The sequence below is a fragment of the Zootoca vivipara genome, chromosome 9 (genome assembly GCF_963506605.1).
Source record: "Zootoca vivipara chromosome 9, rZooViv1.1, whole genome shotgun sequence".
NCBI classification, from domain to species: Eukaryota; Metazoa; Chordata; class Lepidosauria; order Squamata; family Lacertidae; genus Zootoca; species Zootoca vivipara.
Window position 1 is genome coordinate 75922646 of NC_083284.1, and position 143450 is coordinate 76066095.

Here is a 143450-nt window from a genome sequence, read left to right on the forward strand (position 1 = left end):
AAGCGGCCATTGCCGAGCCTCCTTACCCAATTGTACTCTCATTTTTTCATCCCTGCTTATTTTCACTCGCAGCTACTTCCAAATTGATCGTCCAAATGAAAACATGGCAAAAGGCAAAAATAATTCATTAATTCCAGCTGTGCAGCTACTCACCCTCCATGTTAACAGCCACATAAAGCTAAAATGAAGTGTGGACTCACAAGTGTCTTAGCCCCACCTATGACAGAAATTGAGTCACTAATATACGTAGTTGGAAAGACAGATGTTACCCTTTAGCAGGATCATGACAGCAATGGAAAAGTGAAAGTTCAGTTTCCTTAGATTTCCCCACGTGGATTATGTATTTTCAACTGCTGAATAATATTGGCATGCATTTCTTTAAAAAAGAAACATCTTTATCATTGCTCTTGTAGGTACTGGCAAAAACTGCTTAGGAATAGGGGTGTATTTTGTAGAAACACACACAGTGTGCCCCACAGCTACCGCCCATATTCAGCCCGGCCATGTTTACCTCAGCGTGGTTGGCATGAGGAGAAGCCACATCTTCCATCACAGGCTGGCTGAGTCAATTCCAACTGCTCAGCCCCTTTCCCTTGCCTCAGGAGGGCTTTGCTGTCTCGTACAGCACCAGGGAAGAAGAAGGATCACAGTCTGAATGATCCTGGTCCCACATGTTCCTGTACCAGATTTCAGCATGAAGCAGCTCCAATGAGTAACAGCTACAGAAATAAGCAACACATATAGAATAAACAAAGTGTAGCAACTATAGAATAAACACCACATCCCCGACTTCGTAGCTTTTCTTGAAATACACTTAATGGTGATTTACAACAATGGTTTGTTTGAAAGCCTGGCAATTTATTTTTCACTATTTGGTAACAAATATGGGTCGCAACTGACCCCTTTAGATAGAGAGCATGCACAAATCACTGCAGGTTTTTCTGCTTGCTCTCGCTCCCCACCATCATTCTGCAACCCATTTGATTTATAGCTGGATGCTGAGCCAGGAGCCTGTCTTTCCCCTCCTGGTGGCAGAACACAACCCCTGGCATCTCCAAGTAAGACAAGAATGAATAGTAAGATGAACTTATAGTTTGACTCACAGTGGGGCAGCTTTCAATGTTTACATTTTCTTTCTTTAAAAGAAATTTAGAATGTTGTGTGCACATTCATTCAGTGTTGTGTACATTTATTGCTCTTTAAGGAAAAAGGTAGCATTCATTTTTAAATATTGAAGAGACTTCTTTGTGAAGTGAGTTAGTGACCTGACTTGTTTCGAACAAGCCGCTGCTGTGTACAACAGCTTTTGCTGCAAAGAACGTATTTCCATCAAAGTTCTATGGAAAACTTATTGCCTTCAAATTTAGAAACTTCAGGGAGGAACAAAAATATAAATAAAATTATTGGGCACACTGAATTCCTCCCTCCCCCAACTGCACAGGACACAGCTAGGCATGCAGAAGATGGAGAAGAGATCAGCAACTCTCATTATTCACAGGTATTCCATGGCAGATGCAGAAAAGCTCCTCAGAAAATATCAATACTGGCAAAATAACAAGATTGCTTGAGTGTGTGCTTTCTGATGGTGACTGTAGCATAGCATGGGTTGCCAGTGCCCAGGGTTGTGCAGAGGGAGAGGGAGGGAGGAAAACGGACGGAGCATGCTTCTGTCCACCACCACCCCACATTCCCACCTGTCAATAAAGGTAAAATGACACGTTTCTAGCATTTAATAGAATCATAGAATTGTGGAGTTGGAAGGAACCCCCAAGGGCTATCTAGTCCAACCCCCTTCAATGCAGGAATCTCAGCCAGAGCATCCATGGCAGATGGCCATCCAACCTCTGCTTAAAAACCTGCCATGAAAGACAGTCTACAAGCTCCTGAGGGAGACCGTTCCAATGTTGAACAGCTCTTACTGTCAAATAAATGGCAGAACTTTTGGTTTTAAACAAAATGAGTGGGAACTATTCTGTGTGCCTTTTCCTGCCACCCAAAAAATCATCCAGGGCCTTTGTACTAGGGTTGGGGAAGGCCGGGAAGCTGTGGCTCTCTACAGCTTCCATCATCCTGACCACTGGCCATGGATGGCTGGGAATTGGGAGCCCAACAACATATTGATGGCCACAGGGTCCCTCATGTCAGTTTTGTACCACCAGTGGCCAGTTCCCGGTCTCTCCTCATGTCTATTTGCACAGTTAAAACACTTTTCTTCTAGCTGTTAAGTGGTGGCTGGCGAGTGTCCATGCTACACCACTCATTCCAAAATGTTACCTGGCAGCTGAAGAGTCTGCAGTCGGATCTCTTTACATCTGATGGTGCCTGCAGCACAGCATAGGTTGCCAGTGCCCGGGGCTCTGCAGAGGGGGAGGGAGGGAGGAAAATGGACGGAGCATGCATACTTATTCAACTGCCTAATGATGTCCATGACACCTAGGAGATAGCAGCTGTGGAGATAAGAAGAGTCATTCCTATTTCTGGACGGGCACATCCTGGTTCGCATGGAAAACCCATTTTCAACGGAGCCTGTGATGGAAGCGCACAGCTCTACTGAGGCAGGACTGGGTGTTGAAATTTTGCACCCCAATGCCCCCCCACCCCATGCTATGCCGCTGGATAGTGCCCAAGAACACTTCCATAGCCATTTGGGAACTGCACAACTGTAGTGTAAAGGAAGGATATCTTCTAGAATATGTGCAAGGAATCTGAAAAACAAAATTCATCCCAAGAGCAAAAGTGATGCTTGTGATAAGGAGAGTGAGGCTACAAGTAGACATGATGTCAAGACATAAAACCTGTTTACATAAGGGAATGTGAGTTAATGCTGGGTTCTAAAATACCCATCAACATGACTGGCTACTATGAAGTGCCCATTGGACCTTCTGTTCCCTGGTAGAGGCTGAGCACATTTTATTGTAGGATATAGGAAAAGTGTCTGGAGTGTGTGTACATTATGGCCTTGCTTCCCATTTTCAATGAAATAAAACATTTGAAAAACACCACCAACACCACTTTTTGGCAGTAACAGATTTAGCATTTTACATCTTTAATATGCAGCACAGGTTTATTGATATTTTAGTGAGAAATTTGTTGAATCAATAAATGGTAAGTGTGTCTTAATGTAGAGCATCCAGTATATTTTTATAAATCTGTTCCAGAAGGTGATAAATCTGACTCAATAAACCATTAATCTGAACCCCTAGGTGATAAATATGGCTAGGAAAGCCATCTATCTGAGTCGATAGGTTATATATCACCTACTGAACAGCATCTGCCCTGTCTTATTTAATAGTTTTTTCTTTCCCTTTGAGTAATTTATCTTTTCAAGAAACAATGTATTGCTTGCAGTTTAAATTCAGGATGTAGGACATTTATTGAAGGAAGCATACATGTTTCAGTAGCATGTAATGTGCCACGTGTGATTTTTAGAAGCATCTCATGCACACATCACATTAGGTAAAGATAAAGGGACCCCTGACCATTAGGTCCAGTCGTGACCGACTGGGGTTGCGGCGCTCATCTCGTGTTATTGGCCGAGGGAGCCGGCGTACAGCTTCCATGTCATGTGGCCAGCATGACAAAGCCGCTTCTGGCGAACCAGAGCAGCACATGGAAACGCCGTTTACCTTCCCCGCTTGGAGCGGTACCTATTTATCTACTTGCACTTTGACGTGCTTTTGAACTGCTAGGTTGGCAGGAGCTGGGACCAAGCAACGGGAGCTCACCCCGTCACAGGGATTCGAACCGCCGACCTTCTGATCAGCAAGCCCTAGGCTCTGTGGTTTAACCCACGGTGCCACCCGCATCCCATCACATTAGATTAGACTGAAGGAAATGCCAACTGCTTTAGGGATATTTCCTATTTTTTTTCTCATTTTGTTACACATTTCTGACTTGCCATCCATCATTTGTAGAACAAAACGTTAGTTTAGAAAGTAAATTAAAATCAGAACTATTGAGAAATGTAATCTAGTGTACTTTACTGCTTTTTTTTTACTGAACTTGTTGATAGTAAATAACTTTCAGCTGCTAGAGGGTGCTAAATCCCATTGATTTGACCAAAGTCCAGTTCCTCAATTAGCTCTTTGCCACATGTAAATTAGCCAAGGTGTAGTGCAGTATTAAGAAGAAACTCCTCTTGGGAGGAAAACTCACTTGGTAAAGCCACCTCCCCCATGGAATTTCTGATTGCGTTCCATTGTATTCTTGCACATAAGAGAATGGTTGCTGTTTTCCCATATAGGATAATAATAATAATAATAATAATAATAATAATAATAATAATAATTTTTTAAAAAAAAGACTGCTGCATCTGCAGACGCCATTACAGAGGCAGCAAAGTATTGTATATTCACAACATGGATGGTCTCGTGTGTGGAAACACAGTATATCTTTAAGAACAGACTGCACAAATATTTACCACATTCCTCTATTGAATGCACACAAATATTTATTGCACATATATTCCGACTGTCATAATAGGGGTCAGTGAATACATAAAACTGTAGAGCTGGAAAGGACTAGTGGGGTCATCTAGTCCAACCCCCATCTAGTCCAACCTTTTCACCCAACATGGGGCACAAACCCACAACCCTGGGCCTCATGCTCTCCTGAGCTATCCCACAGAATTGGCAGCCTGTTGGGCCAGAGAGATCTAGGTTTTTTAAACCCCTGCACATCCACAAAACTTAAAAGGTGACCTTGGGCCAGTTATACTATCAGTATTACCTGCCTCACATGCTTGTTGTGAGGACACAGAATAAATTAAATCATAAAGCAGCAGCAGCAGCAGCAGCAGCAGCAGCAAAGAAGGGGCACATTGCTTCTAAAGTGGCTGGCAGCATTCCTCGACTTTGCACAAGTCTCTGGGATCCTGTTGTTTCACATAGCCTGCCAGCTCTTTATCCTCATAGCACTGACATGAACATTGGGCTTTGCCATCACTCCCTGAAGCAGTCTGCCGAAGCTGAGAGGGAGAAGAACTGGAAGAAGATATTCCATAAACAGAGTTGCCAACTTCTTGTTGCCAACTTCTTCAGAGTTGCCAACAGGGCTCTTGTGCCATCAGAAATTCCCACTTCTGTTGGGATTGGATTTTTGTCTGCTTGGATTTTTGTCTGCTGCATGATACTTAAAGGCACACAAACTGTATAGCACTGGCAAATCCCAAAGATAAAAAATAGGATAGCTGGTTATATCTATTTTTCTTTAATTTCAAACATTTAAATCTGATAATAGATCATGTACAAAAAGGAGGTTTTTTGCCATCCTCTTCTGTGGCAAAAGCTCTTATTTTACCTGAAAAACTTTATCATCATCATCATCATCATTATTATTATTATTACTACTACTACCGGTACTACTACTATTTTTAAAAGACATTTTGGACAAATGCATGCAAGTCAACAGAGCACAATGCTTTTGCATGCAACTAAGTACTGGATCCAACCTGGGAAAAGGTACAAGGGGGCAATTTGCTACTGCTCTTTGAAGAACTCAGTATTTTGTTTGGGGGGTTGGTTGGTTGAAAACCTAAATTTCAGCAACCTGCAACATGGATTCAACTCAAATTTTTAGATGGATTATAGCCTCACAACTCTATTGCGCCTGTCCTGCAAAAGGTGTTGGCAAAAGTCTGGTGCTGATAATGCAAGTGTTGCAGGTTCGATCCCTGTATGGGTCAGCTGCCTATTCCTGCATTGCAGGGGGTTGGACCAGATGATCCTCAGGGTCTATTGCAACTCTAAAATTCTATGATTCTAGTAATCCCGAGATAAAAGAGTGTGGAGGATTGCAGCCTTATTTATTTTTACATGGAAGACTGGGCTTTGTTTGGACAGGGCTGAAGGAACAAGGCTGACTCACTTGTGCCCAGTCGCTGCCACTGTCAAATGTTGGTTTTCTCCGTTAAGTCCTGCATTGCAGGGGGTTGGACTAGATGACCCTCCTTCCAACTCCACAATTCTATGATTCTGGAGTCCACAGGGTATGTGAAACAGGAGGATCCCAGAGGACTGCAGAGTGCAAAGACTGCTGCCAGCCAAGTTAAAGCAGCCTGTCCCTTCATGTGATTTCATGCATAGGCGCCAACTAGGGGTATTTGGCCCCCCAATAAATTATGTGAGCCTCCCCCCAAGTTGATGGACATTGCCATTCAAATGGTGTGGATGAGCTGCATCTTGTGATCAACTGTGGGGCTTACCTGCCCCCTATATATACCGGTATATATTTGCTTTCAATATTCTGTTGGGAGCCACCCAGAGTGGCTGGGGGAACCCAGCCAGATGGGCGGGGTATAAATTCTTCATCATCGTCATCATTCTTATTCGTATTCTTATTATTAAAGTTTGCACCCGATTTCATATGATTTCAAAGGGCAGCTCCCGCCCCAATGCCAGGGGCAGATATCTGAAAACCCCGGCGACCTACACGCCCGGAGGCATCTGCCTTCGTTTCCCCCCTTGCATTTCTACCCCCCTTCATAGTCCCTCTGCGACGGGAGATTCTGGGTGCGTCTCTGGGCGACGGAGACACCCCCGGCGAGCGAGACTGTGGGCGGCGCGCTGGCCAGGCGCCGAAGACCCCGCGAACGGGGCCCCGAGCCCACCGGGGAGCCTCCCGCGCGCGGCCGCCGACCGGGTGGGGGCGGCTGGGCGGTGGGAGGGGCGCGCTGGAGACCCGCCTCTGGCGTCGAAGCGCGCAGCCGCCGCAGGAGGGAAGCCGTCTCCGGCCCGCCCCGCGGTCTCCGGGGGAACGGCGGGCCGCGCCATGGAGCCGGGCGCGCGCTTCCTCCGGTCTGGCGCGGCCCACGGGGGCCGTCAGAAATGACGCTTCCGCCGCACGTTGGCAGGGGAAAGAGGTGTCCAAGGTATGTGCCAAAAACGGAGAGGAGAAGAAGGGCTTGCAAGCTGAGCGCAGCCGCCTCGGGAAGCCGCTTTCTCAGATGCATGGAGTGCGTTTCTCCGTGGGGACGGGACGCCTTCCTTCCTGGGTGGGGCGAAGAGACCGAGACCGGCCGTAGAAGGAGGCCGGCCGGGGGTGGCATTTCTGCGCCAAACCCCAACATGCGAATAGCGTCTCACACACCAGCAGTAATCGGCGAGGGTGTTTCCGGTCATTCATGTTCCAACATGCGAACATAGGCACAGGGGCGCCAACTTGAATAAAATACTTTGGGGGAGGGAAGTCAGCCCTGCCCCGCATAATCGATACATGACGCGGTGCACGCACACCATTTGAATGACAATGCCCATCAACTAGGAGTTGGTTCTTGTGCACAGTGACCCTTCTGAAATTCGAGATTAACCACATTGTGCCTCTGTTATAAAGTTGTTCCAAAGGATTATTTCAAAGACACACACCCCCAATCTGTTCCCTGGTTTATGCCAACTAGCTGCAGTTTAGCATAAATGTCTCAACCTGAGCCCTAAACTCTAGTTACTCTAACTATGGTTTATTGCAGCCATCTTCTAACCATGGTTTATGATTAATTGCAGTTTAGGAGAATGGAAGAACATCTGATAAGCCCACTGCTTGTATATGTAATGATAAACCATAGCTGTTATATCAAAATGTAGTCATGGAGATACAAGCATATCTGATTATGCTGAGAAGCTTCTTTGGAGCAAGCTGGTTTTATGGTGGCACTGGCATTGAATGTGCCTTGTTCTGCAAGTGATGCTAAAGTCATTTAGATAAGGAACTGGAGAACACTCTCTGGCAAGCTCAGCCACTTGCTGCTCGTTCACGTACATAGAATGAAGTGTTCAAGTGAGATGCTCCAGGAATGAGTGGTGCGTGGATGTGTGTGCACTAGTGAAAGCAGCCACACACACATTTATTTCTTGCGTCATTGGGAAAGCCATCTTCCACCTGGGTCACCAAGAAGCCACTCATTGTTGCTTAGCAATGGGATCTCTGTTGCCATTCACTAACCCTTTCTCACGCTCACTCCTTCTCTCCTCCCTCTCTTCTTTCCCAATCTGACTTGTAAGCTACAGGGAGAAGACAAGCAGTGCCTAAGAGATAGGAGGCCCAGTGAGAGGGACACACTATGGCAGCTACCAGTGACCCGTCACCACGCAGTAAGTGCTCCAGTCATTTGGGACTGAGGGGTGGAGATGGGCCTGTCCTTCCCTTGACTCATCTGCAGGAGTGGGCCTCACATTTGCCTGCCAGTACGAGGGGGGAAGCAGTTCTGTTGGCTCAGCAGAAATTAACCATACACTTTAGCTACTTTGTGACTAAAAATCAGCTAGCTCAAAAAGGAATATGAAAATAACTACAGTAATACTTCCAAGAACATTTGCCTTGTCTAGCGTCCATTCTGACGAACTTCCATGGCAAACTCGGAAGTACCGGAATGGGTTACTTCCGTGTTTGCCGCTCGTGCATGCACAGAAGCGCTAAATCGGGCTTTGCGCAGAAACGCAAACTGCTCTGCGCTTGCACAGACGTGGCGCTTTGCCCTGGGTCCTTTTCGGTTAGTGACCGGGGTTCCAGAATGGATCCCGGTCGCAAAACAACATACGACTGTATTTTATGTGTGTGCATTTTGTTTTGCTACTTTTGTAAGTAATAAAATTGCACTCTTTCAAGCTTTTCCACAAGGACTAAAATCCTTTTCATAAGATGAAATTGGTAGCAGTTACTTCCTATTGCATGTTTCTTATCTAAAATACAGGGCAGAGAGCTTTCTAAATTGTAATGTAATTGTGTGACAGGTGTTTATAGTGCTGGGTAGTTGAGCTGGACTCTGCAAAGCCTTTTCAAATATTTAAATATTCTGTAGCAGAGGGAACTAAATAATACAGCTGTTCCCACCTCCATATGAAATAGCCCAAAATTCAGTTGAGTGTGGCTTATGTTCATTCTAGGTTAAGAGCCACCGGCCGTATCAGACTGAAGCCCAAGTTAGCTCAGTGTTTTGTGTCAAGCAGTGGTTTCCCAAGTGCCTCTGAGAAGTTCACAAACAGGGCATGTCATGTCAGCTCATCCTTCTTTATTCCCCCCAGCATAGGTTACTTATAGAGAGAATGGACATTCCATTTACCTAATATTGTCATAGTTCTATTAATTTATCTATCTATTTTTAATATACTATAAAAAGCTGCCTTAAGTTAGTTACTTCGTTTATACAGTGGTACCTCGACTTACGAAGGCGATCTGTTCCGCGGCGCTGACTTCGTAAGTAGAATCCTTCGGTTGTAAAAGCGTCCGTTTTGCACAAGCGCGATTTTGCGCTTCTGCACATGTGCCGACTGTGCGCGCAGCGAAAAGACTTCCAGGTTTGCCGACTTCATAAGTCGAAACCTTCGGAAGTCGAGTCATTCAGATGTCGAGATACCACTGTATCTTTGATAACTGGGTGGTTTGAGCTGTTCAACATTATGCAGAGCCCTGCATAATTCAAAAGCCTGCCTTCACTACCAGTGTTAAGTCACTGGAATAAATGCAATCATCATTCCTTGTCAATGTCCCTGTGCTGTCCATTGTGGCAGTTCAACTGAGCTCCCTACGGACAGGGGTGTGTGGTGCTGCATACCAAGGTGTGAAAGAAAGTGAGGTGGGAAAACAGAACAGGAAGCTTAAGGGCTGTGCTCTTGTGCTTGCGCCATGATTCTATCACACTGAGCAGAGTGCAGATGCAAGCCCTTAGTGGACCAAATGACAGCAAGGCTAAAAAGAAGCAACTCGCTTCCCTTCAGCTCAAGGTCTAATGGGGAGTGGGGAAGTGGATTGTTCCCATACCCTTGTCAGATGACTTCTGCTGTGAGGCTCAGTCTCAGGATGATCTAGAGTCCCTCCAGAAACTTAGGAACAGCCCAGAACAACAACCAAGGAGCAGCCATGACCCTCAGAAGGACCCTCCCTGCAGAAAGGGAGCTGAGCGTCTGAAGCAGGGGCAGAACAACCCCTTAGCCCCAGGAGTGATGGCAGCTGTCATCAGAAGCAGCTCTGCTTGTGGAGTAAAGGAGCAGGAGTAGGTCCCTCAACGTGTGAAGGACTCTCTGCAGAAACCTCTAAGAGGCAACAACCAAGCTGAGGGCATGGTTCTGGAGCTCTGGTTTAGAAACCTCAGGGGGAGAGTTCTGATCATGACCTTCTGTTTCCCTGGCCCTTGGGCCGCCCCTTGCCTGATTCCTTGTTAAATTCACTGCTTGCCTGAAATTGGCCCTTGGTGAAGTTCCTTTGGAGGGAGATGGAAGGTAGTTTAGAATTTTAGGAGTAGGTCAAGAATGGACAGTAGAATATAACAGGTTGAAAGGGACCACATGATGCACAAGGGCCTAGGTTTTGTGCATATGCCCCCACCCACAAATATTCCCACCCAGATTGTTCCTGCCCTCTAGACCAGTGTGCTCCAATGCAATTGGGCTGGATGTGTTCTGATCCTGTCTATTAAGTATGTATTTTCCTTGCTAAAATGAATTGTTCCGGAAACCCACATTGGTGTCTGTGCAGGCAAGAATGCTAATTTGCTATTCTCACAGATGCGATGACTTACATGAGATTAGGAATCCCTGCTTTCTACCTGAAAGTAGATCACGTGCATAGCTAGGAGAAGGTTCCTTTTAAGATAGCACTATGTAACTTGTAACTCTACTTACAAATTTAATGTGTTCCGAATACACATTTGTAAGTCAAAAAAAATTGTAAGTCGAATCCCATAGGAATGCATTGGGAGAAAAAATTCGTAAGTCGAAGCAACCCTATCTAAAAATTCGTAAGTAGAAAAAATCCAATCTAAACTGCATCCAAGATGGCAGACGGAGCTCCGTTCGTAAGTAGAAACATTCGTAAGTAGAGTTATTCGTAAGTAGAGATACCACTGTATTCAGTATGCAACATGTCCTCACTAAATCTCTCTGCATTCTGATCTCTGCCTTCTCATGAGTGCTTTTACTCTGATTTTGGTCCCCCCCTTAAATACAATTGTTCTTGAAGGTTGGGGGTCTGCTGTCTCCCATTTTTTAAACAGTCTTGAAATGCTGATTATTCTCAAAACTTTTATTTTTGTGGAGGGGTGGTGAGGAGGAATTGTGGCATGTCCAGAACTTACTCAATGTCCCTAGGAGCCACTCAGTGTAATATTTATTTTGTTATCCTCATTCCCCATCTGACAATGTGTATTTAAAATTACATCCATAGAATGACTAACAATTGCAACAAGATACTTTCTTTACCCTTTGAGTATTGTTCATCAGTTTCCTTAGCCTTTTTAAAGGCTAAAATCCCTTGGCAAAAATCTTTCATTTCCCTTTTGTTTAATCTTTGCGGTCTCTTGGATTCAGAACGACCATTTTAATTCCAAGGCACTGGCAGTATTTTAATCCACTAATCAAGCAGACTAATAGTGAATAGAAAACAGCTGTGAATAATGAGGAAAAGGTGTTGTAGGCGACGTTAAAGATTTGACATTTATTCCCATGACAAATGCAGGAAGATGAAAACATTGTGGAGTTCGTTCTCTATTGTAGTGCTCTTGTTAAGAGGGCCACAGGGGTCTTGCCTCAGTACATTTTTATGACCCGTGGGGTTTTTAGGAGTCTGCACAAGTTCACACACAAGGAACAGTATCTGTATTTAGTCTGTCAGATACAAATCTTGATTGTAGTCCTTGGTTTTTATTTTAATGAAAGGAGAATTGTTGGCCTGTTCCTTTCCTAGCTTCAAGTGTTACTATTGCTGTAAAGAAAACTGTCCCTGAACAGACTCTCTTCATTTGTATTCCTTACATCAGTGCTCCCCAACCTTTTTATTGCCGCGGACCAGTCAACGTTTGATAATTTTACTGCGGCCCACTGAGGGGGGGGGACATTGATTGTTTATATTTTATTTAGATTGTTTTGATTTAATAGTTTTGATTTAATTTATATTTAATGTTCCTTGGGCGGCCTGGTACCAATTGATCCACGGACCGGTACTGGTCCGTGGCCTGGGGGTTGAGGAACACTGCCTTACATTATTGTTGCACACAGACATTCTTTCAGAAAAGCGTGAGGAAAGAAGTTAGAGTGGTTCCCCACCCACTGCCTATGACAAAATGGCCTGAGGATCCCACTGCCCTTGAATACATTTCATGCAGGCATTTATCAAAAGGTCCCAGAGTACAATGTTAAGATCATAATGTATGCCCCATAATGATAAAAACATAATACACAGCATAATAACAACATAATCATAATAACAGTCCCCGCCCCCTGGCATTTAACAGGCCATAGATGATTTAAATGGCTGAGGGCTTGGGTCAAGAGGAATGTTTTCACCTGGCATCTAAAGACACGTAATGATGGCGCCAGGCGAGCCTCTCTGGGGAGAGTATTCCACAAATGGGGAGCCACCACAGAAAAGGCCAATTCTCATGATGTACAAAGTTAATGTTCATGTTAATCGATTCCTACCCAATTTTGCCTCTGGCCCTGGCCACCACTGCCATGTAAACCTCCCAGCAGGAAATTTTTCTAATGGGGATGTGGCCTGTGGACTGAAAAAGATTCCCCACCCCGATGTAGCGTGATTTGGAATCAGTTTACTGGGATAGATGTTGTCTGATCCAGCAGTGCAGTTCTTAAGTTCTTAAGTGTTTGTATTCTCTGTTTTGATAGAGCAGAACCTACCAGCTAGATTGGTTAATGTACAGTCTTCCTGAGGGCCTTGGTTGCTAAACTATAAGATTTCAATAATAAAACATGTTTTTTCTTAACCTTCAGCGTCTTTTTTTCAAAATTTATTCCTCTCTAACTCTAACAAATGCTGTAAATGTTTTGAAAAGTTCTCTTAACACAGTGTCAGATTAATCTCCAGTGTGAAGATTCTTTTGTAATTTATGGGTCTTGCTCTCTCCTGTATAGGCCTGCCTCCAGCTCCCTGCACCTCGGGGACAAGCTTTGCAGAATTTTCCATGAGAGAGCGAATGAGAGAGAAACTGAAAGCTGCACGGGTGAGACTACGCTCTGGTGGTTTAGTGCTTATCAGTCTGGAAATGGAACAGGGCTGCCCTAAAACAAGGAAGAAGTGGCTGCAAATTCAAAGAAAGACAATTTCTCCTGTCAATATGACACCTGTCGTAGAGAATATACCTGACTGCACTACATTTAATGAACAATGGTGAAGCACTCGAAACAACAGCCCTCTACATGTTTACTTGGAAATAAAGCGTTCACATGTAGCAACTGGAGTAGGCCCATCCCTACAGCTGTGCTGCCTCTGACCTTTGTACATTGAGTGCAGAGATCTGAAGAGGGAATCCTTTGCATGAACAGCTTCTTGTTTATATATACATTCACACAAGCAGCACGCCCATGGGTGGTGTGCTCATGTGGAGCCCCTGTATGCAAACAGCTGTTTGTGCAAATGGTTCCCTCTTTACAACTCTGTGCCAAACTTGTGGCAGTCAGGTGTGGTGCAGCAATGGGGACTTCAATATGGAAGGGGGCTAGAATTGCAGTCCCTCTCCTGCTGCTACATGTGGATGTATGAGTAAAAGCAGGTATAGGGCTATTATTTGAAACACAATAGACATCACAAAGGTAATAGACAGAACCAGCTAATCTAGCTACAATACAAATACAAACTTGGAGACTCCCTAGCCATGCAGAGCTACCAATGGTTTCCAAACGCCTGGCAATTTGGCCTGCAAAAGGCCTGACCAAAGACCTGTGAGCTTCCTGATTTGAGGACATAGATATAGAGTCAAGAAAAGAGTAGAGTTGTTCCTCTCATCTGGGGAGAGTCCACATTGAATGCCATTGTAAATCACATTGAAGATATGAACTCCTGTGTCTGCAGAATGGGGAGCAGGGACTGAGTGGGAGGAAAGAGGTGCTATGATCCAACCAAAGCTATGTGTGGGTGAAAAAAGGCATACTAACCCCCATATACACTCCAAACCTGAACTGCATTGGAAGAATCCAAACATTATTTCTAATGTTTGCTGGGTTATTTTACATTTTTCTCTTATGGTTGTTGTCCAGAATAGTTGGATTTTGGGGCACTCCCACCACATGTAGAAATATGTGCCTGAGCTGCATCCTCTCCAGCATTTTGGTGAGGCTCCTGGGCGTCTTAGCGCTAGTTTTCTTAGTGTTAGGTACCACCTGTAGGTGATTTTCAGAATGAGTTCTTTCCTTTTTGCTGATATGGATTTAAAGGGGGGTTTAGACCACATTCTGGTCCATTGAGTGGGCCCAATCTCATAGCCTATGTTGTCTTCTCATTGTCTTTTGATTGTGTCTAGGGGTTCGTGGGATTTTGAAGTACTGTAGTATTTTATATATTGCAGATACCATCCCTTTGCCATGTCCCTTTGTCATTAGGAGGAGGTTTTCGAAGGTTGTCAGGGGCCTGGTTGCTGCTGATTTTACTGCTGGATTGTTTAAGAGGGCATGTACTGTAATTGGTGTTGTGCTAACCAGGGTATTTGGGTGTCTTCTAGTTTATCCTGTATTTCTTGTGTTGACAGAGGTTTGTTATTTTTTTTATAAAAGTCTATTAGGCGATATAAGCCTTTGGTTTGCCAGGTTTTTATCTGGAGGTTTTGTGCTGCATGGTGAAATAATTGGTGGGGGTTTGAAGCCAGGACATTGTGTTTGCAGGAGTAGCATCTGGGTAGCATTCGGGAGCTTCTTCTTCATCTGCCCTAATAGCTGCTCTGTGTGGAAGTTTTGTGTAAGCTGCCCAGCTGTTTTTTGTACTTCCTGGTTGTAGACTGTTAACAAAAAGCAGCGCATAACTAATAAAAGCTAAGATTTTCCCCTTTGTTTAGTCTAAAGCAGAAAGTGCTCTTCTGCAGGAAGCTTCAGGTCTTCATCTGCGGTCCCTGAAAAGCCTCAGAGAGAGGAAAGAACAAACTAGTTTGGAGAATGAGGTGAGCAGATTGTGAATCCCTGCATTGTTTCCCTTCATTACATCAAAATGTTTCACAAGAAAGATGGGTTGTCTGACATTCGGAAGGCTAATTTAATTCCTTTTTGACGACTTATACCAGTTCTTACTCTTATTTTTTTGTAAACCATTCCCTGTTTAGCAGAAATTGCACACAGTAACTCTGTAACACTCTGTACACTGAGTAGGATCACTAAGTTTTAGGGAATCAAATGAAAGCTGCAGGAGCTGGGACCGAGCAACAGGAGCTCACCCCGTCGCGGGGATTCAAACCATCAACCTTCTGATCGGCAAGCTCTAGGCTCTGCAGTTTAACCCACAGCGCCACCTGTGTTCCATGCATGTATATATGCACGCACAAAAACATTTTATTTTATTTTATTTAGATCCCCCCATCATTTTCCACATATTGGTTGGCCGACATGTGACAACACCTAAAATACACACCTCCCCACATTCTACCGCTCATAATTAAGGGCATGTTGGTAGCATAAATAAATTAGATCATTAACAATGTGTGTGTGCAGGTAGATGAAAGTGAACTGAGTGCAACAGAAGAGAATAAACGCAAGGTGTCAGCAAGAGTAAAGTTCCATGATTCTGTCAGAAAAGTCCAGCAAAAATCACAGGTAAGGGCTGATCTTATTTTGAAATAAAACATGAGGTGTATAATTGCAATTTAAAATACACAGGCTGAGCCCACCAGTCCTTTATGTGTACCATCTGTTATGTGCTCCTTTCCTCTCCCCAGAGAGCGATTTCTTGAGGAGTGGTCCCATCACTGGTGCAGGGGGGTGGGGAGCAAGTGGCAGGTAACCAGATCAACCATGTAGTTTGTAAAGCAGCCTGCAGTCTCTCCAATTCTTCTACATAAAGAGGCCTCCCTTCTCAACTCCAAAAGTATGCACATTCAGTATGTTTACTTCAGTATAAATGAACAAAGTAAAACAGTTTTTATTAAAAAGTAATAAACATATCAGTTGGTTGACAGTATAATCCCAAGGCTTGCTGAGCCTGCAAATACTTGCCGAGACTACGAAATATTAGCTGCTGCGTTTAATGAAAAGATTGCAAAATGTGACTTTTCAGCAGGAGAGTTGGCTGTATATGATTTGTTGTTGTTTAGTCGTGTCCGACTCTTCGTGACTCCATGGACCAGATCACGCCAGGCACTCCTGTCTTCGACTGCCTCCCGCAGTTTGGTCAGACTCATGTTGGTGGCTTCGAGAACACTGTCCAACCATCTCGTCCTCTGTCGTCCCCTTCTCCTTGTGCCCTCCATCTTTCCCAATATCAAGGTCTTTTCCAGGGAGCCTTCTCTTCTCATGAGGTGGCCAAAGTATTGGAGCCTCAGCTTCAGGATCTGTCCTTCCTGTGAGCGCTCAGGGCTTATTTCCTTAAGAATGGATAGGTTTGATCTTCTTGCAGTCCATGGGACTCTCAAGAGTCTCCTCCAGCACCATAATTCAAAAGCATCAATTCTTCAGCGATCAGCCTTCTTTATGGTCCAGCTCTCACTTCCATACATCACTACTGGGAAAACCATAGCTTTAATTATACAGACCTTTGTTGGCAAGGTGATGTCTCTGCTTTTTAAGATGCTGTCTAGGTTTGTCATTGCTTTTCTCCCAAGAAGCAGGAATCTTTTAATTTTGTGACTGCTGTCACCATCTGCAGTGATCATGGAACCCAAGAAAGTAAAATCTCTCACTGCCTCCATTTCTTCCCCTTCTATTTGCCAGGAGGTGATGGGACCAGTGGCCATGATCTTGGTTTTTTTGATGTTGAGCTTCAGACCGTATTTTGTGCTCTCCTCTTTCACCCTCATTAAAAGGTTCTTTAATTCCTCCTCACTTTCTGCCATCAAGGTTGTGTCATCAGCATATCTGAGGTTGTTGATATTTCTACTGGCAATCTTAATTCCGGTTTGGGATTCATCCAGTCCAGCCTTTTGCATGATGAATTCTGCATATCAGTTAAATAAGCAGGGAGACAATATACAGCCTTGTCGTACTCCTTTCCCAATTTTGAACCAATCAGTTATTCCATGTCCAGTTCTAACTGTAGCTTCTTGTCCCACATAGAGATTTCTCAGGAGACAGATGAGATGATCAGGCACTCCCATTTTGTTTTGAACTCCAAGGCCAAACTTACCAATTATTCCTTTTATCTCTTGATTCCCTACTTTAGCATTCCAATCCCCTATAATGAGAAGAACATCCTTCTTTGGTGTAATTTCTAGAAGGTGTTGTAAGTCATCATAGAATTCGCTAATTTCACTTTCTTCAGCACCGGTAGTTGGTGCATAAACTTGGATTACTGTGATGTTAAAAGGTCTGCCTTGGATTCGTATCGAGATCGAGATTGCATCCCAGTACGGGTTTCGCCACTCTTTTGTTGACTATGAGGGCCACTCCATTTCTTTTACAGAATTCTTGCCCACAGTAGTAGATATGATGGTCATCCAAACTGAATTTGCCCATTCCTGTCCATTTTAGTTCGTTGATGCCCAGGATGTCAATATTTATTCTTGCCATCTCATTTTTGACCACATCCAGCTTACCTTCATTCATGGTTCTTACATTCCAGGTTCCTATGCAATATTTTTCTTTACAGCATCGGACTTTCCTTTCGCTTCCAGGCATATCCGCAACTGAGCGACCTTTCGGCTTTGGCCCAGCCGCTTCATCAGCTCTGAATCTACTTGTACTTGTACTCTTCCTCAGTAGCATGTTAGACACTTTCCGACCTGAGGGGCTCATCTTCCAGCGTCATAACTTTTATATGCCTGTTGTATATAACTCCATAGAGTTTTCTTGGCAGGGATACTGGAGTGGCTTGCCAGTTCCTTCTCCAGGGGGATCACGTTTAGTCAAAACTCTCCACTATGACCTGTCCATCTTGGGTGGCATGCACGGCGTAGCTCATAGCTTCTCTGAGTTATTCAAGCCCCTTCGCCACGACAAGGCAGTGATCCATGAAGGTGCTGTATATGATGCACAAGTTCAAATATTTTGGTTTGGAGTGTACAAGTTTTTTAAATAAAAAATCTGTGGGAAGCAATTTGTGTTTTTGTACTGTAAACCACCCTGTGATCCTCTCATGAACAGTGGTGTAAAAATACAAATAAAATTTTTTTTTACTGTTTTGTTTGCATTGAAATATTACACTGTGAAACTGATCTTTAATTACCTTTTCCCCATTCGTTCCAGACTAGTTATCCTTCTTCTGAAGAAGCCTATAATTTCTTCACTTTCAATTTTGGTCCTGAACCAGAAAGTGTTATGGGTGAAATGCAAAACAAGACTGAGGGTGTGTTGAATATAGATGGCAAGGAGAGGGAAAATCAGGAATCTACACTCAGCCCCCGAGAAGAACAAGAAGAAAATGAAATGGTACTAATGAAATTATGTGTCCCTAGCTCTTTAGGCAAGGTTTTAGTGTTAGTTATTTGTTTTGTATGGTATATAAAACTTGAAAGTGTGCAGCCACCAGCTGATGGGCAGCAGAATCCTATCTATATGACTATTTGACTTGTCCTTGCATATTGAACTTAATGGTACATCTGACATTGAAGCACATAATGTTCACCAGCCCAGACTTTTGTCTGAAACTCTGGTGATGCACCACAAGAAAGTGTGGGCAATGCTGACCTAGTGGGGCCAATATTCCGACTTTGTAGTTTCCTGAGAACAGGGTGATATGTGCCTTTGCGCTGAAGATGCTTGAGCGTCATCCAAATTATGAGTGGGAACTTTTTACTATACCAGCAATGCAGTGGCTGAAAAAAAACATTTGCATATGCAGACCTATGAAGTATGGTGTCGTTTGTCTAGGGATTGTGATGAAAACTTTTTTTTTTAATGTTTGCTTGTGAAATGCAGGAAGAAGAGGAGCATCTTGTTCATGAAAAAGAGGATGATGACCTATTCCTTATAGAACACACAGCCCCGGACTTCCTAGTGACTAGACCTGCAGAATATGAAAGCTACTCTGTACGCGTGCAGAGAGAGAGAGAAATATTGTTCATCCCAAGTATGCTAAGAGGTATGCCTGGCATATTTTTACAGTGAGGTTTTGTGTGTTATTCTAGTTGTTAATGTGCCACTTGTAGTTGCAATAATTATCAGTTGAGCTTATGGGTCTATAAGTAAAGGACAGGTTTTCAGAATGATTGGAAGATGAAATAATTCAAGATATATTTGGTGTACAACAAAACAATTTTGAAATGCTCTAGGTGGGTGGTTTGTCTCCTACATTGTCAAGGAAACATCCATTCAGACCTTGACCTGCCAAGAACAAAATACCTGTCATTAATCTCTGTTGGCTATCACTTCTCAAAAACTAAATGTACCCAATACTGCAGTCCAAAGCACAGTTAACATGGAAATAGTTTAAATACCCTCTATTTCTTTATTTTTAAATTCAAAATCAGAGAGCCAAATCACAGTGAAAGTAAGAATATGGTTAGGTATGTAATTTACTGATGGTATGGAAGTGCCATGATAAGCTGTAACTTCATAAAGGATTTTATTTTTGCTGTTGCTGCAGAATTCAGAGGGGTGGTACTAAGTGGATGTGGTTGCAATGTAGAACTGAAGCTACAAGACCAAGACTGATGAAGGGCCAAAAAAATCAATGTCAGGGCACATATTTTGTATGGAAGAGGTCACAGATTCTCCAGACAGATTCGGGAAAGACTGCTGTCTGTGCCCCTGGAGAGGCACTGCAAGTCGGCATAGACGATTGTTTCTCAAACTTGGGTCTCCAGCTTTTGTTGGACTACAACTCCTATCATGCCTAGCTAGCAGGATCAGTGGTCAGGGAAGATGGGAGCTGTAGTCCAAAAACTGCTGGAGACATAAGTTTGAGAAACACTGGCATAGACAAAACTGAGCTTGATTGACCAGTGGTCTGACCTAATATAAAGCAGCTTCCTGAGTTCCTAATTTGTTTTAGAGACAGATTGGAATAACCATTGACATTTCTTTTTTCAAGGGAAGTGCAGTTGTCTTACTGTAACTGAAGATTTTTTTAAACCGGATAAACCTAACTTTTAAGGGTTGTATCCATTTAAGTCCTAGGGACCCAGGTGGCACTGTGGTTAAACCACTGAGCCTAGGGCTTGCTGATCAGAAGGTCGGCGGCTCGAATCCCTGTGACGGGGTGAGCTCCTGTTGCTTGGTCCCAGCTCCTGCCAAACTAGCAGTTCGAAAGCACGTCAAAATGCAAGTAGATAAATAGGAACCGCTACAGCGGGAAGGTAAACGGCATTTCCATGTGCTGCTCTGGTTTGCCAGAAGTGGCTTAGTCATGCTGGCCACATGACCTGGAAGCTATACGCCGGCTCCCTCGGCCAATAATGCGAGATGAGCGCGCAACCCCAGAGTCGGTCACGACTGGACCTAATGGTCAGGGGTCCCTTTACCTTTACCTTTATCCATTTAAGTCCTACTAAGAGAAGAAGACCCATTGAAATTAACCGTGTTAAATCAGTCATGCCCATTAATATCAATGTGTCTGCTCTGAGTAGGACTAAGATTGTATGCAACACCCTAAATCTTCCAAACTCCTCAATTCCATTTTAGGTCTGTTACAAACTGCAAACTGGAGCCTTCAGGATGTGCAGACATTTACATAGATGTATGCCCTGCCCTGTGGGCATCTTAAAATTATTTGAACTCATGATGCTATATAGAACAGTAAAAATACATTAAAATTACAGCACTCTCTCTCTCTCTCTCTCTCTCTCTCTCTCTGTCTTTCTCTTTCTCTTTCTCTCTCTCTCTCTCACACACACATCCAGCCTGAAGAATTGTTCTTGTTTAAAAAAAACCTCACTATTTTTTGTGGTGGTTGGTCCTAAGAAAAGATAGTTTTGGCACCAGTTATTCCCTTCATTTTTCTGAAAAAATAAGGTTTAATTGCTCAAGGTTTGTGTATACTTTTGCATTTTTCTTCTTTGATGATTCTGACCCATCAATTTTCACAGCAGATTATTAAGGTAGATAGCTCAAAAGCTATTAAAATGTATTTCTTATTCATCTCATTTAGATAGACTTAAGGACACCTAGAGTTACAGTTCTCAGCCATGTGCTTGGATCATTCACTACTTCTGCCTTGAGTTCTCTGTCTGTAATATGGGTATAGCAACTCCTCTCAAAGCTAAATATTGCAAAGAAGAGTGCATGTAGAAAGCGCAACACATAATGGCAACATTAATGGACTAGTGGCTAATAGTATGTTTGTCTACTGTGTGTCTCTTGCTTTTAGTGCCTGCCTCTCTGAAGGTACCAGAAAATATGCAGCCAAGGTACCTTGAAGATGAAGGTCTGTATACAGGAGTGCGTCCTGCTGTGTCACTGTCAAACCAAAATATTGTAGAGAACAGGATTCTCAAGCAGGAACAGGTAAAATTGTCCTCTACTTTTTTCTCATTTTGGTGCCAACTTTTTGGGAGGCATCTACAGTACCTTGTGATTTTAGAATCATAGAGTTGGAAGAGACCACAAGGGCCATCCAGTCCAACCCCCTGCCAAGCAGGAAACACCATCAAAGCATTCCTGACATATGGCTGTCAAGCCTCTGCTTAAAGACCTCCAAAGGAGACTCCACCACACTCCTTGGCAGCAAATTCCACTGCCGAACAGCTCTTACTGTCAGGAATGACTCACTCAAGCAGTGCCTCACTACAGCATCATAAAAGTTAATGCAGACGGAAGGTTCCTTCACACAATGCAGGAAAAGATGTGGCCTCGTGATTTTCGGTGGCTAGGTGATCCTGTTACGTTGAAAGGGGTCCCTCGTCTGCAATCCAGCCTAGGGGCCCTTGAGGTTAATCCATGTGAGCTGTGTCACTTTCATTTTAGCCTCAGACTTCAGGATTTCAAATGGCTGGATTTTCATTTTCTTTCCCTTTTAACAAAACTTCCGTTTCCCTGGTAATGGGGAAGGTGTTGTGTGTTGCAGGGTGAACTAAATATTCTTACAAATCTATGCAAGATCTCATGGCAGAATTATTTAAACAACATAAATGCGTATGGCATAAGTGCTGAAAATCAGCTGCATGTGTGTCTTAAATTAATCGACAAAGTGAACGACAGGCAACTGGTTGTTTCCTTTGAGGTTTTCAGAATGCAGATATGGAACTTGACAGCTGGTCAGACTGTATTTTAAACATTTAGCTATCTTTAACCATGCAGTCTGATCTATTTATTTTTTAATAAAACAATGAACACGATTTGTCTTTGTATGGGCAGAGTTGTCAGTCAGTGCTACCTGAGCCCTGCTGAAAGCACAGGCACAGAGTTCAACAGTGCCTCAAGTACTGTGTGCCAGACAAAAGGAAGAGCTATGGGGGGGATAGAACATTTGTTCCTGTTGTGCTGTGTGTGTGGCAATCCCTAAAGGAACAAAGCTCTATGGGGTTTTCTGCTGATCCCTTTGTGGGTGGGTAGTTAATGCCCGCATGGAAGTGTGCAGTGCCCAATGTTGCATATCCCATTGCTTTAAAAGTACGTTACTTAATTTTGGTGACGGACACATGAATCCTGGATGCACACACCTTGCAGGATCACAGCTACTATTTAACCTATTAAAAAGCCTTTCTAAGCTACGCAATATCTACAAAATCTGGACAGTGCCCAGAAATAAAAGCATAAAAGCTTTGAAATGGTTATCATAAAAACAGATTTAGTAATTTGTCTATGACTCAGCAGGGAAAGGCTGTACAAAAAGAGATGACTTTGCAAGATGTCTGAAGCAGCTGAGAGATGATGTTTGGCAGAGGGAAGGGCATGGCGGAATGGAGGGGTAATGTGATGGAAAGTCACTGGACTTCCATTTACTGAAGAATTCTTTAATCCTGCAAGATAGTTTTGAGTGAAGTACAGGCATTTTTATTGTCTTCTGTTGTTTGTAGGGGAAAAGGTGGTTTGGAGATGATGGCCAGATTCAGGCTTTGCCCAATCCAGTTAAACAGTCTCTTACTAGACCTCCAATATTCCCAGTGGAGGACGGTAAAGAACCAGAGCTGGTGACATTTTATAAAAAGGTGAGTTTGTTACTACCTCTTACTGATCTGTCAGAGTAGTGTGGCTTATTGTATTAAGAAGATTAAATTATTCTGGCTTAAAAGACTGGGCAGTCTATTTAAACAGACCCCAACTCCTCCTGTGCAATTGGTGTAGCTTCACATTCAAGCTTGTGGAACTGATACTACTCTAGGCTCCGAAGCAATGTATTGAAATGTGTCTGGTTTGGCGCTGGCTCACACTGACTTCAGGAGCATAAGCCAAGAATGAGGCTAGGATTTGTAAGCACAATTCAGCTCAGATGACATATTTTGTGACCTTGAGTGTACATAAAGATTTCTGTACACCTTGTGCTTGCAGTCTCTCTGCTTTACTAATTTCTGGGATTTTGTGGCAGATGAATTGGGTGTACAACCAAAGTTTCATGTTAAGTTTTGCATATGATAGGGTGGGTAAGGCAGACACATATTAGCCCTAGATTCATTTATTCCTCCCCTGCCTCCTTTCTTTGCGTGCTGACTTTGGTGCTGCAATCCTTGCCAGTTAAACCAGTGTTTCCCATTTCATGCAATACAGTAACTCCAGTTTAACGTTGGTTTGCTAACAGGGAACTTATACCACGTTCCTGGTTGGTAAATTGTCATTAAACTAGAGTTCCTAATTTTGGAACTCAGTTTCAAACAGTGTTGCAGTACTGAAGCCAGTGTATGAGGCGTGGGGAAGAGTGAGGCTCAACACTCATTTCCAGCTTTTTCCACACAAAAGGTGGTAAACATATATCATCAGTCCTGGAAGCGTTCCAAGTTAAACCCCTAGCACAGTTATTATATGGGGCTCAGATTTGGACAGGCGCTCACCTTGGATCTAAGAAAACTGTCCAATCCAAGTTCTTAAGGCAAATTTTCTCTGTACCACCCCGTGTCCCAAACGCATCATCGCGCCTAGAGGCTAATCTTCCCTCGGTAGAATTACGGATCTGGCGTAGGACACTCGACTACAGTATTGGCTTTCCCTAAACTCAGATCCCCCTGGTTATTTAATATCCCTAGTGCTGCAAGATAGCCACAAGAGCACCTGGACTAAAATTGTCTATCAAAAACTTCACTCTTGTGACAGGTAGGTAGCCGTGTTGGTCTGAGTCGAAGCAAAATAGAAAAAAATTCCTTTAGTAGCATCTTAAAGACCAACTAAGTTTTTATTTAGGAATGAGCTTTAAACCACTCTTGTGGTTTAAGCTGTACGCCGGCTCCCTCGGCCAATAACGCGAGATGAGTGCCACAACCCCAGAGTCGGTTACGACTGGACCTAATGGTCAGGGGCTCCTTTAAAGCAAGCAGTCTAATTTGTCAGTGCTTAAATGACATTGAGCGTCAGAACAACTTGGCCAGAATAAGGAATTTTTGCCCATGGTATGACTATTTTCTACCTTCCCATTTCGACTCTCTGGCACCCTATCTGCATAACCTAGCAATTCTAAAATATAGGCGCGCTTTTACCCTTGGCTGCAGTTGAGGGACGATTCCAACAGATCCCACACGAAAAACGCTTATGTCCCTGTGGAGATGGCAGTAACGAATCGGTGGCTTGCACTCTTTCTAATGACTTGAGGAATGAGATTATTACCCCTCTTTTATTGTCCGTTCCGGGACACCCAACCACTGCCCCAGTGTCCTTTCTCTTGGCAGATCAAGAGGAGCAGGTGGCAGCAAAGGCTGCAGGGTTTTTAGCTGGGGCAACCAGAATAAGGTCCACTTTTTGACTGCTGATTCAGGACCCTAAAGTGTGTTTTATATAATTGACTTTTTATTTCTGTTCTTTGTATATTGTGTTGTTGTTTTGTTGCTACAGCCGATGGGTGATGCAAATAAAAATTCATTCATTCATCATTACACCCGAAAGGGGCCAAGAGTTGCATTTGTGGTTTGATGGGTGTGTTTTTTCCTGCTCTAATGTACACCTCAGAGAACTGACTTTGTTTTTTTCAATCCTCGTCTTTGTGTTTGCATTCTTAATCTTCTTCCTAGGCCATAAAAATGAGGCTCGCTAATCAGTACATTGTCGGATCCGGGGACCCTCAGGGGCAGTTTCAGCTGGATGTTGATATTTCTGGATTAATATTCACTCACCACCCCTGCTTTAGCCGTGAACATGTCTTAGCAGCTAAGCTGGCTCAGTTGTATGATCAGTATCTGTCAAGGAGACAGAAAAATACTTCCAAACTTCTTACAGATAAGGTAATTTCATTGTTTTTAGAAGCTTCACGGTAAAATATAAATCCTGGTGAAGTATTGCAAATATTCCTTTCATAGCATAGCAAATGTCTAAAGATCCGCTTTTATATACTTTATATGACAGAAAGAAGCTATTGCTAGCCTGTCACCTGTCTGTGAGTTCTGCCTAGGTGTAGAACTTTTCTCTGCCAGTTTTTTAGGTTGAGTAAAGGTAAAGGGACCCCTGACAATTAGGTCCAGTCGTGACCGACTCTGGGGTTGCACGCTCATCTCGCATTATTGGCCGAGGGAGCCGGCGTATAGCTTCCAGGTCATGTGGCCAGCATGACAAAGCCGCTTCTGGCAAACCAGAGCAGCACATGGAAATGCCGTTTACCTTCCCGCTGTAGCGGTTCCTATTTATCTACTTGCATTTTGACGTACTTTTGAACTGCTAGGTTGGCAGGAGCTGGGACCAAGCAACGGGAGCTCACACCGTCACAGGGATTCGAACCACCGACCTTCTGATCAGCAGGCCCTAGGCTCAGTGGTTTAGCCCACAGCGCCATCTGGGTCCCCTTTTAGGTTGAGTACAGTACCACAATTGCATTATATCAATTAACCCCCGCCCCCAATTTATTTTTAAGCTACGTGCTCTGAGGAATGCCTTAGAGAATATTTCAGATCCTGGTGAAGGTGGGATCCTTAATCCAGTAACAAAACAAAGCAGAACTGAATACAAGATTGAAATAAGGCAAGTAGAGGACACTTTTGTATTTACTGTGCTTTGTGCATGCGTAGAAAGGTTATCCAACTTGACGTTGGAAGGCCGTGTTTCTGTGACATGATCAGCTCCCTGAGAACCACTGCTCTAGTTTGCTCATTACTTGTCCTATCCCAGACACTTGCCAAGCAGTCAGAAGAGAACAAATGGATGCCTTTTTTCTTTTCTTGCCTCCTCCCCAAAAGCTTTTTTTACAAGGATCATCAAGCACACTGCCTCCAGCATGCCTGACAACCTCTGTAGAAAGTTTTGGGAAAGGGTCCAATTCATTCCTTTCCTGGTTGGTCCCTTTCCCCTCCTACCTTTAGCTGGTGCTCCAGGCTACCCTTGTCATGTCTTTCCTTTCTTTCTGCTTGTGGGAAATGAAGCTGCTGGGCAAGTCCTTTTGGACTTTTTCCTTCAAAAGAGCAAGAAAGGAAGTTGTGGTTCCTGTTGCTAAGGTCACACCACAGAGTCCAGCCCTGGCAGCTCCTCTGTGGGATAAAGTCCTTTCTGCTCACAAAGTCTTAGTGTTCTGAGCCCCTCACAGGCATGACTTCCATGGCATTGTTTCATAGCAGGAGGAACCGGGTTGCATCCAACTTGGTCATACTCAGAGTAGACCCATTGAAATCAGTGGACTTGATTAACTGAAGTCCATTTATTTCGGTGGGTCTACTCTGACTATTAGTTGGCTACAGCCCATTTTTCTCAATGGCTTCATTCTGTTTGTGCCTCTATTCAGAAAATAGATAATTAAATATATGGATATAAATAAATTGACTTAGTGGGTTTTTTTAACTGACACAATAATTCAGTACGTATTACTTCATAGGATCACTGTAATTGCTATTGATGCACACTGGCTATAATTCAGCCCATAGCCATGTGTTTGAATTTTTGGTTTGCACATATTTGGCTTGCACATAATGGGACTTGCACATATTTGTGGGCTGGTTGGCGCCACAACCATTGGCATGTTCCTGATGTGGTTTGTTTTAATGAACTCAATCTGAGCTGGGGAAAATGATAATGATAATTTCCTAGGGGAAAATGATAAATTGGCTATTAAGAATCACATAATGCAGGTCCAAGGAACTGCATCCAGTTATGGGATAGTGGATTAGAATAATAGAATCAAAGAATCATAGAGTTGGAAGAGACCACAAGGGCCATTCAGTCCAACCCCCTGCCAAGTGAGTGTTGGACTGGGACTGGGAAGACCTAGATTAAAATCCCTATCAGCCATGAAGCTCACTGGGCGATTTTTGAACAACCACTACCTCTCAGCCACATCTACCTTATAAGGTTGTTGTGTAAACAAAATAGATGGGGTAGAGGGAGAACCATGAGCAAACTGGAGCAGGAAATGTGGGATGAAAATACAGTGGTACCTCGGGTTAATAACTTAATTCGTTCTGGGGGTCCGTTCTTAACCTGAAACTGTTCTTAACCCGAGGTACCACTTTAGCTAATGGGGCCTCCCACTGCTGTCGCGCCGCCACTGCACAATTTCTGTTCTCATCCTGAAGCAAAGTTCTTAACCCAAGGTACTATTTCTGGGTTAGCAGAGTCTGTAACCTGAAGCGCCTGTAACCTGAAGCGTCTGTAACCCGAGATACCACTGTACAATAAATAATCAATATAATAAAATAAACCTTTGTTTTAATGTTTTGTTTGGTCACATTTCTATTTGCTGTTTAGAGCACCTCCAGTAGAAAGGACAAATAAATACATTTATAATAAACTTTTAAGCAATGACCAAACTGGGTGCATCACAGTGTATGTGAGCCCTAAAGGTTTTGGGTTTTGTTTATCTTTCATGCAGCCACAAGGACATTTTACTTGAGCAGTAGTAAGGGAGAGGGGATGCTTTAATCCTTTTCCCTCTTCACTATTTCCCCAGTAGCTTTACCCTAATTATAGAATTATAGAATTGCAGAGTTGGAAGGGACCACCAGGATCCTCTAGTCCACCCCCTGCAAGGCAGGAACCCTAAGACTCCATTGAATCCAGCGCATTGTAATCGGAAAAGTTAAATGTCAACACATCATTTGACTTTTAATGGGGCATGTATTCAGTGTGTGGTTCCCTCTAATGGAATGTGTGTTTGCACAGGCAGACAAGACGACTTCGTGATGTTGAGCAAGAAAGAGATCGGACATTGCTTAAGGCCATTATCAAAGTTTGGAAAGAAATAAAATCCCTGCGTGATTTCCAGAAGTTCACTAACACCCCCCTGAAGCTCTACCTGAGGAAGTATGTTTTTACAGGAACTTCGTTGTTCGTTGTAGCAGTAAGATAAGATTTAATGCTTCCATTTGGTGCTGATTCATTTCTAAGGTCTAATGTACTACGCTAGCCTACTCATGGGATTGAATGTTCCTCCAGACCATAACATAAAAAATCCCAACAAACAGAAATCTAGCATGTTAACCCAAAGACTTATTTCATTTTATTTTTAAATCTTTGTATCCTACTTTCCCATTAATAGAAACACTCAAGGTGCCCAATAAGAGTTTAAGATATTCAATAAAAACAAGTACAGTAAATCAGTTGGAAAATAAAGTATAACTTGGCCAAACCAACACAGCTGGTGACACTAACCCTGAAGTCCAAAAGACTTCCAAAAACTTTAATCCTACATCAAAAGCCCAAAAGAGCAAAGGAGGCAGATGGAATTGTCAGAGTTGTCACTGTATTGGTGTTACAGGCTGCCTCTCCAGTTAGTACTTTCAACAGTTGAGTTTTGTACTAGTTGAAGCATTTTTCAGAGGGAGCCCTAGAAAGAGCATCTTGCCAACATTTAACCTAGAGGTTACTAAGGCCTCCATTGACAATAGCCAGGCTCCTGCTTCCAAACTATGAACCTTCTTTTTCAGAAAAAACACACACATACCCCATCCAAAATAGTCTAAAGCTAGATCATTTTCACCCCCAAGCCATAAGTACTTCTATCTTGTATGGAGTAAGTTTTCACTTGTAGCCCCATCCAACCCTTCATTGATTATCATAGAATCTTAGAGTTGGAAGGGACCAGGGGTCATCTAGTCCAACCCCCTGCAATTCCAGGTACCAATGTATTCTATTTAATTTAATCCCCTCCCAACCTTCTCTTTCATGGCTGCAAGAAGGATTTCAGCTTCCCCCCTCCCCCTTCCATTTTTAGATTTACCACAGCTTTTTGTGGTGTCAGAACTCTGAAGGGTGGATAACCTTAAAAGTAATAAATATATTGCTTGTTGTTGAAGGGAGGATGTTGATCAAAGGTTGGATGAGAAGACATATGAAGCAGAAATTCAGGCTGAAATATCTGAGTTAATAGAAGAAAACATTGAAGAGTATGAAAAGAAAATGGAAGAATATAAAACTGAACTTCAAGAGTGGAAATCTTGGAAGAAGGCACAGGTTTGAAATAGCATAATTGTGTATTTGAAAATGCATGGGGCAGGCTCAAGACTAGTTATCGAAGCCCTTCCTTACTTCTTCCTTGTAAAATGGCATTTCTTAGATGAAATGTCAAGGCGGTGTAGCAAGAGGGGAGAGGCTCATGAGAAGCTGGGGAATCTTTAAGGGCTGGGGAAAGTGTCACTTGAACTTAGCAGTATTTGTGTGACTTTATGATAAAATAAATCATTTGCATCCAGAAATTATGACCACAGCCAACGCAGTTTGTTTCTTTCATTTTCTAAATCTCTAGTCATCTGTACATTGCAGCCTTCCTGGGTGCCTGTGTTTCCTGAAAACTGCAAGACTTTCCTCAGCTGGGCTTGGAGGAGACTGCCTCCTTTGTTCCTGACAGCTGTCTATTATTGCTTTAAAGTCTTTTTTCTTTTGAAGAAATTGGTGTCACTGTGTTTTAGGGCAAAAGGAAGGACTTTCCTTAATATCGGCAACTGCACATATCTCAGGCCCTCAACAGTCATCCTCCCGGGCTTCCTTGTGTTTCAAATAAACCTCAGAGGAAGACATCATACTTTAGCGGAGCTTTTTCAGTTCAAAGGCAGCTGGGGAGGCTGGAGAACAGTAGGAAAATGTTAAATGGGATTGCGGGGTGAGATGTGTACCACTCATAAAGAGCTCTGAGAAAGAGGCAGAAGGATGGAATCTTTCACAAGGAAAGAAAGTTTTGAGAAATGGAAGGACAAGTTGCAGTACAGCTTTAATTTTTGAACCCTTTTTGTCAGTCTTTGTACAAAGTTTTTCATTCTCGATAGATTTTTTTAAAAAAATGACTACTTATTTAATTACTTTTTATCTCAGTTTTATCTTTCTTTTTAAAAAATTGTTATGTTGTGTTGCAAATTTGTGTTTGGATTTAGGTTTTATTGTCTTTATTTTATAAGCTGCCCTGGATTACCCCCCCCCCAAAAAAAAATGAAGTGTGAGATTAAATGAAATGATTTAAATGAAATTGTGTAGATACATTTCTGAGTGGCAGAAGATCAGATGAGAAGTAATAGGAAAAATCTGTCATAATAATAAGTCATATTTGGCTCTTTTTTATTACCAGTTTGGTCACTTCAAAATTATCAGAAGTAACTAATCCAAAGATAGGTCCAGTTTTTATTGATGTTCTCTGCTGAAGGGGTGAAATCTTTTTTTAATGTGTATATACAAACACACAGAAAATCAGAAAGAAGAAGAAGAAGAAAACAAGCCCAAATGCAGATGATGAAGCAGAAGGAGAAGAAGCATCCGAGTGTGTGGAAGGGGAACGTATGAAACCTGTTCCTCCTCCGCCCGCAGTTGACAGGTTGGAGGTGGAACAGGAGGTTCGAGAGAGAGCTGCTAAGATTAGAAGGAAACCAGGAGAATCCATTCTAATTCCTGAGTTGAGCTTGACGGGGAGCGTCACTCCAAACGAGCTTTGTCCTAGGTGAGCTTACACATGAACATTTTTATGAAGGTAAGGTAGAAAATGTTTGTTCAGTTATTTAGCTCATGGTTCATACATCCCTGCTTTAAAATGTTAATTTGCAACTCACTGAAATCTTAAATTACCCTTGCTCTACAAGAAGTCATTGGATGATGTGGTGCAATGTTCTTCCACCCTGAGGATGCAAAGAGATGAATCTGGATCAAGATTCTAGTGTTTGAGTGTGTGTGCAGGGGGGGGGGCTTTAAATTTTTGCCCCCTGCTTTGGTCCCATTCAAGATTGGGCCTCCTACCCCTGGAATCTGCACTACCGAAAGAGATCCATTTGTTTTTTAATATGAAGGCTTATAGCCAACTAAGTCCTACTCAAAGCAGACCCGTAGAAATTAAGGGGTGCAAGTTAGTCGCGTTCATTGATTTCAGTAGGTCTGATTTGAGTAGGGCTAGCATTGGATGCAACTCATCCTTCTTTGGGCAATGCAAATTGCAATGCAAGGGGGCCCATTCTGGATTGGGACCACAGCAGGAAGGCAAAGCGTTAAAGCTGACCCACACCTATACATGGACATCCAGTGGTCAGATAATCACTGATGGAGAAGGTAGGCAGGCACCATCCTGTTAACCCACAGTGTGTGGAGGCAGTACTTGTTTGGAGCTCTGTCATACTCTATAAATAACAAGTTCTGCGTATTTGAAGTAATAAAAGTCCTGTCAAGCACTCCAAAAGTGAAAGATAACTTTCTGGTGAATATGCACATTTTAAGGTGTTCTTTTAAAACTTGTTTCCAGGGCGGAGGTTTCAAGACGCGAAGATGTAAAGAAGCGTTCGCTGTTCCTAAAAGTCCTTTTCAATTCAAAAGAGGTGTCAAGAACAGTGTCCCGGCAGATGAGCTCAGACTTTAGAGTTCATTTTGGGCAGATTTTCAATTTGCAAATATTCAACTGGCCAGAGAGTTTGAAGCTGCAGGTATGTTGCATATGGGTGTGTGTGTGTATTTATCCAAACATGGTTCACAGAGTAATTTAAACAAAACCTTATTGAAATATTCAATGAACCAATTAAAGGTAATAAACAACATAAGCAGTGCAATAAGCAGTTAAAATAGCCCTTATAACTGCAAGGTAAAAACTTCAATTCCAGTTTTATGAAGAGTTGTAATGAGGAACTGGCTAAGCACAGCTCCATCTCAAAGCAATAGTCATTTGGGCCCAGGTTTGTTGTTGTTGTTGTTGTTTGTCTTTGGTTTGGTTTTTCCCAAGGAGTTGTCTGGACCGTACCACTTCAGACACCATGTGCAGGGCTTGAAGGACTGAATATTCCTCACAAAATGTCCATTTACATAGAGAGTTAAGACATCAGAGAAAAGTTTTTTTTCTCCCCTACATTGCAGGGAGTTGGACTAGATGACCCCCAGAGGCCCTTCCATCACTACAATTCTGTTATTTTAGCCTAGCACCTGCACCTTCTGGCAGTTCCCTCATTGCGAGATGTGAGGCTAAAGCAGGCATCCCCAGACTTCGGCCCTCCAGATGTTTTGGACTACAATTCCCATCTTCCCCGACCACTGGTCCTGTTAGCTAGGGATCATGGGAGTTGTAGGCCAAAACATCTGGAGGGCCGCAGTTTGGGGATGCCTGGGCTACAGGGAACCAAGCAGAGGGTCTTCTCAGCAATGGCGCCTGCCCTGTAGAATGCTTTCCCATCAGGTGTCAAGGAAATAAACCACTATCTGACTTTTAGAAGACATCTGAAGGCAACCCTGTATCGGGAAATTTTTAATGTTTTAATGTTTTACCATTTTTTATGTGCTATAAACTGCCCAATATGGCTGGGGTATAAACAGTAAAATCATTTTCACTTCATGGTATCTGAAGAAGTGTGCATGCACACGAAAGCTTATACCCAGAACAAACTTAGTTGGTCTCTAAGGTGCTACTGGACAATTTTTTTATATACATATTTCGACTGCGTCAGACCAACACGGTTACCTACCTGAATCTAGTAAAATCATTATTATTATTTGGCTTAGCACAGGCACCCCCAAACTCCGGCCCTCCAGATGTTTTGAACTACAATTCCCATCTTCCCCGACCACTGGTCCTGTTAGCTAGGGATCATGAGAGTTGTAGGCCAGAACATCTGGAGGGCCGCAGTTTGGGGATGCCTGGCTTAGCATGTTATCAAAAACTGGTCTAATGGTTAACATCTCTCCAGACAAACCACAGGCCGCAGCCAGGGTTTCTCCTATGGTTACAGCTTGCGGTTCATCTGGGATAGCTCAACCATGAGCCTGGGTTTGGGTGACACCCTATTCCAAACCCTAGCTGAGCTCCACATGCTGTAGCATTGGAAAGAACCAAGCACCGGCCATCTCTTTCCTGGAAGGCCTCGTGTTTTCTCATTTGTTTTCTCGTGTTTTCTCGTGTTTTCTCATAGCAGGACTGTGGTTATATGCAAATGAGGGCATAGTGTCTAAAAATGAAAATGGTGCTCTGCTCTTTACCACACAGCTCTATGAAACCGTTGGGCTCGGCAGTACTAACTTGTTGATGGAAGTGTTCATACCAGTCCCTGAGACTACGGTTCTTACTGGGAGAGCTCCTGTGGAAGAAATGGAATTCAGCAGCGACCAGCGTGCGCAACTGGACCATGAAGGCGTGGGAAGCGGTACAGGCTTGTCTTTTAAGTCCAAAGATTTAGAAGTTGCTCACTTGCTTGTTGCAGACATAGTGGATTGCTTGCTGCAACTGGGTTCAAATCCCAAAAGGTCTCTGGGTGCCTTTGAGTTAATCTGGATCTTTCAAGGGGGGAATCCTATTGATATAGCAACCTGAGCATCTCATATGATGATAAATGTAGTTAAAGAAAAGGCATTTGTTCCCTTATCTCTCTTTATTCCTCTCCCCACCCCCACCCCCGAACCCTGGATAGTAAGTGTGTGTCCTTGTTCCCCCACCACCACCCGTTTTATTTTCAAAAACAAGTTCTGCAATGCAGATTTGGCTAAGAGATGGTGACATGCCCAAGGTTGCCCAGTGAGCATTATAGTTGAATGGGAGAAGAGGATTGAAATCCAAGTCTGCCTGGTCCACATCCAATACACTGTTCACTATACTGACACTAATTGAATCGAACAGCTCAATACACACTGCCTTTACTTCTTTATTGGGCTGTAAAAGTCTTATTTTACGATTGTTGGTACAAGCCAACCAAGAGCTGCATGTGTTCCATATTATACTCATGATATTTTTTCTGGAGGATTAAAATGTAGGAAAACACTTCAGGTTTCTTTCAAGAAATACTCCCTAGCTTTCTTTTTCCTGTTTCTTTTATGATTAAAAGCATTTAGAAGGAACCTTCGCTTTGTTTTTTATTGATTGATTGATTGATTGATTGATTGATTACTTACTAAGTAGAGATTTTGACTGGCTGTATTTCCTAGACTTTGAGTTTCTAATCTGTTCAGGGTGTCCTGAAATTTTGGAGAGCTCATGAGATCAGCCTATATGACCCATTTGGAGATTATTTTTTTCCTTGTGTAAATTTGACATGATATCCAGTGCCATTCTATAGGGCAGGGGTGGAGAGGGGTGGTGGGCTAAATCTTTAGGACACTCCCCACTCCATCCTTGGTGGCCTCTGTAACTGACATATAGGTGGGGTTGCCCATCTATTGTTGTGACCCTGATGTCTAGTGATCCATTCACTCAAGAAGTGTGATCTGGGCCACTGACTATCTTCTAGCATGTCCCTGGCATGTAACAGTTAACAAACTGGTTTGAAGAAATCACCATTTAGTGAGTTTGGACAAAGCAACAAACCATAATTTGCTGCTAACCAAGAATGGAAATGTTAAATCTTCTTCCTATGCTTGTGAAAAGGGGGTGGAGCCTGAGATTTCTGACCACTCATGCATGTAACAACAAGCTACATTTTTGTTTGCTACATCTGATCACGCCAATGTGTTTGGTCTCTCATGGCAGGTGTACCGTTTTCATTTGAAGCTGATGGCAGTAATCAAATGATTTTAATGACCTCAGGCAAGGTGTCCTGCAGTGTTTCCTGGGCTGTTGGAGAAAATGGGATACCCTTAATTCCACCAGCATCACAGAAGAACGCTGGATTCTCAAGGTAAATGAACTTTAGCAAGCATTTCAGAAACATTTTTAGTATATGCAATTAGATAAATCATTCTATGGGCAAGCAGTTTCATTTAATATCTGTTTGGTCAGCAACATAAAGTAATAGACACCCGTCTCCTCACTGCCTATAAAAGGCATTTTATTTATTATGTGTGACTTCTATTTCTAGTTGTACTCAGAGTAGGCCTGCTGAAATCTCTGTACTGACATACATGGATTTCATTGGGTCTTCTCTGAACATGACTAGCATGATAGACCTGTTAGTATTTTCATCCCTCCCTTTTCTGCCAATCTCCTGACTCAGTAGAGAGAGAGGGGAAGGAGTCTTCCTTGCTAACTGTTATTCCTAACTGTCAGTTCTGGAGAGTGTGTTCTGAGGTAAAGATGTGTTCTTACTTATGTTAGATGACTGAAACTCACTCAGTCTGTATATTATAGTTATATATGTTTAGTTTATTAAAATAAAAGAAGAATTACTTCAAAACCTCTGAAGCTGAACTTCATCTGTTTATTGGTGCTCACAGCTAGAAGTCGTGAGTCCAGGTATATGGTTTAAATCCATCATATGGTAGCAGAGGATGGTTTAACGTTTGGACGTACAGATGGTTCAAAGGTTCAGCGTTTGAGACAGAGGTTTTTGCTGAAAGTCCAGGCTTATTTTATGTTGCAAAAAAGGAAGTGTTTGCTATTAATTAAACTCAAACATGGCTTACACACAAAGCAGCCAAATGGCTCTGTCTTTCCCTGTTCTCAAGCCAGAGACATACCCTGTTTGGCAAGCTAAAATGAAAGCACTTTTACAGAGGGAAAAACTTTATCACACTATAGAAGATGCAATTGCTTCTCAGCTTTCAGCGTTGCCTAATGATAGATTAACACCGGACTATATATCTGCTGTTCTCTTAAATGAATGAGACCGCAGGCAAATTGTTAAAGAGAGCCGGGGCAGGAGGATGGGAATTGCGGTCAGGGTGTGCTAGTGAGCGGGTCGGAAAATCGGAGCTCTGCTCTTTTCCCCTTTTTGAAAATAGGGACAACATTTGCCCTCCTCCAGTCTGCTGGGACTTTGCCTGTTCTCCAGGAATTTTCAAAGATTACTGCCAGTGGTTCTGAAATCACCTCTTCCAGTTCTTTTAATACTCTTGGGTGTAGTTCATCTGGCCCTGGAGACTTGAATACATCTAAACTAGCCAAGTATTCTTGTACTACCTCCTTACTTGTTCGGGGCTGTGTTTCCCCTGCTGAATGATCGGCTCCATTTTCTTCAGGTCAGGCATTGTTTTCTTTTTTGCAGAAGACTGAGGCAAAGAAGGCATTGAGGAGTTCTGCCCTTTCTCTGTCCCCTGTTTGCATTTCACCATCTTCTCCTCTAAGTGACCCCACTGTTTCCTTGTTCTTCCTTTTGCAGTAGTGTTGGCTTTGTGCTCCTCTTTGAAGTTTCTCACAATATGAGAGTTTTCTTTTTTAAAATATTTTTTCCTTAGTGAACAGTGGATACATGAATGGTTTTGTCTTAAGGTAGCTATTGGAATTAATGAATAAAAGGAGTTTGGGCCACTTGAAATTAGTCTAAGGAGCCAGACTTACAACAACCCTTTCAGTAACAACAACAACAAATCCTCATTGCACAGCATAGCTTACAAGTTTTCCCTTTTCTCGCGAGGAAGCCTATTCAGCATAAGGGAATTTCCCTTTAAAAAAGGGAGAACTTGGCAGCTACGTTGCACAGTTTATTACCTCCCAAAACATGCTGCTTGGCTGTTGCAGGAAAATAAGAATAACTTGTCCAAACTGGAAATTGAGTGTTTGTGATGACCAGCTTGTTCTCTTGACAGAACTCTGTTAGCCTTTGCCCAGTTTTGTTTTGAACTCCAAGGCCAAACTTGCCAGTAATTTCTTTTATCTCTTGATTTCCTACTTTAGCATTCCAGTCCCCTATAATGAGAAGAACATCCTTCTTTGGTGTAATTTCTAGAAGGTGTTGTAAGTCATCATAGAATTGGCCAATTTCACTTTCTTCAGCACCGGCAGTTGGTGCACAAACCTGGATTACTGTGATGTTAGAAGGTCTGCCTTGGATTCGTATCAAGATCATTCTATAATTTTTGAGATTGCATCCCAGTACGGGTTTCGCCACTCTTTTGTTGACTATGAGGGCCACTCCATTTCTTCTATGGGATTCTTGCCCACAGTAGTAGATATGATGGTCATCCGAACTGAATTCGCCCATTCCTGTCCATTTTAGTTCGTTGATGCTCAGGATGTCAATATTTATTCTTGTCATCTCATTTTTGACCACATCCAGTTTACCTCCATCCATGGTTCTTACATTCCAGGTTCCTATGCAAGATTTTTCTTTACAGCATCGGACTTTCCTTTCGTTTCCAGGCATATCCGCAAATGAGCGACCTTTCGGCTTTGGCCCAGCCGCTTCATCAGCTCTGAATCTACTTGTACTTGTCCTCCGCTCTTCCTCAGTAGCATGTTGGACGCCTTCCGACCTGAGGGGTTCATCTTCCAGCGTCATAACTTTTATATGCCTGTTGTCTTTGTCCATGGAGTTTTCTTGGCAGGGATACTGGAGTGGCTTGCCAGTTCCTCCTCCAGGTGGATCACATTTAGTCAAAACTCTCCACTATGACCTGTCCATCTTGGGTGGCCCTGCATGGCATAGCTCATAGCTTCTCTGAGTTATTCAAGCCCCTTCGCCACGACAAGGCAGTGATACATGATGTTTAAGTTAAGCAATTAGGAATACTGAGAAGTGAGTTTCAAAATGTACCCTTTGGTGTACAAATAAGAAGGCAAATGAACTAAGTTTCCAAAGTACAGAAACCCATACCTATTAGAACCATGAATTGTAGGACAAGGGTCACTTATCTGGTCCCAGAAAGTATAGGCAGATTTCTTTTAACTTTGTGTTTTTTAAAATAAAATAATTATTAAATGTTGTAATTTCAGTGCTTTAAAGAATATTGATGCCATTGCATCAATCGGCACATCGGGGTTGACTGACATGAAGAAACTTGCCAAGTGGGTAGGAGAGGCAAAGCTGGATCCAAATGACCCAAGTAATGCTGCTCTGATGCAACTCATAAAGGTAATAATGGCTCCGGGAAACATGGTGCTGAAACCTTGGATTTGCAATCCCTGCTCCCCCTTCTGCCCCCGGAGTTTCATAGAGAATTTCCTGTCCAATGGTGAGAGAACTATGCCGTATTTCTGCATATGGTTGAATAGTCACAGATTGCCACGTTGGGTATAATAGCTAGAGAATGTGAGCATTCCATTTGACGGTTTTCCATATGCTTATCAGTTAATATAACAATGCATTTCATAAGCATGTATAATTCGGCCATGGGGAATGTAGCTTGCATGCTCTTTTCATGGGCCTCAAATCTGATTTCCATACAGAGATATCTTCTGCCTATGTAAAACTCAGTATAAGTAAACCTGGTTGGTTTACTTAGGGCAGTTATCTGGTTTGCAAGCTGTGTAGGAAAGGCTTTCATGGGATTATGCATGAACATGTACAGGTTCTTGGTCTGCGACTAATTTTGGCAGAGAGGGTGGGCCAGAATGTCACTCCCCTATTTCCTCAAGATCTCTCTTGCATCTGGGTTGGCAAGGAGGTAGAAGCTGGAGGAACCGTGTCCCCAGTGCAGGGGGTGGGTTAGAAGCCACCTAAATTTGCAAGACCTTTCCATAAACTTCACATTTATTGTTTAGGTTGCTACGAGCGGTGATGCTTCTGTTCCCGATTTCTTCAGGCTGGAGCAGCTGCAGCAAGAATTTAATTTTGTTTCTGATGAGGAGTTTGACAGATCTAAAAGATTCCGGCTTCTGCAGCTCAGAAACAGCGAAGTGGCTGAGTTTCGAAGTTATAAGTGCGTCCCATTGCTGGAAAGAGAAATCAGTGAAAGAATCTTCCAGGTCAGAAGTCACCTAAAATGGTTGGGATTAAGTACATCTTATTTTGGTTGGGGTATCCTCCTATTAAATAGATTCACTGCTGCATTGTGTAAAAAACCCCCAGTGAACCTCATTTTAGAGTGTTCAGAGCAGTTCTTCCCAAACTTTGTTAAGGCCACTACCCCATTCCCAATGTCCCCTGCCCTGTCCTATAAAAAGCAGCATTTAGTGTAGTGGTTTGCACAACCCAGTAAGGAAGATAACAGCCCAATAAAATTCAAAACAGTTAACAATTAATTGCACATTTATTAATTGCACATTTTCAAAATCCAGTCAAAATTATTACTTTAAATTACGGTAGATTAATTCCACTGGGGGCAGGACCACCCACTTTGGGAACCAACTGGTTTAGAGGATGGTGGTAGTAGAATACATTTGAAGTGGGAATGTCCAGGACTACATTTTTAAAATAACTTTTCTGACTACTTTATTTACTTGGATCACTAAAATTCTAGTTACTGGTACTTACTCTTCTTTATCGCCTGACTACCCTTTCATGAGTTTGCCTGCATTTCTTGGAGGGTGTTTATGGCTCCCTGCCCCTCCCCAAAAAGTGGGATTTTCTGTTTATACCTCAGGGTCCCTTTTAAATCCCTTTTAAGCCCCTTCTCTGCCTGAGAGCACCAGAAGTGATGTAGAACATTTAAAGAGCTCGTGGGTGTTGGCATTTTCGTTTTAGGAGTACGAGAAAAGATTGCGCGAGAGGGATGTTGTTGATACTAAAGACCATCTGGATGCACACAGAGCATTAGTTGCAAAGTACCTCCAAAAGGTAGGAGGCAAAATAGAGTCTTTTTATTATGCACAATTGTTTATTTTGGCAATAACTGTGCTGGAGTGTGTGTATTGAAGTCTTCAGCGGCCACCCTCTGTAGCTTCTGCACTCTGGTTCCTTCGATGCAAAGGGCCAAATTAGATGTTAATCAGGAGACATGTGAATAATCTCCCGATGGTATGTGTTTTTAGTTCTTTGGGGCACTGGAGGCTGTAAGCAGAAGCAGAAGTGATAGCCAAGGCCTTCAAAGCAGGTTAATTTCTTCCACCTGAATGGCTAACCTTATCTGGCTGTTGCTGATTATGCTTGTGGGGGGCTGTTAGGCCGCTCCTGTTCAGTTATCTTGTTTGTAGGCACGTATTCTGTTTTTTTAAAACGATTGTGTACTGTCCTGCGTGTCCTGTGGGTTGTTAGGCAGCCTAAGAGTATTTAAATAGATAAATAAACCTCCTAATTGGGTGTTTTCAAACAGTGCTTAGGTTGAGTGGGGAGCAGTCATGGGAAGATCTGCCAGGATGAGCCATTTAGGACGCACTGGATCTCCAGCTCAGCTGGCATTTAGTCCTCAACCCGGTCTTACACCTCAGTGTAACTTGCTCATCCTGGCTGAGCTGTGGCCAGTATAAGTCCCCCCTAAGGGGGCATTCCAGGGATGTGGTGGTGGTGGGACCAAAGAGATGAGACTTAGGCTGGATCCTAAGCCTCTTCAGCTTGGTCATATGACCTGGCAACCTAGCATAAGATACTATTTTAAAGGCCAATTTCCCCATTTTTCATTGCTTAGGCAGAGCAGGCTCAGTACTGAACAGAGCTTGGCTCTAGTGTAACTTTACACCATCTTAAATTACACCAGCGTGCTTTACGCTCGCTTCTTGTGCATATGAATCCATCCTTTGCCATGGCCAATGGCTGGTAAAGGTAAAGGTACCCCTGACCATCAGGTCCAGTCGTGTCCGACTCTGGGGTTGCGGTGCTCATCTCGCTCTATGGGCCGAGGGAGCCGGCGTTTGTCCACAGACAGCTTCTGGGTCATGTGGCCAGCATGACTAAGCTGCTTCTGGCGAACCAGTACAATAAAGTTATTTGATGTGGATTGGATTGCATCCTTGGTTTCAATTTAGCGTAACTATTGCTGAGGAAAAACTAGTGAATAAAATGCATAAAAGTGTGTTTACAAAGTGAAAATAGGTGAAACTACACAGCCCACTGAGATAAGTAAATGAAGATCCCTAGAAATGCTACTCAAGTGTCTTTTAAGTGATTTCAGTTTTGTTTTGTTTTCAGGTTAGGGAATCAGTCATTAACCGATTTCTGATTGCAAGGCATCATTTTCTCCTTTCCGATCTGGTCAATGAAGATGAAATCCCTACTCTTGGGTAAGGAAGAGAATGGAAAGTTATATCAGAACCATAATAATGAGCTTCAAGTCAAACACATTTCTATCTTATTAAGTTCTTGATTTGTATTTTTGCCAAGCTCTTTTCACCTGCAATTCCTTTTCGTCATTTTAAAGTGGAATATTTCTGCAAGGTGTCACAAACATCTCTGCAAGCAAGTGTGTATGCTTTTGAAGGGATGCTGGTGGCGCTGTGGTCTAAACCACTGAGCCTTGGGCTTGCCGATCAGAAGGTCGGTGGTTCGAACCCCTGTGACGGGGTGAGCTCCTGTTGCTTTGTCCCAGCTCCTGCCAACTTAGCATTTCAAAAGCACACCAAAAAGTGCAAGTAGATAAATAGGTACCGCTCCAGTGGGAAAGTAAACGGCGTTTCCGTGCACTGCTCTGGTTCACCAGATGCAGCTTAGTCATGCTGCCCACATGACCCGGAAGCTGTCTGCGGACAAACACTGGCTCCCTCGGCCAGTAAAACGAGATGGGTATGCTTTTGAAATAATATAGGTGCCAAATGCAGCCCTCAAGTCTTCTCTGCCTGGCTCTTGGGACTGCCCTCAGCCCACCCTCCTCCTCCTCCCTGCCCCTGCTTTTTGCCCTCCTCAAGTGCTTTTGCCTGGCTGAGATGTGGCCTTGAACCATGAGAATGCCCTCCTGCTTGCAGGAGCCTCTGAGCTTTGCTTTGTGTGGTTGGAATGTCGCCTACTTACAAAGCTACAATAATTGCTCCACCCACTTTTCCTTCAGCCGCCACTAGCATACAGCCAGTGCTCTGTGACTTTGGCCTAGGCTTGAGTTGTCCTTAAGAATCTCAGTGGGGAGGGCCATGTGTTTTGTGATGTTTCAGCAATGACCTCAGCTAGACTTCGGCCAAAATACAGTGTTTTAGAGCATTATGTCGCTGCCTTGAGGTAGTGAGGAGCTTACTAAGACTTGCATAATTTTATTTATACATTTAACTGGTCATCAATGCATGTTTAGGTAATTATCATTCCATACATGCAGATGTGACAGAAAACACCTGTCAGGTCATATTTCAGGCTACAGAAAAAGGCAACATTAGGCACACATTGATAGCTCCTTTCTCCTGCCCACTTCCCCCAAGTGCAGCTGAGATTTCTCACACACACTTTAATTAACATGGGAATTTGACTATGATTCTTATTTGTTATTTCTGGGAAGTTTTCAGATAATCTAGTCTGTTGTTTGCATGCATTTGTTTTTGCTTGGGATTCTCTAGAGTTGGTAACATACAAATCCACATAACTGTGTTTTATTCTTGGTTTTTCTTTTTGTCCTGCTTTGCCTTCTGTTAAGTTCTGATGGCCCAGGGTATGTCATTATGCATCTGTTAATTTCTGCTTCTCTGTTGGTGGTTGCTTTTGCTATGATACATGCATCCAAACAGGCATGTTTTGTAGAGTCCTATCATTGCTTCTATGCCATATGTATCATACAGTGTAAGCTCTTATTTATACCTTCCCATACATATTTCCTCTGTCTGTTTTTCCTTTACTTTTCATGTCAAATAACATTGATAATTACCTTTTTAATACAAAGTATTTTACCATTTACTATAATAACGGGAAAAGTTACATGTGCAAATCTGTTTAACTCTGCTTTTGATCATTAGCATTTTGGGACTCAGCCTGTTTAAATTGGCGGAGACAAAAAGACCCTTAAAACCAAGACGAAAGGAGAGGAAAAAAGTAGCTGTGCAAAATCTCTCAGATGGTGACATAAAACTCTTGGTGAACATCATTAGAGCTTATGAGATTCCCATTAGAAAGCCTGTTGGGAGGTATGAAACTTTCTTTCCATTGTTCTTCACACACAAATTGCCTTTCCTGAGAAACATGTATGGGTTTTTTCTTTGCTGTCTTTTGAAGGATGATCAAGGTCTTCATTTTCTGAGGATCCTTTGAGTTGATCACTTAGTCGACTGATTTTGCTGCTGGTTTTTGTTTTGCACTGATTTATAGAACCCTTGGGGGGGGGTCTATCTCTAAACTCTAACCCACACCAACCTCATAACATGTGAAGATAAAAATGGAGCCGTTTCTTGTACTCTGAGTTTCTTGCTAAGGTACAAACAATTCTGACCCTACCCCTACCCCCCCCCCCCAAAAAAAATATCCAAACCATTTTGTTTCTGGCTATTTGCTCAAACTGGTTCTTCTTCATGGTCCAAAAATGCAGTAGCCCTAGGACTGCAGAAGCAAAGGGAAGGCACACTTTGGCATCTGCCGCCAGCCAAAGCACCAAGGGGCACCAAGAGACTGCAGCCCCTGCCTGCTAGGAAGAGGCAGTGTGGAGCAGCTCTCAAAACGGGAAATGACACACTGGCCAGTAGGACAAGGATTGAAAAGAAAACTGCTGGTGACATCACGCCACTATACAAACCGATGGTGCAATCACGCCTGAAATAATGTGTGCCCTTCTGTCAACTCACCTCAAAAAGATATTGCATCAAGCATCATATTGGAGCACCCAGCCTATTTTTGACCGAATGCACCTGAAATTCAATGTATTCTAAAATTCTTTCCTTTCACAGTGTATATTTCGGGTACATGAATCACAGGTTCTTTTCCTGGCAGAGAGTTGAGTGTGCTACACCGTTCTCAGCCCCCCATTTCCATGTGGTCTGTGCTCACTTACCCACTCTGAAGATGGAGATGGGCATGGAAGAGACTTGATCTGGATTATGGCTATTCCTTCAAACATGATCAAGAACCTTAGTCTTTAGTGCTGCAAAGTCTCGTTCATGAGAGGTGCATTTGCAGCAAACCACAGGGTTCTGTCTTGGGCCCAGTCTTATTCAACATCTTTATCAATGACTTGGATGGGCTTGAGGGCATCCTGAGCAAGTTTGCAGATGACACCAAATTGGGAGGGGTGGCTAATACCCCAGAGGACAGGATCACACTTCAGAATGACCTTAACAGATTAGACAACTGGGCCAAAGCAAACAAGATGAATTTTAACAAGGAGAAATGTAAAGTACTACACTTGGGCAAAAAAAAATGAAAGGCACAAATACAGGATGGGAGACACCTGGCTTGAGAGCAGTACATGTGAAAAGGATCTAGGAGTCTTTGACATGAGTCAACAGTGTGATGCAGCAGCTAAAAAAGCCAATGCAATTCTGGGCTGCAACAAGAGGAGTATAGCATCTAGATCAAGGGAAGTAATAGTACCACTGTATTCTGCTCTGGTCAGACCTCACCTGGAGTACTGTGTCCAGTTCTGGGCACCACAGTTCAAGAAGGATACTGACAAGGAGTAAAAGGAACATCTGTCCTAATCATGATCATATCTGGATCCATCATGCCAGTTATTCCAGGCTAAGTGATCGTGCTCTGCCTTTTTAAAATTTTATTTAGCTACACTGTTTATTTAGCTACAGTGGTTTGCTACAAATGTACCTCTCGTGAATGAGACTTTGCAGCACTAAAGACTAAGGTTCTTGATCATGTTTGAAGGAATAGCCATAATCCAGATCAAGTCTCTTCCATGCCCATCTCCATCTTCAGAGTGGGTAAGTGAGCACAGAGCACATGGAAATGGGGGGCTGAGAACGGTGTAGCACACTCAACTCTCTGCCAGGAAAAGAACCTGTGATTCATGTTCCTGAAATATACACTGTGAAAGGAAAGAATTTTAGAAAACATGGAAATTCAGGTGTATTTGGTCAAAAACAGGCTGGGTACTCCAATATGATACTTGATGCATCCACAATATCCCCTTGGCACACACTGTGGATCACTCAGTACATTGTTGAGTCTCCATGTCTAATGGCCGTTTCACAGTCCACACTTTTGCTTTCAACTTCTATCCATACTGACATCCTTTGTCCAGAACTGACAGATCCAGACCATTGGCAACCATGGTCTTTTTCACGTTGCCCAGTTGAACGACGTGGCCCAGGGAGAGAGGGAAAAATAGGGGAAGTGAACAACTGGCTTCGCAAATGGTGCAAGAAGGAACGGTTTGGATTCTTAGATCATGGTCTGCAGTTTCTTGAAGATGGACTTCTGGCAAGTGATGGAGTTTGGAGGAATTTTTTTGCCATGAAACTCAAAAACCTCATCAGGAGGGCTTTAAACTGACTTATGTGGAGGAGGGAGACAGTGGTCCTGAAGATAGGAGTCTACCAAGTGCTGAAGATGATCACCCAAATGTCAAGGACCAAATGGAGCAAACAGCCTCATTTTGATTGGAATTGTATTACATCTGTTTGTTTGTTTGTTTTTGCAGAATCTTACTTTATTTAGTTTCAGTGTAATGTACCTGTATTTTTTTCATTTTTTCACTGTGATTTTTTTTAAAAAAATGTCTTCCTCTCTAGCAAGCTTCAGCAGCCATCTAAATCTTCATGGTCCTTCAATGAGATGTTTGCTGCTTCTGCCCCTCCACAGAGCCCAACCCACAGCATAGACTGGGCCTTTAATCAGGTAACATCAAGCACCAGCCAAATGCAAGTTTGGAAACTGCTATTTCAGATCTGACTATCAGTATACAAAAAAAAAACCCAAAACATTTTTTTAGAAATATATTTCATGAGTTTGCAGCTAATTATTTTTTAAAAAAAACCCATAGAGCAATGGGGTTTGTTGTCTCCTGTTTCCTTTACAACTTCTCAAGGTAATTCAGTTTGGTTCCATATCTTCTTATACTGATCTGAAGGTAATGGAATATTTATACTTTTCTGGGAAACTTAATACATACACTTTAGCAATAATCGGATGATTGGTAACCAGTCCCAAGTCTATCTTTTAGGACAGCGTAGCAAAATTATGGCGATTATTTCCAGTTTTCTAAAGTTTTCCTTATGTTTGTTCTTAAGCACATTCTTTCCCGTTTCCATTATAGCCTTTCTTGACTGGCACTTTTTTCGAGAGCCATGGTCACTCTTGTGTCCAATGTAGTTTTGTTATCCAGTCAATGACAATATATAACTTGATAAAATAACTTTAAAAAATTCCTTCAGTAGCACCTTAAAGACCAACTAAGTTTTTATTTTGGTATGAGCTTTCGTGTGCATGCACACTTCATTGTTTATCAATAATTGCTCATTGTACCTCTGTAGCGATGTATTAATAATCGTTATTACATCGATAATAAAATAATTTAAAAGACCCCTTGAGAGTAAAAGGTGTATTGTGGCTTACATGTTGGAAAGTTCATACTTGTCATTATGAACTTTAATTTGCAAGCATCCTTCTGCACACTTTGGGAAAACGTGAGTGCTTTGTCTGTTTCATTGTAGGTCTTAGTCCGACCTTTTGTAGAAGTTTCTTTTCAGCGAACGGTTTGCCGAACAACCACTGCTGAAGGACCAAACCCAAACTGGAATGAGGAGCTTGAACTTCCATTTAGGTGGGAATGCATCTTCTGAAATGTTTAATTCTCTGCCTCATGGTATGACAAATGATAGCCCAGATTGAAAGTTTAAGTACTCCCCCCTCTCTCCATATAACCTAAATAGCTAGCTTTTGACTTCTGAATTCAGGAACACTGTTGTCAAGCCTTTTTCTGATATTGGTGTCACCAGTGTATGATGGTGCTAGAGTCCGCCTTTCTCGCTGCCCCCACCATGATGGCTCTGTTTGCACTTCCTTTACTTTCCCATATTAAAACAGGTGGCTTCCTTTGGCTTGTCAGAGAGAAAGAAAAGATGTGTATAGTTGAGATGGGCGTCAATAGAACTGCCCCTTCCCCAGGCTCTGCTAATCCCAGTTTCAAGAGAAATGCGGTGAGTGGGCCCTACTCCATCTCATAAGCAGCATTTCCAGTAGCAATTCCATCAACTGCTTTCCATAGAAGTTAGTGAGATGCGCTGATGAACCTGAAGAAAGAGCTCTGGCAAAGAGCTCTGTTCACCACTGCTCTTTGGTCTGCAACTTAGCACTGATTATCATATTTCATATTTGAGCAACATGAAATGTTCTTGAACACAGGAAAACATTTTCGCTGGCTAAGTGAAATGCTTTTTTGCCATCAGCATTTATGTAAAGTTAATCAGGCTACCTGAGCACCTGACCGATTGCCCTTATTAAAGCAGCTTGATGAAAACGTTAGTTCATGTTACAGTGGTGCCTCGCTTAACGAATGCCCTGCTTAACGCAATTTCTGCTTAATGAAAGGTTTTTTCTAGCGGAGGTTGCCTCGCTAGACAAATTCATTTTATGAAAAATTCGTCTAGAGAATCGCGGTTTCCGATAGGAATGCATTGAAATTCAATTAATGCGTTCCTATGGGCAAAAAAATTTCAAAAAAATTTCAATGCATTCCTATGGGATTCGCTAGACGAATTTTTCGTTATAAGAAAAGACCCGTGGAACGAATTAAATTTGTCTAGCGAGGCACCACTGTATTCCCGGCTGCAATTTTTGGCGGGGCATAAGAACCTGTTTCACCTCAGCTTGGGAAGATTCACTTGGAGTTTAATTTTATGTCTCAATTTTAATGTCAGATTCCAACCCCAAGATCTCAGACAGTTTATTTCTATAGCCATGAAAACCAGGTCAGCATTGTTAAAGATGAGTTCTGAGTAGATTATCTGTATTTTTAACTACCATAGTTGGATTTTGTTATACTTTTATTTGAAAAGCCACATTTTGTTTGCGTTTATATATATTTTTTCCTTTCTTTGTTCTGGTTGCCTTGATAATCAAAAACTATATCTGATACCCTGTTTCTCATATTTTAAGACATACCCATAAAATAAGCCATAGCAGGATTTTTAAGCATTCAAGGAATATAAGCCATACCCCGAAAATAAGACATAGTGATAGGCACAGCAGCAATGCCGGCCGCGGCAGGAGGAGGAGGGAAAAAATAAGACATCCCTTGAAAATAAGCCATAGTGTGTTTTTTTGAGGAAAAAATAAATATAAGACGTGTCTTATAATATGAGAAACACGGTATTTATGGTCTATATACCAAATAAATAAACTGAATTGAAAGAAAGAGGTGGGGGGGGGAGCAGGCAGGAGTGAGAGGCAAGATGCACATAAACTGGAACTATATATGTGTGGTTGCAAATTGTACAAAGTTTTTATTTCAGGCATTTCTCTCATTTTTTTTACAATGTTGCAGAGCCCCTAATGGTGATTACAGCACCTCCAGCTTGCAGTCAGTGAGGGATGATATCTTCATTAACATTTTTGATGAAGTATTGTACGATGTCCTGGAGGTAAAAAAAAAAAAGCACCTCAAGAATTATGCTGACTATGTACACATAATAAGGAGGTCAAGGTATAAAGAGCCAGGCCACGGGAGCCTGACATGTTTGCCCGAATGGAGAAGACGTTTGCAAACCAGCAGGCTTAACGACAAGGTTTCTTTTGTGTATGGCATGATTGTTATCCAGAGCAAACTTACTGGAAGTATTGCTCAGTGATTCTGACTTCTGAACGCCTAAGTTCAGTGTCTAAAACACACTGGGCTTCAGCAAAAGGCAACTAAACTGCAACGTTTTAGCTTTTAGTTATAAATGCAAAGGATCTTGCAAAGAGGTGTTACCATTTAAACGGCTACGCTGGCATAGGCAAGCTCGGCCCTCCAGATGTTTCCCCCCCTACAACTCCCTGTTGGAGATTCATTCCCCGTGTCTGCAGTCATGGGATTGTTGTCTATCACATGGCAGTGTATGTTTACATTCCACAGTGGGAAGTGACGAAGACAGGATGTTTGTGTTACTGTGTTTCCTGAAGTGGGACTATTGTTTATTCATTCTCTTTGCTGTCTGATGCCAGAGAGAGAGGGAGCCATGTTGCAGTGCTCCAGGTGTGTTTATATGTAAATAAACGTAGATTAGCAAAATGCTGAGTTGCTGAGTTCTGTTATGCAACTGCCCAAACTCTGCGGATCCGTAAGTGTGCTGATGTTTCTTGGCATCAGTCGCTGTGATGTTTGGGCTGGAGAAAGCTTGTGAAGCTCCCGAACGATTGACCAGGAGGGAGGGAACATGCCAGTCGGGCATGTGTCTCTGCCAGGGTCCTACTCAAGAGTAAGAGATCCTAACACTCCCATGATCCCTAGCTAACAGGACCAGTGGTCAGGGATGATGGGAATTGTAGTCCCGAAACATCTGGAGGGCCGAGTTTGTCTATGCCGGGACTAGTATGAAGTACAAAGAAATGCTCTGTTCTGTTTGGTCTGTTGTGGTGTGTGTGTGTGTGTGGTTTGGTGCTATAAGGGTAGGAATCTTTTCTACCCAAGAACGCTTTTGCATCATGATGCAGCACAGTTTGTGGAAGTCTTCTGTTTCAGGGAATGCAGCGAGGAGCTAGGGCACTGCTTGAAGCAGCTTCAGTAAAACCCAGAGTCACCTCGTATTTTAACATTGCAGGTTTTTATCATTCATCCCCCCCCACACACACACACCCAAACACAAAATCTCCTCACTTTAATGGGGAGAATAATGCAATAATGCAGAGTAGCTGTGTTGAAAAAGGAGAGGTATGGGAAGTAGACACTTTATTTCTGGAAGTATTTGTCAAGAGTTCTGTGACTTTTCTTAGGATGATCGTGAAAGAGAATCCGGCGGAGTTCATACGCATGTCGAGAAGCACTGGCTTGGTTCTGTTCGGATTCCATTTACAACCGTATATTTTCAAGCAAGGGTAAGTAAACAAGAACCGGCAGAGGAGCATGAACGTTTTTGGAGCCTTATGCAGTGAATAAAAAATATCAAAATAAGGCATCCTTTCTATCTATATACAGTGGTGCCTCGCTTAATGAATGCCCTGCTTAACGAAATTTTCGCTTAACGAAAGGTTTTTTCTAGCAGAGGTTGCCTCGCTAGACGAATTCGTTTTTGTCTAGCGAATCGCGGTTTCCCATAGGAATGCATTGAAATTCAATTAATGCGTTCCTATGGGGGGAAAAAATTCAAAAAAAAATTCAATGCGTTCCTATGGGATTTGCTAGATGAATTTTTTCGTTATAAGAAAAGACCCATGGAACGAATTAAATTCGTCTAGCGAGGCACCGCTGTATATAAAAACGTAAACCAACTTTTCACTGAAACCGCTTGACCAATTGCGTTGAAATTTTGACACAACATGCGGATACGCGAAGGATCTTATACAGTTTGCTTAGACAGATGTCACACCTGAGGCAGGTAAAAGCCAATTTTAAGGAGCTCAACACAGCACCATCTACTGACCAATGACTATAATACATGACTCAGACAATTCCTTTTCCAAGGGTGGGGGCCAAGGTATGGCGATACAGGGGGGAGGGGCCAACACTCCCTGGGCACAACAGAGGGGTATCCTACCGTCCTCCACTGGGGTACGGGGGCCCTGACTGGGCCACAGCAACGCGTGGCCGGGTCCCACTAGTTATTAATAAAATAATATCGTTGCCATTCATGCCTACTAATGCACAACTGCATATTGTTACATGATGTTTTTCTTTTTTGTTTTTAGATAGATGGTACGTTTAAGGTAGATATTCCTCCGGTTCTTCTTGGATACAGTAAGGGGAAAAATCTTGGAATTGAAAGAGCCTATGATTCCATTCGAAATCCGAGTGAAGGATCATATCTATCACTGTTTATTACTATTGAACCTCAGCTCATTCCTGGAGAATCAGTTCGTGAAAAGGTAAATCTCTTCACGTTTTACTACTGGGCATGTTTTTAAAATCTATGGCATAGTTCCTTAACCCTTAACTGCTGAGCTTGACCAAAGATAGTGGAGCCGATAGTCATATAAATGACCTGTGAGTTCCTGCTGGAGTGACTTGTTTTCTGAGCCAATGTGTATACGCTTATTTTAATTGTAAGCATGTGTAAGGGCAAGTGGCAGTAAAAAGTAGGAAATACATCACTTTTAGAAACTAGACTGAGTGGAAACCTGATTAGCAATAAATAAGGTGATTTGATTGATCAAATGCATTACTTAACTGTGGCAGTGCTATTGTTTGAAATAAATAATTGCAGTTGTCACAATTCTGGCACTGCTGTTCCTTAAAGGCTCTCAGGTGTGCTGTAAGGTGGGAGATGGCCATAGCTGCCAAGTCTCCCGTATTCCCCGGGAAACCCCCGTTTTCCCAGCTGTTCCCAGCCGAAAAAAGATTTTTTTTTGTTTTTCCCGGTTTATTCTGGCGCGGTGGCCATTTTGGAACTGGGCGGAGCATGCTCAGAAGCGACTTTTGATGCTGCTTTGCCCAGTTCCAAAATGGCTGCAGCGCGACTTCTGGTGCGGCGGCCATTTTGGAACAGGGCAGAGCAGCATCAAAAGTCGCTTCTGAGCATGCTCCGCCCAGTTCCAAAATGCTGTCAGCGCTACTTCCGGTCTGCTACTTTCGGTCCAGTCCCTTATTTCTGAGGCCGGGACTTGGTAGGTATGGAGATGGCGAGTTCCGACTTCCTCTCTTTACAGCGGTCTGACAGCATGCAGTCCTAGAGAGAGTAGCTGACTGGGAGTTTCTGCAAGGAATCGAGCAAGCCAAGCATAGGAGATGAGCTCAGCTTAGCTCTCCTCTCAACATCTACGGCAGTCTGTTAGTACGCATGCAGAAATGCTTAAATATATATGTGGCCCTTTGCAAAGTAATGTAAGCAACAAAAGAAGCTCTTTAGATTTCACTGACCTCATTTGTTCTCTTTCAGAAACAATGTTAGCTAGTTTCCTTCAAGACAGAATCCAGACTCTTAAGAGTTAGAAAGGAAAGGACGTACCGTATACTCTGGAGTTGCAGCAAAAAGCCATACTACCAACCTTTTTAAAAGTAGTAGCTAGAACCAAAATTTCAGTCTCTGAATGTTGGAAGATAGTCACTATCAAATGCTAGCTAGACAGTACTATTAAACATAGTAAATAACTCAAGAGTGAACAATTCAGGTAAGAAATTTCACAGATCAGCTATTTATTTTGCCTTAAGCTGGTAAGATGAGAATAGAATATATTTTGCAGGGGGCGGTGGGTGTTAACTTCTTTCTTGCATGAGTTCTTTTAGCGTGATTATTCTCTCTTTAAATCTTCTATCTGATAGAACCTCATAGTTTCCAGAAAATTCCAGGTGGTCTCTTCCCTCGTGGAGACAATGTAGAATATCTAAACCTCCCCACATCCCTATTATTACTTCTAAGCTTTCCATAATACAAAATAATTGAAGGTGTGCCTATATTTTCTCAGCTGCTTACCTTTGATAGTATTTCATGTTGTTACATTATTATTTTTACATTGTTCACACCTTTGTCTCTTTTCTTGCTTACCTTCCTGAACCTTTGTAGATGAATGAAATGCTTAAGAAGGTACAAAATGTTCACACTTCTTATTTTACAGTGGTGATGATTGTTTCATGTGTCCATGGCCTAATAATTTTTTTAATGTAGTATGTTGTCTATAAGGTGTGAATTAATATAGTGCAAATTCCTATATGTTTAATTGTTGTACTAAAATGATGGGTGGCAGTTTTACTCAGAGTAAACCCACTGAAATTGACATGACTGTTAGGTCCATTCATTTCAATGGGTTTACTCTGAGTAACAGTTGTTGCCAAATAATCTGTAAGAAGCTGTTTTTAAACCAAAGGTGCAAACATTTTTGCAAAGTTTAGGAGCCAGGTAGAAGAAAGATGGGAGTGATGAAATTCTGAGTGCTCCACCCACCATGGGCCACCATGTTGCAGTGAAAGTCAGTCATAGAAATGTCTCTGGACAATTCATTATTCTTTGTATACCATAAATTCATTTTTTGCTGTTTGGAAAAAAAATTAAAGTGTAAAGTTGGTATTTATTTTAATGGGAATCTAGAAAAGCATCAGTACCTTTTTAGATGTCTGGCCAGATAAATATTATGTTGTTTTATTATGATAGTTAAATATACATTTCCTTCCTTTTTATGTACAGAGGATGTATGGAATATGCCCATTCTTTATCTAGAATGACAGTACAGCACCCACTCCCTATCAGCTGTTCTATCAGTTTATTCCTGACCACCTAAGACCAGAACAAATTAGAAATTACAGTGTTTTCATTGTGACTGGTGATACTGTACTTCCTGGCATAATATGGAATTTTGAGAGACATGGAAAACCTTGAAGGCTCCATCTAGACAACATACCAAAATCACAGTGTGTTATCATCTTCTTGTACTTGAATGGAGGACATAGTTGTCCTCCTATTCATGAAGCGGAGATGTGGTGCTGGTGGTGGGGAGGATTCATCAGCAAAATCACATGCACTTAACTTGTTTCCCCCCCCAAGTTCGACACCCAGGAAGACGAACAACTTCTCCAAGCGGCTGAGAGATACCAAGCTGACTGTGCGCTCAAGTTTCCAAGTCGCCATTGCCTGACTACTGTAATTGACATCAATGGGAAAACAGTCTTCATTACTCGGTACATCAAACCTCTGAACCCACCAGACGAACTCCTACGGGTTCATGTCGACAATCCCCAAGAAACGTCAGTAAGTGTTTCTCATGCGATAGAGGAATATGTTTTCAGTGATGGGTCAGAAAACAGGCTGGGAATCCTCACACAATCCAATAAGTGTGTGTATATGTCTAAGTCGAGTTTGGTGGGGGACCCAGGTGGCGCTGCGGGTTAAACCACTGAGCCTAGGGCCTGCTGACCAGAAGGTCGGCGGTTCAAATCCCTGTGACGGGGTGAGCTCCCGTTGCTTGGTCCCAGCTCCTGCCAACCTAGCAGTTCGAAAGCACGTCAAAGTGCAAGTAGATAAATAGGTACCGCTACAGCGGGAAGGTAAACGGCGTTTCCATGTGCTGCTCTGATTCGCCAGAACCAGCTTTGTCATGCTGGCCACATGACCTGGAAGCTGTACGCCGCGGCCAATAAAGCGAGATGAGCGCGCAACCCCAGTCGGTCACGACTGGACCTAATGGTCAGGGGTCCCTTTACCTTTATATGTCTAAGTCGAGTTTGGTGGTTTGCCGTTTCATTGCCAGCTGCGACAGCTACAGCCCCAGACTGATGGAAGTCTCCCCTGCTTCTTTCTGTATAGGAGTTGGTGGCCCGCTATGTTGCCTTGATTCCTTTCCTACCTGACAGTGTATCATTTGCTGGAATCTGCGACTTGTGGAGTACATCAGATGTAAGTTCATTGTGATTTTTGTTTTACTACAGAACTTTCCTTTGGCTACGATGTATGCCTAGAATGCACAGTTCAAGGTCCAGATTAGATAGAATGAAAAGCTAATTGCTGAGGCAATGGATCCTCTTTAAAAGGTTCTGGGTTCTTTTTATGTCAGAAATGCTCTTAGGTCAGAACCAGAATCTAATACCTTAAATAGAAATAGATCCCAAATCCTGTCATTATGGTGAAGTTCCATATCAGAACTGCAGGCAGAGGTTCTTTCCACAGGCCTCTGAGAGACTTTATCCAGTCTGTTTTTACAAGACACCTCCACAGAACTTTGAATTGTAGGAGAAGGGAACATTTCATGCACCTCATTAAGCTGCTTGTCTGCTTTTGTTTCTAGTGGTTTGGTTCATTTATGAACTAGAAAGATGGTGGGTATCTTTTTAATAAGAAAATGTTTTTCTTCATCTTGCCATTTAGCTTGAAGCTTTATTTAGCTGTTTAATTTAGCCATTTAGCTTCCCGCTCCAGCGGGAAGGTAAACGCCGTTTCCATGCGCTGCTCTGGTTCGCCAGAAGCAGCTTTGTCATGCTGGCCACATGACCCGGAAGCTGTATGCCGGCTCCCTCAGCCAGTAAAGCAAGATGAGTGCCACAACCCCAGAGTCGGTCACGACTAGACCTAATGGTCAGGGGTCCCTTTACCTTTTACCTAAAGGCTAGAGGAAGAAAAATATTTTTATTTTTCATAGTTTTCATATGCCTTTCATGGTTCATAAATTAACCATTCAAAATGAATGGAGTTTGGAGCAATGGTTTGCGAAGTCAGACATCATGTAAAATCACAGTTCAGCTTTTTTAATTCTAGTTTGAATTGAGCTAAAATCTTTGGGGACATAAACGTATTTTCAAACAAACAGAGCTATACTTTATGGGAGGAAGATTCCTGAACAGTGCAGATAAACTAGAAACATTGGCTATCTTGTTAATGCAACTTGTTTGCTTGCATTCATTAGCAATTCCTTGATCTTTTGGCTGGAGATGAAGAAGAGCACGCTGTACTCTTGTGCAATTATTTTCTTGCTCTTGGCAAAAAGGCCTGGCTTTTAATTGGAAGTGCTATTCCCGAGGTAAGTCAGTAATTTATTTATGCTCCAACAAACTTCCACATGCCTGAGAATGCAGTACACACGTTGAATGAATCGCGTCACAATTAATGGTCAGATTTATATTGTAGTCAAACTTTTAAAGCAACTCTGTCAGCCAAAGGCATGATGCAAGCAAAACTCTGGTTTTGATATTGTTATCAATAAAAAAAACTAGTGGTTGCAACTTAATCTTCTTGAAATGGAATTGAATGGTATTGCATGGATCAAATACCTAGTTGTACTAGACTCAGGGCAAGGGGGATGCGATGGAAGTGTGCCGCCCTGGGTGCCACCCTGGCGGGGGTGTCACTCAGCCCCCCCCCCCAGCCAAGCCCCGCAGCCGCCGCCCGGTAAAAAGCCTCGCTCGGCCTGTGAGCAATTGGAAAGTCCTGATCTTGGCATTGGACAGAATTCATTAATACTGGATAAAAAAATATGTAAAATAGTATTGTTTCGTTGGCAAACTTCTGTTGGCAATGGAGTAGACAGGTTTCCAGTTACATGGAATTCTTCACTGTGCAAAATGGGGAAATACTTCATCCTTTTTAGTGGCTTAGCAAGAATAATATTTTTTCAGGGTATGAATTGCAGATTTAATCCCCAAAGCCTTCACAGAGGCTACTGCAGAGAAAATGAGCTGAAACTTCTATCCCATACATCAGCCGCACCCACTAAGATCTGAGGGGGAGGAAATGCATGTAAAATGTAAATATATTCTGCATTGCAAAAGCAAGGTTTTAAGGAACTTGACAATTATTTCCAGGGACCAACCGCATATGTGCTCACTTGGGAACAGAATCAGTATGTGATCTGGAATCCAAGTTGTGGCCGTTTTTATGGACAGTATGATGCTTTCTGCCCCTTGCAGAGTGTGGGCTGCCTCATTTCCTGTGACAATGTAAGTAATTCACATCTCTCTATCTGCCATTCTTTGAACTTACGAAGCTGCCTGTGGCGTTTCACCTCTAGGGGTCTAGAAAGAGTTAAGTTGCCAGGGAGGTAAACGGCCAATGGGAGCTCTCCAGGCAGAAGCAGGGATATACCGTATAAGGAGAAGCAGGCAGACAGGAGGGGGAGATAAAGGAGTTGAGTTGAGGTGGATTGGATGAGAGAGGTAGAGAGGATTTTGAAATAGAGGGTTAGAGAAGCTAGTGAGGTGAGCGGTGGGGCAGAATCTATAAGAGTTAAGAAGAGAATTTCAGTCAGGGAGAACAGGGGGAGAACTAAGACTAGCGGTTAAGCTTAACTGAGAAACCAATAAGAATTGATATGCTTGTAAGATCTGCACAATAAATAAACTTAATTGTTTTGTTCACTGTTCAACTGACTGAGTTCAAATCAATTGTGTACCAGTACACAGATATACTGGTTGGTGGCAGCAAAGGGAAGAAATAGGTGAGGGAGGTATAGGGTCAATAGACCGTCAAACGTCCGGGGACCCTTTACCGGTGTAACTCGCCACACTGCCTTATATTGAGTCAGACCATTCGATTCATTTAGGCCAGGATTGTTGACTGATTGCAGGTGCTCTCCAGACGCCCAGGTCAGCTGTTCAAAGAGAGTGGGGGGATATTCCACCAGCACTTCCATAAACCAAAGTTTACTCAAACAGAGGGCAGAATTATTACTGATTTGTGGTTAAGATGAAGAAAGCAACTTAAAAAGTTCTCTTTCAGGTTTGGTTCAATATTCAACAATATGATTCTCCACTAAGAATAAACTTTGATGTCAGCAAACCAAAATTCTGGAAACCATTTTTTTCAAGAAGTTTTCCATTTCCTGGTCTCTCCAGTGTGCAGGTATTAGCATTTTTAATTTTATAGGGCTGCATAGGAATAATATCTGCATCATTTCATCTGTATCTGAAATTGTTTTGACCTTAAGGGAGAGATTACAGAACAGATAAGTTAAAGAACTGTAACAAAATGGGAGGTAAAACTTATTTTACTATTTTAGGAAATGCAATAATGAATTATGCTTGCTGAAAACATTTGCATGTGGTTTGTTCCACAAACTGGATACCAATTGAGACTGCATTCCTACCTTATTCATAAGCATGGAAAATCAGAATGTTTCAAATAGCATTGCAAAATGCTTATTATAGTATTATAGTAGGCTTAAGCCTAGGTTAACATTGAGATGATTTTGCAACAATGAGATGAGGTAATATTTTGTAGTGTGGGGATCTTTCTTCTTAAGTATCCAGAGAAAAACTTTAGTTGCATTGCCCACTTCTTACTATATACTGTACAGATCATTCCAGATAATCGGGGAGTTGGGAATCTCTCTTCTAAGTTTGGAGTCTAATGTCCATCAGAATTTGGAAACATTATCCAGCTAATGGGAGGGAATAGAGAAACAATCTGAAGCTCAGCTTTTAGTACAGTACTGAGAACCAGAACTGCAAGGTGGCTGAAGACAAAAAAAAAACCCTGGCTACAGGGACTCTCTGGGGTTCTTGTGTAGGTTTGTGGATTCCCTGCTTGCTGTAAGAGTGCCCACTTTAAGGTGCCTACCACAGGTACAATTCTCCAGGTCTTGTGGGTGGCAGAGTGGGTGGGTTGAAGTATCAGTATATCCCAGTACATCTTAAAAGCAAGACTGCATATTTCACATTATGTAAATACGAAATTATACCTTACCCCTTCATATTTTGTTAGCCTGACGAACTAGTCTATCAACGGGTGGACAAGACAGCTGCCCTAGAACTACAGAACAGGTACCCACGTCTATTGAATGTGTTTTGCAACTGCATTTAACCATGACGTACATCAGATGTCAGGTGTATGGGGTTTTTTTAGAGGAGAGGCAGTACCTCTGGTCGGGGACACATCATGCTCCCTCTGGGGTAGTTTGTCCACCTTTGGTCCCCACCCTGCACTCAGCTCTCACCTGTGGTTCCTAGAAGCTGTCAGCAGGCAACAGCGGCCATATACTGACCAGCTAAACCAGGAGGACGCAGGTGGCGCTGTGGGTTAAACCACAGAGCCTAGGGCTTGCCGATCAGGTGGTCGGCGGTTCGAATCCCTGCGACGGGGTGAGCTCCCGTTGCTCGGTCCCAGCTCCTGCCAACCTAGCAGTTTGAAAGCACATGCTCTGGTTCTCCAGAAGCGGCTTAGTCATGCTGGCCACATGACCTGGAAGCTGTATCCCGGCTCCCTCGGCCAATAACGCGAGATGAGCGCCGCAACCCTAGAGTCAGTCACGACTGGACCTAATGGTCAGGGGTCCTTTACCTTTAAACCAGGTGGGGTAACTGATGGGTCTCAAACCCTCGAGTTAGGGATTCCCCCTGCATGCAAAGACTGGCTCTGGCGGATGGCACGGATGAAACCAAGTTGGTCCAATGTTCAAGAAGGTTTCTGCATGTGCAGTAAGTAGAGGGGAGGACAGATGGGGCTCATCAACCTAGAAAGGTAGCCCGTCTAAGAGAAAGAAAACCTATTCTAAACCCACTGCCTTGCAAGATACCTTTGGGAGAAGAAAAGTCTAAGGAGTAAACCCTATACAAATCCAGAGTGGAGTCCCTAAGACAGTTGGATGGTGCCTTGTATGCCTCCTTCCAGTGGCTCCTGCAACCCAGCTGGTGCCAAACATATTGCTCTTTCCTTTGGACCACATCAGCGAGGCCAAGAGTGGGGGGTTATCTGGGCAGCCCAGCACCTCCATACACACACACTCAAGAAAAATGAATGCCAGCAATATCAAATGTCAGTTCCAATTGGATATGAAATGCTTGGTGCTTCTGATTGTGTAATTATTTGATTCATAGCTCTTTTAAGCTCAATACCTTATAAAGGGATCTAGAAAATTCTAGTGACTTGGACTACTTTATTATGTAGCCATTTTTGTTACCTTGCAATATAGTTAGCTTGGCCCTCTCTGTGTTTGACATTCCATAACATCCTGACTTTGTTCTAACAAGTAGCAGAAGAAAACTAGTAAATCAGATGAGCTTAGAACTTTTATCCCAAGCATCTAAGTTTTATAGTTGTAGGTTATTTTACCGGAGGAGCATTCAATAATGTAAGGCTTGGTCCACCTCCAGTCTGAAATGATGCTTGAGAAGTAGATTTGCCACCTCGGTTTCTTATGTAAGCGTGTTGTGGAGAAGTCATTGAATCAAATCTGGCTGTAATTATGGAATTTTGAAATCTCTAGTATGCTTGTGAAGCCACAGTTGCACTGGAGCAGCAAAATTTCAAATGCTACTTTTAAAACATTTTACAATGCAGACTTGAGAAGATACTGAAAGAAAAGATCATGGGATGGAGGCCAAGACACTTGACACGCTGGAACAGATACTGCACCTCTACCCTTCGACACTTCTTACCTCTGCTGGAAAAAAATCAAGGCAAAGATGTAGAGGATGACCATCAGGCGGAATTACAGAAGCAACTAGGAGATTACAGGGTAATGTATAGAATAACAGCCCCAAGGGAACTGGGAGTTTAGTAATATTATTGGGATTATAGGATAGTGCTTCCCTCCCTCACCCCAGGGTGATGTTTGTGTTGGGGCTTAGCAGTAATTCGCTCCATGTGCATGATGAAATCTCTCAATTCTAGCTTGTGATACAGTGAAAGCATTTTACTGACTTATTTGTTGGGTCATGTTGAAAGTGGCCTAGAAATTTGTCTCTTCTTAACAAGTTTTTATTGCTGGGAGGGAGGGCATCAACTGACCAGCAGCATGGGTGCTCAACCTGGGCGGGGGGGGGGGAGTGTGCTACCTGCTATTGTACTACGATGACAAGCACAGACGTGTAATGGTGAACAATGCTTCAATCTAAGAGAAAGCTAGCTGTCAACAGAGGTCTTCACTAGGGCAAGGGGGGGTGGTCAGAAGGAAGGCATGCAGTTACATTTGTTGTTCGCCCAGTCATCTTGAGCCAAATTGAAGTCAGACATGGCCAAACTTGGCCCTCCAGATGTTTTGGGACTACAATTCCCATCATCCCTGACCACTGGTCCTGTTAGCTAGGGATGATGGGAGTTGTAGTCCCAAAACATCTGGAGGGCCAAGTTTGGCCATACATGCCTTAAGTGGAAGGGCTGGCCCATAATTGCAGAATGTATATGGCATCATTTCATTCATCAGAACATCTACAGTGGAACTCCGGGAGCCGAACAGCTGTAAACTCAAAGGTTTTGGCTCCCAAATGATCAAAAACCCGGATTGTTCCGGTTTTCGAATGATTTTCAGAAGCTGAACATCCGGTGCAGCTTCCAATTAGCTGCAGGATGCTCCTGCAACCAATCAGAAGTGGCACCTTGGAAGTCGGACGTTTTGGAAGTTGAACGGACTTCTGGAATGGATTCTGTTCAACTTCCAAGGTACGACTGTATTTCATTTTCTTAGTGGCCAACCGAGTCCAGAGGTGCTATTGCAGGTAAATTGACAAACTTCAGGAAATTTTTACATTTTCCCCTCTTACTTGCAGGTGTCAGGATTTCCTATCCACATGGCATATTCAGAAGTTACACCTTTAGTGGAGGCAGTATATAGTACCGGAGTTCATAGCATTGATGTTCCAAACATAGAGTTTGCATTAGCTGTGTATGTTCATGCATACCCTAAAAATATTCTTTCAGTGTGGATTTATGTTGCTTCACTGGTTCGTAATAGGTAAGAGTTACTCAGACTTACTAATGAATTTAAATACAAGTAAAAGGTATCATCTTATGATTTTGTATTAAACTCTGGATCATTAAAATGTGCAGATTAAAATGCTGGAAGGAGTCTCTTAATTTGATCAGTTTTCTGCAATGCCCCATTAAAGTTGTATAAAACCTTTCAGCTCCAGCCACACTGGAAATCATGTGCTCAAAACCCTTGAAGCCACGCTGTGCTATGTATTCACAATTAGGCAGAGCAGCGTTGCAGATTATTTTCCTGTGATTAAGAATTGCCATAGCAAAGCCAGGCGGCAGAAAACACTTGCTTACCTCTGCTAAGGAAATGCCTCAGATGTTTAAATTCCTCCTGACATACTGCCATGTCTGTATGGGTTACTCACTCATCAACTTGACATGTGAAATGCTCTATGAAGTCAAGGTAGCTATCAGAGGCGTCCTTCCCATAGGGGTTAGTGGCTCATTGCGCCAGGGCGCCGGCCTCTCAAGGGGTCCCCAGCATTGGCGGGGCGCAACAAGCCACTAAGTCCTAAGGCTCGTCCTCCTCCGCCACCTCCTCTCCCTCGGCCATGGGAATCTCCATTTCACATCGGGCCTGCGCCATCTCCTCGCTGGCGATCCTGGCTCCTGCGCCCAGTTGCTGCTGCTTGATCTCCTCGGGACCCTGCCCTGGGACCTGCGTGGCTTCCCGGCACGGGCTTGAGCTGCGCGAACACAGGCTCCTCAAGTCCCAGGCGGGCACTCATGCTCAGCACCCGCATAGCCATGCGGAAGGCGTGCCTTGGTGCGAAAGCGGCAGGACGCACAGAATGGAGGCTTGCCTCTCTCACTCCCGCCCAACAGCAGCGCGCATGAGGCTCCCAAGCTGCGGGAATCCCTTGCCCGCCAAGCTGCTGTCGCCTGAGGGAGCGGCGGGAGCAGTGGTGGCGGGAGCGGCTCCTGAGGGGCCTCCTCCACATCATCGGTGCCCGCTGCCCCACCAACAACACTCCCGGGGCACAGGCAGCGGCGTGGCAACCGCCTCCTGCTCCTCGAGCCGCTGGGCAGCAACGGGAGCACCAGCAGCAGGCTACAGTCAGGCAGCCCCAACGGCGCCCTCCGCCCCAGGCTAAATTTTGGGAAAGGGAGGGAGCGCCAGAGGGACCTTTGTGCCACAGCACTGGATGTGCTTAAGACGGCCCTGGTAGCTATTGTGTCGGTCTGACAGCTTATTTTCACTGCCCCCATATGGCAGTATCAGCACAGAAAAGGTATTTGCCTAGTCCTGGCAGCAGTCTGAAGTAAAACAAATTCCTGCCCCCTCCCCCAAATCAAGGAACATCTTAATATTTTCTACCCAGGGCCTCTGATGCACAAAGTGAATGCTGCTTTAGCTGGAACACAGCTAAAAAGTAACAGGGCAGGCATATGATTTCTACATGCAGAAAGTTTGATAATAAGGACTATTTAAAGATGCTACACCAGAGGTGGGACCAATCTGTCTACTGGTTTAACACTTTCTGTGCCACATATACCTTTCCTGTTTATATGCTAACAATTAAAATATACAATATACAAAATATACAAAATTAAAGAGATGGGATGAAACGTCTGTTATTGTCCCTAAATTTCATTCCAGTTGTGGCAGAAAGTTTTGTGCAAATTCATCTTCAGCTTAATGTCATACACAGTTTGAGAGCTCTCGTTTACTTGATGTGCAGTTACTCATAGTGCAGCAGTACAGTCTGACCATGTCTTGTGCAGAGGTTCCATTCCTGGGGTAAAACATATAGGGGAAAGCATGTATACTCAAACCACCCCCCTGGAACCATTGTGCAAGCATGCTTACCTTTCCAGAGCCGTGCACTGAGTAGGCCCAAAAAATGCAGGGGAGAACTTTGTTTGGCCACAAACACTGGTTTTGCTCTTCTCCTGGGATGCTCTTGTGAGAGCACTGCAGAGCCTGATAAGCAATGCAGAGAGCTTAAAAACTTTCTGCACCTAAAAAACTCTGCGCTAAAAGAACTTTTAAGCTGTCTTCTTCCAGGCATTTATGTGATTTCAACCAACCTTCAACTGTGTTAAGTTGAAATTCACATGTTAAACACGTGTAAGTTGTGGCCAGACTGCATTAAAAAGTTTAACTTTCAAGTTGCTGGAACAATGTTGTTATTTTGCAATGCAACTGAACTTCCCCTCCGTTCAAATGAGCAGATTACCACCAGCAAGTTCCTTAAAGCTGAAAATTTATTTATTTCAGTTGCTCTTACAGCAGAGAAATCACTTCTTGGAAAGTCCCTTTCAGAATTCAGCATCTTTAATGAATTTCTATAGACAATACAGGGGGTCCTGGTTGCTATGCAACTACAGTTAAGCAAATACTTTGTGAAGCCCACAGAAAGATGTGGCAAACAGTCATTGGCTTGCTAACTTATCCAGACTCTAACAAACTCAGATGCTGATGGGAATGTTTCATTTACTGTTCTTTAAGCTTATAACATATGAAGTCAGTGCTAAGACAAAGTATCTGCAACTCTGCAGTAAGACAATTCTGGGATCAGAAGTTATGGGAGAAATCACTACTGAACAATATATATTGTTATCCAGATGTATTTAATATTTATATTGAAGCATGAGCTTAAAAAATAATAATCTTAAGGGTTTAGCACAAAACACAAAATAAAAATAGTAAGTGCCAAACATTAGGGGAAAAGTGTCAAAAACAATCTGAATAAGTTTCACGGCACAAAGAATTAAACCTCTCACCTTCTGAAATCAGAGTGAAACATTGTGAGAATGGTGTGACACTACATAGTTTGCTTATAAGATTCTGAATTATGGGGCAGAAAGGACCTACAATTTGCACTTCAGAAGGGAACTGTTAACACAAGATGCGGACTGTAAGTAAAGTGCATGAAAGGAAGCCTGCTGAGCTAATAAAGTAGACTGAAAAGGAAAGTAGTCAGGTCATTCACCAGAGCGGCAGCAGGCTCTGAAACCACACTGCAAGTTCTGGCATCCACTGGCGGTTTCGGCGTGAGGACCTGTGTAAAGACAGAACAAATGTGAAAGGAAGAAAAGGGGATGGTCTTCATCTTGTGCAGTAGCCATTCTTCGGCTTTTTCATCAAGGGATATTTCATATTCATTAAAAGTCTCACGTTGCATTTGTAATATCTTACTGGTATACAACTGATTTATACCACATTTAAATATATAGCATATTATTTGCCCAACAGACTTCACAGCAACACTGTGGCCTTCCAGGTGCTAGACTAGAAAACCCATCATCCTTGGCTGGGGGTGATAAGTGTTGGAGTCCAGCAGCATCTGGAGGGTCCAGGTTAGCTTCCTTGGGCTTAACAAACTTAGCTCCTGTATGAGCTACCTATTTTACTTGGAAGAAATGATAAAGCACCTAACTTTTTTTAAACCCTCCAGAATAGATAATCTGTTTCCCAAATGTATACCCTGATGAGTAGAAGGTTGCCAGTTCTGGATCAAGATTATATATATATATTTAAGTCCCATACCAAAGTTTTACCAAGTTTTAGCAACCATCACTTACCTTCATTTGCAAGTAATTTTAATAAATAGTGAAATTACTGCATCATTGGCAAAAGCCACATATGCATTTAAAAACAGGTGCCCTACAGGTGAAACCATCCAGTACTTACATTTTGAGAAGGATATTATGTTAAGAGCTATCCATTATAGCAGTTCTTCACAATCTACTTTTAAAGATGATGCCAGCAAAATAGTTACAGTTAATTCAAGCTTTAGCCAAGGTGAAAGATTTTTCAGTGGCTGACATTTGGTCACTTACACACGTTAAATGAGACTTTTAGGTTGTTGGCAAGGCAAAATGCGCTGTTGTAGCATGCAAGAGGAACAGAATAAAACAAAATCTGGGCAAGCCACTCTCAATAGCAGATACACCCCAGGATGTTTCCAACTGAGCCAGTTTGGACAAGTTAGTCTTATTTTCCTGAAACAGCCAAACAGCATGTTTTGGGGGGTAATAAACTGTGCAATGAGGATTTGTTGTTGTTGTTACTGAAAATTGACTAATTTCAAGTGGCCCAAACTCCTTTTATTCATTAATTCCAATAGCTACCTTAAGACAAAACCATCCATGCATCCACTGTTCACTAAGGAAAAACTATTTTTAAAAAGAGAACTCTCATATTGTGAGAAACTTCAAAGAGGAGCACAAAGCCAACACTACTCCAAAAGGAAGAACAAGGAAACAGTGGGGTCACTTAGAGGAGAAGATGGTGAAATGCGAACAGGGGACAGAGAAAGGGCAGAACTCCTCAATGCCTTCTTTGCCTCAGTCTTCTGCAAAAAAGAAAACAATGCCTGACCTGAAGAAAATGGAGCCGATCATTCAGCAGGGGAAACACAGCCCCGAACAAGTAAGGAGGTAGTACAAGAATACTTGGCTAGTTTAGATGTATTCAAGTCTCCAGGGCCAGATGAACTACACCCAAGAGTATTAAAAGAACTGGAAGAGGTGATTTCAGAACCACTGGCAGTAATCTTTGAGAATTCCTGGAGAACAGGTGAAGTCCCAGCAGACTGGAGGAGGGCAAATGTTGTCCCTATTTTCAAAAGGGGGGAAAGAGGGGACCCAAACAATTACCGCCCAGTCAGCCTGACATCAATACCAGGAAAGATTCTAGAGCAGATCATTAAGCAAACAGTCTGTGAGCACCTAGAAAGGAACGCTGTGATCACTAAAAATCAGCACAGGTTTCTGAAAAATAGGTCATGTCAGACTAATCTGATCTCATTTTTTGACAGAATTACAAGCCTGGTAGATGAAGGGAATGCTGTGGATATAGCCTATCTTGATTTCAGCAAGGCCTTTGACAAGGTGCCCCATGATATTCCTGTAAAGAAGCTGGCAAAATGCGGGCTAGACAATGCTACCATTCAGTGGATTTGTAACTGGTTGACTGACCGAACCCAAAGGGTGCTCATCAATGGCTCCTCTTCATCCTGGAGAGAAGTGACTAGTGGGGTGCCACAGGGTTCTGTCTTGGGCCCAGTCTTATTCATCATCTTTATCAATGACTTGGATGATGGGCTTGAGGGCATCCTGAGCAACTACACTTGGGCAAATAAAAAATAAAAAATGAAACCCCCACAAATACAGGATGGGTGACACCTGGCTTGAGAGCAGTACATGTGAAAAGGATCTAGGAGTCTTGGTAGACCACCAACTTGACATGAGTCAACAGTGTGATGCAGCAGCTAAAAAAGCCAATGCGATTCTGGGCTGCATCAATAGGAGTATAGCATCTGGATCAAGGGAAGTAATAGTACCACTGTATTCTGCTCAGGTCAGACCTCACCTGGAGTACTGTTTCCAGTTCTGGGCACCACAGTTCAAGAAGGATATTGACAAGCTGGAACGTGTCCACAGGAGGGCAACCAAAGTGGTCAAAGGCCTGGAAACAATGCCTTATGAGGAACAGCTTAGGGAGCTGGGCATGTTTAGCCTGGAGAAGAGAAGGTTAAGGGGCGATATGATAGCCATGTTCAAATATATAAAAGGATGTCATATAGAGGAGGGAGAAAGGTTGTTTTCTGCTGCTCCAGAGAAGCGGACACGGAGCAATGGATTCAAGCTACAAGAAAGAAGATTCCACCTAAACATTAGGAAGAACTTCCTGACAGTAAGAGCTGTTCAACAGTGGAATTTGCTACCAAGGAGTGTGGTGGAGTCTCCTTCTTTTGAGGTCTTTAATTTTAATGATTCTATGATTCTACTGGAAGAGATATGGATACAGACTTGTGAAACGTTCAGAAGTAATTGGATGTCTTCAGAGTTTGTTCCAATAATATTATCTGAGGTAGACTTGGGAGGGGAAAATTATGTTGTGGTCTACTAGCTTGAGAGTTGTATCATGTCAATAACTAATCCAGTATCACAGCTCCTCTTCTGTGAAACAAACCAGTCAAAGTACCTGTGCCAACAAGATTCCCACAGAACACGGAGGTCTAGGCTAGGCTTAATAGGATTTCAGCCTTGTACACTACCATCACTTTTGTCATTAAAACAAAAGCATTTCATTAGTTAGGAAGTTAGCAGCCAATGTTAAACGGAATCAATCCATTTTCAAGAGCTCAAGATCAGTGTTAGAAACTGAGATATGAAAGCTAGGAGCTAAATGGCACAGAGTTTGTTCCAATAATATTATCTGAGGTAGACTTGGGAGGGGAAAATTATGTTGTGGTCTACTAGCTTGAGAGTTGTATCATGTCAATAACTAATCCAGTATCACAGCTCCTCTTCTGTGAAACAAACCAGTCAAAGTACCTGTGCCAACAAGATTCCCACAGAACACGGAGGTCTAGGCTAGGCTTAATAGGATTTCAGCCTTGTACACTACCATCACTTTTGTCATTAAAACAAAAGCATTTCAATAGTTAGGAAGTTAGCAGCCAATGTTAAACGGAATCAATCCATTTTCAAGAGCTCAAGATCAGTGTTAGAAACTGAGATATGAAAGCTAGGAGCTAAATGGCACTTTCATCCAAGTTATGGGCGCAACAACAGAATCTCTAGGTGTGCTTTTCTATAACAAGAATCCAAAGCTGAAAATGAATGAACTGCAGCTGAAATACTATGTTCATTTTTCACATGCTCTAGTCCTTCCCCTGCCCACCCCCCTAATATTCTTAAGAGGGTCTCTTCTCCAGTCTTCAGAGAGTAGCTGGAAGTGGGGAGGCAGAAAAAGGTCCTCCTTGCCTTCCACTCTGCAATTTTAATCTGAAACCTTAGGTGCAGTACTGTGCCCAGAGCTCAGAAACTGCTCACACTAATGAAATTCCCTGCCACAAAATGCACTTAGAACAATGGAAGTTTTGAACACTGCTCCAGATACACAACACTCCATATTAACATTATTCTTTCAACTGATTCAAACTTTTTCCAATCCTAATGTAATCTCCTTATACCAAAATGAGAGCTATCAAGAGGTGGACCCAGTTACTTAACTGAAATGGGATTTTAAATGATCCAACACAAGTATGCTTCCCTGTTCTATGTTTAGCATGGTATCAATCAATCAATCAATCAATCAATATTTATTGCGGTCAAAAACCAGACAGCAAAGTTAACAACAGCAACATATGCCACAACTGCATAAAGAAGCAGATGTAATTAAGAATTCCATATAAACTTATTTACATTAAAATAAAACTCCTTCAGCTAAAATCTGTATTCCAGAGATCATAATCAGTACTCATTCGGCAGCCATCACACTCACCACTGCCTGTCTTGTCCTGACTGCTATAAAACAGAATTTCGCAACAGGCCTGATGATAACCAAATCTTCATCGGCAAGAGGGTATTTAACATAAGTTTCCTCTGAACCGCAAGATAATTTCCTCAATAACGGCAAAATTAGCTCTCGTCAGGTATCACGGTACAATGGGCAGTATAGAAGAACGTGTAATATTTAAATCTATGCCTTCATAGCAACATTAAACTTTTAACAATGAAAGGCTAACATAACTCAGAGAACCTGCCACAACAGAAAGGAAGTGGCTTCAAATTCTGAAGATTCCAGGGGTTAAATATAAATGCTTTTAAAAGGTACTTTATTCAAAAGACATTACCGTTAATGTTATCACAGTAGTAAAAGTGTTCATGATTCAGAGAAGGGCATACAGACACCAAATCCTGCAGGCCTGCACCGGTTACAGTCAGACAACCGGAGAGATTGAGGTGTTCTAGATGAGGGAGCCCACCTCCCAGAGTCAGCATCCTAGGAATGGAAAATAAAGGCACATCAAGACCATGCCAGGAACCAAACAGGCAGCAGGAGAATTCTGCTTGTTTAACAAGATGATAATTTGACAATTTGAACCCCTCAGGACTTTTGATATTTGAGCATTTCTTTCCTTGACCTTCATTATAGCAGCCATAAAGTTCATTAAACACTACCCTGTTTGATGCAAAGTGAATTCAAGACTGCCACTATTTGTTGGTTTGTTCAGACTTAAACCAAACTTTCTTAGAATTAGACACCTGTGCTCACCCAGCCCTACTATAGATAATACAGTGGATGAAATGCAAGGAAAGAGGTGGGCAATTAAGTAGGGGTACTACAGTCATATAGGATCCCGTTTGACTTTTGTCTGTAACTAAACTTAGAGGAAAGCAGAGATTCCATAGTAGTGATGGGTAAATAAGCAAACAAATCAGAGTTAGATCACAGAAGAAATTGACCATGGTAATAAGAAAAAAGGAGTAACCTGGCATCAAGACAACTTGATGAGGCTTGAAGTGCGTGAGAGTAGACAGCAGTTATTAAGAGACAGGGGTCAGGCAGCGGATGTCTTCCTATGCCAATCTAGAAAGTTTATTCAAGGTAAATGAACCAATGCTCCCTTCTCAAGTTAGCTCTTGCACATACTCTAAGTGGACGAGCTTCTGAAGTGCTTTTCTCTTGATTTCACTCTAAATCTAAAATTATACAGTGGTACCTCACAAGACGAAATTAATTCGTTCGAGTCATTTCGTATTGCGCAAATTTCGTCTTGGGAAGTGCAGTTTCCCATAGGAATGCTTTGAAATTTAATTAATGTGTTCCTATGGGCAAAAAAAAGAGCTCTCCTTTCAATGAAATGGCGCCATAGCAAAGCAGCTTAAGGCACAATCCAGCGCTCACAAACCCCGACTCGCCCGCCGAGCCCAGGAGCAGCCACAGCAGCCACATTGCCCCCAAGCGCCACGGCCGCTCCGGAAGTTTAAGGCTCTGGGGAGGAGGAAGCAGGAGCAGGGCCAGGGAGAGGCTCCCTCCCTCCTTCCCCAGCAGCCGGACCCTCGCGCCCAACCAGACAGACAGCCCGTTCGCGCGCAGGCAGGCAGGCAGGCTGTGTCTGGTTGGCCTCTCCCGTTCGCAGGCAGGCGGCTTAAGGTGAGAGTGAGCGGGGATCCGGCTGCTGCTCGGCTGTCGGCGGCCATTTCAGTGTGGTGGCGCCAATTGCCAATCGCCATGTCCCTGCGGAAGCCGGGTGATGGCAGTGGCAGAAGCGCGAGGCGGGCGGGCTCCCCGGAGGCTCAGTCTGACTTTCTCCTCCTCGCAGCGCCCTGCTTAGTCTTGCGATTTTTTTCATGCCGTGAGGCGTTCGTCTAGCGAGGTACCATTGTATTCAAAAGAGGAGCGGCGGCTGGGGGGGGGCGGAGGAGAGGCTGGAAAGATGTGAGCCTATCGCTGAAGCAGATGCGTTTGCTTGCTGCTCTTTCTCTCAACCTACGGTATGTGCCTGCACTCTCTGCTGCTGCTGAATAAATGCACACATTTCCCAGGGGCCCTCAGATTCCCCTGTTAATTAAATCAATTCATTATGCTCAGATCTGATTAGCAACCCCCCTCCCCCCCTTTGAATCAATTATTCAATACACAAACCTGTGCCAGAGGTGTCTAAGTATTAGCTTATTGCTTATTTAATTCCAAGGACACTAATTACCCCTGGGGCAAGGGAACTTTTCTCATTCTGACAAAACACAAAAGGTCAGTTAAAGTGGGTGGGTGAGTGTCTGGGGGGGGGGGGACGGGGGGACAGTGTGTGTGTATAGCTGGGGGAAAGAAGCACAGGTGCTCCAATATAAATAAGCGCTATTTTCTGCCTACCTATTGCATCCAATTATATTCCCCACATCTCCCACGCCCCATGCCTTGCTTAACTTTCTTGAAGTACAGAGTCAGAGTTGAATTGCAATCAACTTCGGTGACATGGTTGGGTTGGAAAGTATTTGCAAGTAATTGCAAGTAATATTTGTTTTTCTTTAGGGTCTATGGGAGGATTTCAAAATACCGGTAGTTGTTTATCAGAGCAGACAACTGTGAAAAATCTCTATGCTTTCTGTTACAAAAACCCCCGAAAAAGCCAGTGAAGGAAATAGCCCTATGAAAGCAACAAATGACACATACCGTAATTTAGCATGTAGTGGTAACAGTATTGAATTGTTTACAATCTGAATTAATGTTTTTTCGGTGTTAACATTCATGTTGGTTCCCTCCTTATATAGTGTATGTTCTACCTCCTCAAAAAAAAATTGCCTTAAAAATAGAATCAATCCCATACACACTTTCATGGAAGTGTTTAATTTACTTCTCTGAAGCATTCTAGAAAATGTACACAGGATCAGACTGCAAGACAGATTTCTACTTTTTCTTCTTGTTTTCCTCCTCTAAAAAGTGTTACGGTCCATAAAATACGGTACAATTATTTAAAATGCATCTCTGGGTTATTTCTGGGGCACAGGAATTCATTCCTTTCCCCCCCAAAAAGACATAGCCCAGCCCACCACATGGTTTGAGGGACGATGGACCGGCCCCCGGCTGAAAAAGGTTGCTGACCCCTGTTCTAGAAAACCTTTCTATTGAAGGCTGCTTCAGTGTGTAGTTCTAACTTGTAATGTCTGGTGAATGTTGACGCACACATCCATCCCAAGGGCTATTTCAATTTCCAAGCCAGAAAGTGGTTTCATGTATTTTAGAAGATGGTAGCCATGGGTACTCCAGTGGGAGCACAAAGCAGCAGCAGGATAATGCCCAGATCCAGGCAGAGATGAACACTCTCCACTCAGAGAGAGAACTATTCAGCAACCCAGCTGAGCTCGCTCGCTTGTGATGGCTGAATTAGCACCCAGTGTTTAGTAGGAAGCTTTCTTCCCGATGACAAACATGTTTTCTTTTATTGTCTTCAGATATACCTAAAGGAGAGGGGGGGAGCAAGGAGACACCAGAAGGGGGCAAAGTGTAGGGTTGGGGGTGTTTTAGAAATTAAAGCTCCCCTCCTCCCCGGATTTTGGAAGAGAAAACTTTACAGAGGATTGTCATCTAAGAGAAAGAAAAATTCAGAAAGAGGAATGTGAACTCAAAGGCAGAGAGGAGAGGAATAATCATACTGTATCTGATTTGGGCAAAGCACTTCTCCACCTCCAATCGTCAATGCATTACCACCAGGTTCAGTGGCTAAGTAATGATGAGATAACAATATGATTATGTGTTGTTGTTTTTTGAATGGCATTAATGGATTCTGGCAGGGGTTTCAAAGAGGCTACATACCTGAGACCGTGGTCTGTTATCTGGTAACATCCTGACAGACTGAGGAACTGAAGAACTCGCGCTGTCTCATGGTCTGATTTTGCACTCCTGAAGTATGCAAAGTCTTTCTCCTCTGACTGTTTACTAGTCCTTGGTGCATGTTTAGATAGTGCAGAGGATCCTGGGAGTGCCTGAATAGTTCTTAAAGCTGTCCCAGCACAACAGAAAGAGTGACCGCAGTAGGTCAAGGCAGTAGGAGCACAGTGCTGCTGCCAGCAAATACTAGTCCTTAGTCCAAAAATGTCTTTGCTGCTGCATGATGCAGAACAACAATTTGATGAAGGTTCTATCACACAAACTCCTTCAATATTTCTGTGTTTCCACTCAGCAGCATCTTCAATATCTGCCAGATCTTCTGCATCTAACATCCAGATATAGGCAGAGTTAAAGCTCTCTGATCTGACAGGTGCAATCCAATGGCTTTCATTTCCTTCTCCTTTAATCAAATTTTCATTTGCAATATCATGCAAACTACAGTTCTTTTTGCTGGCCTGCATGGCAATGTCTTTGCTTTTCCACACAGTTTTTCCATTCCTGTTTTGACAACTTTTCGGAGATCCTGCTTCATTGGGTGACAAAATTCCCAAGGCCCTGGAAATCTTTTTTACAGCCACATCTGTGATTCTCTCACATCCAGAGAGATCAAGATGCCGGAGATTCTGGCAGCAACCAACCCAAGACCAACTGAAACAAATATTAACATATTTGTTAACCAATATTTCATTATTGTCCCAACCAGCATATTCAAGCTATTGCAAATAAAGTATTCATATTCGGATCAAAGAATGTTCAACCGTAAATGCATATAATACTAAAAGAAATCAATTAAGGATTAATAGCAACCATGCCATGCATACCCGACAAACTAGCTTTTCCCTTCTGAAAAGGGCATAGACCCTGTTTCCCCTATTTTAAGACGTAGTCATAAAATAAGCCGTAGCAGGATTTTTAAGCATTCAAGGAATATAAGCCATACCCCGAAAATAAGACATAGTGATAGGCACAGCAGCAATGCTGGCTGCAGCAGGAGGAAGAGAAAAAATTAAGACATCCCCTGAAAATAAGCCATAGTGTTGTTGTTTTTTGAGGAAAAATAAATATAAGACAGTGTCTTATTTTCGGAGAAACATGGCAACTCTCCCTTGCAATGTATGACAGGAGTCAGGAAGTGCAATTCATAGATTCTACGACATTCATCACCTTCCCCTACTATTGTACCTCAACATAGTTCAGGTGACCTTCCAGATGTTGCTGAACTACAACTCCCATGATCATTCCTTGCCATTGGGTATGCTAGCCAAGAGCAATAAGATTTAGGTCCAACAATACTTGGAGGGGCAAACGTTCTCCACCTTTGCTTTAAATTATCCGACTGCTGCATTGTAGAACAGGTCAAAGGGTATGAACACAAGGCTGTATAATGCTCTCTCCAACCCTTCCCCCTCCTTTCATGCACAAGAAAGGAAGATTAAAGTATTGTGTCCAGTTCTGGATTAAGAGGAAAATTGACGAATGGGATATGTACAGAGGAGGGTGACCAAGAAGATCAAGGATCTGGAAGCCAAGCCTTAGGTGGAACAGTTGAGGGAGTTGGGAATGTTTAGCCTGGATAAGAAGCCTGAGAGGAGATATGATAGCCATCTTCAAATATCTCAAGGGCTGTCACATGGAAGAGGGAACTAGTTTGCTTTCTCCTGCTCTGGAGGATAGGATCCGAACCAATGGCTTCAAGTTACAAGAAAACAGATTCTGATTCAACATCAGGAAAAACTTTCTGATATTAAGAGCTGTTTGACAGTGGAATCAACTCCCTCGGGAGATTATGCACTCTCCTTTATTGGAGATTTTAAAGCAGATGTTAGATGATCATCTGGCAGTGGTGCTTCAAGTTGAGATTCCTGCATTGCCGGGGGTTAGACTAGATAGTATGATACATAACAACTTCCAAAACCAACATTTCTCCCTGCCAAAAACAGTTCACATATCAAGGCTCTAGTAATTACTATACTGTTGGCAGTTTACCAATGGCAAAGTAAGCAACCACCCAAAGGATTACCAACCTTTCAAATGCAGAATCAGAAATATCAGTTTGAGTGAGATCAAGATGTTCCAAGTTAGGACAGAGTTCTAAGATCTGTCTGACCTAGGTTTAAAAGAAAATGGAGTATCAGTTTATGGTTGCAATAAAAATTATGTCAGAGATTATATTGCTGTCTTTATACTGTTAATCCACCTTGAATACAGAGCAGGCAGAAAAGCAACACAAATTATTTTATTGAAAAACACCCACTTAACCACCCTTATTATTCTTTACAGATTCCCCAGATGTATTCACTATGTATACTGTACCATTTTGTTAGATATGGCAGAGCTGTATGCCAGCACAATTGTTTTCACTGAGGTGCCTACACGTGGGAGAACGTTATGAATTAAGCCCTGAAGAAAGTCCTTTTCTTTTTGAATAATGCTGATAGCCAAGGATTCTTCTGCATTTTCTTCTAAAAGGGATCAAAAGACAAATTTAAGAATAAAAAATGGACATATATACAAAGTATGCAAATATATTAATTTTAAAAACATCTATATATCAAATGCTGTCTGTGCCAATGAAAGGGCAGCTAATTAGTATAATAAAAGCTGCAGCATAAGTACTTTAGTCAAAAGGACAAATTGCAGATGCAGAGCATCTCCCTGCATGTTTTGCCAACCACCACAAGAGGTCAGCCTTCAGAGTAATGAAAGTTAGTTATCTACGGTGTCGACGGTCACAATCTGACACTGAGGTAGTTTTCTGCAAACCAAGCTTTCCCCAAAACAGCAAGGAAACTATGCCTTAAATTTGATGGGCATGGTAGTTCTAACGAAAGTGTCACACAACTCAACTGACAGAAAAGGCGCACTGACTTTAAGAGAAATATGTCAATCAAGATTATATAAATGTACAAATGTACAAGTATGCTTACTTAACTCTAAACATCAGTCCAAAAGACCAGCAGTACTAATAAATATCATCAAAGCCAAAAGCAGTTCAGATGGAATGTTGGGGCAAATAAAAAGGTCTCATTCTTCACAACTGAAAAGGCACTTAGTGAAGGAAGGGGCAGAGTGCTGATCAACACAAAAATGAGGGGAAACCAGTTTTTCTCAAGAATATCCCCAAGTGTCCTGCTATTGGCAAGTTGCTTTTTTGCTCACTAGTGTCTACATCCCTCAAAGAGACCTATTCCTTTACAAAAACAAGCCATGATCTCATAGTGTCCTTGCCAAGTATAATACTCTAGATCAGGCATCCCCAAACTGTGGCCCTCCAGATGTTTTGGTCTACAACTCCCATGATCCCTAGCTAACAGGACCAGTGGTTGGGGAAGATGGGAACTGTAGTCCAAAACATCTGGAGGGCCGAAGTTTGGGGATGCCTGCTTTAGATGAGAGGTTTTCAAGCTTTTTGGGTCCACGGCTCCCTTGACCAACTACATTCTTTCTGCAGCACCCCTGTGAGGCTCAGGAGCCCACTTATGTCACCCCTTCCCTGCAGAACTGGCAGCCTCTCACCCTTTTTCGAACACCCTCCCTTGTGGAGTGTTCCCTTAGCCTCCTCTCCCCTCTTGGGAGTCCTCTGGGAGGACTCCCCTCTTGGGAGTCCCACAGAGGAGCTTGTGGCCAGGGCTGCTGCAACAAACAGCTGTGCAATCCTTTGGGAGGCAAGGACACAAGAGGGCATCAGAGGACAGAGGGAAGAAAAGAGGGACAGAGGCCAGTGTTGCCCACGGCACCTCTAACCATCATTCAAGGCACCCCCAGGGTTCCATAGCACACTGGTTGAAAACCACTGCTCTAGACCACCCAAGACAAAACTGTAAAGGGAAGATATACAGTTCACCCCTTAACTTACCAGACTCGTCTATATCAGCATCTTCATCCCATTCCTGAAAAGCACGGCTTTCATCTTTTCTGTTTTTTACCCATTCTTCATCAGGATCTGTATCAAGATCACCTGGTGGGCCACTGGACCAGTCTCCTAAGTAGCCAACAAGAACACATACAAAGATCATGCATGTGAAAGTAGCACATGTAAAATTTGTATCCTCCCTTTTCAGAACATACCAGCGGTTCAGTACTCAGATGTCGTTCCCGTAATCAGATGTCTATTGCTAGAGCTTAGTCATCAAGGTGTCAAAATTAATTGTAATAGAATTACACTGAATTAACAAGTAGAATAAGGAAAATTAAAATTAAAAATTCTCAATTTTTCTTTAATTTCCCTTTAAAGTGGACTCTTTATTACTGCAATTGCAGTTGTTCAAGATCAAATCTACAGTCGTACCTTGGTTTTGGAATAGCTTAGTTCCCAAATGTTTTGGTTCCTGAACGCCGCAAACCCGGAAGTGACTGTTCTGGTTTGTGAACGTTCTTTTGGAAGCCGAACATCTGACGGGGCTTCCAATTGGCTGCAGGAGCCTTCTGCAGACAATCAGAAGCCACTCTTTGGTTTCCAAACATTTTGGAAGTCAAACAATGGATTCTGTTTGACTTCCAAGGTAAGACTGTATTTTGGAAAGAAATGAGCACTGAAACACTTTAATCTCTTTACTGCACTCCTTACTGCATTGGCAATTGTTTATGATAAAACCTATTTGAGAAGGAAACTACAATATCTGCCGGAGGGCCACAGGTTAGCCACCCTAAATATGTTAGATACAAGATAAATAATTCTAAGCCCAGTTTTAACTTGGTGATTTAAAATAACTAAGACTGAACCTAATGAATTCTGTCTATCTTGAATGTAGTATATCAGCAGTAACTGGTCAATGTAGGGCTATTCACAAGTTACACTGGGAGCTGGCCATTGTATGGGACTCCAGGGCAGTGAGGGTCTAAACTGCTGATTGGGATGACTCAGAATATACTGTCCCCTCAGTTGACATGGCAGGTTGCAACTGTACTGATTTGGATGCCTCCTGAGATAATGTTGCTCACCTCGGCAACGGGTTCCCAAGATAAAGGCAACAGTCTTATCTATGCTTGGAAAATGGATGCCATTTTGACTCAAGATGATACACCAAAATGTGACATTGGTGTCACTTCACTTAATTTGGTGTGACTGCTACAAAAGAGGTGGTTTTCACCTATATTTGAATGTCATTAGATGCCATGAGGTATGTTCCAGTGTGTGTACAGCCCCAAAACTCACAAATTACACTAGCCATTTAAAAATCACATGGGGGGGGGGTCTTCAAATTTCTGGGGAGCACTGGGCACTCCCCACTAGCCAAAGAATATAGATATGCCATAAAAATAGAGTAGTTTGCGTTTACAATTCTTGATCTCAGAAATTATATACCTTCCTTTTCTTTTACACATAGATGGTAATCTAAGCTTCTAAAGAGGTGGTAATTTCAGCCACTTACCTCTGGCCCAGTGCACAGGGTAAAGATGTTTCCAAAGAGATCCAGTTTTAGCCAACTGAGACCATTTGCTATTTACTTGACTGCATCGACACAACTCCTGAGGGCTAAGGTAACTAAAAATAGTCAGCACAACCTCAGAAGGAAGATCAACAATATTGGTGGTTTGCCCTGTTTCTTCAGTTTCTGAAATATATGGGAATACATTCAGTATTTTGGCAGTGGCTTGAAGAGTATTATTCTGTTTAGAATGCAACAATAAAAAATAATCACTGAAGCTGTGGCAGAAAAGCAGCTGACAGCATGTATAAATGGGGAGCCATCAACTTTTACATCTCTCTCTCAGAGCCAAAGGACTGGTTGTTGACATCCTTTTCCAAAAGAATGAGAAACATAAATACTACCCCAAACTCAACTGCTACTAAATTGCACAAACATTAAGCAATTAAACAAGTAGAACTAGTGAAAAATATTAGCCACTTCATCCAAAAACAAAGAAGCATGCAGGACAAAATCATTGTGTTTTTATTTATTTTTATTATTTTATTAAATTTATATACAGCCCTATACCTGCAGGTCTCAGGGCGGTTCACAGGATAAAATCAGAATATTAAACCACAATATACATAATTCAAAATAAAAACAAAACCAACCCATTTTAGAATATTTTCCAACCTTTTCTTACCATCCTGCAAGTGTTCCTTATTAATCTCTATACCACAAAGTAAAAATGTACTTGGAAATAAATGCTGCTATTTTCAAGAAAGCTCATCGAAGCACTGCTGCTACTTGTTTTGGCAACCAAGATATTTTCCTACAGGACTCTACTCTGCAGCATTATTATTATTATTATTATTATTAGGCACTACCTTCAATCAGAAAATGAAAGCTAGTCTGGGGTGAAAATGTGCAGTCTAGGATATGAAAAATGTTTAAATGAGTAAGACTGACCAGACCCGAGTTGAGTATAACAGAGACAAGATCACTGAAGAGACCAAAAGTAACTGCAACCTATATCAAAAGCTCTACAAGTTGCAAGAACATAATTTTAAGTGCAGTGGAGTTATCTGACATTATTTTCTAGAAAACCAGCTGAGAAATTCAGAAGATTGCTACAAATAAAAGGTTACCTTCACCTTGATCTGCTTTTTCATCCACAGAATATTTAAAAGCTTTCTGCAGTTCCTCAGCTTGATTCCAGAGACTAATACCTCTACGTATTTCTGCTGCAGCTTCCTTCTGGGAGCAGTGTTGTGCGATTACTTTTTTTTTTATGTCCTTCAATTCCTCATAAGTAAAATATTCCATCAACATTGGCTGGAAAACCTAAGATACAAACACCACTTTCTGAATAACCCACTTATTCCAATTTGCTCTTGTTTTTGAAATACCACATATAACTTTCTCAGTCTAAGATCATCAAACACATATGACACACATACAAGGATGAGAAACAACATATACATAGGATTAGCTGCAGTAGGGCTGGGCGATATCTGGTTTTTAACATGAAATATCACCAGCTAACCATCGCAATATAGCAATATTCATGATGCCTGAAATAAGGATGGGTGACTGGACTGAGGAGGGAGGGAGCAAGCAGGAACTGCAACCAGGAGAAAGGAGGCAGCCTGCTTGCTCCAGCGAAGGTGTAGACAGGCAGGCAACCAGGTTCTTGGGCTCCCTCTACCAATTCCGGCAACTGGACTGCAGAGGGAGCGAGCGAGCACTGGGTGCCCAGGGGTGAAATATGCTTTGCTGGCAGCAGCTGGGGAGCAAATGGGGGTGTGCAATATATTGCTAGCTCAAAAATTCCAAAGTCGTTATCACAATCTGAACTTCAAACCAGTTTCAGACGATGTATTGATATATCACCAAGCTCTGCAGCTTATTTTGCAGATGAGCACCTGGACAGACAATAACTCATAAAAACTGAGACATAGAATCATAGAATTGTAGAGCTAGACCAAGGGTCATTTGGTCCAACCCCCTGCAATGCTGCGAAGGCCCTGCCACAGGTCACTGTCAACTCGGCAACCCCCAGTGGTGACACCACCAACAGAGCCTCCCCTGCTGATTGTATGGCCTGGGGAAGGTGGTCTTTTAGGTAATTGGGTTCCAAGCCATTTAGGGCACTGTATGCTCAAACGACTCTTGAACTTGGTCTGGTAGCTCAATGGTAGTCGTGTAATGATCCAAGTACTGGTCCCATTGGGCTGTCATACTTACCAACCTAACAACTGCATTCTGCACTGGTTGCAGTCTCCAAGGGCAGCTATACATAGAGCACATAACAGTAGCCCAGGTGTGAGGTCACCAGAGCATGGACAACTGAGGCCAGGCAGGCTAGCCTGATTCAGGAAAAGCTGATGAACAAACCTAGGCAGGGCATAAGAACTTCCAGCCATGGAAGCCATTTGAGATTCCAATGACAAATTGGAACCCAAGAGTACTACCAGACTATGAACCTGTTCATTTAGTGGGGTATAACCCCACAGAAAACAGGTTGTACATCCAATTCCTAGACCCGGGTACTACTGGCCCACAACACCTCCATCTTATTAGAATTCTGCCTTAGTTTATCAGTCCCTCTCTATCCCATTACGGCTTTCAGACACTGGTCCACCTTCACAGCCTTTCCCGAAAAAAGTGACAGAATGGAGAGATAGAACTGTGTGTCCTCAACATACTGATGGCACTGTGCTCCAAATATCCTTGCAGAAAATGGAAAAGAAGAGAAGCAGACGTGAGCTTGCCAATTTTGGCAGACCAGTTTTGTCTTTTGAGGAGGACACTCAAATCCAAGACTAAAGGTTCTTGACTACTACAGTCAGAATTGAAAGAGTTACTTAGGATAATACAATGAGGCTTCCCCCCCTTTTTTATTTGCTTTGAATAGCAAAATCCCCATACCACAAACTGCTCTTAAAGCTCCAAGCATTTGCCACAAAGTAAATATGCCTCCTGCTCAAAAAGCACATCTAAAGCCTGCTTGGACACATGGCATTCGGAAGCTTAATTACCGTAACCATCCAATTCCCATCCGTTCACTGGGTAGAATATAACATAATGACCAGAAAGCATTTCCTAGTACAGCTTACCTCCTCCTCTTCTTTCATATGAGGAAGGAAATCCCTGGTAAAAGCTTCAAGCCTCTCCTTTAGCTGTTTCGCATAGTTTAGTTGTTCATATTCATTCTGAGAATGATAAAAAAATACCATTACTAAGCATTTGTAGCTTTAAACACATGATCAATTGTCAGAAATTGTTCAAGTTCTAAAATCCTTAAAATTAAATATGAAGCAATACTGAAATACCAATTGCTTTGTGTCAGTTTCCACAGTAAGTTTAAGCCATTAAAAACAACACACCTCTTCTTTAGATGTCTTAAAACAGATGCCCAGAGACCAACGTATAAAATATGTTAGCATTTCATTTCTAAAATGCTATTATTTTAGTGCAAATGTAAACACTTGTTGTCAGCATGTCTAAATTCAGTAAGATAGATTTTGAAATAATTCCCCAGAGGATGCTTCAGATTCAATTTAAAGAACTTGCAGGTGACCAGATTTTGGGAGCATTTCATTATATCATTTAAGTACTTAACAGGCATTGAAAACTAGCAGTGGTAGCAGTAGAATTCAACAAATGAAAAGGTTAGAAAGGATTACCGTCTGACATGTCACAAGCATGGAAAAGTAACTACATATGCCACTTTGTAAAGATAACATACAGTGAGCCAGAAGCCTATAAACTCATGGGTCTCTCTGATATACCTATACAATTAAAGGGGTTAGAAATTGGCAATCCAGATGCAGCCCCTCCATTCAGTCTGCAGAACCCCCTTCTCCTCCCGGACAAGTTTTAGGGTTTTTTTTTTAAAAAAAAAAAACCTAGGGGGGCTTTTCAAGTCTAATTTTGGGAGGGAAGAATCAGGCAGGGCTTGCATCTGGGGAGGGAAGTGCTTACCCTCTTTGTGCTGTGAATCCCTCGTGCCAGAATAAGACTGGGGGGAGCCTTCTACTGGTGCTAATGGAGGGCTGTTTTCAATGCTAACTGCCACTTGGGAAAAATTGGCTATCTTTAAAGAAAGTACAGCTAGGAAAGGAAGGCTTAAACTTCCCCTTCCTAACTAATATCTATGAAGATCACACACACACCCCATGCAACTATTTTTCCACCCTAGTGTAGTGGAGGGAAGAAAGAGTAAGAATCTGCATACAAACATGTATAAGGAGTGTGCTATATGTGCATTCTGGTGGTGCACATACTCCAGAATTAGCCCCTCCTGCCCTGCCAATGGCATACGACCCCCAAGAGGGGTGGTCAAGATGGAACATAGCACTCCCACTGAAAAAGATTCCCCACCCATCAAATCTTAAAGCTATGATGTTCTTAATCATCCACATCCCATGTGACTCCTGTTTTATAAGGTGTGTTATTCAGGCATGTCATACTGCCGGAAGTGTCAGCTGCTGGCATCGCCCAAGAAGTAAACCATATATTTAGAGAAGTTCCCTTCTACCTGAAGGAGTCAATAAAGTTATGACTAAGTTTGACATTCTAAAGCACACTCACAAGAAATAAGCCTCACTACGCGTAGCATGGCTTCTTTCTAAGCAAGCATATATACAAAAAGCCTTGTAGCACCAGAACTACGCCAATGAAAATGAGATTGCACAAATTCACACATGATCTCAGAAATGTGATTTTGCATTCCGCCACCCAGAAACCAAACACTCTTCTTTCTGAAAGCTCACCTTCACATTTTTCAACCCTTTCTCAAAGAGGCTAAGCATTTCTGAGAGTTTGTTGTCTGAGTGTACATTATACACAGTCCGGCTGCGTTGCTGAAGTAATCCAATTATGTATTCATTTTCAATTTGTTCATGCATTTTGAATTCCTTAAAAGTAGCATATAGGGATTGGAGGAGAGCCCGGAAGTCATTGTTGTTGGAGAAGTTGGTCTTAGAAAGCTGGTGGGAAGAAACAAAAAAAAATGATCTGTTTCTTTCTGGGCTAATACTCAATAAATCATGTTATCCTCTAAAAAGGTATTTGACACCATCCCACTTCCCTGGTCAAATGTGTTTCCCCTCCCCACCACAGGTGTTTCTAACTCTGATTAAGAACAAAACAAAACCTACCTGACAACACATTATTAATACAGGTAAAAAGTCATTTAAAGTTATTTTAACATATGGCAAATATATCAAAACCTCAGTTTTAACTTCAGTAGTAAATGTATTCTATTTCAATTATTTTTGTTGTAATTATAGAAAAAAGGTTTTGCTTACAAATCTGGTAAGAGTACTAGCTATTAAAGTGCTTTTAGGGTTGTGCTGTCGTTCAGTGCTGAGGTTCAGAGACTTTTCATACATACATTAATTCATTCATACATACATACATACATACATACGGTACATACATACATACACACACACACTGCTCCCACTAAGCTGAAGGAACCATCAGTGACCCTCAGCTATGGACTGGAAATTCATTTTGTCACAGACACCCTCCACAATGGATGAAGTGTCTTGGGATATCCAGTCTCTGGCATCCTTTGACTCTCAACAGAGGTCATCCCAGAGTACAAGGGCTGAAGCTGGATGCTTCTTCCCTCTCTAGGCATCTCCACACATCCAGGACAGACTCAATCATTAGCTTAGGAATGATACCACATTCAGCTCACTCTCTAAGATGTGCCAGTGAAGCTGTAATGCTACCACCAGTGCAGACAGAAAATGAAATGTCTTGAAAAAGAAGTTCAAGGAAATACTCAGGAGTATAGCCCAGGACAATGCTCTTCTACATTAGGGAAGGTTGGCAACCATCCTTCTAAACTAGAAATATGTGACTATGGACTATTCTGAGGTATCAGTGTTCCCAACCAGAGTCAAAGGACAAGCCCCAGAACCATCACAGAGGCAACATCCAGGCAAATCTCATCAACCAGACCAGGAACATCTGGCCAGACAACAAAGACTTCTTCCCTACTTGGGACCACCGAAGTAGGGATCAATGCCAACTCTGCCACTAGTATCCAGCACTCTTGTTTCTCAATTGGCACCCACAGCTGCCCTTTCCAAGACGGCTGCTGCTTGCAAGCTGTCACAACCTATCTTGAACAGTTTGTGCTTTCTCACTCCATGGGTGTGTCCCACTGTCCCAGGGGCTGGTTCCTCCCATCTTCGTAGTTCTACAAAATGTACAAAAGTGAATGCCAATGTGGAGACAGTATGAGATCACTTGAAGCTTTGTATTTGGTGCGCATAGAAATAACACTATGAGAAGAGCAACTGCCAAACACCACAAACATTACTTTTTACCAAAGGGAACCATTACGCCACTACCCACTGAGACTACAGCATAGCTACAGAATGAAGCCTTTGGCACTTTTCTCTTCTGCAACAGGAAAGAGAAGACGTAGGAGCATCTGTTGGAACTAGATGACAACACCTTCTCAGAAGCAACCTAACCTCTAACAGTGTTCTTCCATCTTTCCTACACTTTTCTTCTACAGTGCAGATGAACAAGAGTAGCATGAAAACTTGGCTCACCTTGAACAACAGCTGCAGGAGGTGCTGCTGCTGATCAACATGCAAGTAGGAGGTAAGCTAAGGAACCCAAAGAGATGAGTTGTATACAGCTCAAAGGACTCAGCTAACACTGCTAAAATCATTGAGAACAGGTTTACAGAATAGGGTTGTGAGGGGGTTGCATTCCGGGTCATAGAATCATAGAGTTGGAAGAGACCACAAGGGCCATCCAGTCCAACCCCCTGCCAAGCAGGAAACACCATCAAAGCATTCTGGACAGATGGCTGTCAAGCCTCTGCTTAAAGACCTCCAAAGAAGGAGACTCCACCACACTTCTTGGCAGCAAATTCCACTGTCGTACGGCTCTTACTGCCAGGAAGTTCTTCCTAATGTTTAGGTGGAATCTTCTTTGTTGTAGCTTGAATCCATTGCTCTGTGTCCGCTTCTCTGGAGCAGCAGAAAACAACCTTTCACCCTCCACTATATGACATCCTTTTATATCTTTGAACATGACTATCATATCACCCCTTAACCTTCTCTTCTTCAGGCTAAACATACCCAGCTCCCTAAGCCGTTCCTCATAAGGCATTGTTTCCAGGCCTTTGACCACTTTGGTTGCCCTCTTCTGGACACGTTCCAGCTGGTCAGTATCCTTCTTGAACTGTGGTGCCCAGAACTAGACACAGTACTCCAGGTGAGGTCTGACCAGAGCAGAATACAGTGGTACTATTACTTCCCTTGATCTAGATACTATACTCCTCTTGATGCAGCCCAGAATTGCATTGGCGTTTTTAACTGCTGCATCACACTGTTGACTCATGTCCAGTTTGTGGTCTACCAAGACTCCTAGATCCTTTTCACATGTACTGCTCTCAAGCCAGGTGTCACCCATCCTGTATTTGTGCCTTTCATTTTTTTTTGCCCAAGTGTAGTACTTTACATTTCTCCTTGTTAAAATTCATCTTGTTTGCTTTGGCCCAGTTGTCTAATCTGTTAAGGTCATTCTGAAGTGTGGTCATCACATGCTTTGGTGGAGAAGACGCAAACCCACCCCACCACCTTCTAGGTCTGAAACTGGCATGCACGTTGGCCGGGGGAGTATGCCTTGGTGAGACACAAAATGATCATTCCCTGTACTGAGACCCTTTACAAGCTTGATAACGGCAAACATTTCCTTGTTTATGTACAAAAGTGCATGAAATATCTAATCCAGGAGTCCTTCATTGGGCGAGGGAGAAAAGGAAGAGAGAGAAATCCTTTTGCTAATTGCAAACAACACAATTAAGGTCAAAGGTTTATTTCAGAGATTATGTAGCATGTTCTGACATAACTGTGTAAGCCCCGCAAAGGCACTACTGTAATAATTAAAGACTAAGAATTTCAGAGAACTCCTCTTCCTCCTTCTCTCTTCTTTCCACTCCCATATTCCATCAAATGACTGAAAGGAAAACAAAGGAAATAGTGCAGGGGCAAGGTGGTGATTTAAAACACCAAAGGGGGGGAGGCAAATTTAAACCACCAATTTAGATCAAGTTTCCCACTGGTACTTTTCATATAGTACCAAAATAATAGTGTAAATATTAGTACACCATGTTAACTTCTAACTACAGTATCATAATATTTAATTACTGTACTACAGTGAAGCTTTACATCTATTTGTTACACCTGCCTCTCATAAAAACAAAAATGAAATACCCATGACTGAAGAAAATGTTTCAATGTGACTGTGAAGGGAAGACAGCAGAAGAAACCACAGGAGATGGGTAAAAATACTCCGAAAGGCACGTGGGGATAGGAAGGGGAAATGTAAAGGAAAAGTCTTCTCTACTAGAAGCTTCTGGATCAGGAAGTTCTGCCCAAAACGCAGAGGCTGAGTCACAATCCCTTCAGACAAAATGTCTGTACTTGGCCTGAGAAAAGCTGGGCTATGGAACTTCTTGCCACAAGGAAATGTGACAAAAAAACCCAAATTCATAAATTGGATTAAATATCAGTGGAAAATGATGTCTGTAATTGCCTGCTCATTTTGTTAAACCTCACTTCCATCTGCCACCATTTGCCCTGCACCACTATCTTGTTGTGCCTTAGTATTTTTCAGTCATCTCAAGTGGGCTCTGGGGGTTGAGAGCTGTACTATAGCAACACACAACACATGTGATCACATACAGTAAATTCTGTGTACGTGACATGCATATGGCCAAGTAAAATGGCCCCCCACCTGGAAAAAATAATTATCTGCAAATAAAGTTTACCCTGCACTGCTCTTTTCTACAAAGGCTTTCCTGTAGTAGAGCAGGGGCAGGGTGTGGGGAGGTAGATCAGGATATACCTGTACATCTGGGAGTGACCTCCCTAGATCAAGTCTTTCTTACTCCCAGATAATTAACAATGGCAACAATTCTAATACTGACATGAAGTAAGGGTGGGGAAGAGGCGTACACGGAAATGGATATTTGTGTATTGGAAGGTGTGTGAGTTCAATTCAGTTCTGGTTTTTTAAAAAACCCTCATGGACTGAGATTTAATTCTAAGTACCTGTATTTTGTACCTCTCCCCACTTAGTAGACCACAGGAATCTAGTGAAAAACTAAGTCCTGCAAGCCTGGAATCTGCCCTGCCCTACAGTTTGATAGCACCCACCTGAAACCTACACTTTATGTTGTTTAAAGTTATTCTTTATGGGCAACTTGAAATAAAGGCACACGAACACACCCAATAATCAAAATCTGCATTGCTACATGGAAAAAAACTGCTAACAAAAATTGTAGTTGCAAATAACTTTTGAGGGAAGAGGGGTGTGCAGCTGCCAGGTAAATCAGTTATGTTCCTCATTCAGTGTGGGACTGCCTATTTTACAGAGTGTGCTAGACCACCTTTCTTCAACCTTCAGCCTTTAAACCTTGTTGGGATTACAACTCCCATAACCCCTGATCTTTGTCTAAACTGATTGGGTCAACCCAAACACGCCATCAGCATCAGGAAGCTGTAATAACCAAAACACATTGAGTAATACATTATCTTCGGCACATCTCTGAGGATTGGGCCCCTGTGATCTCTGCAGGCACATCTTCTGAGGATTGGGCCCCTGTGATCTCTGCATTTCCTTGCTCTCTGTTACCGGTACTTGTTAAGCTGCCAACTTAAAAAGCAAAAACACCTGCTTCAAGGAACGTGCACTCTAAAATGATACAGGGAGAGAAAACCTGCCTTTAACTTGGGCCTGCTGACACACCAACTCTGCATTACAAATGTGACATGAAGGCTGGCAACATTAACCTCATCATGTGGGAATCCTTGTTCATCCACAGCAGTGACTGGAGAAGGACTGCTGCGAGAAGCACAGAGAAAAGAAATGCCATGGTGCGCCTGCAGCAGCACAACTGGGTACCTTCATCTGCCCCACCTGCAACAAAACTTGTCTCTCCCATAGCAGCCTCTACAGGTTCATGCAGCAAGGTGGGTACACTTGACCTAGGCCTCGGAGGGCTAAGCCAGCTTGTGGGTCCTGCCAGGAACAAGCTGCTTTTTTGCCTGTGTTTATAATTTTATTCTAGCAAGACTTCCATCCTGGTCCTCAGACAAGCTCTGCATGGGCCTATGTATCTACAGCCTAGAGTTTGACTTCAACCCCTGAGGCGCACTCCTCCACTGTATCCAGAGACAGAGGGATGCCAACAACCTATGTTTTTTAACATTTGGATTTTTGAACGAGCTTTTCTTTGTTCCTATTCGACACGCATGGTTCATGTCATCCAAAGTCCAATGATGTATTCTACAGTTTCTGCTTTCATGCAGCAGCATAGCTGGGAATCGCAGTGGCCGAGGGGTGTGTCGGAGGGAAAGTCGGCGGCTAATGCACTTAGGCTGCGGTTCGTTCGGGGGTGCTGCCTTTTAAAGGATTATTAAGCCAAGGACACACGTGCGTGCGTGCACACGTGTGGCGAAAAGGCCGCATCAGAGATTTTTTTTTAAAAAAAAAACAACATGCGGAGAAGCTGCGTCACGTCTCCGCTAATACCGGGAAGGAAGACCCCCTGCGCCTAAAAACCGGGGAAGAAAGGGGGGAAATCTGCAAGCGGAGGAATGTGGCGGTGGGGGTACGGGGGGGGGGAACAAGTGTGCGGACGACGGTGGCCGAGAGGAACACGGCGCGCGCCAGGCGGTGGCAGCTGCGCAGGCGCACCTCTCTCCTCCGGCTCCCCAGAGGATGCGCGCGCATCCCATCTCACGCAGCAAACGAACGCCGGCCGAGCTAGGCCTGAGGGGGCCGAGGGGCGTGTCTCGGCGCCTCAGGGAACATGGGGCGGACGCACGACCTCCCCCCCCCGGCTCTGCCCGGCGCGTCTCCCGCCCATCGGAACCCCCCTCCTCCTCCCCTCAGACCTTGTCACAGTAAAGCCCGACGAGTTGCTTCATCCGCCAGTGCGGGGCCGTGAAAACATCCACCTCCTCAGGGAAGGGAGCCATCTTCTCTCCCCCATATATATAGAGACGTCCGTATAGACAGAAAGAGAGACCCAGGCGCTCTCGCTCGCCAGCCGCGGCCAGAGACGTTGCCCCTTCTGCGCGTGCGCCCCGCCTCCAACCGCCGCTCTCGCGGCCCGGGCGACAGTTGGCGCAAGCGCCGCCGCCTCCCTCGCCGAGTCACGTGCTTGAAGGACAAACCCGAGAGCTGGGGAGGGTAGAGGAGACGCGCAGACTGGATAGGCTGTTTCCGAGTTTGTCCTGGAGGAGCCTTTCCCCCCCTCCTTCGTTTGTTTAAATGTCTCCCAGGGCAGAAGTGGGAATCTGCCCCGGAAGGCGGTGAATAAATCCATCCAAGGAGCTACATCTAGAGTTGCCAGACTCAATAGAGGACAGGACCTCTGTGCCTTTAATTGCCCTGCTCTCTTTTGAGTCTGGAAACCTTAAAGAGAAACCGGCAGATCCTTTGCTTGGAAATTAAACAAAGGGTCTGCCGGTTTCTCTTTAAGGTTTCCAGACTCAAAAGAGAGCAGGGAAATTAAAGGCACAGAAGTCCTGTCCACTATTGAGTCTGGCAACCCTAGCTACATCCACACACCAGTTAACAGAGAAATTCCAGCTGTTCCTAAATCAGTTTTCAGTTTGTGGTCAAACATTTAAGTTTTTATATATATAATTTTTATTAAATTTTCTGTTTTACAATTTAGAATATTCATTTAAACATCCTTAAAATATCATGGTTCATTTTGCATATCATAAATCCCTGCATATTTTACATAAACTATACCATTCTGTATTCCATTATTACATCCATCAAAACTTATTTACACTGTTGAATGTATCTTAATGCTGTCAACGTTTCCAAGTGTACATAATTTCTCCCCATATACTCAAACATCTTCCAATCTTCTTTAAACGTATGTTATTCCCGTTTTCTTATTCTATGTGTTAAGTCCGCAAGCTTTTTGAAAGATAGGCCTCCGCAAATTCCACCCGCTGTGTAGCCATTGTTTTATTTTTATCTATTAAATTTTTATACCACACCTTCATCGGAAGATCACAAGGCGGCTTACGATATAAAAACACGGAATACATAACATAGCAACAAGGTTATCCTCATATTCCAGGTTGGAGGTCTGAGACTTGGAGAGAGAGAAATCAATCACGACATACCGTAGTACTACATAGTACTCTAGAAGGTGGGAGGTCAGAGTAAGGCTGAAATAATGGTGTATGCAGGGGGTGGCAAAGCTATTGCACACCCACCTCCAGCATCTCCAGTGGTCACTCACAGGTGGGAAGGAGAGCAGCAATCCAGCAACAGCTGGTGGGTCACAGGTTCCGGCAACCCCGCTCTTCAGAACCCCACCAAATTCCTCTCTGGTTTATATGGGGAGAACCAGCTTTTATCCAAACCAACTGATTCCTCCAACCTCTGCCATCACTTACCTGTACTATACCAAAGCAAGTAGGTTTGGGTTTTTTTTAGAAATGGTGCCAAACCAGCCTTTCATGCATCCATAATTAAACATTAAATTAAACTATATAATCCTACTTTGCTATGAGATCTAAAGGCGAATCATTCAAATCTGCTGTACCCCACTGTGTGATGCGAGGTTCCAGGTTTGTGTTTCCTTTGGAATGGCAAACAGCAGAGACGTTTTTATGATATAGAGTAAAATGTTGGGTGGATTTGTAGCTTCTTGACTGACCAAATCCAAAGAGCGCTGGAAAAAAATGACTAGTGGGGTGCCACAGAGTTTTGTCCTGAAGCTGTTGTTCAACATCTTTATAAAAGACTTGGACTGAGGAATTGAGAGAAGGTTGCTAATCAAATCTGCAGATGATAGCAAACCAATGCCGCAGAAAACCAGATTGGAGAACTGGGCCCAAACTAACAAATACAAAATGAATTTCAGTAAGGACAAATGTAAGGTTTTTGTACTGTGCCAGGAAAAACCAGCTGCACAAATATAAGATGTGGAACACCTGGCTTGCCAGTTGTTATTTAGTTGTTTAGCCATGTCCGACTCTTCATGACCCCATGGACCAGAGCACGCCAGGCACTCCTGTCTTCCACTGCCTCCCGCAGTTTGGTCAGACTCATATTGGTAGCTTCGAGAACACTGTCCAACCATCTCGTCCTCTGTCGTCCCCTTCTCCTAGTGCCCTCCAGTAGTACATGTGAAAAGGATCTAGGAGTCCTAGTACACCACAAGGTGAAACCAGTTAACAATGTGGTGCAGTGCGGGGTGGGGGACCTACTGGTATTCCAGGCTGCATCAACAGAAGTATATTATCATCTTCAAATATCTAAAGGACATCAGGAAGAACTCTCTGACAGAGCTGTCCAACAGTAGAACAAACTCCAACAAAAGGTGGTGGACTCTCCCATTCACCCTCTAACACAGAGCAACTTCCTTTGTTCACGAAATGCATCAAGAAACTTGCCTGGCTAGTTTAGGGCTGCCATACGTCTGGAATTCCCCAGACATATTCGGAATACTGCAGTCAGAAGCAGTGTCCACGTGGAAATCACACCCAAAAAAATGTCTGGGAAAATCCGGATATATATGGTCTCTCTTGTCAGCATGTTCCCCCCCCCCAAAAAAAAGCTAAAAAACTTCAATAACAAACCACAACCACTTCAAGAGCTCCACAACTTTTCTGTCCGGTTTTTCACTGTTTAAAATATGGCAACCCTAGCGGTAGTTCAACAATTGAATCCTCCATTAGATTTTAACAGAGGTGTAGAATGGGGGCTCCTGGGGCATTGGCCCTAGGCACCGTTTTCTGCTGGGTCCTGCTCACCCTGCCCTGCCCAGCCGTGTGCCAGTTTGCAAGGCTGGGATCTGATCTGAATGATTTGCCAGGCGAATCATTCAAATCTGATGCCAGCATAGCAAAGCAGCTCAGGACTAGCAGGGCATCATGAGAAGGACGAAACAGCCATGTGCCCTTCAATCCCAGCCTTGCAAAGCAGGTTGGGGCTGGCGTCAGTAGTGAAGGCTGGGATAGTGTGGCAGGCTCCAATCCCCCTCTATGTCCCACCCCCAAGCACTTGCAAACCACGCTACACCACTGGATCTTAACACTTGCTGGATCCAGGACCCCAGGTATTAAAAGGTACTCAGGCATCATGGAAAAGATCCTGATGTTGGGAAAGATTGAGTGCACAAGGAGAAGGGGACGACAGAGAACGATATGTTTTGACAGTGTTCTCGAACCTAGTCTTCTTCTTCTTTGACGATCACTCGTAGCCGAATAAGATTGTCTTCCATAAACACAATTTTAACAATGGGTCCGCAAGTGACTGTGGAGGCCAATTCTGGATCCGCACGTCCTTCCGCAGTGGGGGCATTGGTTTCCAAGCGGGAGTTGATCATGGTGTGGATTTGCCAAGCCGGCCTTCCTTTTGCGTCCTGAGATCGCGTTTCTTCAAAGCCCATGACACCTTTGGAAAAGGCTGTTCTCCAACTGGAGCGCTCGCAGGCCAGTGTTTCCCAGTTGTCAGTGTTTATACTACATTTTTTAAGATTTGCCTTGAGACAGTCTTTAAACCTCTTTTGTTGACCACCAGCATTACGATTTCCATTTTTAAGTTCGGAATAGAGTAGTTCAGGGGTGTCAAACTCAAATTCATCGGGGGCCGCACCAGCAGTTTGGTCACCCTCAAAGGGCCAGTTGTATCTATAGGACTATGTGTCCACTCTTTATTATCATAAATTATTGTCACTGCATTCAATTATTACTGTTTTTTGTAATAATGTAAGTAATAACTAGCTCTGAAAGCAGAAACATAGTCAGAATAATGGCAAGTAGATATTCAAATGTACAATTATTGTACAATTTATTGAAAAATGATTTTTGGTAACTGCACTGGGTGGTGGAGGCTCGCTAGGGTTTCATGGAGGAGCTTTGCAGAGCTACTGGTACCTGGAGATGCTGGGGTCCTTCTGCATGCAGGACAGATGTTCTGCCAGTGAGCCACCACCCTTCACCAAAGGGACTGGCTGAGGTTGACTCACTGGAGCTGCTCTCCTGGTTCCAGGGTTTAAGGGCCAGAAGTATAAAGCAGCATCCTATGTTTCTGAGGAGAGGGAGGGGAGGGGAGAGGAGGGGAGGCGAGGGAGGGAGGGAGGGAGGGAGGGAGGGAGGGAGGAAGGAAGGAAGGAAGGAAGGAAGGAAGGAAGGAAGGAAGGAAGGAAGGAAGAAAAGAGGGAGCAGGAGGGAGAGAGGAAGGAAAGAGGGGAGAGAAAGAAGAGTAGGGAAGAAGGAAGGGAATAAAGAAGGAAAGAAAAAGAAAGACGGAGAGAAGACAGAGATAAAGAAGGAAGGAAGGAGAGGGAAAGAAAGAATAAGAACAAGAGAGAGGAAGAAAGAAAGGGAGGGGGGTCGCCGCCTTGATTCAGCGCCAGAAAAGAGCGCGAGGGGACCCAGGGGCAAAAAGCATTTCCCGTGCAGCGTGAGGCAGCGGGTGTCCGTTTTAGCAGACGTGCGTAAAGCCTCAGAGTTGCACGTTCATGAGGCTGAGCCGCTGCTGAGCTCACGTTCATGAGGCTGAGCCGCGGCAGGAGGAGGAGGAGGTGAGGCAAGAGGAGGAGGAGGCGACTTGTCGGGTCGGTGCCCGGCAGCGCCGTACGGAGAGTGCCGAGCCTCTGGGACACAGCAGTGCTCTGTAGCACTTTGAATCCTCTTCCACGCGGCGCTGCTGGGTGGTTTGTCTGTGCTTCAGCAGCAGCAGCAGCAGCCGTGGCAGGAGGAGGAGGATTCAAAGTGCTACAGAGCAGAGGCTCAGGACTCTCCGTGCGGCGCTGCTGGGCGCTGACCCGGCAAGCTGCCTCCTCCTTCTCCTGCTGTGGCTCGGGGCGCTCCACGCAGCGCTTCTCCGGCCACCTTTCTACCCCCCCCCCAGGCCCCAGCTGTTTGTCGGTGCTTTGTCGGCGCGGTGCTTCAGCAGCAAGGTCCCACTGCTGGGTCCCGCTGGCTGGGGCGCTCGGCGAGCCACATGACGAGGTCTGGCGGGCCGGATTTGGCCCGTGGGCCTTGAGTTTGACACCCGTGGAGTAGTTGCTTTGGAAGACGATCATCAGGCATCCGCACATGACCAGTCCAACAAAGTTGATGTTGAAGAATCATTGCTTCAACACTGGTGATCTTTGCTTCTTCCAGTACACTGATATTAGTTTGCCTGTCTCCCCAAGTGATTTGTAAAAAATTTCGGAGACACCGTTGATGGAATCTTTCGAGGAGTTGGAGATGGTGTTTATAAGTGGTCCATGTTTCACAAGCATATAGTAGGGTTGGTAGTACAATAGCTTTGTAAACAAGCACTTTGGTTTCCCTGCGAATGTCCCAGTCATCAAACACTCTGCACTTCAATTGAGAGAAAGTCGCACTCACAGAGCTCAGGCGATGCTGGATTTCGGGATCAATGTTGGCCCTTGTGGAAAGCTAACTGCCTAGGTAGGAGAAGTGATCAACATTTCCCAACGTTACACCACTGAGTTGGATTTGTGGCACTGCTGAGGGGTTATTTTGTATTTGTTGGTGCAGCACTTTGGTTTTTTAGATGTTGAGTGATAGTCCATGCTTTTCATAAGCTTCTGCAAAGATATTTAGGATGGTTTGGAGGTCAAAAATTAATAAAAACATCCATTATTTAAAAAGCAGGGTCCTACCTACTAGGAATTCTAGGTAATGATATCCCATATTAAAAAATCAACATCTTTTTATACTCATCAACAGCGGCCAGAGTAACAACTGCAAAAATCTGGAAAGGAACCACTATACCAACAAAAGGGGAATGGATAGATAAACTATGTGAATACTTGGAGCTAGCTAAATTAACAGACTTAATACGACAAAAACCGAAAGACAAGACTAAGAAACAATGGGAATGCTTAAACGACTAAAGAAAATAGGCATGGGAAATAAAACATGGCTAGGTTTAGACTGATATTACAGTTAGAACTGGATATGGAACAACTGATTGGTTCAAAATTGGGAAAGGAGTACGACAAGGTTGTATATTGTCTCCCTGCTTATTTAACTTATATGCAGAATTCATCATACGAAAGGCTGGACTAGATGAATCCCAAGCCGGAATTAAGATTGCCGGAAGAAATATCAACAACCTCAGATATGCAGATGACACAACCTTGATGGCAGAAAGTGAGGAGGAATTAAAGAACCGTTTAATGAGGGTGAAAGAGGAGAGCGCAAAATATGGTCTGAAGCTCAACATCAAAAAAAAACCAAGATCATGGCCACTGGTCCCATCACCTCCTGGCAAATAGAAGGGGAAGAAATGGAGGCAGTGAGAGATTTTACTTTCTTGGGCTCCTTGATCACTGCAGATGGTGACAGCAGTCACGAAATTAAAAGACGCCTGCTTCCTGGGAGGAAAGCAATGACAAACCTAGACAGCATATTAAAAAGCAGAGACATCTCCTTGCCGACCAAGGACTGTATAGTTAAAGCTATGGTTTTCCCAGTAGTGATGTATGGAAGTGAGAGTTGGACCATAAAGAAGGCTGGTTGCCGAAGAATTGATACTTTTGAATTATGGTGCTGGAGGAGACTCTTGAGAGTCCCATGGACTGCAAGAAGATCAAACCTCTCCATTCTGAAGGAAATCAGCCCCGAGTGCTCACTGGAAGGACAAATCCTGAAGCTGAGGCTCCAATACTTTGGCCACCTCATGAGAAGAGAAGACTCCCTGGAAAAGACCCTGATGTTGGGGAAGATGGAGGGCACAAGGAGAAGGGGACGACAGAGGACGAGATGGTTGGACAGTGTTCTTGAAGCTACGAACATGAGTTTGACCAAACTGCGGGAGGCAGTGCAAGACAGGAGTGCCTGGCGTGCTATGGTCCATGGGGTCACGAAGAGTCGGACACGACTAAACGACCAAACAACAACAACAACAACAACAAATGTTTAGACTAACCCTGCAAGACATGAAAAACAAGGGAACTTTTTTTTCTAGATTAAGAATAGATTAAGAGTCAGAATAAAGAATAAAGAAACAATAAAATGTAAAATTACTGTTCTGAAAGTGGTGGAAGTGCTTTAGGATATAATGAATTTTGTTGTTATTTTTCCTCCCTTTCCTTCTCACTTGCCTTTCCTAAACTATTTTCTTTTTCTTTTCTTGATACTTTATGTTTTCTTTATTTTCTAACATTTGCTCTCTTCTTTTTCTACCAATTTACCAAAAATAAATTAGCTCAATAGTTTAATTTACTACCGTATTGTACATTAAGACCAAGAATGAGGGATATACAAGAAATAATGGAATGTACAATGAATGTATTTTTATTTATTCTTATATTCAATGTATTTGCTGTGAATCTTGTGATTATTAATAAAATTATTATATAAAAAACAGGATGGTTTGGAGGTCATCCTCTGAGCGTGCGCACACTACGTTGTCACCAGCATACTGAAGCTCTATGACGGAAGTTACGGTACCCTTACTTTTTGCTTTCAGCCTGTTCAGATTGAAGAGCTTTCCATCTGTTCGATATATGATTTCTACTCCGGTGGGGAGTTTCCCACCGACAAAGTGTAGGGTCATGGTCAAACATGAGTTTGACCAAACTGTGGGTGGCAGTGCAAGACAGGAGTGCCTGGCGTGCTCTGGTCCATGGGGTCATGAAGAGTCGGACATGACTAAATGACTAAACAACAACAATAGGCATCATGCAGACTAACCTCACTCCCTGTAAACTCACACCAGTATTTGTATTATTGTTATTATTTATACTTGTCTTTTTCCTTGAAGGTCTGCATGCTGCTCAGCCCTCTGAAAGCTCAAGGGAAACGAGGTTCCCAATCATTCTACCTTCTGTAATGCACATCGGGCTGTTTGCTTGACAGGTGGGGGAAACAACAGCAGCCTTGATGAGATGTCTCAAATGTGGGACCCGGCTGTTTCTGGTGGGTGTTGCAGAGTAATGGTAAAGGACCCCTGGATGGTTAAGCCCAGTCAAAGGCAACAATGTGGCACTCATCTCACTTTTCAGGCTGAGGGAGACGCTGTTTGTCCACAGACAGTTTTCCGGGTCATGCGGCCAGCATGACTAAACCACTTCTGGCGCAATGGAACACCGTGATGGAAACCAGAGCACACAGAAATACTTATTTATTTACTTGCGCTGGTATGCTTTCGAACTGCTAGGTTGGCAGAAGCTGGGACAGAGCAACAGGAGCTCAACACATTGCGTGGTTTTGAACTGCCAACCTTCTGATCAGCAAGCCCAAGAGGCTCAGTGGTTTAGACCTCAGTGCCACCCACATCCCTAGGGGACTGTAGGACACAAGATGGAAGCTGATGGTGGAAGCAAGGATGGATGGGCTGGTAGAAGCATCCAGAGGCGGCAGCAGGTGAAACAGACCCCTCGTGTCCTTATTTTCCAGGGACAGTCCTGGATTTACAGGAGCCATCCCAGTTTCTGATTTGATCCCAGAATGTCACGCTTTTCCTTAGGACATTCCTTTTTTCATTGGAGAAATGTTGGAGGGTATGATAGGGTGTAAAAATGGTGAAGGACCCCTGGACGGTGACGTTCAGTCAAAGGCGACTATGGGGTTGCAGCGCTCATCTCGCTTCAGGCCAAGGGAGCCATTGTTTGTCCACAGACAGCTTTCTGGGTCATGTGGCCAGCAGGACTAAACCGCTTCCGGCACAACGGAACACTGTGATGGAAACCAGACTGCACGGAATCACCGTTTACCTTCCCACCGCAGTGGTACCTATTTATCTACTTGCACTGGCGTGCTTTCGAATTGCTAGGTTGGCAGGAGTTGGGACAGAGCAACGAGAGCTCACCCCATTGTGGGGATTCAAGGCTCAGTGGTTTAGACTACAGTTCCAACCGCATATGAGAGGACATACCTATTTTCAATAAATTAATGCTGGAGGGTATGGAACAGGACGTCCCCAGGGCTCTTTTTTCAGCCGGAACGCACTGGGACTCAGTTCCAGCACCTCTCAGTTGGGCATCATTGCCATTCTAAGAGAACAAGGGAGATGTTCATGGTGACTTCTGGCACCTCTTTTTATAGGAAAAAATAGCACTGGACTTCCCCATTTTCATCAGAGAAATGTTGGATGGTATGGAGAATGATGGTTGAGGGTGGTTAAGAAAAGAAATAGTGGTACTGATAAGTCACTCCTTCTGATCCTCCAACTGGGACAAGGGTCTATCTCAGGCTTCCCCAACCTCGGCCCTCCATATGTTTTTGGCCTACAACTCCCATGATCCCTAGCTAGCAGGACCAGTGATCAGGGATGATGGGAATTGTAGTCTCAAAACATCTGGAGGGCCGAGGTTGGGGAAGCCTGGTCTATCTCTTCATATCCCCTTCTCTGCTTACTGAGTGCAACAAGGACTGCTGAGTGAATACGCGGTCTATGTCAAGCCGCCATAACTTGTGACCCACCAAACTGGATGAAGCAGACAGCAAAATCTGAAGGTTTTGCTGAGTCCCTGCCAAGGGATAGCTGGCAGCCTGTATTTAGCAGGGGGGGCCCGCAGTTACCATACATATTCTGTGGGCTGCCATTTGTCAGATTAAATCTATGAAGAGCCATGTCCTCTAGGTGGCACCTTTGTGTAACGGATACAGTCAAGAGAATGTTCAGTTTACAACTTTTTATTAGACATTTGGTGTTGCAGCATACTCTGTCCTGAGGCAACACCCAAAATACTCCCTAACTGGGGCATTAAAACAGCCTACTTGGATTTAGGGGATTATTCAGCCCACCAACACTTCCTCAGTCATCCAGCTCAGGAACATGGGGGCAACATGTAAGTATTCTCCTTGCTTTTTTATTCATTAAAAAAAAAACAAATTTGTATCAGTTTTTAAACAAATGCAAATACCGTACAATAACCATTAAACACTTGCAGTTTCTAAACCAGCCTTTTCTAGGGCAGGTGTGATGATGAAGAAACCTATTTGCTCTACAAGGAGTCAGAATGGCTCATTTTCTCATGCAGGGAGAGCAATTTGCTGGGTACTAGCCTCTTTTCCAGCTGCTTTGTAGACTGACATCTCTCACCTTGAGCTCTTGGGAAGAAAATTGGGAGTTAAATAAATAAGTAAATAAATAGTAGTGCTTGACTCTGTTTTCAGTTCTTGAGCCCTTTGCAGCTGCAGTATCTTGGAAGACTCCAGAGTGGTATCTAAACTATTAAAACAAAGGAAATACATATTTATAGGTCAGGGGGGAATCAAAGCAATTAAGCTTTTTAAAGAAATATTCAGGGTACTGTGTGAAATCTTTCAAATTCTCCAGAACTCTTCATCAGACTGGATGGTTTAACAACAACAACAACAACCAGCAAAAGGGGAGGATGGCTGGTGGTGAAGCTGCCTGTACATATTGTAAGGCTATGTACACACTAACCCGTTTGTAACACAAACATGCAGTTTTTCTCAATCTGGAATCATTCCTGTTTGTTCTCAGCAACCTGCTTTCAATCTTGATTCAGGGCTCATCCACACTTCTATTCTTCTCCCGTGCCTAGAGGAAGCACAAGTCCAAGTGGTTTTCTGCTCAACTCACACTCTCTAGGCATGGATCCGAGCGGTTTCCCCTTTGCCTTGCTTCTTTGCCAAGGAAAACATGCTGTTTCACTTTAAATGGGAAACCTGATTGCTGTTAGCTCTGAGTGAGCACTAAAGAGTGGTTTTCCAGGGGGGGGGAGCAGCGGGACAAAATGACGTGTGGGTGCCAGTCTTGGAATACACTGACTGCACTCCCAAGAGTGTGGGGCAGAGGCATGGGGCCAGGAGAGTGACCTAGGAGAAGGGGCCAGTGATGCAAGGCAGGAACCAGAGGAAGGGGCAGAGTCAGGGCAGTCTGAGACAGAGGAAGGCGCACCAGATCTGGCAAAAGAAGAAGAGATGGTTCAGCTGACAGATGGGTGAGTAGACTCCTCGCCTTTCCCCGCCCCACTTGTCTACTAAAACCAGGAGGGGCTTGAAGCTGGAAGAGCAGTGGTGCCTTCCGTACAGGAGCCAATGCAAAAGGAAAGGGAGAGGAGAAGGAGAAGGAGGAGAGAGAAAGAAAGAAGGAGAAAAAGGAAAGAACCTTGCCGTGCCACAGGCACCGCCACTGCTGCTGCTAAGGAGGAGACGTAGGAGAGCACCGGGAGGGCAAGGACACGTGGCTGGGCCCAGACCTGACCCGAGCCTACTCCATGGTGGCTAGTGCTCCAAGAGAGCAGGCCCAGAGGAAGGCCACGCAACAGAGGAGACCACAGAAAAGAAGATATTACTTCTTTGGGTTTTTTTTTAAAAAACTTTTTAAAAATAACTTTTTTGTCTGTCATATGTGTGTGTGTGTGTGTGTGTGTGTGTGTGTGTGTGTGTGTGTGTGTCCGGATTATGTGAAAGAAATCTGGTAACCTTAGCCCAGAGGCTAGAAGATATTAGAAGGTAGCTACCATATCTCATCTCAGTCTCCTCTTGCCCAGGCTAAACATACCCAACTTCCTCAGCCGTTCATCATAAGGATTGGTTTCCAGCCCCTTGATCTTCCTGATACTCCTCTGTACATGTTCCAGCTTCCTTCTCAAATTGTGGCTCCCAGAACTGGACACAGTAGTCCAGGTGGGGTCTGACCAAGGCAGATGTACTATTACTCCAGGTGGGGTAATACTCCCTTGATCTAGACTTTAGACATCTGCTGATGCAGCCTAGAATCACATTACCTTTTTTCTTTTTACTGCTGCCTCCCACTGTAGATCATTTCCCCATGTACTACTGGCAAGCCAGGTTTTCCCCATCTTATATTTGTGCAGCTGGTTCTTGCTGCCTAAGTGCAGAACCTGACATTCGTCCCTCCTGAAATTCATTTTCTTAGTTTGGGCCCAGTTCTCCAATCTGTTAAGGTTGTCTTGACTCCTGATTCTGTCTTCTGTGTAAAAGTTCCCATGGTGAGACTGTTTTGGCCTCTCTTGTGGCTGAGCCTATTGTAAAATAATAGAATCACAGAATTGTATAGTTGGCATGGACACTGAGGGTCATCTACTCTAATCCTCTGCAGTGCAATAATCTCAGTCCCCCATCCAATCTTTTTATCCCACACCTACCCTTTCTGCAAACTTCCAGTCATGTTTTTTAAAACCAACCTGTTGTTTCCCCCCTCTTGTTACTTCCCAACACCCTTCTTCCATCCTTTTTTCCCAGCGATTTCCCTGCCCCCCCCTCTCTCACTGGGTGGTCAGGAGAACCCCCTGGGTCTCCCTTGAGGAGTTCTTTTTTCAAGTCCTGAATTTGCCCCACATCTCTCACTTGCGGAGCATTTTGCCCTCCCTCTTCCTCCTCTTCTTTGCAGTCTCGAAATGCTTCAAAATTGTCTTTATTGTCGAATGTTTGAAATTCTTCCTCTGGATCCTCGGAACTAGGCTCTTCTCTTTCCTCGTCACTTTTTGTATCACCGCTTAAGTCATCCAATCTTTTACTAGTTTGTTTCAATTGTAAATTGTTCTTGTCCAACGTGTCTTTAATATTCAAAAGTACCGAGTAAATCTGTTGATAGTAAAAGTCTTGTGTTGATGTTGTGGCTGCCATTGTCCTTGCCTCTCAGACCCCGTGGGAAAGCAGAAGATAGGAAGACCGGATATGGCAGGAGTCAAATTCCACAATGAAAGCCATTTTAAGTCCAGTTCTGGTTAAATCCTTAATCCAAATACATAACGTAGTCCAATCATGATTTCAACAATAATTATAAATCCATTTGCTGATCACTCCAGGGACCGGGATCCAATCTCCTGGAGGGTTTTAAATGTCAAATTTCTGGCAAATTAATTACTTCCTCTCACTCCTCCTGTTGGAGATCAAATTACTGCGTCGTTGCAAAGCAATGCAGGAGACCGACTTCCGAATTTTGGAGTCTCCCACCGTGTCCAATTAATCATTAATGCCAATCGAAATTTTCACTCACGTGGAGTTCTTGTCCAAATCCAATGTTTTTTGGAAGGCATCCGCCGCTAGCTGGCTGAAGGCTCAGGGCTTCGCTGCTGGAGGTGGTGACAATGCCCAAAATGGCTCCCGCGACTGCCACCCCCGCTGACTCTCAGGGACTCTGCCGAGCTCCCTGGGCAGCGAAGGAGTCGCGTTGAGGAGCAGCGCTGGGCAGAAAGCCCCCGGGAAGCTCAACCCGGGATTTAACGGGGATCCGCGCGCCCCTGCGGATTTCCCCCCCTCCACAGTAGCCAGAAGCTTCGGAACTCGAGGCTTCTGCGCCTTCTCGCTCGCGCGGCGAACCGGAAGTCCCGAACGCTGTGCATTTTCAGGTTGCGGACCGCGCATGCGCAGAACCACAAAAATGACATCATGTGCAGAAGCACCAAATCGCATCACACACGTGCGCAGACGCAGTGCTGTGGGTTGCGAACGCACCTCCTGCATGGATCACATTCAACCTGAGATATGACTGTATGGAGGAAGCTGAGGTTACCTGGGCGCTCTTAACAGGTCCAGATGAATTGACCAGTTAGTTAAGCTTCCACTAGAGGAATATGTAGCAAAACCTCTTACTTGGGATAAAGCATCTCTAGCTGCATTTCTTATGGAAAGAACCAGGGCTTTCCATAAAAGATAAAGAATTCAAAGGCTTGCTTACAATTTTGTGACATTTTGTTGGGCAAATAAAGGCCTTGCTTTTTGATAATAAATTTATCGTTGGCATTTAATGTGCCACAGGAAGGGTAAATTTTGCTCCAATATACTGTTACATAAATTAGAGGGGGGGGCACATCTTTAAAGTTATTAAATGTTACAAATACTGTATTATGCCTGAATGTATCCTTTCAACTTGACAGCACAGGGAAGATACCTTGCTTTCAAAAAAATCATATAAAATCAACTCTTGTCAATTTCTTCCATTCCAATGCTATTTTGCCCTTGGAAAAAGGACTCTTCCCTGCCACCTCCCCAAGTGTGAAGACATGTAAGGTATACACACCTCCTACCCCGGGAAATGCCCAGAGGTGACAATTGCTGGGCTCATTGTTAGCCAAGGGAAGCCAAATCTCATCACCAGACTTGCCTCAGGATCCAAACATGCAAAGGAAGTTCTATTGTACTTTGGGTGGTGAGTACTTAAGACCTGTTTGCCTATGCTAATCTTATACCCCTAATCTACCCAGGTAGGTAGCCGTGTTGGCCTAATCTACCCCTAATCTTAGACTAAACGACTAAACAACAACAACAAATCTTATACTTGGGTGTTGCCCTGACACATTTGCCCATGGGTAGGGATGCGGGTGGCGACCCGTTGCTCGATCCCAGCTCCTGCCAACCTAGCAGTTTGAAAGCATGTCAAAATGCAAGTACAGTAGATAAATAGGTAAAATACCTACAGCAGGAAGGTAAACGGCGTTTCCGTGTGCTGCTCTGGTTTGCCAGAAGCGGCTTGGTCATGCTGGCCACATGACCTGAAAGCTTATACGCTGGCTCCCTCGGCCAATAGAGCGAGATGAGCACTGCAACCCCAGTCGGTCATGACTGGACCTATTGGTCAGGGGTCCCTTTAGGCAAACTAAGGCCTGGGGGCCAGATCAGGCCCCATCGCCTTCTCAATCCAGCCCACAGACGGTCCTGGAATCAGTGTGTTTTTACATGAGTAGAATGTGTCCTTTTATTTGTTCTCCCCCCCCCAAAAAAAATATAGTCCAGCCCCCCACAAGGTCTGAGTGACAGTTGCTGAAAAAGTTTGCTGACCCCTGCATTTGCGAATGTTAATCTTGTGTAACCCTCCCCTTTCTGAGGGGAGTTTTAGTGATGTAGCAATGATATATTGATGCTGCTGTGTGTACTGTGTTCTGCGATATGGTGGGAAAGCTCTGGATTCACTCGCTGTTGTTTGAACCTGTTGCACAACAATAAAGGATTTAAGTCTACTGACTGTTGTTTTGCTCCAAATTACTTGGCTGGAATTTCCTTCTTTTACTGACCGCATACCCCAGTGCCAGATTTACAGATAAGCTAAACAAGCTATAGCTTAGGGCTCCACTCTCTTGGGGCCCCCAGAAAAAATTAAAGAAAAAAAACCCTGGGTGTACATTTCCAAAATATAAGATAAAAAACAAAATAAAACCTACATACAGTGTTTTGTTTTGTGCAGGCTCCTATTTGTTATGTGCAGATGGCTTTAGATACCCATAAATTACCATATGGCATACAGTCATACCGCAGTTTAAGTACGCCTCGGTTTGAGTATTCTCAGTTTAAGTACTCCGCGGACCTGTCTGGAATGGATTAATTGTTATGTTATGTTTTTGTTTCGCAACCGACCTATTGAAGGGTTAACCCAGACTCCTGGTTAACTGACAGCAACATTCCATGGGAGGCGTGGCCTGCATGGGGTTTAAATGGAAAGGGGAACAGTTATGTCAGTTGGCGGTTGGGGGTTTTTTGTGTGGGAGCTTGGGTGGTTGTGGAGAAGGTAGAATTTAGAGTAGATGAAGTAGTGGATAGGTATTCTGTTATTTACCAAGAACGTTATCTGTGAAATTAAGTTTGTACCAATGTTACCAGAAAGCAACCATTAAGATTCAAGCCAATAAATAACCATCTTTAAAGTGTCACATTAGTAATCGTCTATTTTATTTTCCAGCTAAGGTACCCAGGAACCCAGGTGGTGGGGAACTCTTTTAAACTGTCAAAACTGCCTTTTAGAGGAGAAAGGTTAGTTTGTGGCTGAGAGTGCACCAAGAAAGGGGGGGGGCTAAAGGAGGAGACAGGTTCTGAGCGATAATAAAGTTACCTCAGGAAGGAGGCTAGCTTTACAGTAAGGGAGGTTCTAGTGAAGGGAAACCCTTATCTGAGTGCACATAGGAACAGTCTTATTTATAGCCCCAAGTCTATATAGGTACCTGGTCACGTTTAGGCTGGAAGATGACTCTCTTTTATTTTTGAAAACCCACAAGTGCTAGAGGGTTTAAAGAAAGGCTAGAGGGATAAGTGGGAGGTTTTATTTACCTCAGAAATCCCTGCTAGTGCTTTTAATAATTGAGAGGTCAGAGTTATAAGACGGAAAGTGAGAGGGACTTTCGTCGCACCTCGGTTTGAGTATTTTCAGTTTAAGTACTCCGCGGACCTGTCTGGAACAGATTAATCCACTTTCCATTACTTTCAATGGGAAAGTTTGCTTCAGGTTAAGTTCACTCTTCCGGAACCAATTGTGTTTGTAAACCAAGGTACCACTGTATATTCAACACATAAAACAGCAGCAATTTGTTGTTGACAAAGGACAGCTGGACATATAAAGGGCCCCATTACTTCCAGTAGTTTAGGGCCTCATCAAACCTAAACCCAGCCCTGTGTATTTTGTGAATCTTTGCACTTGTGTCCATTTACTCTATTCATTTTTCCTGATTTGAACTATAAAATGGTGATTTTCTTGAGTCAAAGTGAGAGTAAAAAGGTAAAGGGACCCCTGACCATTAGGTCCAGTCGTGACCGACTCTGGGGTTGCGCGCTCATCTCGCATTATTGGCCGAGGGAGCCGGCGTATAGCTTCCAGGTCATGTGGCCAGCATGACAAAGCCGCTTCTGGCAAACCAGAGCAGCACATGGAAACGCCGTTTACCTTCCCGCTGTAGCGGTTCCTATTTATCTACTTGCATTTTGACGTGCTTTCGAACTGCTAGGTTGGCAGGAGCTGGGACCAAGCAACGGGAGCTCACCCCATCACAGGGATTCGAACCGCCGACCTTCTGATCAGCAAGCCCTAGGCTCAGTGGTTTAACCACAGCGCCACCCCTAAACATTACAGTGGTACCTCGGGTTATGAACCTAATTCCTTCCGGAGGTCCTTTCTTAACCCAAAACCGTTCTTAACCCAAGGTGCCCTTTTGCTAATGGGGCCTCACGCTGCCGCCGTGCGATTTCCATTCTCATCCGGGGGCAAAGTTCGCAACCCGGAGCAACTACTGGAAAGCACTGTCTGGAAAGGATTCCTTTCTCTCTGTTTCAGATAGCCCTTGATTTACTTTGCAAAATGTTCCCTCTGCAGTTTTTGACAAGGGTGGGACATGAGTCCCTCCTTGTGAGAAGCAGATTACGCAGACTGCATAGCAGCAGACCTAAATACAGACTAGTGAAGAACAGGAATGTCTGGTCACTATATCAAATTTGCAGGGTGCTGTTGATCTCCCAGAGATCTGCCCTGCTTCAGGTGCAGCCTTGTTATCTAAACCAATAGAAATTATGCAACTCATGTTCCTCTTCTCATTGGTCTTTACATGAGGGGGGGGGGGGGGACAGAAAAGGAGAAAGGAGGAGGAGATATAAGAAAGTGACTTTTCTGCCAAGGATGAACGAAACAGAAGCAGCAGCTGTTGCTGCTTTTCAGCAACTTCCAGCGAGATGCCCTTTCCAAGCAGCTCTTCCAGGACCCAACGGCACAAACTGATATTGACAGGGACCATGGTTGTTGCAGTTGTATTAATGACTGCTGTGTTGCTTGCTGTGCTCCTACCTGGAAGGAAAGGATCCCCTAGCTCAGAAGTATTGCAGTGGGAAGGCAAAGGGACCACGAAACAGCTGCATGAAATCGTCTTGGGGAGATGTTACAACTACATTGCCATAGTGAATCCTGAGCTCAGGTGAGTGCTAAGAACACACTTTTGAAGAATAAAAGCATTAGTGCATACTGTAGACAGAGAAGGAACAGTACGGTAGGGAAACTGGACGGCAGCTATTCTAGAGGAAAATGTCTAGGGTGAGATTTGAAGCTGTTCTTACTCTGCATTCCCTCCCCTAAAAGTGTTAAAAAGCTGGTTTGAAAACTAGCTGAACAGTTCCTGCATCGGAATTGTTCAGGGCTTTGATATCTCTCTCATATGCATGATAATAAGGAACTTAGCTTTCTCCAGCATGCAGTGATGCGGGAAACAAAATTTTTAAAAAATCCTTCCAGTAGCACCTTAGAATTTTGGCCTGTTACACAGCTGCTAAAAGCGTATGAACAGCACAAGCAAAGATTCTTGTTTAGAAGTGGGTATTTTAAATGAAAGCAGGGAAGGGTTTCCTGTACTGTATGTATAAGTAAGTAGATTGGATGGGTCAGAAATATATATATATATTAGTAATACTTAGTGTTCACAGTTTTTGCAGTGCTTAATGTATCTATACAATGTAATCCATACAATGGCATTGCGAGGTAGGTTAATGTTATTGGAGGTGCAGGGGGGATGTCTAAAGAATACGGAATTGATCAAGACCATTTAGTGAGGTTACGACAAAAACAACATTTTAACTTGGGGGCTTCTTGTTCCTGGTTCAAGGCTCCCAGTACAGTTCTACCCATATTTCTTCAGAACTTAATCCAACTCCATTTAGTTGAGATAGCTGCCAGGTAAGTATGAACGGAATGATGGCCTGGTAGTACAATTCTATGTGTGGTTTACTCAGAAACAAAGGCTACTAAATTCAATAAAATCAGTATATTGGGTTTACGGCTGCAGTCTTTGACTTTCAAATAAGGGCCAGGGGGAAAGTGTTGAAATCATCAAGTACATGAGAAAAGATGTGGTTGATTGGGACTAAAATCACAATAATTTCATTATCTTACTAGCTTTGGTGCTCAGAGGCATGCTGTAAAAATTTGTCAACAGAAGAACTTATTGAACCTTATCAGTATCTTGTAATAGCATTTGTTGAACCTTATCAAAATGTTGCAATGAGGAAATAATACTGTCTTTGACTAGAGGGAGAGGTTGGTGAGAAGCAGACTTTGGCCATATGAGGAATGTTTGGCATCTGCTATCGAAAGACCTGTTGAGATCAGAAGGCTCACTTTTCATCTGCTCAGCCTTTATCTGGGTAAATGTTAGGAACCAGGCAGAGGGCCTTCTCGGTAGTGGCACCCACCTTGTGGAACGCCCTCCCATCAGATGTCAAGAAAATAAACAACTACCTGTCTTTTAGTAGACATCTGAAAGCAGCCCTGTTTAGGGGAGTTTTTTATGTTTGATCTTTTATTGTGTTTTTAATATTCTGTTGGGAGCCGCCCAGAGTGGCTGAGGAAACCCAGCCAGCAGATGGGTGGGGTAAAAACAATTTATTATTATTAGATATTTATTTATTGCAGCGGCTTCAAATTTGTTAAAATTCCTACAGATAATTTGTGCAGTGCATTTACATATGTACATAAAATATGGTTGCTGCATGTAGATTATGGATTAAACATACACATTTGCCTATACACATCAGAAAATTGCCCAAGACCATAGCTTCTCAGTGCATGTATCAAAGTAGACTTGTATATTGTTGTTGTTTGAAGCAATCCATGTTCAGGTAGCATTCATGTGCATTCAGCACATGGTCATCCACATAGAGGATGCACACTCTTTCTACATGGGAGTGGTTTGCAAAATGTGTCTCCCCTCCTCCTTTCCTGGGTGGCGTCATGTAGACCTCCTTCTTCCCAATTTAGAAAGAAAAAAAAGTGGTTCGCTTTTATTCGCTCAGAAACCAGAACTGCCTAGTCATCATACTTTGGAGCTGAATAGGTTGGCAAGCTGCTATCTCTTGTGGTATTTAGGCTTTAGCGGTAATTGGCTTCTGTGGTATTTTGACTTCTTGGACCTCTTTAGCTGATAGTCAGCTGTCTGGGTTATGTACTACTCTCTGCTTCTGATATGCTGTGATCTGATCTAGGTTCTCTGTGGAAATGTTACATGTAAGCTTTGAGTAGAGGGTTGCAGAATACGTGTCTGTCTGCTCTTTGAGTGGGTAGCCATTTCTCAGAAGAGCATTGCGATACCTCAAAGCATTTCCTCTGATCTCGTAAACTCCCCTCTCTTCTTTTACCACAGGAAGTGGGTCAGATTATATTAATACAAAAAATTCCTTCAGTAGCACCTTAAAGACCAACTAAGTTTTTATTTTGGTATGAGCTTTCGTGTGCATGCACACTTCTTCAGATCTTCTTCGGTATCTGAAGAAGTGTGCATGCACACGAAAGCTCATACCAAAATAAAAACTTAGTTGGTCTTTAAGGTGCTACTGAAGGAATTTTTTTTATTTTACTTCGATCCAGACCAACACGGCTACCTATATTAATACAGTTAATCTAGTCTCTCTAGAGATTATGTGTGAGGGTCACAAACAATCCCCTTGTCACTATCTTAAAGGACACAAATCTTGAGTTCCCTCATGATTTTATAGGCTGCTACGAAACCTCTAATTCCTATTTTTTGAGTAGTGGGGATAATGGCTCTAAAACATCTTACAAAATAACTCCCTTTTATCTTCCTTGGGAACATGAACTCCACTGAAGTGTGAGAAGGGCTGAGGAATTTATCCTGTAGGATTGAAAAGTAAAATCAAATGTATTTAAGGAAATTGGAGTTTGCAGGCAATTAAAGTAAAAGATAATGAAAAGAAAGAAAGAAATTGCAACCTATTATGCTGCTTTCTGGCATGTTAGTCTAACCAGGAGGGAGAAAAATGTAAAAAGAAAGATAGTTCCAGGGTCATTTTGCTTTCTGGCAGGGAGGAAGTTTGTCTGTGACTTCCTGGGCACTATAGTCCTTCAACCCCTCTAGCTCCACCTGAAGTTGTCTCTCTGGTGCACAGAGAATAATTCTATGTCTTCATCACTTCTGTGACTTTATGTAATAACATTTCAATAGGATTCTTTCTTCCTTCTTGTCAACTGAACCTTTTGTGATGTAGAGAGACCTCTATAGAATATTGTGCATGTCAAACACTTCAGCTGTACTATGGTAAGGTCAAGCAAGCTTACTTTATCTCAAGAGCTATCACATGGAAGATGGAGCAAGGTTGTATTTTCCTGCTCTGGAGACTAGGACCCGAACCAGGGGATTAAAGTTACAAGAAAGGAGATTCCGACGAAGCATCGGGGGAAACTTTCTGACAGTGAGAGCTGTTTGACAGTGGAATGGTCTCAGGAGGTTGTGCACTCTCCTTTGTTGGAGGTTTTTAAGCAGAGATTGGGTGCATCCGTCATGGATTCTTTAGCTGAGATTCTGTATTGTAGGGGGTTGGACTAGATGACCCTTGGGATCCCTTCTTACTCTACAATATGGTTCTAGGAAACAAGGCTCCCTGTTGTAGAGCCCTCCAGATGTTGTTGGATTCCAACTCCAGCAGCTCCCATCATCCATCATTACTGATTAGGCTGTCTGGGACAACAACATCTAAAGGGCTAAAGCGCTATCATCTTTTTTCTGGAGGAAGATAATGATGGCAAGTTGTCTGCCAGAAAAGATGGTTTTCTGTCTACTGCTTATCTTCTCATCAAGGAACCTGATAAGCTTCCACTTTGTATTGTGGATCTGTAGGATTCCCCTTGTGCTCTGGGCATTCTGTAGTCCAGTGTTGGGCAACCTTTTGAGCTTGGTGTGACAAAATTCGCCAAAAAACCGAGCATAACTCGGGTGGTGTGTCACTTCGAGAAAAAAACCATAATTTCGTGATATTTATAGTTTAAATAACAAAAATGTATACTTGTAATATATACAGTAACTGTATTTAATAAACCAAAATCTAATTATTTACCCAAACCAAACCAAAAAACCCTTATTTATCACAAAGTGCCCAGAGTTGTAGAGCTTTTTGAGGGGGGGGCTGCTGACCAAAGTTTTGGAGGTTTTTTGGGGGGTGCAAAAGTTGCTTTGCTTTTTTGGGGGGGATGCCCCAAAGCTGCTGCACTTTGGGGGTGGGTGGGGAGAGAACAGAAATGAATGACGAATAATACCTTCGCTGGAACAAACACGCAGCACCGACATAGTCTGCCAAAGTGCAAAAAAAAACCCAGCACAGAACAGGTTAAAAAACTAACATTATTACACCCATCGTCTGCCAAAGCGCCAGAAAAAACAGCACAGAAAGGGTTAAAAACCAATCTCTGGCTACCAGCAGCAACAACAACAAAGGATCAGGGGGGGGGAGAAACAATAGCGCAAATGTGCCAGTGGGGCGCGTGCCAGCAGTGAGGGCTCTGCGTGTCACGTCTGACACGCGTGTGTCATAGGTTCGCCATAATTGCTGTAGTCACACATCTACCTTTACAATATAGATTCCCCCCACTTTCAGTCCGGGTTACTTCCCAATACTTCTACAGTTTAGTAGAAGCCTTAAAAAGGTAAAGGGACCCCTGACCATTAGGTCCAGTCGTGACCGACTCTGGGGTTGCGCGCTCATCTCGCATTATTGGCCGAGGGAGCCGGCGTATAGCTTCCAGGTCATGTGGCCAGCATGACAAAGCCGCTTCTGGCAAACCAAAGCAGCACATGGAAACGCCGTTTACCTTCCCGCTGTAGCGGTTCCTATTTATCTACTTGCATTTTGACGTGCTTTCGAACTGCTAGGTTGGCAGGAGCTGGGACCAAGCAACGGGAGCTCACCCCGTCACAGGGATTCGAACCGCCGACCTTCTGATCAGCAAGCCCTAGGCTCAGTGGTTTAACCACAGCGCCACCTGGGTCCCTAGTAGAAGCCTTACTTCTCACTAAATTTAAAGGACTGCAGCTTCAGTTAGTCAGGTAACACAGGAAAATCCAATCTGATACCTTAGCCAGTCACATTCTGCAGCCTTACTCAAACTGAATAGATTCCTTCATACAGTAATACCAAAATATGTTTCAGATAAGTAAATAATAATAACAGAATGTGTGTGGGGGGGGTTCATTCTTGTTTTATTATGTGTTTTGTCTTTTTTATTTTGTATGTTGTGAACGTCTCTGAGATCTATGGATAAAAAGTGGCATACATATTTAATTAACAACAACAACAACAGTGAGTCTGCACTTAAGCCATCAGCCATAAGACCCCAGGGCCTCTCCTTAGTTGATTGAGGAACTAATAACAATTGTGAAGTGGGTTGGAATGATGATCAGAGCACAAGGGGAAGATGACTTGACAAACTGGACTTGAACACAGAGCTCTGATGAAGGCATAGTCCATGGTGGTGTTAGCAAAGTCTTCATATCAACTTTTTGCGATCCAAGACCTCCCAGAAATTCCCCCCAAAAACTCAGACAGACACATCATTTTAGGTTTTGTTTTTGGCATAATTTTGGCCACAACTTTATTTAAAATTACAAATTATTTTTTGAGTGTTGGCCTTAGGCTTTGGTTAATCTTCTGCCCCACGATGGGACAGGACCAGCTCTGACTTCCTACAATAGGCAAGTCAAGTGAACACTACCTTGGTAGAGGAGATAGCTGCGACCAGGCAATCTCCCCCACCAGAAATGCTCCCCAAGGCTCGTGCTCTGTACCGGCCCCAGCCCCGCCCCATTGCGGGGGTGTAAGGACTAGAGCCCCGGAGCCCCAGGATTCCTTTAACGGAATACTTCTATAGAGCAGCACTGAGGGGCATGCACCTCCATGCCATGCCCCTCCCAAACTCATCAACCAAAGCCTAACCCGCCAACCCTAACAAGTTGTGACTATTGCTAAGCAGTAGGCGAAAAACCAGATGGCAACAGCCAATCAGCCAAATGGAAAAAATTCCTACCGGCCCCCGAATACAGGCGGCACCATAGCAAGGTCAACCTAAACCTGCAAGAAAAAGAGGGTGGGAGGGTGGGAGATTAAATCAATAGCAAGAATGGCGATCGTCCCAACACGCTGAGTATTTAAAGCCTTCCCCTGTCAATCAAAGAATAGATACATCCTATTTACCCCAGCAACTCGCCGCCCTCCAATCAGCCGCTCCCGGAGGGCTTAAGCCCGCCCCCCAACACCCACACTCATTTCTTAGAGGTCCGTTCGCAACCCTCATTAATCTTTATGTATTAATGAGCTTTGCGATCCAAGACCTCCCAGAAATTCACCCCAAAAACTCAGACAGACACATCATTTTAGGTTTTGTTTTTGGCATAATTTTGGCCACAACTTTATTTAAAATTACAAATTATTTTTTGAGTGTTGGCCTTAGGCTTTGGTTAATCTTCTGCCCCACGATGGGACAGGACCAGCTCTGACTTCCTACAATAGGCAAGTCAAGTGAACACTACCTTGGTAGAGGAGATAGCTGCGACCAGGCAATCTCCCCCACCAGAAATGCTCCCCAAGGCTCGTGCTCTGTACCGGCCCCAGCCCCGCCCCATTGCGGGGGTGTAAGGACTAGAGCCCCGGAGCCCCAGGATTCCTTTAACGGAATACTTCTATAGAGCAGCACTGAGGGGCATGCACCTCCATGCCATGCCCCTCCCAAACTCATCAACCAAAGCCTAACCCGCCACAGAAGCCGCAGGCTCCCGCCAACACTCAGAATCCTAACCAACTTTTTAAACCCCAAGCCACCGCCCCCAGCCACAAATCATTCCCTGTGGGAGACAGATGGACCCCATCATCACGATAAAGGGAGGTGGAGCAAGATTTTATCCCCGGGTGCGCGATTATCGACCCCCCCAGCTCAACAATCTGTTTTGAAACTGCACTGTTGATGCGCTTCCTCGTGCGTTCAAAAGCGGCATGACTAGCTGTGTCAGTGCTGCCGCGCCAGGCTCTGCGTTGTAGCAATTGTGACCAGAAAAGGTGCACCTTAGGCATCCAATTCTTCAAAACCACCAAATCCTTTTTAATGGCCAACCGCAGGGACAGACAATCCCACTCGTGAAGATCATTTTCCCCCAATTGAATAACTAACGCGTGGGGTGGACCCTCCCTGAGAACCTTATCCTGCAGCAAAGGGAGAAGTTCCCCCCAACGCATTCCTCGCTGACCCATCCAGGAGACCTGCACATGTTGGGGGAGACCAAGTTGACGCCCGAAGTCAGTTTCACCGGCCCTTATGCCGGCCCAATAAACGATAGAATGGCCAGCCAACCAAACGCGCACCGGTGCAGGTCCTGGATGAAAACAATAAGGACAAAAGAACATGTCAGCGACGCTTGCGCACATATGACTTGTAAGCCGCAGACTTCCAACGACCCAAGTCCTTTATCTGATCAACAGACAGCCCCCAGTGTGCGGCAGTGGTGGCCGCCCCAATCCTGAATGAATGAGGAGCGTAATCAACGGCCGTACAACCGCAAGCCGCTATTACTCTCCTCATCACCCTAGCGAACTGCTGCCTAGTCAGAGGCGAACCGTCGAGATGCTTCAACAAGGGGCCATCCCCCGGGGGCCTGCCTGCTAAATATTTGGCCATATCTTTCACGGGACAGGGGCCCTTCTTGCCAGTGGCCAAGAGGCGCATCACAGCGCCCCGACCCTGTTGGTCGGTTTTGGAACTCCTAATTGTCAAGTGCAATTCGGATGGCAAAAGACGCACGTCTTGTAAAAGAAGACCCTTGGAAGTCCCTGCTCGTGCTTTTTCAAAAACCACCTCTCCAACCCGCAGGGCCCCAAAAAAGGCCACGGCAAAGGCAGCGGAAAAAAGGCGCGCCTCATATTTTGACCAGCATACGACCCGCAACTGCGAGCGCATGCTAGTCAAAAGCTCAAAAGTAATAGGGTTTCTCTTAGCGCCACGGGGGGGGCAAAGTCTGCCCCAACCCTCCAAAGCCTTGCGAACTACAAATTTTGCGCATGGGTCTTTGTCGAAAAATGATTTACTAAAGAAAGAAATGGCTGCAGAATGGAGTTTTATAGTCTGAGCCGCCCTCCCCAATTGAAACAGGTGAGCCAGATACTGCAACACCTGAGCGGTGGTGGGACGGACCGACCCGCTAACTGCCATGGACTGCTGTCTGAAGGACAAAAAATCAGTCCAGGCTTTCTGGTAGGCACGCATTGTGGAGGGAGATACAGACGCGGCTACTCCCTGCAAAACTAGGAGCTCCCAAGGTTCCACAGCCTTTCCGGGAAATATTCCGGCTGCGTCTGGGCGTCCGGAACCAGGGACCAAAATCGCTCCATCTGGAAACGGGACAAAGCATCAGCAATATCATTAGACAGTCCCGGAATAAAACGCGCTGTAAAAGCTATATTGAAACGTAAACATTGTAAAACGAAAGCCCTGAGAAGGGCAGATACCCGAGGGGACCTTGAAGATTGTTTTGCAAGGACGTCAACAACAGCATGATTATCTGACCAAAAGCAAATGCGATGGTCTCTGAAGTCCTCGACCCACAGGTGAACAGCCACAACTATCGGAAAAAACTCAAGGAAAGTTAAGTCCCGCGTGATGGCCGTCCCCTGCCACGCAGGAGGCCAGCGCTGAGCGCACCACCTGCCATTCCAAAATAAACCGAAACCTAAGGACCCAGCCGCATCAGAATTAACTTGAAAGTCGTTGTGCAGGGTCAAGACATCCTGCCACAAGGACACCCCGTTAAAATCATTCAAAAACTCAAGCCACATCCTAAGATCGGCCTTCTCGCCCTGGTGCAAACGCACATGCTGATGCGGGGAGCGAAGACCCACTGTGCGTTTGTTCAAACGCGCGCAGAAAGGGCGCCCAGGCGCCACAACTCTGCACGCGAAGTTAAGATGGCCAAGCAAAGACTGTAATTGTCGCAAAGTGACTTTTTTAACTGATAAAACCTCCTCGATGACGCCCTTCAATTTAACAATCTTCTCCGGAGGCAGTGATGAAGTCTGGGCCACGGTATCCAATAGGATACCCAAATAGGTTAGCCTAGTAGTGGGACCCTCCGTTTTTTCACCGGCCAGGGGGACACCCAATTCTTTCGTGAGGGCAGCAAAAGCCTGCAACAGGGCCACACAATCGCCCGTGTTAGAAGCGCCCGATAATAAAAAATCATCGAGATAATGCGTGACCCCCTCCAAACCGGTCCTAAAACGGAGGGCCCACTCCAAGAATGTGCTAAAACTTTCGAAGGCAGCGCAGGCTACTGAGCAGCCCATTGGCATAGCCTTATCAAAATAAAAGGCGCCTTCAAACTGAAAGCCCAAAAGCCAAAAATCACTAGGGTGGATGGGAAGGAGGCGAAAAGCTGATTCGATGTCGCATTTTGCAAGCAATGCCCCGGGGCCAAATTTTCGCACTACTTCAACCGCCTGGTCCAGAGAGGCGTACTTTACCGAACAAAGCTCAGGGGGAATCATATCGTTAACTGAGGACCCTTTAGGGTGCGATAAATTATGAATCAAGCGAAATTCCCCCGGAGCTTTTTTGGGAACGATGCCTAGGGGAGAGAGATGCAGGTTGGGGAAAGGAGGGGCCTCAAAGGGACCGGCTATGCGATTAAGGGCAATTTCCTTATCGATCTTCCTCCTTGCCACCCCCGACATCTCCCTCACCGACTTCTGGTTCAAAGGATTCCGCGCAACGGGACGCGATGCCACTGGAATCCGAAATCCAAAAGAGAAACCGTCCCTCAGGTAAGCCGCCGCTCCGGCATTGGGATAGCGATTCAACCATTCTAGAAGGGGAGAGAGCTTAATGGGAGAAAAGGCCAAAGAGAACTTAAGATCTGCTGGAGGCTGCGGCTGCCGGGGGGGAGGGGGAGCGGGGAGGGCAAGGTGAGCCCCCCTCGTAGATGACTTGTAACCCCCCCTTCCGCCCCGAAAGGGCCGCCGACCCCCAAAGCAGGAAGTTGCAGGGTGATTCCCGCCGCAACGATCACAGTGATGCGCAAATCTGCAAGGCTGACGCTGACACAGCCCTTTGTTAAAATCCCAACAAACCAACTTGGAAACCGGTTTTTGGGGGGTTGATTTTGGCTTTGGTTGCTCCGCCGGTTTTTTCTCGACGAGCGGAGCCACGTAAGTGGTCCAAACATCGAGGTCTTTCCTGTCCCATCTTGCCGAATTGATCTTGGCGGCCCGGCGGCGAAAGCGTTCGTCATACGCTATCGCCGCCGCCTCGCCCGCCATTGTATACGCAGAGCGCACAATTGACAAATATACGATAAGGTGGACTGCCCGGCGAGGGTAGGCAGCCACCACGACACCTGCGAAGACCTGAAAGCAATCCAACCATCTCTCAAAAGTCCTCTCAACCTTGCGAGACTGTACCCCCTTCCTTGGTGCTGGCACCTGCTTACCCTGGACCGGGACCTCTTCCTCTGGGGGGGCCAGTTCAAATATGTCTACGAAACGCCCATCAAGAATGCGAGAACGCAATCTTGAGGAAAGATGACTGCCAGGGATGATGTCCCTGGCCCTATTTGTGGACACTGTGACCTCGGGGAGAAGTGTGCCATTTAAACAATCTTGCACCGCACCGTAGCGTGCGCGGTGAGAGTTGGCTCTACGTTTCCAAACCCAAAGAGGGAAGCCTCCAGCCCGTTCACCATACCCCCAATAGAGGCCCATTGAAGCGTCAGATTCCGCGTCAGAAGTGGACGAACCTGTCGAAGAGGTCGCCAAAGTGTCGTCCTTGCGACGCTTAGCTCGCTTCTTAGACCTCTTCTTATGACGACGCTTCCCGCCGAGCGAGGTCTTATCCGGCACAGGCAACGCGTCCTCGGCCGAAGACGTGGAGGATAGGTCCTGCCCCTCTAGCGGAAGCGCCACCTGAGGAGAGACAACAAGAGAGGAAACGGGAGCGGGCAACGCCGCAGCTTGCACGGCCCCCCCTGACCCCGAGACACCCTTCTTTTTGGCCTGCCTTTTGGTAGGCCCGCGGGCCTGCGGCACCTTCTTCTTGCTAGCGACTGATGGGGGGGACGAAAGAAGTACCGCAGGACCAACCCGAGTGGATGTTGTTATCACCCCTGAAGGGTGTACAACATTGTCCTCATCGGAAGAGGACAATTCGGGAGGGGATTCTGGAATTACTGAGGGGGAGGCAGCCGTCTCCCTAGGCGGCACCTCTGACTGGGCCGGGGCGTGGACCTGTGCCACCGTCGTAAAGGTAGTGGAAGCTGCAGCTGAGGTGGAAGCCGATGGTGCGCCTGACATTGAAGCTGAAGCCATAGTGGTCTGTTGCATGAGTGCGTCCAAGCCGGAGCCAAAACTGGCCAAGGCCTGAGCATCACCCGCAATGCTGGCTAAAAAGGCCTGCACGCGACCTGCCGACGACACCGCAGGAGGAGAGCGAAGGGCCTGTGAAGGACCCTTAATGACCCTCTTGGATTGCGCCTCCGTGGGTGGCTGTGCGCCCTCCTGTCTCTCAGCCATGGTGGAACACTCCTGCAAAATAGCAGACTAACAGATCAACAAGTGAGCAACCAGAGAAATAAATAACCCACAAAAGCCAAACAGAGGTAGCACTGGCAGGTCCCAATAATAGGAGGAACCTAAAAACAAGGGGGGGGGTTGAGCTGGGCTCACACAAAATGGCGTCCGCCGAAGGCAGCACACAAAATGGCCGCCGCTCCCAAGAATGACTCAGGAATCGTATGAGGCCTGTTTGAAAATACACAGCAACTGGCGCTGAAACTGCGAAAGACCAATCAATTCCTTGCAACAAATCGGCTAAACCACCCACCCAGTGGAGCGGCAAGGGAATCAGCTAGAATAAAGCCGTGGTTAAAGTAATAAAAATAAATCAGCCTGCGATGCAGGCAGGCGCCACCAGGGGGAGCACTGGGCCAGAGCAGCAAGAAACACGCACTCGCAGAATGGGGAAAAACCCGGCCTCTTTAGCTCCCAGGAGAAGCCCGGGAGAGAAAATCCAGGCCGGGGCTTACTAGGCCTAGCCGAGGGGCCCACCCGCCGGCCTCCCCAAGCCAGCCACCGCCCCACGGCAGGCCCAGAAGGGGCCTAGGAGTTCGAAGGGGCAACCCTCCCCACCACCGGAAAACGCAGCGGCGGTAAGGGGGGGCGCCCGGCCGTGGGAGGGCTGGCAGGAAGGGAGAAAGGCAGCAGGCGGTCCCCCAACCAAGGCCGCGGGCCCGCAAGGCCGCGCGCGACCCCGCCCTCGGCCTCCAAGGCCACCAGGCCCCAATCCAGCCCGCGGCGTCTCGCCGCGGCGCGAAATATGTCCCCACACCGCCAGCCAGCTGATAGCGCACAACGGAGCCGCGCCGCAAGGGAGGGCCCGCCCGAGCCTCCCACGGAGGGCGCCGGGGCCGAGGACTGGCCCAGCACCCGGGCAGCCCCCCGAGAAGCCCCAAACGAGCACCCCCAACGCGGCGGGGAGGCACTGGACACGCTCCCGATTGCGCTTACAAGCCCCGGGAGCGTAAAAAGGACCTAGCTGGAGTGAAGCGCGCCGCAGCCCAGAAGGTAACAAACGGCCGCTTCGGAAAACCTCCCCCCTCCCGCGCCTAGCGCGCCACGGCGCTGTCGCAAGGGGGAGAAGGAACGGGCCCCCCCCCCGCAAACTGGCCGAAAAAAAGGGGGACAAAACACCTCCACTCAAAGAAATTCAAGCCTCTGCAGCCGAGACCGGGCTGCTAGGCGCTTCTAGCAAAAGGGGGGGGAGGGGGAGGGAATCGGGAGGGGAAGGGAAAAGAAAAAGGGGGCAAATTAAACTATTCGTGAAGGAAAGCTAACAACTAAAGGCTGATAACAAAAGAGGAAGAAATAAGGAAAAGAAATGCAAATACAACCGTTTTGATGCGCAGCAGCAGCCAGCAAACGATCCGCTCCTTGCCAAGATTAAATCAATAGCAAGAATGGCGATCGTCCCAACACGCTGAGTATTTAAAGCCTTCCCCTGTCAATCAAAGAATAGATACATCCTATTTACCCCAGCAACTCGCCGCCCTCCAATCAGCCGCTCCCGGAGGGCTTAAGCCCGCCCCCCAACACCCACACTCATTTCTTAGAGGTCCGTTCGCAACCCTCATTAATCTTTATGTATTAATGAGCTTTCCCATTCTTGACATTCTCATTCAGGCTGCTGTATGAAGGGGAGTAGCCATTTCTTGATCTTCCTGTAATACAACTTTCTTCCCATAACCAAACATGTAAGTGCTCATATTTTGTCTGGATGGTCTTTTTTTAAAGTCGTGATTGAAGGACAAAATAGAAGTGAGCAAGGAGGAGGAAGTTCTAGGGGACTTTGTATCCTTGTGCCTTATCAGTATTTGTTCAGCTTCTCAATGATTATAACTACTTTCAGGAAAATAAGAATTGTAACCATGAAAGTATAGAAGTTATTTTTAGCCTCAACCTGATCACTTTAACTCAGCCCTTCCCTCTTTCGTAAAGCGCCAGGTGACCATCCACTTCCTTTGGCCCTGCGGAGTGAGGAATTCGGCTGTTAGATAAAACTCTCATCCCTATTGTTATTCTAGAAAAACCAGATTACCATATCATTTGCCATCTCTTCCTGGATTTCCAGGTATTAAAGGTAAAGGACCCTTGACAGTTAAGTCCAGTCATGGATGATGCTGGGGTTGCAGCGCTCATCTCACTTAACTGGCCGAGGGAGCCAACGTTTGTCCGCAGACAGCTTCCAGGTCATGCTGGCCACATGACCAAGCTGCTTCTGGCAAACCAGAGCAGCACACGGAAACGCCATTTACCTTCCCGCCGGAGCGGTCCCTATTTATCTACTTGCACTTTGATGTGCTTTTGAACTGCTACCGGTAGGTGGGCAGGAGCTGGGACCAAGCAACGGGAGCTCACCCTGTCGTGCGGATTCGAACCGCCGACCTTCTGATCAGCAAGCCCAGAGGCTCAGTGGTTTAGACCACAGCACCATCCACGTCTTCCATGTCTTTACTCATATAGTGGTATAGTGGTACCTCGGGTTAAGAACTTGTTCTGGAGGTCTGTTCTTAACCTGAAACTGTTCTTAACCTGAGCTACCACTTTAGCTAATGGGGTCTCCCGCTGCCACTGCGCCACCGCCGCACAATTTCTGTTCTCATCCTGAAGCAAAGTTCTTAACCCAAGGTACTATTTCTGGGTTAGCAGAGTCTGTAACCTGAAGCGTTTGTAACCTGAAGCATCTGTAACCTGAGGTACCACTGTAGATAGGATTTGCACCCCACCTTGTATCTTGCACCCGAACCTCTCTTTTGCACCCATGTCCCCACCATACCTTGTAAATTGACGAACATGTGACAAATAAGACCCCGCCCCCCGAATTGCAACTGTATAAAATTCTGAACTTACCTTTGGGCGGGGTTCCTCATACCTTCTGTCAACTTTGCATAGGGAACCTGGTTGCAACCGAATAAAGGATCTGTGCTTTTAAAAAGCCACTTGCTTTTTTCTCTCCATGGTTGGACAACACCCCTCTTCTCCAACCATAGTGGACCCCTTTGGGGCCCCGAACCCAAATTATGAGTGTTTTACATTAGAATCAAGAACCAGGACTCTTGCCTCTGCTTTGAATTCTTCAGCTAGCCACCCAAGACTGCCTCAGCCCTTTCATATGGAGATGTGATGGCAATGCTGAATTATTTTACAGGATTGTTTTCAAGGACTTAAAGAGAATGCATGTGAATTGCTTTGAAAACTTGAAAATAAATGCTACATTCTACACACTAAGAAGATGCCTATTTTTGGAAATTTCTTCAATCCAGCATGATAACTCTTCAAAACAGTCCGGCTTATTCATTTTGGCAGGAAATGGTTTTATCTAAAGAGCTCTGATCACAAAGTAGGTGCTTCTGAACATCAGTATCATGATTTTGTTCTATTTTTAATGTTTCATTTAGTGCAATCTTCTTCTTTGGCGATCACTCCTAGCCGTGTAAGATTGTCTTTCATGAACATGGTCTTAACCATGAGTCTGTAAGTCACGGTGGAGGCCAATTCTGGATCCACAGTGAGGACAGATTTCTGGGCGGGAGTTGATCGCGGTGAGGTTTTGCCAAATGTGCCTTCCTCTGAGCTCATTTCTCCTTTTCATCCTGAGTTTGTGCATCCCTGACACATTTGGTAACAGCTGTTTTCCAATTGGAGCACTCGCAGGCCAGTGTTTCCCAGTTATTGGTGCTTATACTACATTTCTAAAGATTTGCCTTGAGAGCATCTTTAAACCTCTTTTGTTGTCCATTGGTATTTCGCTTTCCATTCTTAAGTTGGGAATAGAGTAGTTGCTTTGGAAGACGATCATTAGGCATCTGCACAATATGACCAGTCCAACAAAGTTGATGTTGAAGAATCATTGCTTCCACACTGGTAATCTTTGCTTCTTCCAGTACACTGGTGTTAGTTCGCCTGACTTCCTCATCCCCCAAACCATGGCCTTCATTTCTCATTTTAGGCCTGCGACGAAAGTCCTTTACTTTCCATCTTTTAACTTTGACCTCTCAATTATTACAAGCCCTAACAGGGATTTCTGAGGTAACTCAAACCTCCCACTTATCCCTCTAGCCTTTCTTTAAACCCTCTAGCACTTGTGGGTTTTCAAAAATAAAAGAGAGTCCTCTTCCAGCCTAAATGTGACCAGGTACCTATATAGACTTGGGGCTATAAATAAGACTGTTCCAATGTGCACTCAGATAAGGGTTTCCCTTCACTAGAACCTCCCTTACTGTAAAGCTAGCCTCCTTCCTGAGGTAACTTTATTATCGCTCAGAACCTGTCTCCTCCTTTAGCCCCCCCCCCTTTCTTGGTGCACTCTCAGCCACAAACTAACCTTCCTCCTCTAAAAGGCAGTTTTGACTGTTTAAAAGAGTTCCCCACCAACTGGGTTCCTGGGTACCTTAGCTGGAAAATGAAATAGACGATTACTGGTATGACACTTTAAAGATGGTTATTTATTGGCTTGAATCTTAATGGTTGCTTTCTGGTAACATTGGTACAAACTTAATTTCACAGGTAACGTTCTTGGTAATCAAATAACAGAATACCTATCCACTACTTCATCTACTCTAAATTCTACCTTCTCCACAACCACCCAAGCTCCCACACAAAACCCCCAACCGCCAACTGACATAACAGTTCCCCTTTCCATTTAAACCCCATGCAGGCCACGCCTCCCATGGAATGTTGCTGTCAGTTAACCAGGAGTCTGGGTTAACCCTTCGATAGGTCGGTTGCGAAACAAAAACATAACATAACCGTTTCAAATTCGCCACAAGGCCTATTATTAATACTTCTAGTCACCAACATTATTTCAGAAGGAATGTCACAGAGCCCATGGCATCTGTCTTGGTCTTTCTTTCTTTTGTTTGCTTGATAAGTTCCTGAGAAGGGCAATACCTCCTACCCCTTCAGTAATTCAAAGCCTGCGCTTGTGAAGAGGGAAAAAGACTTCTTTGTTCCAAGTTTCTGACTTTGCTTCAACGACTAAATATTTCAGAGCCACAAATTCTTGCCCAGACTTCCTTTAGTCCTCCATCATGTCTGCATCACCATTTAATTAAAAACCGTTCTAGGCACTGCAATTGACCCTGTTGTGCTGAAAAATCCTCTGCGAGGTGCTCATCCCCAGAGCTAAATTTATATGTTTGTCATTCTACTTATAATTAATTATTGTCAAATTCAGCTTAAGGAAGTGTAAGTGCACTTGAAAAATACATGGTTTCTGCTAGAACCATCTTAATCTATAAGTCACTTAGGGGGTTTCAAGTAAGAGCCAGTTCATACAGAATCAATTCATAAAACATTTCCGCACAGTACCATTTCAGGATGCAGTTTAGCAGAGGGGCTTGATGGCTCAGGTTCATTTGGATAAATAGTGGTCACTAGCTTTCCTTCAAGGCAAACTGGCACAAGAGGCTGTTATTTGGGGGTGGGGAGGCATTTTTCTCTATCTCCCCTCCAGCTATGACCATCCCCACCTAAAACACCCCAGCATGCAGCACTTAGGCACGGAAGAGGTACCCCCCCCCCCCGCACACACCCATAGTTGTTTTGTGTGCATAGGATGTTCCTAGGGAGGGTAAGAGTTAAATCTCTCCCCCTCAGCTTCAATCTCTATCACATGTACCCTGCTGGTGCTTATGCATGAATAAATCTATGGTGGTGCTGTGAGTTAAACCACAGAGCCTAGGGCTTGCCAATAGCGGTTCGAATCCCCGCGATGGGGTGAGCTCCCGTTGCTCGGTCCCAGCTCCTGCCCACTTAGCAGTTCGAAAGCACATCAAAGTGCAAGTAGATAAATAGGGACCCCTCCGGCAGGAAGGTAAACGGCGTTTCCGTGTGCTGCTCTGGTTCGCCAGAAGCAGCTTTGTCTTGCTGGCCACATGACCCGGAAGCTGTCTGCGGCCTATAGAGCGAGATGAGCGCTGCAACCCCAGAGTCGGACACGGCTGGACCTGATGGTCAGGGGCCCCTTTACCTTTAGCTTTCATATCTCAGTTTCTAATACTGGCAAGGACTTTCCCTATGGCTATTCCTGTCAGAGAGGCAGTCATTTAAACTCGAAGCAGTCTACTATATGGAGTTGAAGAATAAGAAGAAAAGTTTTTTCTCAAAAAAGTACACCCTTTTTAATAGACATTAATTTCTTGTTTACTGTGTATTTTTATTTCCACTTTCAAATTCTGTCATAGGTTCTATGTGTAGAATAACCAACCTCATATCAGGCACGGTGCTAGGGCTTTTTGCGCCCTAGGCTAAATCACCTTCTGGCGCCTCCCCCCGGCACATGCGTCATGACGCGTGCACAACGCCGCTGACGCCGCTGCGTCCCCTCCATAGGCGGTAGGGCGCTGAGCTCTCATTTTGGCTTGCGCGCCTCCCGCCTATGGAGGGGATGCTGTGAGCTTTTCAGCAGCCGCGGCAGCGAGCGAGTGGCGGCGTCGGCAGCAACAGCGCCCATAGCTGAAGGCTTCAGCTACGGGTGCTGCCGCCGCCACCGCTCCCTCATTGCAGCCGCTGAGGAGTGCACAGCGTCCCCTCCATAGGCGGGAGGGCGCTGAGCTCTCATTTCGGCTCACGCGCCTCCCGCCTATGGAGGGGACGCTGTGAGCTCTTCAGCGGCCGCGGCAGCGAGCAAGCGTCGGCGTCGGCAGCAACAGCGCCCAGAGCTGAAGGCTTCAGCTACGGGCGCTGCCGCCGCCGCCGCTTGCTTGTTGCTCCCAGCGCGGCCGGCAGACTCGACAGTGCCCCCTCCATTTCGGCGCCCTAGGCCAAGGCCTAGTTTGCCTAAATGGAGGCAACGGCCCTGCCTCATATAACCAAAATGCTTAAGTTTAACCAATGCATGAAGGGGCTAATACCACAGAGTAAGCTGTCCTGCTAGGTTTAACTATGTCCACTTCCCCTCAGATTGGGAGGAACTAGGTTACCAAGCCTTTGTTCTCCTCCAGTCTACCTGAGAAGCTCAGTGTGTGAAGAGCTTGGAGCTGGTCCCTCCAGCTAAACCATACGGCTCTCATAAGCCACTCGAGTTCCGATACCAATAATTTTCGGAATGTTCACCACTTTGAAACTAAGCTAATTTTTTACTGCCCATGCAACTTTTCTGAATGACATGTGTTTTGTAAGTAAACCATTTTTTAAACTTGTCCAGGTGTGATCTTTTCCTCAGCTGGGGGAAGAGGAAAACTTTGGAAAGAAACAAGCAGACATTCTGGAACTCACTTGGAAAGACACATATTTTAAAAATCTAACAGCCTGTATTTCCACCCTTTACTTTGCTGCATATTTTGTTATTTTAAATCTCTGCTGGGGTTCTCTCACCAAAGAGCACTTTCATTCAGGAATTTTCCTTTCTTGCTTGTTCTCTATTTTGCACCAACACTATGGGTCTTAAAACTTGCAAACGTAACTGCAGTGTTTTTATTACTTCTGAAAGCCTCTGAGTTTGGCATGAAAGAATGAAAGTTTTAGGTAATGTTTGCAGGGAGAACTATTTGCACACAGATTTGACATTCTTTGAATAAACATCCCCCACAAAAGAGTGAGCTAAATAGCATTTGGGTCACACACACACACACACTTCCTTATTTACACACATTCCTATAGCCATTAAAAATATAATAAATCGTGAGTGGTTAGAATGCACTGTGGGGTCATCAAAGTCCTCAGCTAGAACATTTAACCTAAGTTCCATTCAACTCATACATGCATTTTTAAATTTAGGAGAAGTATGATGATAGGACAAAAGGGCAGATATATCTCATTAAAATTCCACACTTAAAGCAAAAACTCAGTACAGTACTCAGGATTGATGGCTCGTGTGTGGGTTTGTCCCAGTTTTCTTCTTGGTAACCCAGGAAACTCAGCATCTCTGCTCTGGACAAAGAAGGGCTGCTTGGTCATTTGCCTGTAAGATGCCATCTCATTCAGAATGTGGTTTTTAGAAATGTCTGGAAGTCAGTGCCCATTGACGGTTCTTTTGCACTTGGCAAACTGTACAGAGGTAAAATCCTCAGCCTTGGATTTCAAAAAGTGCTATTTAACAAAAATGCCAAAGTGAATATTCCCATTTTTAGATGATGGATACCTCCAGGAATACTTGGGTTCCTAAAGGTGGATCAAGCTGAAATAAAGAGAAAATGTGAAAAGTAACTTCCCCTAATTACAGCTTCTTGTTTGCTGAAGTTAGTTCCATCTTTCCTACAACCATCTGATTGTATACAGTCGTACCTTGGTTTTTGAACAGCTTAGTTCTTGAACGTTTTGGAACGCTGCAAACCTAGAAGTGATTGTTCCGGTTTGCGAACTATTTTTGGAAGCTGAACGTCCGACGGGGCTTCTGCAGCTTCTGATTGACTGCAGGAGCTTCCTGCAGCCAACCAGAAGCCGCACTTTGGTTTCTGACATTTTGGAAGTCAAATGGACTTCCGGAACAGATTCCGTTTCACTTCCAAGGTACGACTGTACATACCAAACATGTGAGTATGGGGTTTGTGACTGTACAGTGTACCAAAAACAATGAGTTCAAAGTACCCACTTTATATCTAGTAAGAGTGAGGTTTAGCTGTGAAGAATTCCCCTTGTCATCTTTCCTAGTTGCCTTGCTGAGTTCCTCTTGCTTGTGCAGAGATGGTGGATCTTTCAGAGGATAGCTGGATATAATTTCAAGTACTTGTGATCACAGTGGGACATGCCCTCCTCCAATTCACAATAACATCATGGTGCAATGTTCTAGGCCAATAGTATCCTTAACTATAGTCAATTTCCCTCTTAGTTTAAAGGTTAAAACTTGAACCAAAGGTTCTCAAAATTCAGACCCCTTGAGATAGCAGGTTTCAGGGTTCAATAAAATCTCCAACAATTTTATTGAGCAAGTAGAGTTGACCCTCCCACGCATTGCTGTGGGTTATCTCTGTGGCTGCCCCCACCCTGTGACGATCCATGATGCGTTGCTGTGCCTGACTCAGGGTAATAGCTGTCAAGTTCTCCCTTTTTTTAAGGGAAATTCCCTTATGCTGAATAGGCTTCCTCACGAGAAAAGGGAAAACTTGGCAGCTATGCTCAGGGCCAATGTTTCCCAGGAAAGGGGGAGGATGTCTCCGTTTCCCCCTGGACTATGTGTTTCCCCCCCCTTCCCCGTGGTTGTGTCTCATCCCTGTGTTTACTCCCATCCTGTAGCGACCCATGAGGTATCCCGTCCCCCTACACTGTGGCTCCCCCCACCCTACGTCAGCCCATGATCTATTTGGGCCCCTCCCCCCTGTTATACTGTGTCCTAAAACACAGTATAAAACCCCCACCCCCCACCCAGGGCTCCATTCGGGATAGTATTTAAAGGGCTGTAGAGCTGAGGCCTAGCCTTTAGGCTGGAAAGTAGAGGCGAGGCCTAGTCTGTGAAGTAGAGTCGATGCCTAGTCTGTAAGCTGTAAATTAGAGCTGAGGCCTAGTTTGTAAAGTAGAGCAGAGCCCTAGTTTGTAGGCTTTAAAGTAGAGGCGAGGCCTAGTCTGTCGGCCTTGGCTTGGGCTAGTATTTAAATGCGAGCCGAGGCCTCCGCGCTGTATCTCCAGTCCTTGGCCTGTCTCTGTGGGTTGTCTGGTAATGGCCGCCTTGGTGGTTTCAGTTGCTCAGTTGATGACATCATTATTTGGTACTGCCCTTCAGAGCTTTTGCTGGTGACAGCACGTGATCTGCCTTTCTATTGGATGCTGCTGGAGTCTTCAGAGCTTCTGCTGGTGATGTATAATTTGCGCGCCACTTTTTTGTGTTTAGTCATTATTATGAAAGGTGTGCTTTTTGGGGCATCCCTCCCTGATAGGCAAGGTACGCTTTGTCCTAATTTGCTGCAATTCAGTTCAGCGGTTACGGAGGAAGGGTGTTACATCTGCGCACGCAGTGGGAACATTTATATATATATAGATTGTTACAGGTGTTTGTGTAGCATGGAGTCTGCCCGTAAGTCTTCAGTCTTCCATCACGTGAACACTGCTTGTAATCAGGACCACTACTTCAAATGTCAGCATTTTAAAACAAATCTTTACAGCCTGGGATGACCCCTTACCTATATACATTTATATTGTGACTGAAGCACATGTACGGTAAAAAAACAAATGTGAATTAGCTAGCTCTTTATCAGAGTGTGATATTGCCTGGCTGTGAGTTGGTGAGCAATTCTGCTTTATTTATATCATGGACTTTGTATGCAGTAATAAACCAAAGGAAAACAAAGCTTACAAAGAGGCTTTGACAACCTGAAAGAGCTCTCTTTTTCTGAATTCAGCAAGCATTCAGTCTTCCACGACATTTAAAGGGAAAAGGGGAGGGTGAGTGCTTTCCACCAAAGCTTGGAAATTATGTTCCATGCGCTGTGGTTAAACCATTGAGCCTAGGGCTTGCCGATCAGAAGGTCGGCGGTTCGAATCCCTGTGACGGGGTGAGCTCCCGTTGCTCGGTCCCAGCTCCTGCCAACCTAGCAGTTCGAAAACACGTCAAAATGCAAGTAGATAAATAGGAACCGCTACAGCGGGAAGGTAAACGGCGTTTCCATGTGCTGCTCTGGTTTGCCAGAAGCGGCTTTGTCATGCTGGCCACATGACCTGGAAGCTATACGCCGGCTCCCTCGGCCAATAATGCGAGATGAGCGCGCAACCCCAGAGTCGGTCACGACTGGACCTAATGGTCAGGGGTCCCTTTACCTTTTTAACAACCATTTATTTTCTTTCTCCAACAAAAACGTGTCTTACAGGTTGTCTTTGCTAGGAAGTCTTTCCACTTCTCTGAGACTGAGAAAATGTGGCTCGAAAAGGGAAGAAGTCTCCCCCTCTTCTACCACCAGTTTAGAGTTGTATTGAAACCTACAAAGATGAGATGGTACCCATCTAAGTCCTATGCAGAGTAGACCCATTGAAATCAATGAACTTATATGAGTCCATTGACTTGTTGCCCCCTTGTTTAGCTTACTTACAGTTGAAACAAATGTCCTGTAAACATGGAAGAAAGCAGTTTGGGGACGTACCTGTGGAAACAATAGCTATACAGTATACACAACCTGGGAATCCTAATACTTCAGAACTATTTACCTTTTTGCCTTCTTATTAAAAAGACAGATTTCCTTTTATCTGTAGCTAACCTGGGCTACAGTCTTATATATACACAATACAGCTTAAAAATGCAGAGAGGTTGTCCCCCCCCCTCCACTACATTTCATTTTGTATTTGCATGTCGTCGTACACATTGGTGGGGTTAGATTTGTTTCCAAGTTGCCTCCTATCTGCCCACACCAGAGGTTAGACAGCGGACATGGGCGTCATACCTGCCAAGTTGCTGTCAGAGAAATAAGGGACCGGGCGGAAGTAGCAGGCCGGAAGTAGCGCGGCTGCCATTTTGGAACTGGGCGGAGCATGCTCAGAAGTGACTTTTGATGCTGCTTTGCCCAGTTCCAAAATGGCCGCCGCACCAGAAGTCCCACTGCAGCCATTTTGGAACTGGGCAGAGCAGCATCAAAAGTCGCTTCTGAACATGCTCCGCCCAGTTCCAAAATGGCCGCCGCGCCAGAATAAACCGGCTGAAAAAATGGGGATTTCCCGGGGAATACGGGAGACTTTGCAGCTATGATGGGCGTATTCCTATAGTCTACATTTTCAAATGGAATCAAGACTGGTTTGTGGGAGAATGCATCCAAACTCAGCACATAGCTGCCAAGTTATCCCTTTTTTAAAGGGATTTTCCCTTATGCTGAATAGGCTTCCTCACGAGAAAAGGGAAAACTTGGCAGCTATGACTCAGCATTTCTCAAGAAACTACAGGACAGAGGGGGATCATGTGTACCTAGCTTGGGAGTGTGCTGGATGCAGAGTAAATGGGAAGGTGGACACAGCCAGAGTGACTGGAGAAAAGTAATCCAGCTAACTTCCTGGCTGAGTTGGAATTCGAACTGAGTTTGACACTTTGACCGCTGGCTACATAAAATGCAAAGTAGGGACAGCAGATAAAATAATACGAACAGGATCCTGACATATAAATTCAAGCATTAACAAGCAATAAGCCTACTGGTGCTGAATCAGAAAGCTCTTTAACCAGCATTGGATCTCCATCAGGGGGGAAGTCAGGCGGATATCATGGAGCAGGGAGTTCCACAGCCTCGCACAGCCAGTTGTGAGAATAAATAAAAGGTTCTCCTCACACATCCTGACATTGGATGATGACTGGATTCAGTAGACTTGCACAATTTGTACATCATCACTTAGCTAGTGGTGGACCTACATTTTGGGGGCCCTGAAGCTTGAACTGGTTATGGGGGCCCCTTTGCAACCAGCACCGAGGTCTGGGTAACCACTGTTACCTTTTTCCGTGGGGTTCCATGAAGACAACCACACCTTTCAACATCTGTGCTATTGAACCTCAAATTTTGGGATTGTTGATTGCTTTTTTTTTGTATATATTTCAATTTGAGTTTGACTCAAATTGGGTCTACTAGACCCATTTTTAAAAAAGCAACTTGGACTAAAATAACTTTTGGAGCCTCTTTGGGATTAGGGGCCCTGAAGCTTAAGCTTCATTAGTTTCATGGTAGATCTGTCCCTGGCTATGTTACACCCAGAGGTTCAGTTTTGACTAGTACTGCACCAAAATCTTCCCCTGCAAAAGAGGCTTCCATTTTCCTCCTCCTATCTCAGAGCACTTTAGTGTATTTTCAGTGGGTGTGTAGTTTTGCTTTTACCTTTTCATTGTGAGGTGGCTGAGGATGGAGTGTGTTTGTGTTTCCCAGCAAATATTTCTTCTGCACTGCAGTCTCTCTCTGACTGCTTGCATTTCCTTATCAATCAGATTTTATTTGACCATCCTCAGAAATAACCATTTATCCATTCAGTGGATTTGTAACTGGCTGACTGAACGAACCCAAAGGGTGCTCATCAATGGTTCCTCTTCATCCTGGAGACAAATGACTAGTGGGGTGCCAGTCTTTGGCCCAGTCTTATTCAACATCTTTATCAATGACTTGGATGATGGGCTCGAGGGCATCCTGAGCAAGTTTGCAGATGACACCAAATTGGGAGGGGTGGCTAATACCCAGAGGACAGGATCACACTTCAAAATGACCTTAAAAGATTAGAGAACTAGGCCAAAGCAAACAAGATGAATTTTTACAAGGAGAAATGTAAAGTACTACACTTGGGCAAAAAAAATGAAAGGCACAAATACAGGATGGGAGACACCTGGCTTGAGAGCAGTACATGTGAAAAGGATCTAGGAGTCCTGGTAGACCACAAACTTGACATGAGTCAACAGTGTGATGCAGCAGCTAAAAAAGCCAATGCAATTCTGGGCTGCATCAATAGGAGTATAGCATCTAGATCAAGGGAAGTAATTGTTGTTGTTTAGTCGTTTAGTCGTGTCCGACTCTTCGTGACCCCATGGACCATAGCACGCCAGGCACTCCTGTCTTGTACTGCCTCCCGTAGTTTGGTCAAACTCATGTTCGTAGCTTCGAGAACACTGTCCAACCACCTTGTCCTCTGACGTCCCCTTCTCCTAGTGCCCTCAATCTTTCCCAACATCAGGGTCTTTCCCAAGGATTCTTCTCTTCTCATGAGGTGGCCAAAGTATTGGAGCCTCAGCTTCACGATCTGTCCTTCCAGGGAGCACTCAGGGCTGATTTCCTTCAGAATGGATAGGTTTGATCTTCTAGCAGTCCATGGGACTCTCAAGAGTCTCCTCCAGCACCATAATTCAAAAGCATCAATTCTTCGGCGATCAGCCTTCTTTATGGTCCAGCTCTCACTTCCATACATCACTACTGGGAAAACCATAGCTTTAACTATACGGACCTTTGTCGGCAAGGTGATGTCTCTGCTTTTTAAGATGCTGTCTAGGTTTGTCATTGCTTTTCTCCCAAGAAGCAGGCGTCTTTTAATTTCGTGACTGCTGTCACCATCTGCAGTGATCAAGGAGCCCAAGAAAGTAAAATCTCTCACTGCCTCCATTTCTTCCCCTTCTATTTGCCAGGAGGTGATGGGACCAGTGGCCATGATCTTGGTTTTTTTGATGTTGAGCTTCAGACCATATTTTGCGCTCTCCTCTTTCACCCTCATTAAAAGGTTATTTAATTCCTCCTCACTTTCTGCCATCAAGGTTGTGTCATCTGCATATAAGGGAAGTAATAGTACCACTGTATTCTGCTCTGGTCAGACCTCACCTGGAATACTGGAATACTGTGTCCAGTTCTGGGCACCACAGTTCAAGAAGGATACTGACAAGCTGGAACGTGTCCAGAGGAGGGCAACCAAAATGGTCAAAGGCATGGAAACAATGCCTTATGAGGAACGGCTTAGGGAGCTGGGCATGTTTAGCCTGGAAAAGAGAAGGTTAAGGGGTGATATGATAGCCATGTTCAAATATATAAAAGGATGTCATATAGAGGAGGGAGAAAGGTTGTTTTCTGCTGCTCCAGAGAAGCGGACACGGAGCAATGGATTCAAACTACAAGAAAGAAGCTTCCACCTAAACATTAGGAAGAACTTCCTGACGGTAAGAGCTGTTCGGCAGTGGAATTTGCTGCCAAGGAGTGTGGTGGAGTCTCCTTCTTTGGAGGTCTTTAAGCAGAGGCTTGACAGCCATATGTCAAGAATGCTTTGATGGTGTTTCCTGCCTGGCAGGGGGTTGGACTGGATGGCCCTTGTGGTCTCTTCCAACTCTATGATTCTATGAAAAAAGGTGCAAGAAAAGGTGCATTTCTTTTCCTAAACCATTTACAGTTGTGTGTCAGTGAATCATTTACAGTGAGAATTATGTCGTTTCCCCCCTCTCTGATAATTGCCTTATTCTTACGGCAGTTGCTGTATTCATCAGAACCGGGAAGGAATTTTCCCTGCATTGGCAGGTTTCGCCTTCCCTGCAGCAATTTGTCACAACTTTGGCGGTTTTAGGCCTTGGCATGGTTTCCTTTTGTCTGTCTTCAAGTTGGGAGGGATGCAATCAGGCTCCCTTCCCATGTGGCGGCGTTTGCAGGAGCCCGTTAAAGGACAAAATCGGGAGTCCCTGGCCCTATAGCAGCGGCACGTAGGTCAAACTCCCAAGATGGGGTTAGTGGAAGGGCATGCTGTGTAAGTTTGCGCTTTACAGTCCCCTCTCGCTGTGCCTCATCCACCTGCATATCCTCAGCCAGACGGGCTGAGAGGGTTACCTGCCAAGGCCTAGGCCAAGTTCCCCACTTCTGAAGTTCAATACAGTGGTACCTCGGTTTATGAACACAATTGGTTCCGGAAGTCTGTTCATAAACTGAAGCGAACTTTCCCATTGAAAGTAATGGAAAGTGGATTAATCCGTTCCAGACGGTCCGCGGAGTAACCGTTCATAAACTGAAGCGAACTTTTCCATTGAAAGTAATGGAAAGTGGATTAATCCGTTCCAGACGGGTCCGCAAAGTACTTAAACTGAAGCGTTCATAAACTGAAACATGGGTGTAATTGGTTCCGGAAGTCTGTTCATAAACTGAAGCGTTCATAAACTGAAGCGAACTTTCCCATTAAAAGTAATGGAAAGTGAATTAATCCGTTCCAGATAGGTCCGCGGCGTTCATAAACCGAAAATTCATAAACCGAGGTGTTCATAAACCGAGGTTCAACTGTACAGTAAAGTTGTGGTCAATTTTAACCCATACTCTGGTCTCTTGTCTCATTGTTTGGGGAATTGGGTAGTGTGAGGGACAGGGGATATCGCGAAGTCCCTCCCCTCCTGAGTTCAAGCCCATCCCCGAGCACAGGGGAAAGCAGAGAGAGTTCCGATTCCAGTGGGGAAGCAGGAAGTCGTGTCCGAGGCTCAGGCAAGGTAGAGGAGCCAGGGTCCCAGGTGGGACAGGAAGGGGCAAATAAGGGGGGGAGACCCATCCCCCCAACTCCGGAATTACGCAGAAAGAGGAGGGGAAAGAGGATGGGTCTGCCAAAGCTTTTGTGTTGGAGAAAGACGCGCCAAAAGCCATTCGGAGGTTCTGAACCCGACTGAACACATGGCTCCGTGTATATAGCAATGACTTCAGCACTGTAAATACGCAGCACCAATAAAAGAATAAAATGCAGAGCTGTGTAGAGTCGTTACTCTGAAGTAGCCCGCTCCGGCCACTGTGACAGCAACCTCCGAATCTTTTTTTGGGCTACTTTGGAGTTGCCGGGATGAGTGCGTCAGAGGCGGAGAAATGGCGGCAGATCGCGGAGAAAGCCCAACAGGACCTGCAGCAACTGGCGCTGCAGGCACAGGGGGAATTAAAGGCAGCTAAAGAAGAAACCAAGAAGGTCCAGGAGGACCGGCTACAACTTGCGGAACAGGTGAGAGCGCTTCAGGAAAAAGAGCAGCAATTAAGGGCGGTGGCGGTAGAGCTCCAAAACAAGCTGGATGCCGAGAAAAACAAGGCGGGAGGGGCCCCCCAACTCCAAGTGCTGCCGGGAAGGAGAGCGGGGACCCTAGTAAGCAAGTTCAATGGAGACCCGAGGGAATATCATGGCTTTGAGACTGAGATCGTGTATGCTCTTGAGCTGCACCATGATGAGTTCCCTGATGATGAGCACAGGGTAGCGTTTATTGTGGAACACCTTACAGGGGCAGCCAGGGAGTGGCTAAGACCGTTAATCGCGACAAAAAATCCTTGCATGAAGAATGTCAAACTATTTCTAGAGGCTTTAAAAACTATGTATGCGTCCGATAGTCATATGGACCAGACCAAGGAGGAACTGCATAATTTAAGGCAAAGAACAATGACAGTTCGCGAATATTGGGCGAGATTCACCATGCTGGTGCACAGACTGGGGTGGGAACTGCACTCGCCTCCGATGGAAGCGGCGTTCTACCTGGGGTTGAATGAGGATGTGAAAGATGAGCTCTCGAGAGGTCCAAAGCCCAGTAATATGGATCAGCTGAGCAAAGCGGCTCTGGCGGTGGGGGTGAGACAGGAATCCCGATGGAACGACAAGCAAGCAACGCGCGCAAAGCGGGCTTGGTTCCCACGGTCGCAGGAGAAGCCACTCCCCCAACAACCCTTCCAAGCCACGCCTGGGACCAGCCAGGCCCAGGAACCCATGCAAATTGATAGCGCGCGCGGGGGGGCTTTTCAAACCCCAGCGGCGACAAGACGCAAGGAGGGAAGGGGCGGGAATTGCTTTCTCTGCAACTCCCCCCAGCATCTCGTCAGAGACTGCCCACATCGCAGAGAGTGGCAAGGAAAGGCGGGAACGGTTGTGCCCTCCCCCTCTGACGCAGCACCACAGCAGGGAAACGGGAAAGCCTGGTTGCAGGAGACAAGGGGCAGCAGCCAGGCGCAGTCAGCAGACAACAGCCCCAGCCCGCCCACCCTCACAGCACGGAGCAGAGCCAGCCCACCCCTCCCAGAGCAGGAGTGGTTCTAGAAGTGACGTTAACGCTCCCAAATGGCTATCCCCTGACAGTCCTCGCCTTAATTGACAGTGGTGCATCTGCCAACTTCTTCTCGAGAAACTTTGCAGAAGAGCACCAAATACAGCTTCTGCAGCTGGACTTTCCCTTGCACGTAGCCACCATTGACGGCAGGGAGCTGCTGGGAGGGGCCATCACTCATCAAAACCCCCCCCATGAGAATGACGGTGGGAAGGCACTCTGAGACACTGGCATTCAACGTCACCACCATCTCAGACCCCCCCATCGTCTTGGGCATGAGCTGGCTGGCGCGCCACGACCCCTCCATCAGTTGGCACCAGAGATGGTCGGACTTTTGTCTGGAACATTGCATGCAGCACCAACCAGGGGAGGGGCCTCCAATAGCCACGGTGGCCACCATGCACGTCAAAGGGGGTGAGGCGATACCCAAGCCGTACTGGGACCTGCAGGAGGTCTTCAGCGAAGCGGAGTCCGACCACCTGCCCCCACACAGGCCTTTCGACTGCCAGATCAACCTGGTGCCAGGGGCAACTATACCCCCAGCCAAGCTGTACGCCATGTCAGATCAGGAACTGGAGGATCTGCGCGCTTTTATCGACAAGAACCTCAAGCGGGGGTTCATCAGAGAAAGCAAGGCAGCAGGGGGCAGCCCGGTCTTCTGGGTGGACAAGAAAGACACGTGGTGGATTTCAGACGACTGAATTCAGTGACAGAGCCAGTGGCTTTCCCCATGCCCAAAGTGGACGATCTCCTGACAGCGGCACGCAGGGGCAAGATTTTCACCAAGCTAGACCTAAGGGGGGCGTACAACTTGATCAGGATCCGGGAAGGCGATGAATGGAAAACCACGATGTTCACGCCTCTGGGCTCTTTTGAATATCTGGTGATGCCCTTCGGGTTGCAAGGGGGCTCAGCATGCTTCCAGGCCTTCATGCACCACGTCCTGGGGTCCCTCCTCTTCAAGAACTGCTTGGTCTTCCTAGATGACATCCTTATCTATTCCAATGACCCAGTGCAGCATGTGAAGGATGTCAGGGAGGTGTTGCAGCGCCTGAAGGAGAACCACCTGTATGTGAAGCTGGAGAAGTGCAAGTTTCACACCAAAGAGGTGGACTTCCTAGGCTACAAGCTGTCAGACAAGGGGCTGGCGATGGACAAGGACAAGGTGCAGGCCATCCTGGACTGGCACAGCCCCAGGACGCGCAAAGATGCCCAACGCCTACTAGGCTTCGCTAACTTCTACAGGAAATTCATCAAGAACTTCTCTCGTGTCACGGCTCCTATCACTGACTGCCTGAGAGGCAAGCAGAAGTTCCGGTGGACACCGGAGGCGCAAGCAGCGTTCGAAAGCCTCAAGAGGGTGTTCGCTTCAGACCAGCACCTGTTCCACGTGGTGCAGGATGCGCCCCTACGCCTGGAGGCAGATGCTTCAGACAAGGCTTTGGGAGCGATTCTGTTGCAACTGGACGCCAACAGAGAGTGGAGACCCTGTGCCTTCTTCTCCAGGAAGCTGACCCAGCCAGAACGCAACTACACAGTGTTTGATAGGGAACTTCTCGCGATCCACGCTGCGTTCCAGCACTGGCGACACTTCCTGGTGGGCGCCAAGCACCCCATCCAGGTGTGCACAGACCACAAGAACCTGGAGTTCTGGAGAACGGCCAGGGTGCTCAACCAGCGGCAGATACGGTGGGCAGAGTTCTTCTCGAACTTCAACTTCTCCATCCACTACATCCCGGGGGAGCAGAATGTCAGGGCGGATGCCCTATCCCGCAAGCCAGAGTACATGGAGGAGGAGTTGCCACCAGCACCCAGGCACATTTTCCCCCCATCAGCATGGTCCTGCGGAGCAGCAGTGGTGAGCGAGGCAGAACTCACAGCACTGACAGCAGCTGATGAATTTGCCACCCGCATCTTCAGAGAACTGAGAGGGGGGAGGGAGCAGGCAAAAGACTTCACAGACCGCAGGGGGCTGCTTTTCTACAAGGGTGCACTGTACCTGCCCACCACCCAGCTTAGACGTAAGGTCCTCAAGCAGATGCACGACAACCCAACGGCGGGTCATTTTGGAAGGGACAAAACCGCTCACCTAGTCATGAGACACTTCTGGTGGCCAGGGGTGCGGGAAGATGTTAGAGACTATGTATGGGGCTGTGACACCTGCCAACGAGCAAAGGTGGTCAGAGCAGCACCAGCAGGGTTGCTGGAGCCATTAGCCACCCCGCACAGGCCGTGGGAAGTAGTGTCAATGGACTTCATCACAGACCTGCCGTCGTCCAGGGGCAAGACCGCAGTGTTGGTGGTGGTGGACCTTATGTCCAAAATGTGCCATTTTATACCGTGTGCCAGGGCGGTCTCTGCAGAAGAGACAGCCAAACTGTTTGTTGACCACGTATTCAGATTGCATGGATTACCTTTAAGGGTTATTTCGGATAGAGGCCGCCAATTTGTTTCCAGGTTCTGGAGGCGGCTCATGAACCTCCTGCAGGTGGAGGTTAGCTTGTCGACGGCTCGGCACCCGCAGACCAATGGACAGGCAGAGAGGGTCAACGCCATTCTGCAGCAGTACCTGAGATGCTACGTCAGCCAGAGGCAAACGGACTGGGTGGATCGCCTGCCACTGGCAGAATTTGTCTACAACAATGCGGTGCACGTCTCCACAGGGGTGTCGCCCTTTAAGGCCAACTACGGGCGCGACCTCAGATCTTTCCCGGAGAGGGAGGGGGAGGAGGAGGAGGAGGGCCCGCAGGCAGAGGATTGGGCAGAGGAGCTGGAGACGGTGCACCAGCAGCTCAGAGAACACTTGGAGAGGGCCAAGGCAGCGTACAAAAAGGGGGCAGATCGCCACAGGCGACCGGGGGAGGTCATCAGGGTGGGGGACAAGGTTTGGTTGTCCTCGGAGGGCCTTCCCACCAGAGGGAGGTGCAAGAAGCTGGCACCCAGAAGGTTGGGCCCTTTCACGGTCACGCAGCAGGTAAACCCGGTGGCATACAGGCTGGCACTGCCAGAGGACATGAGGGTGCATCCAGTGTTTCATAGATCGCTGCTGTCGCCGTACAGGGAAAGCAGCAGGCTCCGAGACAGAGAACAAACCCCCGAGGGAGGGGGGGAGAGGGAAGGCAGGGAGCAACTCAATGAGGCCACGGCCATCCTTGATTCCCGGAGATGGGTGGGGGGCCTGGAGTACCTCATGGCATGGGAGGATGCTCCACCGTCACAGAATGAATGGGTCCCAGCCACTCAGATACAGGAGGAATTCCTGGTAGAAGAATTTCACGCCCTCTTTCCCCACAGACCCAAGCCCTGGCACATGGAAAGGGAGGGGGAGGGGGAGGAAGCACGGGAGAGCAGTTCACCATGGCGCTGGGAAGCGGAGTTTGAGGAACCAGAGGACGAGGTATGGGCGTCACCGAGATCCACCCAGTCAGAGGAAGAAGCAGATTGGCAGAACATTTTTACCCCCACCAGCTCTGACGCCACGGACTTTTTAGGATTCCCGTCCTCCCAGGCGGAAGGGGGGGGCTCGCAGGACTGGGGGGAGGTGTTCACACCAACGGACTCGGAAAGTACTGAGTTCTTAGGCTTCCAGTCGTCACCGACACCTGGGGGGGACCTGGGGAGGGGAGAAGGAGAGCTTGGGAGGGGGGTGGATGTGAGGGACAGGGGATATCGCGAAGTCCCTCCCCTCCTGAGTTCAAGCCCATCCCCGAGCACAGGGGAAAGCAGAGAGAGTTCCGATTCCAGTGGGGAAGCAGGAAGTCGTGTCCGAGGCTCAGGCAAGGTAGAGGAGCCAGGGTCCCAGGTGGGACAGGAAGGGGCAAATAAGGGGGGGAGACCCATCCCCCCAACTCCGGAATTACGCAGAAAGAGGAGGGGAAAGAGGATGGGTCTGCCAAAGCTTTTGTGTTGGAGAAAGACGCGCCAAAAGCCATTCGGAGGTTCTGAACCCGACTGAACACATGGCTCCGTGTATATAGCAATGACTTCAGCACTGTAAATACGCAGCACCAATAAAAGAATAAAATGCAGAGCTGTGTAGAGTCGTTACTCTGAAGTAGCCCGCTCCGGCCACTGTGACAGGTAGGCACCACAGACAGGTTTTAGTGTGTGTGCCCGCAATACCTCATGGTGTCTTTCCTGAAGGTTCAACTGAAATGTGGAAAGATGGGAGAAATTATTTTGTAAAATTAGTGCAAAGACATCCACTAATGCCCCTTGGCCACCCCAAAAGTAATGTATTCACAACAAAACCCCTACACCCCCCCATGAGCAATTCACCAAAATGTTCTTTTACCTTTGATAATGATCAAATGCAATTTCTGTTCTTATTAATTGATGGAGGATACTTTGGGGGGGGGGAGAACACAGTGCTAGTTTTAGCTACTGTATATTGCTACAAATGTTGCTTTCTCTCTTCCTCTCTCTTCCACATGGTGGCAGGATTTCACACTGATTTACACTTTCATAAAGAGAACACAAGCTGCAAAAAGTTTTGGGAATTTTTTACATTTCTTACTTCTCTAACTACACAGAAAAAAACAAATAGTTGCCTTTTCCTGTTGCAGTTACCCAACAATGCAAAATGCAATAATTCAGCCCTCCCTCAGAAAGATTCTGCCCTGTCAGACTGCATCTATTTTGGTGATGGTTTTGATACCAGGTATATAAAAAACCTAAAACATCACCACCATTATCATTATCATTAATCTGAATAGTTCTGAGGCAGTAGTAAAGTTTAAACTTCTCCACCCATCCCAGCACCCTGATAAAGATGCAAATTGTCCTCTCCCTTGTTATCAGATGAACTATTTATCTCTTGCCGAGATGCATTACGACCTGGAGTCAGTCTGGATCATGTCCTTTTTGGTTGCTTTGTGCAGAATTGGATCAGCAGGTTCTGGGAGGGCCTGTGTGTTGTGTACAAGGTGGCAAAGCCTACTTTTGGCCAAACCCATCACTGGAATGGAGGGTTCGTCAAGGGTGAATATGACCCTTGGGTCTAAACAGGTAAGCCTGCAACTGAACTAGTGCCTGGTTAGACACCCCCATCAAATATTATACAGGTAGTGTGGGATTCTCTACAGCAGAGGTTCTCAGACCATAAGGAAGCACTCCTTCATTATGGAGTCTGCAGGGTATGTTTCCACATAAGCCAGGTCTAGTATTTTGAGGGCAAGAGCATTTTCTCATTGACCCCAAAGAGGTGGGGTTGCTGCCCACCTTTGCCCAATGATGGCATGTCTCCGCTTGAAATGTTGCCCCACAGCAAGCCCTGTCTCTGTGGGTCTGGTGTATGTTTCTCACTATTGCTCTGAATACCAGCCTCCAGGTAAAGCAGCATTCATTTCAATGTAACTTCCACCTCCACAGTTGAAAGAGAAATTAAGGAAACTCAAGCTTGTTGGTTACCCTACTGTTATGCTCATACGGTAGTTCACTACGACTCCTGCTTTTAGTCCTCTTAAACAGAAGTACATTTCTTGTGCTGTTCAGGAGAGGGAAAGGCAGGTTGTCAGACTTCCATTATGCTTAGGAAGTAGGAGTGGTTTCTCACTATCCGAATACTATTTTGTATAAAACAAAAAATAAAAACAATTCCTTCCAGTAGCACCTTAGAGACCAACTAAGTTTGTCATTGGTATGAGCTTTCATGTGCATGTACTCTTCTTCAGATACCTTCTTATCTGAAGAAGTGTGCATGCAGACGAAAGCTCATACTTATAACAAACTTAGTTGGTCTCTAAGGTGCTACTGGAATGAATTTTTTTGTTTTGTTTTGTTTCGACTACGTCAGACCAACATGGCTACCTACCTGTAACTAGTACTATTTTGTATACAGTAATTCACATTTAATAGTGTCAGGCTGAACAGCAGCCATTCTCAAAGACCGCTCTCTGTGTGTGTGTGTGTGTTTGTTTTTTCTGCAGAGACAAAGACTGCCTCAAAATTTGGGAGCTATTTCAAAATGCCTTTATGTACAAGCACCCATGCAGGGTGACAGAGGAAGATTTCCAGCCTCTGATGGACCTGGCCAGACAATCCATCCCATGTAACAAGGTAGTTATTTTGTGCTTGTTGGTTTCCCAAGAAAATTATTAAAGAATATTTTGAATTAAATTGTAATCAAGATGTCGACTTAAAAACTGTTTGGGATGCAAGTAGGGCAGTTTTAAGAGGTTATTTTATTCAGAAAAGTGCATACCAGAGGAAAGTAAGGGAATGTAAGAAATTGGAAATATATGACAAATTAATAAAGAAAGAGAAAGAAATGGTTACAGACCAATTGGTTACAGGAAGTAAAGAGAAACTTAAAGAGATTAATTTATTACAGATATTACAGATTCAGTGCTTGTAAACCAATAAATGGAAAGGAAAATTAAGTTTGTAAAACAAAGGAATTTTGAATTTGCAAATAAACCAGAAACGTTTCTGGCATGGCAACTTTAAAAAGAGAGTAGACAAAGATGAATGAACTGATGAAGGACGAAGTACACATAAACAATCCACAAGAAAGCAGGTAGGAATTAGTGAGGTTTTACACAGATCTGTATAAAAGAGAGAAAGAAGACTTTAAACTTTTAGAGAATTATATAGAGCGAAGTAAGTTGGGTAATATTTTGAGTGAAAGTGCAGAGCTATTAAATATGCCGATCTCCACAATGGAAGTACATCAGGTGATAAGCCAGGGAAAATCTGTGAAAGCCCCTGGACAAGATAGGCTCCTGGTGGAGTACTACAAAAAGTTTCAGGATGAGTTAGGCCTACACCTAAAATATATTATGATCAAAGTGTTAGAAACAAGACAAGCACCAGAAACCTGGAAGGAGGCTCATATCACTTTGATACCCAAACAAGATAAAGACATGACAAATCCCAAAAACTCCTGCCCGATATAGCTATTAAACTGCAATTATAAGTTATCTGCAACAATATTAGCAAATAGACTCAAAAAATTATGAGGACCAAGCAGGCTTTCTCCCCAGCAGACTATTAAAAGATAATGTTAGGAATATTATAAACATAATAGAATACCTAGAAGTGCATAATGAAAAACAGGCAGCATTGATATTTCTGGACACGGAGAAGGAGTTCGACAATGTGTCTTGGATATTTATGAAAAGAGTCCTTGTCAGGGAGTTGTTGCGGCTACTCCCGAGTAAAGACGCTCCAGTCCGTTCTGTCTTTGAGGGTTTTATTGTGCATACTATTTACAGTGCAGAGATAGCAGAAAACATGACCTCCTAGACACTCTCAGAATCCAGCAATGGCGCCTGTCTGCTTCGGGGCCAGCATAATAGCCTGGGGACCCCAAAATGCCACTCCCTAGCCCTACGTTTGGGGCGCGCCTCAATTTGGGCGCCGGAAGGAGCAGTGCCCCTTCTTCCGCTGGCTGACTGGGGCAGTACCTGGGCTCCAACGTCTCCCTGAGCTGTCCCTGAGCCCTCCCTCCGCCGTCTCTTCCCCAGAGCATTGCCAGGGCTCTGATGCCTCGCTGAGCCTTCCCTCCTCCATCTCGCTTTCCCCTGACCCGCTGCTAGTGCTGTCGCTGGGCGAAGTGCTAGTCAGGATGATGGGGGGAGGCTCCCTGTATGGGGAAAACATTTTTAAAGGCTAGAGAAGCAATATATACTGAAAAATGAGAAAATATTATTTAAATAAAACTATATCTGATGGGTGTACAGTTATGAAAGGAATCAGACAAGGATGCCTGTTGTCCCCATTATTGTTTATTTTGATTTTTGAAGTATTGGCACAAAAGATAAGAATGACAAAAGAAGAGGTATAGGAGTGGGTCAGCAAAATTACAAGTTAAAAGCATATGCAGATGATATTGTCTTGACCTTAGAAAATCCACTAGAAAGTGTACCAGTGGTACTGGAAGATACAAGGGAGTTTGGCAATCTAGCAGGCTTTAAACTGAATAAACAAAAAACAGCAATGTTCGTCAAAAATATGGATTGTCAACTTACAAAAGACTTAGAAAGAACTAGTGGTATAAAGAGTGAAAAGAAAGTGAAATACCTGGGAATATGGTTAATAGTAAATAATCACAACATCTTTAATGATAACTATGTAAAGGTTTGGAAAGAAATAAAAAAAGACCTGAAAATCTGGAGTAGAATACAATTGTCTTTGCTGGACAAAATTTCAGCTATAAAAATGAACATACTCCCCAAAATACTAATCCTATTCCCGACAGTACCTATAGTTAATGACATTCGAAACTTCAAGGAATGACAGAAAGATCCTTCTAAGTTTATTTGGCAGGGGAGAAAATCCAGGATCAAACATAAAATTTTGATTGATACCAAAGAGCAAGGCGGTTTTGCTCTCCCTGACTTACAATTATGTTTATGTTGAAAGAATGGATTTTACTACACAATAGCCACTTCTTAGATCTAGAAGAGCACAGGAAGGCCTGAAACTGGAAGGGAGAATTGGCAGAAATTAAAATACCCCCCTCTACATGTAAGCATAACTGTATAATGAGCAAGGGGGGGGGGGTTACAGGAGTTCATGGAGCAAACATTGCACCAAAAACAAAACAACAGAAC

General features: G+C 44.6%; 4 protein-coding genes across 10 annotated transcripts in view; 2 read left to right on the top strand and 2 right to left on the bottom strand.

Annotated features, from left to right (window-relative positions):
• Window positions 1-6715: 6715 nt before the first annotated feature.
• CC2D2A (coiled-coil and C2 domain containing 2A) lies at window positions 6716-63027 on the top strand. 5 transcript variants are annotated; one of them, XM_060279079.1, is made up of 36 exons: window positions 6716-6868; window positions 7995-8084; window positions 12855-12943; window positions 14768-14869; window positions 15414-15515; window positions 18099-18281; window positions 18771-18933; window positions 21160-21296; window positions 22808-22939; window positions 24944-25153; window positions 25777-25887; window positions 28015-28151; window positions 29144-29300; window positions 30521-30771; window positions 31561-31738; window positions 33283-33439; window positions 34756-34903; window positions 37876-38014; window positions 38644-38847; window positions 39566-39658; window positions 40946-41037; window positions 42685-42852; window positions 45400-45505; window positions 46321-46430; window positions 48153-48249; window positions 49580-49681; window positions 50492-50668; window positions 52303-52323; window positions 53278-53481; window positions 54037-54126; window positions 55130-55243; window positions 56025-56159; window positions 56938-57060; window positions 57922-57980; window positions 59497-59674; window positions 60705-63027. In XM_060279079.1, the coding sequence occupies exons 2-36, from the start codon at window positions 8054-8056 to the stop codon at window positions 60891-60893; spliced, it is 4689 nt and encodes a 1562-aa protein (XP_060135062.1). In that variant the 5' UTR covers window positions 6716-6868; window positions 7995-8053; the 3' UTR covers window positions 60894-63027. The 5 variants fall into 5 exon arrangements, 4 of the variants coding, with proteins under 4 accessions (XP_060135062.1, XP_060135063.1, XP_060135064.1 ...); XM_060279080.1 differs by having other exon boundaries at window positions 8001-8084; XM_060279081.1 differs by lacking the exon at window positions 52303-52323.
• Window positions 63028-63635: 608 nt separating this feature from the next.
• On the bottom strand, window positions 63636-88574 carry FBXL5 (F-box and leucine rich repeat protein 5). 2 transcript variants are annotated; one of them, XM_060279084.1, is made up of 11 exons: window positions 88338-88574; window positions 82173-82388; window positions 80514-80609; window positions 78549-78738; window positions 77416-77598; window positions 75900-76025; window positions 74357-74505; window positions 74068-74150; window positions 71969-72691; window positions 68508-68656; window positions 63636-63920 (listed from the first exon to the last, which is right to left on the bottom strand). In XM_060279084.1, exons 1-11 carry the CDS (start codon window positions 88419-88421, stop codon window positions 63844-63846), a joined length of 2076 nt encoding a protein of 691 aa, XP_060135067.1. In that variant the 5' UTR covers window positions 88422-88574; the 3' UTR covers window positions 63636-63843. The 2 variants fall into 2 exon arrangements, with proteins under 2 accessions (XP_060135067.1, XP_060135066.1); XM_060279083.1 differs by having other exon boundaries at window positions 78543-78738.
• A 9578-nt stretch (window positions 88575-98152) lies between these two features.
• LOC118084020 (hydroxylysine kinase) overlaps window positions 98153-143450 on the top strand; it is a 65621-nt gene continuing 20323 nt past the window's right edge. Inside the window, exons 1-2 of one of the 2 annotated variants that reach the window (XM_060279087.1) lie at window positions 98153-98236; window positions 140823-140952. In XM_060279087.1, the coding sequence (XP_060135070.1) occupies window positions 140869-140952 (84 nt within the window). In that variant the 5' untranslated portion in view covers window positions 98153-98236; window positions 140823-140868. Of the gene's footprint in view, window positions 98237-105716; window positions 106052-140822; window positions 140953-143450 lie in introns of those variants that run through there. The other variant, XM_060279086.1, reaches the window with a different exon arrangement.
• On the bottom strand, window positions 114201-118161 carry LOC118079158 (uncharacterized). Its single transcript, XM_035103184.2, has 2 exons — window positions 116687-118161; window positions 114201-115756 (listed from the first exon to the last, which is right to left on the bottom strand). The coding sequence occupies exons 1-2, from the start codon at window positions 117456-117458 to the stop codon at window positions 114201-114203; spliced, it is 2328 nt and encodes a 775-aa protein (XP_034959075.2). The 5' UTR covers window positions 117459-118161.

Coding starts and splice junctions, on each gene's coding strand:
- CC2D2A (XM_060279079.1), top strand. CDS start 8,054: ATGGCAGCTACCAGTGACCCGTCACCACGCA. Junction 50,669..52,302: donor GAGAATCAGTTCGTGAAAAG/GTAAATCTCTTC, acceptor GAACCTTTGTAG/ATGAATGAAATGCTTAAGAA. Junction 57,981..59,496: donor GCCCTAGAACTACAGAACAG/GTACCCACGTCT, acceptor TTTACAATGCAG/ACTTGAGAAGATACTGAAAG.
- FBXL5 (XM_060279083.1), bottom strand. CDS start 88,421: ATGGCTCCCTTCCCTGAGGAGGTGGATGTTTTCACGGCCCCGCACTGG. Junction 77,599..78,542: donor AAAAGCAGATCAAGGTGAAG/GTAACCTTTTAT, acceptor CATATATTTCAG/AAACTGAAGAAACAGGGCAA. Junction 74,151..74,356: donor CTGCCATATCTAACAAAATG/GTACAGTATACA, acceptor TTTTAAACCTAG/GTCAGACAGATCTTAGAACT.
- LOC118079158 (XM_035103184.2), bottom strand. CDS start 117,458: ATGGCTGAGAGACAGGAGGGCGCACAGCCACCCACGGAGGCGCAATCC. Junction 115,757..116,686: donor TTTGGCGACCTCTTCGACAG/GTTCGTCCACTT, acceptor CTCCCCTTCTAG/AATGGTTGAATCGCTATCCC.